This window comes from Trachypithecus francoisi, unplaced genomic scaffold, assembly GCF_009764315.1.
Source record: "Trachypithecus francoisi isolate TF-2019V2 unplaced genomic scaffold, Tfra_2.0 Lachesis_group6, whole genome shotgun sequence".
NCBI lineage: Eukaryota > Metazoa > Chordata > Mammalia > Primates > Cercopithecidae > Trachypithecus > Trachypithecus francoisi.
This window is the reverse complement of record NW_022681471.1, coordinates 89,400,067-89,544,245: the sequence shown is the minus strand read 5'-3', so window position 1 is coordinate 89,544,245 and position 144,179 is coordinate 89,400,067. Positions and strand designations below refer to the sequence as shown.

At 41.2% G+C, this 144,179-nt stretch overlaps 1 protein-coding gene and 1 pseudogene across 2 annotated transcripts; one reads left to right on the top strand and one right to left on the bottom strand.

Moving 5' to 3' along the window:
- Positions 1–21,485: 21,485 nt before the first annotated feature.
- LOC117077902 lies at positions 21,486–23,220 on the top strand (annotated as a pseudogene). The gene has a single exon (XR_004434862.1). The product of XR_004434862.1 is annotated as a heterogeneous nuclear ribonucleoprotein A1-like (transcript).
- A 6,683-nt stretch (positions 23,221–29,903) lies between these two features.
- On the bottom strand, positions 29,904–135,026 carry DGKK (diacylglycerol kinase kappa). Its single transcript, XM_033201048.1, is given in 34 exon segments — positions 29,904–30,158; positions 31,630–31,757; positions 32,940–32,971; positions 32,974–33,049; positions 41,928–41,947; positions 41,950–41,985; positions 41,988–42,012; positions 42,991–43,132; positions 43,722–43,854; positions 43,857–43,881; positions 45,054–45,188; positions 45,534–45,647; positions 46,572–46,679; positions 46,926–47,022; positions 52,818–52,851; positions 52,854–52,924; positions 54,479–54,575; positions 55,030–55,134; positions 56,686–56,914; positions 57,886–57,985; positions 58,863–58,954; positions 60,665–60,746; positions 61,784–61,923; positions 62,686–62,794; positions 63,493–63,676; positions 71,396–71,498; positions 73,411–73,533; positions 73,842–73,948; positions 74,399–74,506; positions 74,509–74,533; positions 84,193–84,297; positions 86,231–86,311; positions 88,022–88,132; positions 134,376–135,026. Coding segments are annotated over 34 exon segments (3,804 nt in total). The 3' UTR covers positions 29,904–30,082.
- Between the last annotated feature and the right edge of the window lie 9,153 nt (positions 135,027–144,179).

Sequence of the window (144,179 nt, the reverse complement as noted above, 5' to 3'; positions counted from 1 at the left end):
CTCTCCACCCTAGGAGCACAACCCACCTTGTGTGGATGACTTTGTGTACATCTGTGATGATAATTATCAGCGATATGAGATGCTCAACATGGAAGTCGACATCCTGAACGTCATCAAATTTGACATTAACATTCCAGTCGCCTATCATTTTCTGCGCAGATATGCTAGGTAGAGAGAAGAGACACATCTTCATTCTCCCACTGCTGAGTTAGTCTCCTTTACACCCAGAGTACTGCCTGAGTGGTAGGAAAGGGAAAAGGGACAACAGGCAGCAGGGAGCATTCTCCTTCCATCCAACCTCCTAGGTTAAAGCTTGGCAATCTTTGTGAAACAATGGGAGGTGGCCGGGGGTGAGTTGCAGATTTCCACAGTGTGTCTATAAGGTTTTGAAGTGAGGCCGGAGTTGGGGAGGGGAAATGTTTCTTTGATCAGGGAGGGACACATGGAAAGCTTTGTGGGGGGATGATGGCAATATTCTCATTCTTTGCCTGAGTATTGGTTACAAGGGAGGTCACTTTATAATTCATTGTATTGTGCAAATGTGTGCGATGTACTTTTCTTTTTGTGTGTGTGATAGGTTGTAATTTTTTAAAAATCAGTTTAACAAGAAAAGGAAAACGTTGTTTTGAAGTATGGAACACCTTCTAGGGAGGACCAGGAACAGAGTCACGGTGGAGGAACTTTGGCTCTTTAAAGAATGACCTATATAGCAAGGGGGGATGTGGGCCAGTACCATACATACAGTTGATAATTTGATTAAAATCCTAAAGGTGGCAAATCCCACTAACTGTTTCAGAATCCCCCCTAAAGAGTCTGTTTTTGTGGGTAGGGAAGATGAGGTGAATTATGGTTGCAGGAGAAAGGCACATTACTCAAACAGAGGGCCACTGAGGCTCGGGATGATGTAACTGGAGAGGGAGTCCTCTGCTTGGTGCCGGCTTTCTAAATTGATTTCTGAGCCAGTCTTCTCATTGCCTTTAGTGTATCCACACCAACATGAAGACACTGACCTTGTCCCGCTACATCTGTGAGATGACCCTACAGGAATACAACTATGTCCAGGAGAAGGCTTCCAGCTAGCTGCTGCCTCCTTACTACTGGCCCTCTACATGAAGAAGCTCGAAAATACTGGGTAAACACTTGTGAGATAGGGGTGTGGGGGCACAGATTTAAAAAAAGCACAAGGTCAGCTCGGGGGAAGGTGTAAATTAGGGCCATGGGAAACTCTTGGGGACAAAACTGACACATACTCACAATTATGAACTCTAACACCTGGACAACGGGACAAGGGCTTCTATAGCAATAGTTTTGAATTATGTCGTTTTTCATAATCAGAGTACCCTTTGTTCCAAAGAAAGCTCACCTGAAAGCCAAATATTACATACCAGATTACTGTGAAGGTATCTTGGTTGTCATAGGGAGTAGTGTGACCCTACTTCTTATCCCCAGCCCTGTTCCCCTCTTGTCTCTTGCAATCCCCTCAGCAAGGCTGGCCCCTGAGGGAGCTTGTTGGAACAGGGTTTGAAAACCACTGAGCCAGAGAAGAGTAGTGAAAGCAACCGTCTATGTCTATAAAAGTGGCACTCGGGCATGACTATAGTGTTCTTCTCTGAAGAAGGCCCTCACAAAGCCTCCTGCTCCAATACAAATAAAACTCATATTTGATGCTTTCTCAATTGTATGAAAAGTTGGGGGTAAAATCAACTTTAGTGAATTTTGCATTCTTACTGATGATATGTATAATATGTAATCCAAGTAGCAGGAGTATGCTCACACAATGCAGCCCCTCTGCTCAACCACTTCTGAGCTCTTCCTACCTAAAAATCCTGGAGCCACTGAGGGAAGAACCTCTGTGTGCTGAGAAAGAACCACATAAAGTACTTATGTGAACTTGGACAAGCCATATTAGAATTTCTTGAAACAGAGAAAGCATTCAATAGATGATAGTGATGATGAAAAAAATAATAATAATCATGACTGGCATTTATTGAGTGCTTAGACAGTGATCTAAGCACTTTGCATATTAACTCATTTAATCTCCACAACAACCCCACATGGTAGTACCGTTATCCCTGTTTTGCAGATAAGAAATAACTCCCATATTTACACAGCTGATGAGAGGTGGAGCTAGGCTTTGGAAACTAGGAGTGGTGTTCATAATCTAAACCAACTGTGTAATCAGAATGGGCATGGCCACAGCTCTGGAGCTAAGGGCCTGGAGGCCCCATGCTGAACCAGGCTTTGACCCTTGGATCCCATGGAAATCCAGTGGGCCAAGAGGGAGACAGCTGATGGGTCCAGGGCAGCAAACTGTGTGCCAACTAAGATAGAAATATTTCAGTGTTTTCACACTTGGTGACTAAACCAGGGCTTATCAGCTAAATGTCATCCCGAATCTGAACTCGGGTAGTCTGACTCCACAATCCTCTATGTTAGTATACTGCCTCTCCTATAGATAAGAAGGCTTCACAGAAGAGGTGACTTTTGAGCTGGGTCTTGAAAGGTGTGTAGGAACTTGTGAGAGGAGACATTCTGGGTAGAGGGAGTAATAATTAAAAAGACACGAAGGCATTAAGGAGGAAGTATGTTGTGTTTAGGGCAGAATAAGACATCCCCTGTGGATACAGCAGAGAGTGTTGTAAAAGGAGAGGTGCTAATGATGTTAATAGTGACAGATGAGACCGGAATGGTAGATCATGGTCAGATTGTGAAAGAAAGGCCTTGAAGGCTACACTAAGGCATTGAAGGTTTTTTAGGCAGGGAGGTGACCTGCTCCTGTTTGTGTGTTTTAGAAATAGTAGTGGTGTAGCAAAATAGAAGGTAGAGTAGATGAGAGAGAACACCAGTGAGCAGGCTATTACAACATAGTCAAGGTGAAGCATTTGAGAGTCTGAACTGACACAGTGGCACTGGGGCCTTTTATCTTATTTAACACATCCAGTCTACTCCATTACCCCCTTGTGTTACTCCCCTACTCAGCACGCCAATGACCGCCCTTTGCCTGTGGTGGTGGTAGTTTCCAAACAGTATTTGGGGGAGTCCTGGGTTTCCTGCAGAAGTGTCTCAGGTACCATGTGAAAGATAAAGAGATCCAAATCCGTGGGCTTCTTAGCTCCCACCCTCACTTCCAGGTAAGCTATTTGGCTTCCAGGTAAGATACTTGAAAAAGAGGAGTTCAAGGAAAATAAGACATTTGAGGAAACCACCAAATCCTCTTCCTTTCTCTGTCTGTTGAGCTCCCTACTTCACCAACCATTGTGAACATGCTCTCCTCTGTGAAGCTTTCTGTGACTCTCCCCACAGAGTTTGTGGTCCTGCTGCTGTGTTCCTCCAGTGTCCTATGCTCACTTCCATTCTAGCAGTTACCACATTTTTAACTCTCTGTTTGCACATCTGTCTCCTCTACTGGACTACAAACTCCTTAAGGCAGGTCCCTCGTTCATTTTTGTGTTCCCAGGATCCTACGTATAGGGCTTGGTAATCCTAGTTAGCATTGTTTGGGCACTTACTATATGCCAGACTCTGTTCTATGTATGATACACAACACACACACACACACCACACACATTTAACCCTATGATGGAATTACTGTAATAATCCCCATTTGGCAGATTGGGAAACTGAGGCCCCAAGAGTTTAATTAACTGGCTCCAGGCCAAGCTGTTAGGGGAACTGAAATTTGACCTGAAGCATTTTGCCTCCAGACCTCTGCTCTTAAACACTGCTATACCGCTTCTGTCACATAATAGGCATTCTTAGCTGAGTGAGAAAATGAACCTGTGCCATGATAGCTGTTACAGTCGGAGAGGAGGATCAGCCTTAAGTTCACGCTGGCAGTTGAGTTGGCACCTAAACTTTGTTCTAGGGTTTACCTGGCCATTAGCTCTGGACCTGAGAGTGAGTAAATTACAAAATCAGTTCTGTTCCTTAGGACTGGTGGATTTCTGCTTACATGAACATCCGTGACCAGGGCTAATATCTTTTTTGTTGTTGTTGTTAAGAGATAGGGTCTTGCTCTGTTACCAAGGCTGATGTGCAGTGGTGCGATCATAGCTCACTGCAGCCTCGAACTCCTGGGCTCGAGCGATCCTCCTGCCTCAGCCTCCCAAGTAGCTGGGACTACAGGTCCACACCACCATGCCCAGATAATGTTTTAATTTTTTTATAGAGATAGGGTCTTGCTTTGTTGCCCAGGCTGGTCTTGAATTCCTGGGCTCAAGCAGTCCTCCTGCCTCGGGCTCCTGATGTGCTGAGATTACAGGCATGATCCCTACCACACCTGGCCAAGAGCTAATATCTAACTGGTACGTATGGATATAGCCATCCCAGTAATTTGTGGCTGGAACCTATTCTTCTGTATAGCATAGTATAATTATTGATCAGCATCCATACTATGTGAGTCTTTGAAATGTTTTGAATGTCATCTCTGTTTAAACCATGTGTGGGAAGCTTAGACTTGGGATAGCAGAGATGGAGGGAGGATTGTGCTTCCTATAGTAGAAATCACTATTCATGCTGCTTCTTCCAGGTTCCCTTCCTGGAGTATTACAGTGGCTACAGTATCTCTGATCTTCACCCCTTGATCAGACAGCTGAACAAACTGCTGACTTTCAGTTCTTACGATAGTCTCAAGGCTGTGTATTACAAGTATTCTCACCCGTAAGTACCAAGCCCCGGATGAGGTTGGGTTTGTGTTCATTTATGGGGAAGCTTTAAAATACTAGACCCAGACTAGCCTCACTTAAGAGAAAAAGATTTAGGCACTTTTCACCTTCCTTTCTACTCTAGGGTTAAAGCAAGATAGGGAACTAAGGGCCATATGTCCCACTTGTTCCATGGAGCCTGATTGTATTTGCCCTATTCTATACTGAGGAGACCCCTCTTCCTTTTGCAGGGTCTTCTTTGAAGTCACCAAAATCCCCACCTTGGATGTGTTGAAGCTGGAGGAGATTTTGAACTACTGATTGTGAGGCCAAGGGCCTGGTACTCTAGCAGCAGCCACAGGACTAGGCATGCATGTTAATAGGGTATATTATTCTGTGTTTGAATTTGTCTTTTGATTGCTTTTATTCATTTTTCCTCTCTTTGTCTTTTCCCAAACTGATAATGTTATAAATATTTATGTTGTTTGTTTTTATGAAAGAAAAAAATATTGTCATATTTGACTACAAATTTAATAAAAAATTAATGGTTATTGTTAAAATGGCTCATCTCCCCTCTTATTGTTCAGGAATCCCATGCACAGCTGAATAAATTTTTTTTTCTTCCTAGTCAAGGCTGGGCCCCAGGGCCTAGGTTACCCAATTCCCTCCTCTGTTTAGAAGCCTTCTCCTCATGGGAAGAGGAATTGAGCTAACTGTGAACTGATGGATGGGGCTACAGAAGGAGGTGCCCAGTCCAAGGAGAAAGCTCCTTACCTGACAGTCAGGCCTCTCTGTTCAGAGCTGGGCAGCTGGCAGTGCAGGCTAATACCCTTTGGTTTCAATCTCAGGTATTTTGCTTTCTTTGCTTCTTCCTAGATGATGAAAAGTTGGGGATCAGGATTTTAATCCAAATGTAGCCTTGCTTTCAGTTTGGCAGCTTTTTAGAGTCCAAATTTGAAAATACTCTTGGAGTGGTATGTGCTGAAATCATTTTTGGCCCTTGTCTTCTGCCAAGAGAAGAAATTCCTACCTATGAATTGGCAAGGTGTCCCAAGCATCAACGACTTGCCCAATCTTTAACTCATATAGCATTATGATGTTCTGCTTTCTTTTTCACTGTGCCCTACCTTTGGGGTAATGTGTACTGGACAATTACTTAAGTTGTTATGGAGGAGTGGAACATCCAGTATGCCAGTTGTTCAAGAGCCACTCCTCAGTCTCACCCCAGGACCTCCCCACAATCCAGCAAGTAAAGTCTACCACAGCAGGAGACCTCTGGTACTCTATTCTAGTATTGTAGCTGGCAATTATGCTGATTGGTCTGTGACCATTTGTTACCACTTGTCAAATATTTTGAATATCAGTCCTGGAGGGTGGACATTTGGTGGAGAGGACAATCAAGGAAGCAGTTACGGGGGAAATGCCTCTTCAATTCTGTCCCAAGACTCTCCATGCTATTGTAATTACATCCCTTTTTGATGGGTTTAGAGACAGATAGATGAGCATGCCAAGCCCTTAGGTGTCTCAGCGCTTTCCTTCCTTTGAATCAGTTTCCCATTCTTCCTCCTGACTTGCTTTGCCTTGGAGACCAGACATCACTAGGTTTCCTCCTGCCCCATTCCACTGTGTTGCAAGATGACTAAAGGTACAGCCAGGGAGGGTCCAAGCTGCTCAGCAGTGATTCTGCTGGCACAGCCAACTTGCATGAACATGCTAAAAGCAATAGCTGGAAGCATCTTGCAAGTCTCCAGCCTTACTAGAAGGATGTGTCATGTACCTGCTTTTGAATTCTGGAGCTTTACATCAAGGGAAAAAAAATTAACCAGTTGAATTATTTCTTTTTTTTTTTTTTTTTTTAATGTTTATTTTTTTTTTATTTTTTTATTTTTTTATTTTTTTATTTTTTTTTTATTATACTTTAAGTTCTAGGGTACATGTGCATGACGTTTATATCATGTATAACTCCCCAATGCAATCCCTCCCTCCTCCCCCCTCCCCATGATAGGCCCCAGTGTGTGATGTTCCCCTTCCCGAGTCCAAGTGATCTCATTGTTCAGTTCCCACCTATGAGTGAGAACATGCGGTGTTTGGTTTTCTCTTCTTGTGATAGTTTGCTAAGAATGATGGTTTCCAGCTGCATCCATGTCCCTACAAAGGACGCAAACTCATCCTTTTTGATGGCTGCATAGTATTCCATGGTGTATATGTGCCACATTTTCTTAATCCAGTCTGTCACAGATGGACATTTGGGTTGATTCCAAGTCTTTGCTATTGTGAATAGTGCCGCAATAAACAACGTGTGCATGTGTCTTTGTAGTAGAGTAATTTATAATCCTTTGGGTATATACCAGTAGTGGGATGGCTGGGTCATATGGTACATCTAGTTCTAGATCCTTGAGGAATCGCCATACTGTTTTCCATAATGGTTGAACTAGTTTACAATCCCACCACAGTGTAAAAGTGTTCCTATTTCTCCACATCCTCTCCAACACCTGTTGTTTCCTGACTTCTTAATGATTGCCATTCTAACTGGTGTGAGATGGTATCTCATTGTGGTTTTGATTTGCATTTCTCTGATGGCCAGTGATGATGAGCATTTTTTCATGTGTCTGTGGCTGTATGGATGTCTTCTTTTGAGAAATGTCTGTTCATATCCTTTCCCCACTTTTTGATGGGGTTGTTTGCTTTTTCTTGTATATTTGTTTGAGTTCTTTGTAGATTCTGGATATTAGCCCTTTGTCAGATGAGTAGGTTGCAAAAATTTTTTCCCATTCTGTAGGTTGCCTGTTCACTCTGATGGTAGTTTCTTTGGCTGTGCAAAAGCTCTTTAGTTTAATTAGATCCCATGTGTCAATTTTTGCTTTTGCTGCCGTTGCTTTTGGTGTTTTAGACATGAAGTCCTTGCCCATGCCTATGTCCTGAATGGTACTACCTAGATTTCTTCTAGGGTTTTTATGGTATTAGGTCTAACATTTAAGTCTCTAATCCATCTTGAATTAATTTTCGTATAAGGGGTAAGGAAAGGATCCAGTTTCAGCTTTCTACTTATGGCTAGCCAATTTTCCCAGCACCATTTATAAATAGGGAATCCTTTCCCCATTTCTTGTTTCTCTCAGGTTTGTCAAAGATCAGATGGCTGTAGATGTGTGGTATTATTTCTGAGGACTCTGTTCTGTTCCATTGGTCTATATCTCTGTTGTGGTACCAGTACCATGCTGTTTTGGTTACTGTAGCCTTGTAGTATAGTTTGAAGTCAGGTAGCGTGACGCCTCCAGCTTTGTCCTTTTGACTTAGGATTGTCTTGGCAATGCGGGCTCTTTTTTGGTTCCATATGAACTTTAAAGCCGTTTTTTCCAATTCTGTGAAGAAAGTCATTGGTAGCTTGATGGGGATGGCATTGAATCTATAAATCACCTTGGGCAGTATGGCCATTTTCACGATATTGATTCTTCCTATCCATGAGCATGGTATGTTCTTCCATTTGTTTGTGTCATCTTTGATTTCACTGAGCAGTGGTTGTAGTTCTCCTTGAAGAGGTCCTTTACATCCCTTGTAAGCTGGATTCCTAGGTATTTTATTCTCTTTGAAGCAATTGTGAATGGAAGTTCATTCCTGATTTGGCTCTCTGCTTGTCTGTTACTGGTGTATAAGAATGCTTGTGATTTTTGCACATTAATTTTGTATCCTGAGACTTTGCTGAAGTTGCTTATCAGCTTAAGCAGATTTTGGGCTGAGACAATGGGGTTTTCTAAATATACAATCATGTCATCTGCAAACAGGGACAATTTGACTTCTTCTTTTCCTAACTGGATACCCTTGATTTCTTTCTCTTGCCTGATTGCCCTAGCCAGAACTTCCAACACTATGTTGAATAGGAGTGGTGAGAGAGGGCATCCCTGTCTTGTGCCAGTTTTCAAAGGGAATTTTTCCAGTTTTTGCCCATTCACTATGATATTAGCTGTGGGTTTGTCATAAATAGCTCTTATTATTTTGAGGTACGTTCCATCAATACCAAATTTATTGAGCGTTTTTAGCATAAAGGGCTGTTGAATTTTGTCAAAAGCCTTTTCTGCATCTATTGAGATAATCATGTGGTTCTTGTCTTTGGTTCTGTTTATATGCTGGATTACGTTTATTGATTTGCGAATGTTGAACCAGCCTTGCATCCCAGGGATGAAGCCCACTTGATCATGGTGGATAAGCTTTTTGATGTGCTGCTGAATCCGGTTTGCCAGTATTTTATTGAGGATTTTTGCATCGATGTTCATCAGGGATATTGGTCTAAAATTCTCTCTTTTTGTTGTGTCTCTGCCAGGCTTTGGTATCAGGATGATGTTGGCCTCATAAAAGAGTTAGGGAGGATTCCCTCTTTTTCTATTGATTGAATAGTTTCAGAAGGAATGGTACCAGCTCCACCTTGTACCTCTGGTAGAATTCAGCTGTGAATCCATCTGGTCCTGGACTTTTTTTGGTGGGTAGGCTATTAATTGTTGCCTCAATTTCAGAGCCTGCTATTGGTCTATTCAGGGATTCAACTTCTTCCTGGTTTAGTCTTGGGAGAGTGTAAGTGTCCAGGAAATTATCCATTTCTTCTAGATTTTCTAGTTGATTTGCGTAGAGGTGTTTATAGTATTCTCTGATGGTAGTTTGTATTTCTGTGGGGTCGGTGGTGATATCCCCTTTATCATTTTTTATTGCGTCTATTTGATTCCTCTCTCTTTTCTTCTTTATTAGTCTAGCTAGCGGTCTGTCAATTTTGTTGATCTTTTCAAAAAACCAACTCCTGGATTCATTGATTTTTTGGAGGGTTTTTTGTGTCTCTATCTCCTTCAGTTCTGCTCTGATCTTCGTTATTTCTTGCCTTCTGCTAGCTTTTGAATGTGTTTGCTCTTGCCTCTCTAGTTCTTTTAATTGTGATGTTAGAGTGTCAATTTTAGATCTCTCCTGCTTTCTCTTGTGGGCATTTAGTGCTATAAATTTCCCTCTACACACTGCTTTAAATGTGTCCCAGAGATTCTGGTATGTTGTATCTTTGTTCTCATTGGTTTCAAAGAACATCTTTATTTCTGCTTTCATTTCGTTATGTACCCAGTAGTCATTCAGGAGCAGGTTGTTCAGTTTCCATGTAGTTGAGCGGTTTGGATTGAGTTTCTTAGTCCTGAGTTCTAGTTTGATTGCACTGTGGTCTGAGAGACAGTTTGTTATAATTTCTGTTCTTGTACATTTGCTGAGGAGTGCTTTACTTCCAATTATGTGGTCAATTTTGGAATAAGTGCGATGTGGTGCTGAGAAGAATGTATATTCTGTTGATTTGGGGTGGAGAGTTCTATAGATGTCTATTAGGTCCGCTTGGTGCAGAGATGAGTTCAATTCCTGGATATCCTTGTTAACTTTCTGTCTCGTTGATCTGTCTAATGTTGACAGTGGAGTGTTGAAGTCTCCCATTATTATTGTATGGGAGTCTAAGTCTCTTTGTAGGTCTCTAAGGACTTGCTTTATGAATCTGGGTGCTCCTGTATTGGGTGCATATATATTTAGGAGAGTTAGCTCTTCCTGTTGAATTGATCCCTTTACCATTATGTAATGGCCTTCTTTGTCTCTTTTGATCTTTGATGGTTAAAGTCTGTTTTATCAGAGACTAGGATTGCAACCCCTGCTTTTTTTTGTTCTCCATTTGCTTGGTAGATCTTCCTCCATCCCTTTATTTTGAGCCTATGTATGTCTCTGCATGTGAGATGGGTCTCCTGAATACAGCAGACTGATGGGTCTTGACTCTTGATCCAGTTTGCCAGTCTGTGTCTTTTAATTGGAGCATTTAGTCCATTGACATTTAAGGTTAATATTGTTATGTGTGAACTTGATCCTGTCATTATGATATTAACTGGTTATTTTGCTCGTTAGTTGATGCAGTTTCTTCCTAGCCTCGATGGTCTTTACATTTTGGCATGTTTTTGCAATGGCTGGTACCGCTTGTTCCTTTCCATGTTTAGGGCTTCCTTCAGGGTCTCTTGTAAGGCAGGCCTGGTGGTGACAAAATCTCTAAGCATTTGCTTATCTGTAAAGGATTTTATTTCTCCTTCACTGATGAAGCTTAGTTTGGCTGGATATGAAATTCTGGGTTGAAAATTCTTTTCTTTAAGAACGTTGAATATTGGCCCCCACTCTCTTCTGGCTTGTAGAGTTTCTGCCGAGAGGTCTGCTGTTATTCTGATGGGCTTCCCTTTGTGGGTAACCCGACCTTTCTCTCTGGCTGCCCTTAAGATTTTTTCCTTCATTTCAACTTTGGTGAATCTGGCAATTATGTGTCTTGGAGTTGCTCTTCTGGAGGAGTATCTTTGTGGCGTTCTCTGTATTTCCTGAATTTGAATGTTGGCCTGCCCTACTAGGTTGGGGAAGTTCTCCTGGATGATATCCTGAAGAGTGTTTTCCAACTTGGTTCCATTTTCCCCTCACTTTCAGGCACCCCAATCAGACGTAGATTTGGTCTTTTTACATAATCCCATACTTCTTGCAGGCTTTGTTCATTTCTTTTTCTTCTTTTTTCTTTTGGTTTTCTCTTCTCGCTTCATTTCATTCATTTGATCCTCAATCGCTGATACTCTTTCTTCCAGTTGATCGAGTCGGTTACTGAAGCTTGTGCATTTGTCACGTATTTCTCGTGTCATGGTTTTCATCTCTGTCATTCGTTTATGATCTTCTCTGCATTAATTAATCTAGCTGTCAATTCTTCCACTTTTTTTTCAAGATTTTTAGTTTCTTTGCGCTGGGTACGTAATTCCTCCTTTAGCTCTGAGAGGTTTGATGGAGTGAAGCCTTCTTCTCTCATCTCGTCAAAGTCATTCTCTGACCAGCTTTGATCCGTTGCTGGCGATGGGCTGCGCTCCTTTGCAGGGGGAGATGCGCTCTTATTTTTTGAATTTCCAGCTTTTCTGCCCTGCTTCTTCCCCATCTTTGTGGTTTTATCTGTCTCTGGACTTTGATGATGGTGACGTACGGATGGGGTTTTGGTATAGGTGTCCTTCGTTTGATAGTTTTCCGTCTGACAGTCAGAAGGACTGTCTGTTGGTCTGTTGGAGATTGCTTGAGGTCCACTCCAGACCCTGTTTGCCTGGGTATCAGCAGCAGAGGTTGCCGAAGATAGAATATTGCTGAACAGCGAGTGTACCTGTCTGATTCTTTCTTTGGAAGTTTCCTCTCAGGGGTGACGCCACCCTGTGAGGTGTGGGGTGTCAGACTGCCCCTAGTGGGGGATGTCTCCCAGCTAGGCTACTCAGGGGTCAGGGACCCACCTGAGCAGGCAGTCTGTCCGTTCTCGGATCTCAACCTCCGCGTAGGAGATCCACGGCTCTCCCCAAAGCTGTCAGACAGAGTCGTTCGCGTCTGCACCGCCCCCGCTCTTTCCCCTAATGGGCTGCAGCTGTGCGCTGTCCGCAGAGGTAGAGTCTACAGACCCAGTTGAATTATTTCCCCCTTTTTACCAACCCTGTTCTTTAAAGGTGCTAATGAAACCATCAGTCATTTTTGTTGTTTTTGCAATGCGTCAACATTTATTTTGCACACACTCATCACTACTTCAAAATTAAGGTAGCTGTTAGAACTGGATCTTGTTAAAAGTGGGTGCAAAAGTTATCGTGGTTTTTGCCATTCCTTTTAATGGCAAAAACCGGGATAACTTTTGCACCAACCTAATATTTAGTGCCTTATTAAATAAGCATATCTATTTCTTTATCAGGAATTTGCTGGCCCAGTGAGGTGGCTCACACCTGTCATCCCAAAACTTAGGGAGACCAAGGAGGGAAGATCACTTCAGCCCAGGAGTTTGAGACCCACCTGGGCAATACAGTGAGACCCTGTCTCTACAAAAAGTTAAAAAGTTAGCCAGGCATAGTGGCTCATGCCTGTGGTCCCAGCTACTCAGGAGGCTGAGGCAGGAGGATCACTTGATCCCAGAAGGCAGATGTTGCAGTAAGCCATGATCATGCCACTGTACTCCAGCCTGGGCAGTAGAGCAAGATCCTGCTTCAAAAAAAAAATTGCTTTTATATTTTGATGACTCTCTCTCTATATATAAATAAAACTAGCTTTCTTTTAACCTTATGTATTTTTAACAGTTTTATTTTCTTAACTGGATGCAAATTATTTTATTTCTGTATGTATATATAACTTTATATCTGCCTGTATCTTTAAGATCATAACAGTTTAAAAAACAAAACTAAAAAATGCTGAAAGTTTAAATAAACTACAAAATCATCTATATAGGTCATAAAAACACTCTGGTAGAGAAATGTGCCCAGTAATTCATAAATAAACATAGCCTGTGAAATAATGTGACATGCTTAGAAAAATGCCTGACACATAGCATAAATATCTAATAAATGGTGGTGGTACTCTCTGGTAGCAGAAGGGGCACAGAGTGGCTACAGAGGTAAGGAGGGGTGAGACTGTTAAAAAAAGAAAAAAAAAAGGCCTGGCTGGGCACGGTGACTCACTCCTGTAATCCCAGCACTTTGGGAGGCTGAAACGGGTGGATCACAAGGTCAGGAGTTCAAGACCAGCCTGGCCAATATGGTGAAACCCCATCTCTACTAAAAATACAAAAAGTTAGCCAGGTGTGGTGGCAGGCGCCTGTAGTCCCAGCTACTTGAGAGGCTGAGGCAGGAGAATCACTCAAACCGGGAGGCAGGGGTTGCAGTGAGCTGAGATCATGCCACTCACTCCAGCCTGGGTGACAGAGTGAACCTCCTTCTCAAAAAAGAAAAAAAAAAGGCCTGGCTGGGCACGGTGACTCACTCCTGTAATCCCAGCACTTTGGGAGGCTGAAACGGGTGGATCACAAGGTCAGGAGTTCAAGACCAGCCTGGCCAATATGGTGAAACCCCATCTCTACTAAAAATACAAAAAGTTAGCCAGGTGTGGTGGCAGGCGCCTGTAGTCCCAGCTACTTGAGAGGCTGAGGCAGGAGAATCACTCAACCCGGGAGGCAGGGGTTGCAGTGAGCTGAGATCATGCCACTCACTCCAGCCTGGGTGACAGAGTGAACCTCCTTCTCAAAAAAGAAAAAAAAGGCTTAATTGGTATGTTGAAGGTTTTTATACTAAGAGTTTTGATTTGGGAGACAATCAAAGTTCAGTCAGAAAACAGAAACCACTCCAGTTATTTCAAACAGAGGAAATTAATACAGGGAATTGGTTACTCAAGGACAAAAGAGCTAAGAAGTCACACACAGCGTGAAGTTTCTGTTATACTTAGGGCTGGAGGGACAGTAGCCAAGAGGTGGTGTCACCAGAGCCCCAGATGCCAGGGATATAAGCTGAATTTGGAATCGGTGATCAGTTGGGACCAATGAGGGTAGGACTGATGAAAGAAGGCTGGAGCCAGGAAGGAAACAAAGTTACTGCCAGACCTATTGCTGGAGGCAGAGTGAGAAAGGAAATAGCCTGACTTCTTTATATTTCAATAGTTTTGGGGAACAGGTGTTTTTTTGTTACGTGGATAAGTTATTTAGTGGTGATTCCTGAGATTTTGGTGCACTGTTACCCAAGCAGTATACACTGTACCCTATGTGGGTAGTCTTTTATCCCTCACCCATTCCCACTCTTCCCCGCAACTCCCCAAAGTCCATTATCTCATTTTTATGCCTTTGCATCCTAATAGCTTAGCTCCCACTTATAAGTGAGAACATATGCTATTTGGTTTTTCATTGCTGAGCTACTTCACTTAGAAAAATGGTCTCCATTTTTCTCCAACTCCATCCAAGTTGCTGTAAATACCATTATTTTGTTCCCTTTTATGGCTGAATAGTATTCCATGGCGAATATATACCACATTTTCCCTGTCTACTCATTGGTTGATGGGCATTTAGGTTGGTTCCATATTTTTGCAATTGTGAATTATGCTGCTATAAACATGCGTGTGCAAGTGTCTTTTTCATATAATGACTTATTTTCCTTTGCGTGCATACCCAGTAGTGAGATCACTGAATTAAATGTTAGTTCTACTTTTATTTCTTTAAGAAATCTCCATACTGTTTTCCATAGTGGTTGTTCTAGTTTACATTCCCACCAGCAGTGTAAAGGTGTTCCTTTTTCATCACATCCACACCAGCATCTATTATTTTTTGACTTTTTTGGAGTAAGGTGGCATCTCATTGTGATTTTAATTTGTATTTCCCTGATAATTAGCAATGTTGAACATTTTTCCATGTGTTTGTTAGCCATTTGTATATCTTCTTTGAGAATTGTCTATTCGTGTCCTTTGCCTACTTTTTGATGGGGTTGTTTTTTCTTGCTGATTTGAGTTCCTTGTAGATTCTGGATATTAGTTCTTTGTCAGATGCGTAGTTTGTGAATATTTTTTCCCACTCTATGGGTTGTCTGTTTACTCTGCTGATTATTTCTTTTGCTGTGCAGTAGCTTTTTAGTTTAATTAGGTCCCATTTATTTATTTTTGTTTTTGTTGCATTTGCTTTTTGGTTCTTGGTCATGAATTATTTGCCTAAGCAACGTCTAGAAGAGTTTTTCCCAATGTTAACTTCTAGAATTTTTATGGTTTCAGGTCTTAGATGTAAGTCTCTGATTCATCGTGAGATGATTTTTGTATAAGGTGAGATATGAGGATCTAGTTTTATTCTTCTACATGTGGCTTGCCAATTATCCCAACACCATTTGTTGAGTAGGGCGTCCTTTCCCCACTTTGTTTTTGTTTGCTTTGTTGAAGATCAGTTGGCTCTACATATTTGGCTTTATTTCTGGGTTCTCTATTCTGTTCCATTGGTCTATGTGCCCATTTTTATACCAGTAGCATCCTGTTTTGGTAACTATACCCTTATGGTATGGTTTGAAGTCGAGTAATACGATGCTTCAGATTTGTTCTTTTTGAACATCTTGCTTTGGCTCTGTGGGCTCTTTTTTGGTTCTATATGAATTTTAGGATTGTATTTTCTAGTCCTGTGAAGAGTGATGGTGGTATTTTGATGGGAATTGCATAGAATCCGTAGGTTGCTTTTGGCAGTATGGTTGTTAAATATATTCCTAAGTATTTTATTTTTATTTTTTGCAGCTGTTGTAAAAGGGATTGAGTTCTTGATTTGATTCTCAGCGTGGTCGTTGTTGGTGTACAGCAGTGCTGTTGATTTGTGTACGTTTATTTTGTATACTGAAACTTTACTGAATTCATTTATCAGATCTAGGAGCTTTTTGGACGAGTCTTCAGGGTTTACACATACCATATGATTCACCCACTTAAAGTGTATAATTCAGGCTGGGCATGGTGCCTCATGCCTGTAATCCCAACACTTTGGGAGACTGAGGTAGGAGGATTGCTTGGACCCAGGAGTTCAAGATCAGCCTGGGCGACATAGTAAAACCCTGTTTCTACAAAAAATTTAAAAATATTTAAAAAAATTTAAAAGTGTGTAATTCAAGTTTTCGGTATATTCAGTTTTATGGTTGGGCACGGTGGCTCATGCCTGTAATCCCAGCATGTTGGGAGGCTGAGGCGGGCAGATCACTTGAGGTCAGGAGGCCTGGCCAACATGGTGAAACCTCGTCTTTACTAAAAATACAAAAATTAGCCAGGTATGGTGGTGCATGCCTGTAATCCCAGCTACTCAGGAGGCTGAGGCAGGAGAACCCAGGAGGTGGAGGCCGCTTGAACCCAGGAGGCAGAGGCTGCAGTGAGCTGAGATTGTGCCACTGCACTCCAGTCTGGGTGACAGAGCCAGATTCTGTCTCAAAAAAACAAAAAACCTAACTGTTTTGTAATCATCACCACAATCTAATTTTAGAACATTTTCATCACCCCTCAAATTAAACCTCCAACCTATTAGCAATCAATCTCCTTTCCCCACACCCCATGAGCCCTAGGCAACCACAAATTTACTTTCTGTCTCTATCAGTTTGCCTATTCTGGATGTTTCATATAAATTTAATCATACAATATGTGGCCTTTGTGTCTGGCTTCTTTCACATAGCAATGTTTTCAAGGTTCATGCATGTCGTAGCATATATCAGTATTTCCTTTTATTGCTGAGTAATATACCATTGTATGGATATATATACACATTGTGTTTACCCAGTCATCAGTTGGTAGAAATTTGGCGGCTATTGGGAATAATTCTGCTATGAACATTCATGTATAAGTGTGTGGGCCTCAGTTTCCATTTCTCTCAGGTATATACTTGGGAGTAGAATTGCTGGATCATGTGATAACTCTATGTTTAACTTGAGAAACCTCCATACTTTTCCAAAGTGGCTGCACCATTTTACATTCCCATAAACAGTATGTGAGGATTCCAGTTTCTCCACACCCTCTCTGACACTTGTTATTATATTTTTACTATAGCCCTCCTAGTGGGTGTAAAGTGATATCTTGTGATTTTGATTTACATTTCCCTGATGGCTAATTATGTTGAGCATATTCTAATGTGCATATTGGCCATTTGTGTATCCTTTTTAGAGAAATATCTATTCAAATCCTTTGCCCATATATATATTTTTTGAAACAGTCTTTCTCTGTTGCCCAGGCTGGAGTGCAATGGCACAAACATGACTCACTGCAGCCTCAATCTCCTTGGCTCAAGGAATTTTCTTACCTCATTCTTCTGAGTAGCTGGGACTATAGTCACTTGCGACCACATCCAACTAAATTTTTTAATTTTTATTTTTAGTAGAGATGAGGTCTTGCTGTGTTGCCCAGGCTGGTCTCAAGCTCCTGTTTGCACATTTTTAATTGGGTTATTTGTCTCTTCATTATTGAGTGGTAAGAGTTTTTTAATATATATTCTGGGTCATATATATGATTTGGCAATATTTGATTATACCAATTGTCTTGAAAATTTTACCTTCTTCATAGTGTTATTTAAAGCATATAAGTTTCAAATTTTGATGAAGTTCAGTTTATCCATTTTTAAATGTTTTTACTTTTGGTGTCATAGCTAAGAAACCATCACCTGATCCAAGGTCTTGAAGATTTATCCCTGTTTTATTCTTTTTTTTTTTTTTTTTTTTTTTTTTGAGACGGAGTCTAGCTCTTTCGCTCAGGCTGGAGTGCAGTGGCCGGATCTTGGCTCACTGCAAGCTCCGCCTCCCGGGTTTACGCCATTCTCCTGCCTCAGCCTCCCGAGTAGCTGGGACTACAGGCGCCCGCCACCTCGCCCGGCTAGTTTTTGTATTTTTTTTTTAGTAGAGACAGGGTTTCACCGTGTTAGCCAGGATGGTCTCGATCTCCTGACCTCGTGATCCGCCCGTCTCGGCCTCCCAAAGTGCTGGGATTACAGGCTTGAGCCACCGCGCCCGACCGATCCCTGTTTTATTCTAAGAATTGTATAGGTTTAGCTCTTATGTTTAGGTTTTAAATTCATTTTAAGTTAATTTTTGTATATGGTATGTAGGATTCCAACTTCATTCTTTTGCATATGGATATTTGGTTGCTTCAGCACTATTTGTTGAAAAAAACTATGTTTTCCCCACATAATTATTTTGATACCCTTGTTGAAAATTAAATATGAGAGCTTATTTCTGGATTCTCAGTTTTATTCCATTTACTTATGTGATATCTAGCCTTATGCTAGTACTGTAATTTTTCAAAGATTAAAAATAATGACAAATAAAAATTATATTGCTGTAGCTTTGTAGTAAGTTTTAAAATTAAAAAAAGATATGAGTCCTCCAATTTTTTGGTCCTTTTCAAGTTTATTTTGGCTATTCTGGGTCCCTTGCATTTCCATATGAATTTTAGCATCAACATGTCAGTTTCTGAAAAGAAGTCCACTGGGATTGTGATAGGGCTTACATTTAACTCATAGGTCAATTTGGGGAGTATTTTCATCTTAACCATCTTAAATCTTCCTGTCTATGAACATGGATATCTTTCCTTTTATTTGGGTCATGTTTAGTTCGTTTCAACAGTTTTTTGTAGTTTTCAGTATATAAGTTTTGTACTTCTTTTCCTAAGTATATACTAAGTATTTTTTGATTGAGCCATCAGTCTTGAATCAATTTCAGTTTCCTACTTCATTCCCCACAGACATATTTCCCTCTTCACCTATCTCAAGTATCTTTATTTTCGGTTTTAAAGGTTGGACTGACCCACCTGTTGTTCAAAGCAACTCAACTACATTGGGACTTCTCTCCATCAATTTTTCTCCCTCGTCTTAGCCCTTCCCTTGCTTTTCCCTGCCACCATTTCCTGTACTTTCATCCTCTTCCTCTTTTGTAATCTCCGTTTCTAGCTTAAAAACATGCTCAAGACACTCTTGCCACATGCATACAAAATGAAAAGCAAAAAATAAATAAAACCTTTTAGTTTTTTCAAGGTGGAGTCCTACTCTGTCACCCAGGCTGGAGTGCGGTGGCACGATCTCAGCTCACTGCAACCTCCACCTCCTGGGTTCAAGCGATTCTCTTGCCTCAACTTCCTGAGTAGCTGGGATTACAGGTGCATGCCACTACACCCAGCTAATGTTTTTTTTTTTTTTTTTTCTTCGTATTTTTAGTAGAGACGGGGTTTCCCCATGTTGGCCAGGCTGGTCTCAAACTCCTGACCTCAGGTGATCCACCCACCTCAGGCTCCCAAAGTGCTGGGATTACAGGCGTGAGCCACTGTGCCCGGCCACAATAAAACTCTTTATCTGCATTCACCTCCCACCTGCTGTCCAGTTCATCTCTTTTTTGTACTGAACTTCTTTTTAAGTACACTGACTCACTGTTTCTACTTAACTCATGTTCCATTCAGTCCTTTAACCCATTGTAATGTAGCTTTTGTCCCCTAGCACTTCATTGATGGGCCTTTAGCGGAAACATTGATGATTTTCTGGTTTGCAAATCTAGTCGACAGTTTTGAGCTTTATCTTACTGGAACCCTTTTGCTACCTTTGACACTGGTGTCTTTTCATTCCTTTTGGCACTCTCTAGCCTCTTGGTTTCTGGGCCATTAGGTTTTTCTAGTTCTCTCATCTTTCTGACCTTTTCTATCTTCTCTGTAGGCTGTTTTTGTACCATCTGCCCTCAAAATTTGGTGTTCTGTTGGTTTCCAGCTTTGGCTCTCTGATTTATCTCCTTGAGTGATCTCAGCTACTCCCATAGTTTCAAGTACCACCAAGCCATTAACTTTTGAGGCTTGGTCTCCAGCTCAAACCTGTGGTCCTAGGTTCAGGCTTATATTTGTCTTCTGTTGGCCATGTCTACCGGAACGTCAGACAGTTGCCTCAAACTGAACATGTCCAAAAGTGAATTTTTTCTTTCTGCTAACATGGTTCTATCTTTTATATTCTGTATCTCGATCACCATCCACTTAGTCACCCAAACCAGACACTCAGGAGTTCATCTGGGCTCTCTTTTCCCTCCCTAATAATCTCTTATTCAATCATACTGATTTTTTACCTTCAATTCCTAACTTAAAGGCTGACCACTTATGTTGTAGACTTCCATGTTTCAATTATGGCCTTCTAAGAGGGTGCCATCATTAAGTCTTGCTGATTTTACCTCCCAAATATTTCTTGGATTGGCATTCTCATCATAGAGAATCTCTCCTACTGCTACCCAGGTTTGAGATCTCATTCTACTGCTTGGATTACTGTGGTAGTTTCCTACGTGATCTCCCTATCTTCAATCTTGTTCCTTTCAAATTCACCTTCCATACAAGCACCAGAAAGATTTATTTAAAATTCAATTTTAGGATTACAGTTCTGGGTAAGATATTTAAGCATCTGTTACCCTTTGTTTCCCACTGAACACTATCATAAAATCCAGAAAGAATGCATGGCACAGCTATTTGAGAATTCTGAAAAGTAAATAGCAGCAAGCAGACTGGAGAACACCAGAATGTGAAGAAGCAACAAACTCATGGCGAGTTTCCCACATTTTTTTCTCTGGCAACTTAATCCAGTCAGAAACGTTGAAGGGAGCACTATGGTACAGAGAGAAAGCTCCAGAAGAAGCTTTCTAGTTCTGGCTTGAGAAGTGAGAGAAGGAATTCCTGAAGCTTGAGGTTGGGGAGGTGGAAATCCCCATCTTTTTATTTCTCTCTTCCTTCACATCCCAACCCTCAGGCAATCATACAGCATCAGCAACAATGATAGCAATGGGAGCCTTCGAAAACCAGTACTCTCAGGGAATGGACCCATGATCTTTATTTGAGGTAGAGATGGGCCCCAGAGAGCAAAACACATTCTGTTGATTTTTTTCTCTTTCTGTTCTCCCATGATTATCTCCAGACGTGGCACAATTGCAGACATGAACAGTTTCTGACTAGTGGGCTGAAATGGAAGTACTAGGAACTGGGGAGTACTGGGGAGAATGTGGAGAAGTAGGAGCTTGGGAAAGTAACCCCATAAAGTTTTTTTAATGTGCTCTTTGGTGTGTATCCTCAACCTGTACGTGTGTTGATCTAGATCCTAATTAGCATACTAAAGAATTTGAGAACTGAGCTGACAGACACCCATCTGGGTTCTAGACTGACCATTTCATGACATACACAGCAGACAGATCCAGATAGCACTGCAAAGGCTTAGAAAACTGAGGTTGAACCCTCAGCCCACGGAAGGCAGATGGAAACCTGTGTCCTGAACCTAATCAAATTGATTGCAAAAGCAAACATACATTTTCCATAAAATTTAAACCAGATCTACAATTTTATAATGTCCATCCAAGATATACTCCAGAATTACTAGGCATACGAAGAACCATTGACATCTCAACTTGCATGGCAAAAGACAACAGCCAAGGACAAAAAGATATAGGTGTTGGAATTATCCAGCAAAGCCTTTAAGTCTGCTACCATAAAAACTCAAATGAACAATTACAAACACTTTTGGAACAAATGTTAAAATATAAATGTTAATCCCTTTCTGCCCGTGGACGCCGCCAGAGAAGCATCGTTAAAGTCTCTCTTCTCCCTGCCGTCATGTCTAAGTCAGAGTCTCCTAAAGAGCCCGAACAGCTGAGGAAGCTCTTCATTGGAGGGTTGAGCTTTGAAACAACCGATGAGAGCCTGAGGAGCCATTTTGAGCAATGGGGAATGCTCACGGACTGTGTGGTAATGAGAGATCCAAACACCAAGCGTTCCAGGGGCTTTGGGTTTGTCACATACGCCACTGTGGAGGAGGTGGATGCAGCTATGAATGCAAGGCCACACAAGGTGGACGGAAGAGTTGTGGAACCAAAGAGAACTGTCTCAAGAGAAGATTCTCAAAGACCAGATGCCCACTTAACTGTGAAAAAGATATTTGTTGGTGGCAGTAAAGAAGACACTGAAGAACATCACTTAAGAGATTATTTTGAACAGTATGGGAAAATTGAAGTGATTGAAATCATGACTGACTGAGGCAGTGGCAAGAAAAGGGGCTTTGCCTTTGTAACCTTTGATGACCATGACTCCGTGGATAAGACTGTCATTCAGAAATACCATCCTGTGAATGGCCACAACTGTGAAGTTAGGAAAGCTCTGTCAAAGCAAGAGATGGCTAGTGCTTCATCCAGCCAAAGAGGTCGAAGTGGTTCTGGAAACTTTGGTGGTGGTTGTGGAGGTGGTTTTGGTGGGACTGACAACTTCGGTCGTGGAGGAAACTTCAGTGGTCGTGGTGGCTTGGTGGCAGCCGTGGTGGTGGTGGATATGGTGGCAGTGGGGATGGCTATAATGGATTTGGTAATGATGGAAGCAATTTAGGAGGTGGTGGAAGCTACAATGATATTGGCAATTACAACAATCAGTCTTCAAATTTTGGACCCATGAAGGGAGGAAATTTTGGAGGCAGAAGCTCTGGCCCCTATGGCGGTGGAGGCCAATACTTTGCAAAACCACGAAATCAAGGTGGCCATGGCGGTTCCAGCAGCAGCAGTAGCTATGGCAGTGGCAGAAGATTTTAATTAGGAAACAAAGCTTAGCAGGAGAGGAGAGCCAGAGAAGTGACAGGGAAGCTACAGGTTACAACAGATTTGTGAACTCAGCCAAGCCCAGTGGTGGCAGGGCCTAGCTGCTACAAAGAAGACATGTTTTAGACAAATACTCATGTGTATGGGCAAAAAACTCGAGGACTGTATTTGTGACTAATTGTATAACAGGTTATTTTAGTTTCTGTTCTGTGGAAAGTGTAAAACATTCCAACAAAGGGTTTTAATGTAGATTTTTTTTTTTTTGCACCCATGCTGTTGATTGCTAAATGTAATAGTCTGATCGTGACGCTGAATAAATGTCTTTTTAAATGTGCTGTGTAAAGTTAGTCTACTCTGAAGCCATCTTGGTAAATTTCCCCGACAGTGTGAAGTTAGAATTCCTTCAGGGTGATGCCAGGTTCTATTTGGAATTTATATACAACCTGCTTGGGTGGAGAAGCCATTGTCTTTGGAAACCTTGGTATAGTTGAACTGATAGTTACTGTTGTGACCTGAAGTTCACCATTAAAAGGGATTACCCAAGCAAAATCATGGAATTATTGGTTATAAAAGTGATTGTTGGCACATCCTATGCAATATATCTAAATTGAATAATGGTACCAGATAAAATTATAGATGGGAATGAAGCTTGTGTATCATCCATTATCATGTGTAATCAATAAACGATTTAATTCTCTTGAAAAAAATATATAAAAATGTTAAGCTATAGAGTCTCATCAAATAGGAATTAGAAGAGCCAAATGGACATTTTAGGATTGAAAAATACAGTAACTGAAATTTAAGAACTCACTGGGTGGACTCAACAGAAGAGAGGGGACAAAGGAAAGAGTAAAGTTGAAGGTAGATAAATAGAAATTATGCAATGTGACAGAAAAAAGATTGCAAAAAAATGAACAGTGCCTCAGGGACTTATAGGACAATAACAAAAGGTCTATCAGTCATGCTATTAGAGCCCTAGTAGGAGAGGAGAAAGAGAACAGTGCAGAAAAAATATTTGAAGAAACAATGGCTGAAAAGTTCTCAAGTTTGGTTAAAGACACCAACCTGTAGGTTTAAGAAAACAAGTGAACCTCAAGCAGGATAAATAGATAAATCATAGTCAAACTGCTGAAAAAGACTAAGAAAAACAGAGAAATGATGCATTATGTACTGCATAGGGGAACAACAACTTGAATGACTATAGATTTATCATCAGAAACTCTGTAGACCAGAAGGAAGAAACAAAATTTTTCAAGTGTTGAAAGAATGATCAATCCAGAATTCAGTTTCTAGCAAAATATAACTTTCAGGAATGAAGGTAAAACTTAAAACACAATTTCAGATGAAGGAAAATAAGAAAATTCACAGCAAGCATATCTGCTGTAAAATAATTGCTAAAGAAATTTATTCATATAGAAATGAAATGGACATAGAAAGTGGAATGATAGATAGTGGAGACTCGGAAGGATGGGATGATGAAAAAATACTTGGGTACAATGTACGTTATTTGGTCGATGGATACACTAAAAGCCCCAACTTGACCACCGCACTATCTATGCTTGTAATAAAATTGCACTTGCACCCCATAAATTAATACAAATTAAAAAAAGAAATACCAGAAGGGAAATTGGAACATCCAGAATGAGGTAAATATCTGGCTAAATATAATAGACTACTATTCTCTTAAGTTTTGTAAAACATATTTGTTGATTGAAAGCAAAAATTACATTTTGATGGGATTTTTGATGTATGTAAATGTAATATATAAGACAGTAATAGCATAAAGTGGAGAGAAAAAAGGGCTCAATATGCTGGTAGGGTTTTTACATTGCAATTGAAGTGGTAAAATGTTGATTTTAAGTAGACTGTGAAAAGTATATATTTTGTTATCCCTGGAGCAACTACTAAAAAAATTATACAGAGAGATGTCAAAGCCACAATAGATAAGTTAAAATGGAATGCCAAAATTCAAATAATCTAAAAAAAGCAGGAAAAGGGAAACAGAGAAGGAAAAAAAACCAGATACCAAACAGAAAATTTTAAAATGGCAAACCCCAATCCGGTCTTATCAGTAATTACATTAAATGGTCTAAACATACAAATGAAAAGACGTATTGTCAGGATGGATTAAAAAAGCATGACCCCATGCTACCTACAAAAACTCATGTCAGATATGATGATATAGGTAAGTTAAAAGTAAAAGGCTGAAAACAAATGCCATTTGAAAACCAAAAGAAGGCTGGAGTGTCTATATTAACATCAGACAAACTTGACTTCACTGCAAAGTGTCAGGAATAAAGAATGATGTTATATATTGATAGTGTCAATTCACCAAGAAGGCGGCAACCCTAAATGTGTTGTAATAACAGTTTCAAAATACTAGAAGCAAAAACTGATAGAATTGAAACAAGAAATGAACAAATCCATAATTATAGTTTCAGTAATTGATGGAAGCAGCAGACAGAAAATCAGAAAGGATATGAAGAAATGAACACCATTAGACAACTGAATCCAACTGATGTTTATAGAACACTTCACCAAACAAACGGCAGAAGACACATTCTTCTCAAGTGCACATGGGACATTCTCCAAGATAGACCATATCCTAGGTCATAAAACAAGTTTTAACCAATTAAAAACAATAGAAAACACAGAGTATGTTCTTTGGCCACAATGGAATTAAATTAGAAATCAATAACAGATGAATAATAGTAAAATCTCCAAACACTTGGAAATAACATACCTTTAATCCATGGGTCAAAGAAACGAAACCACCCAAAGGACCTCCAGTGGATGAATGGATAAACTGGTGGATCCATGTAATTGAATTCTATTCAGCAATTAAAAGGAACAAACTGTTGATTCACATGACATCTTGAAAGAATATGAAAGGCATTTCGCTGAATTAAAGAAGTCTGTCTCAAAAGGTTGTATCTTCTATGACATTCTTGAAAGCCCAAAACCATAGTGATGTAAAATTGATCAGTGGTTAGAAATAGGGTTAAGGTGTGATTATAAAGAAATAATATAAAGGAGATTTCTGGGGCAGTGGAAACTGTTCTGTATCCTGATAGTGGTGGTGGTTACATGAATGTCTACATGTGTTAAAATTCATGGAACTCTACACCAAAAGAAAAGGGCAATTGTATGATCATTTGAAAAATAGACTTAAAATTAATTCTGATGGTGCTTCACTAGCCTACAGGGTGCAGTACAGACTTCTTAATGTGGCTTACAGGGCCCACCCTGATGGTAGCGCCTCAACAACAAGGCTGTTTCCCCTCATAAAGCCTAAAAATGTAGTTTTTATGGGGGTAGACTGAAATGTAGTCCTGAAGGTCACAGATGTTTTGTCTCTAAGTAAGACACTTCTCAGTTTGGAAAATCAAGGATTTAGAAGACTCAAGTTCTCACTCCAGTGTAGCATGTTGTGGAATCCTGGCCTAGTACAGCCTCAGTTCCCTACCTATTAAACATGACTAAGAACTGGCTCCCCTGGGGTCACTATTAGTGTGACAGAAATTAAACTGTATTTAATGCTGAGCCCAACTGATTTTGCATTTGAACAGAATATGCCTTCCCACCTCAAACCCCTCTGGAGAGGAGAGGAGTATGTGATGTATGCATTGGGGGGAATAGATTGTATTGTCAGATTTCAAGGTGCCTTATGCATTTTTTTAACAGTCTGGGCTACACTCTATCCCACTTTGCCTCCCCAGTAACTAATGCATTCCACTGAGATTTGTATCCTGCAGAGATTAGCTCCTGGAACAATTACAGTGGCATGTATTTCCCACAGGATCATCCAGAGTCGCAGCTAAGTTTTAGTTGGCAACCCCTTTAGTATCATGATCATCCCTGATGGAGATTCTTGGTTTGCGCTGCTGCTGTCCTCCCTCACCTGCCATCATGACCCGCATGTGGCTTGTTTAGAGCTTGGATGACCACCCAAGCCCACCTGCCACCCATTTCCACCACCATCCAACTCCCCTTATGCTGAGGTAAATGATGAGGCACTGGCACTGATTATGTTTATCCATTTATTAAAATATTTCAAGAAGCAATACTTTATTAACTTTGAGGACTGGTGTTCCATTTGGCGGGGGGAGAGGAATAGGCACACTTTGTGGACCTTTTTTTTTTCCTGCTTTTTCCTGTTACCCTGTAACTAACCCAGCTTCCTCCCCCAACCAGCCCCTGGCCCTGCTGCTTATTGCAGGGGCCTCTGAGGAAATAAAAAGCACAGAGCAGAAAACAACAATGGATTACAGATTAGCTGACAAATAGACAAATGCGATTCCATAAACTATATACCCAAGCAAGGTCTCATATAGGATGGAATGGTGCTAATGGGTTTGGTTGCTTTGGTATTATTTTCCACCTCTCGTGAAACAAAAATTCTTCCATTTGTGTCCTGAGGGAAGATGATGTTGACCTGACTGTTTCTTCTGGCCCAGTTTTATTAAGGTAAAAACTCTCTTTCTTATTCTTACCCTGCCCTTATGGACACAGCACAGGGCCTTTCTGGAGAACAGGACCTATAACTGTTTACCTCCTATAGTAATGACACCAGAAGCAGTTGGTGGCAGTTCAAATATATTGGCCTTTACTTCCCCACTATCCTTCTGGTCAGGAATTGCCTACCCAATCAACTCATCAGAAAGTGCTACCAAAGATACAACCAAACCCTAGAGCTTTGGGTCTTAATGATGTCTAAAATAATTGAGATGGATATTTGGTGTTTGGTCCCACCACCCAAGCAATTGTATTAATTACTGCAAGCAGTAACAAAGTCCTTAAAGGAGCTCACACTCCCAGGGCTAAGACAACTCCCTTGAGAGAGGGATCACTTCTTGCTTGGTTTCCAAGTGAGCATATGCAATACAGGTGCTTGGCAAGCTATCTTCCTTTTTGGGAAACTACTGGTAACTTAGCAATTTAGGAGGTAACTGAGGGATTGAGCAAGCCACACCTGCTCCTGGGCCTTGTCATCTATCAACTCTGCTTCACGAGCTGACTCTAGCCCCAATACATTTCATTCAATATCATTCTGACTCAGAGTGGGAGGACAGGGTGGGTGAAAGGGAATCCACATGGTACAACAGAGCAACAGCAGCATCACTGTGCACAAAGACCTAACTATTGTAGCAAAGTAAGCACAAGAGATGGAGTCTTATTACAGTTTACTATCATCAGTGATAAAAATAATGACAAGACACTGCCTTGCTTAGTCACTGCCAAGATAAAGCTACCTTCTCCCAGGACTTCCTTCTGTTGTCCTAAATTTTGCTCGTTTGGAAATTTTCCCCTTTGGCAAAAGCTCTTCTGAAGAAAATGCAACTTGGTTCCCACTCTGTGAGTGTGTGTGCAGGTGTTAACACATGCAGCCATGGAGGAGCCAAGTCGGGCTACAATGGTGAGTTTGCTGATTTCATCTAATACCTCCTCCTGGGAAGAAAGACTAATAACAGAGAAAGCCAAAGACACAGCAACAGCACACTCACTACTCAAATATGTACAATAAGCTAACATATTCTGATGCTTAAATAAGTTTTAAATGTTTTCTGTCATCTTTTTCCATTGACTTTCTTCTCTAGTTGTAGAGCTAGGACTTAGTTTGGCACAGCAATCAGACATTTGGGGACTATCCCCTTGTTAATATTTTTCTCCTCACCCCTGCGGAGGTGGGGCACAGGTGGCTGGTTTAAGTGGGTTAGGCTGGTGGAGTTCTAGAGTTGAGAACCAGTGCTTGGAATCTGGATTGTGCACCTCAATGAACCAGCCGTTGGACTGAATCAGATAATTGAGCACACTAAGTTTGAGAAGTAGGGAGAGGCCAGTTTTCTCTTGTTAAGTGGGAAGGGACACTTAACTAAAGGTATGAGTCAAGGGTGGGGTGAAGATGCAAGGCTGACCAGAGAGAACCTCTCTGGGCATTGGGGTTTGATTAGATTTGCCTGACTGGGAGAAGGCTTTTTGAAAAATGTGAATTAGGATTTGGAGTGATTTAGGAATAGTTTGTTTTCATGAGAAATTTGCAAGAAGAACCACAGGAAAGCGGAGGCTTCTAGCCTTCATTTCTCCAGGCCCATGTTTTTTCTGATCACTTCAATGCCCCTCTGTACTCAAGGGGAAATGGCAAGATGGGAGATTTGAAGGTGACTTGAGGACTGACCCAACAGCCTGTCCAGAAGATGAGGCCAAGATGGAGCTTGTGGGGAAGGGCCTAGGCTGTGACTTAATTGTCAGGCAGTCCCTAGTTCAGGCATCTAAGTCACAGAGCTCAAGGCCTGGTTGCTCCATACAGTCTTTTTATTGGGAAGGGCACAGTTGCTGATGAAGAGTCTAGGACAAATAGAGCAAAAAAAGGCAGCATGCCAGCTTAAACACCTTCTTTAGGGCATTGGTGTTTTTGTTCCCCTTTCCATGGCCTGGCTCGGAATTTTAAGGGGGCATCAGAATCAGCTGGGCCATAGATCTCAGCCACCTCTAAGACGCTGAAAATGCACCAAAAGATTTAGAAGCTCCACCAAGAAATAGGGCAGTGGTAGAGGTGTATCTGTTATGTAGAGTAAGGGGGAGTGGGAAGGGATTCCTGGATTAGCACAATAAATTATAGGGTCACTTAGAGGTCGAGTTGTATTTTCAGTTCTTAAAAATATATGTGTGTATGTGTGTATATATATATATATATCATCTTTATGTCTCTATACATAATCTATACTGCAGCACAGCGGCAAACATTTAGTTAAAAATTCCAGCAAGAATGCAGGCAAACACTCCATGGAGGCATGCAGGCTAGGATCAAGGCAGCAGGAGGGGAGCCTGTATGGTTGCCATGAAGGGTGAGTTCCAACCAATGAGCCCACCCAGCCACCAGAGCACCACCTGGACATATGCAGACATAGAAGCACACATGGAAAAACACAAAGGGTTTGCAGTGAGAGAGAGAGAGAGAGAGAGAGAGAGAGGTTACCACATCTACAAGAAGAGATTTCACATGGTCATCTTAACAGGAAAGTGGACAAGCCCCCAGGATCTAGTTCTCATTTAAATGAGCCAGCTAGAAGAGATCTGAAGGTGCAAGTTGCAGTTAGCAGGGATTCGGAGAGACACACAACCAAGCCTGGCTGTCCTGCCTGCCCCCTTCTCTTCATCTCCCTGGGAGTCTGTGTGTCTTTTCATTCATTCCTTAGGATTGATAGTTTCTCTGCTGGTCAGAGAAAACCATTCCAAAACTCCTTGAAGAGGTGAACTCCCTTGAATCCTTTATAGATCCCAGGCCATTCATAAAGCGCTTATCCCAATAAATATTATAGTTCCTCAAGATGCACAAAGAGAAGGAGAACTGAACAAGACAACTCGGAACAAGAACCTTTGGCCAATGAGGAAATGTAAACCTCTAAGGCGACAGATTAAGTCCAGGAAATGCACTAGTGAAAAGAATTGGAGGTCTTTCTTGGTGGTGCTCATGTTTGTTCTGAAGTGATTTAGTCTAGCCTGTATTGAGGTTTTGAGAGTTTTTTAAGTAGAATTCTCAATGTTGTGAGTTCTTCCAGCTTTCAAGGGCTACAGTTGAGATCTTGATGGTGTTAGAGGATCATCGCCCTTTGCTTCATCTTCACAATGTCTGCGGTGCCACAGACTTCCTTCAGAGGAAAAAAAATGGTATAGAACTAATGAGGTTAGCACACTGCCAGATGCCTAAGTATGTGGACCCAAAAGAGAGCAAAAAGTCTGTTAAAAGATAGACTGGTTTGTTCCCATTTTACTAACCATCTCTGAATCATCAGAGAAAACCAGCTAAAACCATGTGAGCTAAAGACAAATGGGATGAATTTTCGGAACCTGATAATCTATGGAACTGATATTGACTCCATCAGAGTCTTTAGAAATATTTGCAAACACCATGGTCTCCCAATTGACAGACTCTTAAGGAATCAACCAGTTGGACCATACCTGAGAAAATACAGCTTGATTCAAGAGATTCTCTTGGCATTCATGCAAACTCTTAGTTCCTTGAAAACAAACTGCTACCCTCTGTCCCTTTCTTTTTTTCTTTTCTTTTTTCTTTCTTTCCTTCTTTCTTTTGTTTCTTTCCCCTTTTTTCTCCTTCCTTCCTTTCTTTCTCCTTCCTTCCTTTCTTTCTCCATCCTTCCTTTCTTTATTCTTTCTCTCTTATTCTCCTTCCTTCCTTCCTTCCTTCCTTCCTTCCTTCCTTCCCTCCCTCCTTCCTTCCTCTTTCTCCTCCTCCCTCCTTCCCTCCTTCCTCTTTCTTTCGAGATGAGGTCTCACTTTGTGCCCAGGCTGAAGAGTAGCGGCACGATGACAGCTCACTGCAATCTCAGCCTCCCAGGCTCAAGCAATCCTCCCACCTCAGCCTCCCAAGTAGCTAGGACTACAAATGCACACCACCATGCCCTATTTTTTTTTTATTTTTTGTAGAGACGGGGTCCCACCATGTTGCCCAGGCTGGTCTTGAACTCCTGGGCTCAAACGGTCAGCCTGCCTCGGCCTTCCAAAGTGTTGGGATTATAGGCGTGAGCCTGTTCCTTTTTTTCCATGTCCACTATTACTACATCTCTCAAGCTTCCGGGTTGTCTAGGACCAAAATTTAGGAGGGGCTACCATGGACATCAGAATTGGCACAACTGAAAACTCTAAGAGAACCTTCTTTTGAATCCCACTGATATGTCAATAGTCCTTAAGGCCAATTCTGAAGAAAGAAGAAATGGAACCAAAATTCAAACAATAAAACATACAGATATGTTGCTTTTCTACCACTTACTATAACAGGAACAAAAGTGTTTAGATAGGTCACAGAACCTGTTCCTGACTCTTAAGAGTGAATCAGGCAGAAAAATCACCACCTGTTAGCATTTTTGTTTTCTGTATATGTCATGGAGACCACACAGGTTCTTCCCTTACCAGTGTCCATATCACTTTCTCTCACCTTGTCCAAGATATGGCTTGGTATCACTTACTGCTGACTCCCAGATGGCCTCCCCCTTCATCATCACTATTCCCACAAACATTTCTAATGGGGGCTTTAAGTTCCTGGGAGGTAGCCAGGCTGTTGGGGAAGTCTTCATGACCCCTCTGCCTGTAGGGGAGACTTACCAACAAAACTCTGGACACTCTGGCCTGATTTAGGCTTGTGTTCCTCTTCTAGCTTTTTCTTTCCCAATTTGGGGAGCTTAATTTTCAGCCTGAGGCTTCTACTGTCAGTGTCCGAAGATTTTTCCTGAGAAACCAAGAGGAAGGTCAAAATGTTAGTTACCTAATATTCAAAGATAATTGCTAGCGTCCTGGAAAAGTGGTAAACAAGAATGGCTGCAGAGAACAGGGAGATCTGCTTTCTATCCAGGTATGAGAACACCCCCATCACTGGTCGCATGCCCTGGGAAAGCAATTGATCCTTACTAAGAGGCTACTTGATGCCAGGTGCCTTGCTAGCATTAATAAATGCTCTCATACAACTCTCAAAGCAACCTTGCAAAGTGGTTATTAACATCCCTGTATCAGAGACGAGGAAGCAGAAGCTTGGAGAGGTTAAATATTTCACCTGAGCTCATGTGGCTAGGGATTAGAAGGATGAGATTGCTAGCGCCACTGCTAGCTCACATGGAATCTCTGCATGAATTAGGAAAAAAACACCTCTTCCTTCAGGCATATAGTTTGGTGAGCCCTTACTTGCCCTTGGCCAAATACCTCTTATAGGGAAGACCCTTGCCTGCCAGCCCAGCTGCTTCCCTGTCTGGAATGCAAAGAGGGTTCTCTAAACATAACTCTTAATTACGAATGTGGGCTCTCTGCTGTGCAGATCATGCAGGCTCTGTAATTCCAGCTCAGGCCTGCTAAAGTGTGCTTGTTTTACTACTGGTCTCAGTAAATTACAATTTTGAGATTAACTTTGTTGCCAGAAAACCCAGAGGGGAGGGATGGAAAGCAGCAGGGAGAGGTAATATTTGGAAGATTTAACCACCAGTATGGCTTGGGCACCAACCATTTAGAACAGGTATTGGCTGTGAACAACTGCATGGCCATACTGGTATGAACTAGATGAAGTTCTGTCCTGGCAGCAGGTGCTGAGCAGGGAGGGGGAATTTGCAGCCAGGAAAACAACACACGAAAAAACCTATCTTGCTTATTCTTTCTTGATCATCTCTTGTTACAGAATGAGTCTTCTTTCTGGTTATTTTTCCACCGTTGCCTAATTTTTCTACATGTTTTCTGCCTTACCCTATCTATTTATGATGAAGAGATTGGGGGAGGTGGGCAGGGAGGATGCTCCAGTAACCTTCATTTGAAAGCCAGCACTGGACACCCTGTACTACAGTCACCATGTCCTGGCCCACACTGGAAGGGAGGGCACTAAGGAAGAATCCCTCTTTCCCTTTATTTCCCAATTTCCAAGATTACGCACCTCTGGAACAAAGATTGGATTCATCCAGTCATCGCAGATAGTTTTTTGAACTCCTTATTCATGGCATCCAGGGTGCTTTGTAGTGCGGTCTCATCCTCAGCACTTCTCAGCTGGTACAGACAGGAAAAAGAGTGAGTGTCCAATGCCTAGCACTTTTGTAGACTCTTAACACTCTCCCCACTCCCAGTCCCTGCTAGTGACCAAGAGACCACAAGGTGCCAACTTGCATCCCTTTGGCCCATAGCCAGCTCTTTTCTTTCTCAACAGGAATATCCAGAAAACAACCAATGATGGGGCTCTCCTTGGGGTGGGGCATGCTTTCAGTTTTGGCAAGCAGAGAGGCTTTTTGATTAGTATCAATTAACACTGAGCTTCACCCCTACAGTTTAGGGTCCAGGACAAGGGTCCTACTGTTGACCTGAAGTCCCTGGAGACATCCCAGTGTCCCCCTAAGTAAAAGCTACCTAGTTTTGAGCATATACTGTGTGCCAAGCACTGTACATACATAATTTTGTCCCATTTTCCTGGTAGCTTACAATACCTTACAAGGTACTATTGTTCTCATTCCAAGGTGAGAAAACAGATTCCAAGAAGTTTGGTGCTCAAGATCACACAGCTAGACAGAATCCAGGTCTGTTTAACTATATAACCTACCCTCTATACAACACTGTCTTAGCAAAGACATGTGGGGAGGCCAGATGCTGAGGGAATCTTTATTACATGCTTACTGTAATTTAAAGGTTGTTTTGTGAAGCAAGGAGAGAGCTACAGAGAGGCTGGCTCAACTTTCTCCTCCTGGAAAAGAGGGTCTGTCTCCCTTGGCCGTGCTTTAGCCCCTAGCTATCACTCTTACTAATTAAGAAATGAGTTCTAGATGGCTTGTCCCACAGGTTTAGGAAGCAAATTTAAGTGCTCCCTAGTAACCCCCAGCGCCCACAAGATGAACTCTGTACAGTCCATGAAAGACTTTTGGGACCATCTTCGACTCAGAAGAATCAAGTTCTAGAACATCAACACAGGTGAGATAGTTCACATTCCAGTAAGTAGTGAGCTGGGAGAACAGATGGGCACAGATATCTCCACCTCATATGCTTACAGCCCACCTAACCTGCCTCACCTCTACTCCCCGTATGCACTTTACTTTCAATCTAGCACTTATGTGGCTTTTTGCTGTGCACGGGCCACTTGCTGCTCCAGCCATAAGTCGAGCCTTGCTGGCTGTCACAAATGGTGGCATGTGAATGAGAGGAGTACAGCAGGTAGAGGTTTGGTCAGTCACGATGGGATACTGAGGGAGGAACAAGTCAGTGCAGACAAATAATGTTTTTTTGCTTTTCAACTAGTAACTTAAGAAAACAATTTCCAAGATTACGCACCTCTGGAACAAAGATTGCCCTAGATGGACGGGACATGTGTGTGCCAAGTAAGGGAAGTGGGAATTACTGGGAGGGATTCACTTCGTCATCAATTTACTTCCCTTTGCTAACTCTGAGCTCCTTACTGCCCTCCTTCTTCAAGGGGAGGAATAACACCCAAATGAAACAAGCTGTATCTCCATCTCACCTCTAAGACAGCCTTTCTGGAGATACATGGTCATTCTTAGCTGCTGCCTGCTTCTTGGCCACATTTGGATGTGTGTATGTGTATGTGTGTTGAAGTTCTCACCGGGCCCTATGAGGTGGGAGACTTCTCAAGTGTGGTATGTGCTCAAGTTGCGTTGTTGGTTGGTATGAACCAATTTTCAGGTCATGAGTCTCAGGAAAGTCTGAATGGTGACAAGAGACTAAACTCACCCATTTCCTGCTGCCCAAACGGGCAAGGCCATTGAGCTCTGCCTATATATAGAAGGTACTTCTGTTGATGTTGTCTGAGGCTGAAAGACTAGCTTGGGGCTCAGATGTTGGGACAGCCTGACCTGATTGCCTTAGCCACTCTGCCTCCTGTGCAGTGTGCCAATTAGATGAGCAAATGAAAAGAGGAAATAGATGCACTTCTTGCAATATCAACTCAGAAGCCCCTCTTCAAATAAACCTTAATTAGATGAGAGGCAAGCACAGCACCTGCCTCAGGGCCTTACCAGCCAACCCTAAAGTGGGATGATCATAATTAGTCACCTCATCAGAGCACACTCACCAAGTATGCCTATGGGTTTTGCATTCTGAGAAACATGCAACTAGCCTTGTAGTTCAGAAATGGAGCCTCAGTCTGTTCTCCCTGGCAGTAATAAAATGTACCATCTATGAAGCTGCTAGTATGTGCTAGGCGCTGATAGGTACTAATATACAACACCCTGGAGAGGTAGGGATTGTAATTCCTGTCTTGTAGATATCGAAACTAGGACCCAGAGAGGTGAAGTCACACAGCTAGTGTTATGGGTTGAATTGTGTCCCTCCAGGAATGATACGTTGAAAACCTAGTCCCCAGTACATCAGAATGTGACCTTGTTCGGAAATAGGGTCATTGCAGATGCAATAAGTTGTTGAGATCATATTGGATAGGGTAGGCCCCAATCCAATGTGACCGTGTCCTTATAAGAAGATGGCCTTGTGAAGACAGAGAAACACAGAGAGAACATCATGTGAAGATAGAGGATTGAAGTGATGCATCTACAATCCAAGGAACACCAAAGCTTGCCAGAAAACCACTGGAAGCTAGAAAGAGGCAAAGGACCCCTTACAGGTTTTAGAGAGAGGATGGCCCTGCTGACACCTTGATTTTGGACTTCTTAGCTTCCAGAATTGTGAGAAATGCATTTCTGTTGTTTGAGGACATCTAGTTCTTGATACTTTGTTATGGCAGCCTTAGGAAACTAATATATTAATAGCTAGTAAGTGGCAGATTTGAGATTTGAACCCAGGAATCTCCCAATTTTCCCACTATTCCACACCACCTTCTCATAGGGTGAAAGAGGCATATAGAAACTTGGGAGGCACAGAGCAGTTCAAAATAGCTCACCTTTTTCTACTGAAGCTGTATCAAGTACGATAACACTCTACTTTTTATTGGCCTGGTCTGAACCCACAAGACATTTACCAAAGGAGAGGTTGAGGCTTTCTCTCAAGAGTATGGTAGTCCCTATGGATTAGCATAACCCATGAAGCCATACAATCAACAACAATCCTAGGTGACACAGTAGGGAATTCCAGGCAAGCACTGGTCAAAATGCTCCCATGGGTCTCCGTGCCCTGGACCAAGCACAAGACCATGATCATGTTCAGATAGAATACTTTGCCCTCCCGGGCGCCCGCCACTGCTGAGGCTTAGTAGGTAAACAAAGCCACTGGGAAGCTCGAACTGGGTGGAGCTCACAGCAGCTCAAGGAAACCTGCCTGTCTCTGTAGACTTCACCTCTGGGGACAGGGCACAGCTAAACAACAACAAAAGGGGAAGCAGCAGAGGCCTGTGCAGACACGAACGACTCTGTCTGACAGCTTTGAAGAGAGCAGTGGATCTCCAACACGGAGGTTGAGATCTGAGAATGGACAGACTGCCTGCTCAAGTGGGTCCCTGACCCCTGAGTAGCCTAACTGGGAGACATCCCCCACTAGGGGCAGTCTGACACCCCACACCTCACAGGGTGGAGTACACCCCTGAGAGGAAGCTTCCAAAGTAAGAATCAGACAGGTACACTCACTGTTCAGCAATATTCTATCTTCTGCAACCTCTGCTGCTGATACCCAGGCAAACAGGGTCTGGAGTGGACCTCAAGCAATTTCCAACAGACCTACACTGAGGGTCCTGACTATTAGAAGGAAAACTATCAAACAGGAAGAACACCTATACCAAAACCCCATCAGTATGTCACCATCATCAAAGACAGAGGCAGATAAAACCACAAAGATGGGAAAGAAGCAGGGCAGAAAAGCTGGAAATTCAAAAAATAAGAGCGCATCTCCCCCTGCAAAGGAGCGCAGCTCATCGCCAGCAATGGATCAAAGCTGGTCAGAGAATGACTTTGACGAGATGAGAGAAGAAGGCTTCAGTCCATCAAACCTCTCAGAGCTAAAGGAGGAATTACATACCAGCGCAAAGAAACTAAAAATCTTGAAAAAAGAGTGGAAGAATTGATAGCTAGAATAATTAATGCAGAGAAGGTCATAAATGAAATGACAGAGATGAAAACCATGACACCAAAAATACGTGACAAATCCACAAGCTTCAGTACCGACTTGATCAACTGGAAGAAAGAGTATCAGCATTGAGGATCAAATGAATGAAATGAAGCGAGAAGAGAAACCAAAAGAAAAAAAGAAGAAAAAGAAATGAACAAAGCCTGCAAGAAGTATGGGATTATGTAAAAAGACCAAATCTACGTCTGATTGGGGTGCCTGAAAGTGAGGGGGAAAATGGAACCAAGTTGGAAAACACTCTTCAGGATATCATCCAGGAGAACTTCCCCAACCTAGTAGGGCAGGCCAACATTCAAATTCAGGAAATACAGAGAACACCACAAAGATACTCCTCCAGAAGAGCAACTCCAAGACACATAATTGCCAGATTCACCAAAGTGGAAATGAAGGAAAATCTGAAGGGCAGCCAGAGAGAAAGGTCGGGTTACCCACAAAGGGAAGCCCATCAGACTAACAGCAGACCTCTCGCAGAAACTCTACAAGCCAGAAGAGAGTAGGGCCAATATTCAAAGTTCTTAAAGAAAAGAATTTTAAACCCAGAATTTCATATCCAGCCAAACTAAGTTTCATAAGTGAAGGAGAAATAAAATCCTTCACAGATAAGCAAATGCTTAGAGATTTTGTCACCACCAGGCCTGCCTTACAAGAGACCCTGAAGGAAGCCCTAAACATGGAAAGGAACAACCGGTAGCAGACATTGCAAAAACATGCCAAAATGTAAAGACCATCGAGGCTAGGAAGAAACTGCATCAACTAACGAGCAAAATAACCAGTTAATATCATAATGGCAGGATCAAGTTCACACATAACAATATTAACCTTAAATGTAAATGGACTAAATGCTCCAATTAAAAAACACAGACTGGCAACTGGATAAAGAGTCAAGACCCATCAGTCTGCTGTATTCAGAGACCCATCTCACATGCAGAGACATACATAGGCTCAAAATAAAGGGATGGAGGAAGATCTACCAAGCAAATGGAGAACAAAAAAAGCAGGGGTTGCAATCCTAGTCTCTGATAAAATAGACTTTAAACCATCAAAGATCAAAAGAGACAAAGAAGGCCATTACATAATGGTAAAGGGATCAATTCAACAGGAAGAGCTAACTCTCCTAAATATATATGCACCCAATACAGGAGCACCCAGATTCATAAAGCAAGTCCTTAGAGACTTACAAAGAGACTTAGACTCCCATACAATAATAATGGGAGACTTCAACACTCCACTGTCAACATTAGACAGATCGAGACAGAAAGTTAACAAGGATATCCAGGAATTGAACTCATCTCTGCACCAAGCGGACCTAATAGACATCTATAGAACTCTCCACCCCAAATCAATAGAATATACATTCTTCTCAGCACCACATCGCACTTATTCCAAAATTGACCACATAATTGGAAGTAAAGCACCCTTAGCAAATGTAAAAGAACAGAAATTATAACAAACTGTCTCTCAGACCACAGTGCAATCAAACTAGAACTCAGGACTAAGAAACTCAATCAAACCACTCAACTACATGGAAACTGAACAACCTGCTCCTGAATGACTACTGGGTACATAACGAAATGAAGGCAGAAATAAAGATGTTCTTTGAAACCAATGAGAACAAAGATACAACATACCAGAATCTCGGGACACATTTAAGCAGTGTGTAGAGGGAAATTTATAGCACTAAATGTCCACAAGAGAAAGCGGGAAAGATCTAAAATTGACACTCTAACATCACAATTAAAAGAACTAGAGAAGCAAGAGCAACACATTCAAAAGCTAGCAGAAGGCAGAAATAACTAAGATCAGAGCAGAACTGAAGGAGATAGAGACACAAAAAACCCTCCAAAAAATCAATGAATCCAGGAGTTGGTTTTTTGAAAAGATCAACAAAAATGACAGACCGCTAGCAAGACTAATAAAGAAGAAAAGAGAGAAGAATCAAATAGACGCAATAAAAATGATAAAGGGGATATCACCACCAACCCCACAGAAATACAAACTACCATCAGAGAATACTATAAACACCTCTACGCAAATAAACTAGAAAATCTAGAAGAAATGGATAATTTCCTGGACACTTACACTCTCCCAAGACTAAACCAGGAAGAAGTTGAATCCCTGAATAGACCAATAACAGGCTCTGAAATTGAGGCAATAGCCTACCAACCAAAAAAAGTCCAGGACCAGATGGATTCACAGCTGAATTCTACCAGAGGTACAAGGAGGAGCTGGTACCATTCCTTCTGAAACTATTCCAATCAATAGAAAAAGAGGGAATCCTCCCTAACTCATTTTATGAGGCCAACATCATCCTGATACCAAGCCTGGCAGAGACACAACAAAAAAAGAGAATTTTAGACCAATATCCCTGATGAACATCGATGCAAAATCCTCAATAAAATACTGGCAAACCGATTCAGCAGCACATCAAAAAGCTTATCCACCATGATCAAGTGGGCTTCATCCCTGGAATGCAAGGCTGGTTCAACATTCGCAAATCAATAAACGTAATCCAGCATATAAACAGAACCAAAGACAAGAACCACATGATTATCTCAATAGATGCAGAAAAGGCTTTTGACAAAATTCAACAGCCCTTCATGCTAAAAAACGCTCAATAAATTCGGTATTGATGGAACGTACCTCAAAATAATAAGAGCTATTTATGACAAACCCACAGCCAATATCATACTGAATGGGCAAAAACTGGAAAAATTCCTTTGAAAACTGGCACAAGACAGGGATGCCCTCTCTCACCACTCCTATTCAACATAGTGTTGGAAGTTCTGGCTAGGGCAATCAGGCAGAGAAAGAAAAAGGGTATCCAGTTAGGAAAAGAAGAAGTCAAATTGTCCCTGTTTGCAGATGACATGATTGTATATTTAGAAAACCCCATTGTCTCAGCCCAAAATCTCCTTAAGCTGATAAGCAACTTCAGCAAAGTCTCAGGATACAAAATTAATGTGCAAAAATCACAAGCATTCTTATACACCAGTAACAGACAAACAGAGAGCCAAATCAGAATGAACTTCCATTCACAATTGCTTCAAAGAGAATAAAATACCTAGGAATCCAACTTACAAGGGATGTAAAGGACCTCTTCAAGGAGAACTACAAACCACTGCTCAGTGAAATCAAAGAGGACACAAACAAATGGAAGAACATACCATGCTCATGGATAGGAAGAATCAATATCGTGAAAATGGCCATACTGCCCAAGGTTATTTATAGATTCAATGCCATCCCATCAAGCTACCAATGAGTTTCTTCACAGAATTGGAAAAAACTGCTTTAAAGTTCATATGGAACCAAAAAAGAGCCGCATTGCCAAGACAATCCTAAGTCAAAAGAACAAAGCTGGAGGCATCACGCTACCTGACTTCAAACTATACTACAAGGCTACAGTAACCAAAACAGCATGGTACTGGTACCAAAACAGAGATATAGACCAATGGAACAGAACAGAGTCCTCAGAAATAATACCCACACATCTACAGCCATCTGATCTTTGACAAACCTGAGAGAAACAAGAAATGGGGAAGGATTCCCTATTAATAAATGGTGCTGGGAAAATTGGCTAGCCATAAGTAGAAAGCTGAAACTGGATCCTTTCCTTACTCCTTATACGAAAATTAATTCAAGATGGATTAGAGACTTAAATGTTAGACCTAATACCATAAACACCCTAGAAGAAAACCTAGGTAGTACCATTCAGGACATAGGCATGGGCAAGGACTTCATGTCTAAAACACCAAAAGCAATGGCAGCAAAAGCCAAATTGACAAATGGGATCTAATTAAACTAAAGAGCTTCTGCACAGCAAAAGAAACTACACCATCAGAGTGAACAGGCAACCTACAGAATGGGAGAAAATTTTTGCAATCTACTCATCTGACAAAGGGCTAATATCAGAATCTACAAAGAACTCAAACAATTTACAAGAAAAAAGCAAACAACCCCATCAAAAAGTGGGCAAAGGATATGAACAGACATTTCTCAAAAGAAGACATTCATACAGCCAACAGACACATGAAAAAATGCTCATCATCACTGCCATCAGAGAAATGCAAATCAAAACCACAATGAGATACCATCTCACACCAGTTAGAATGGCAATCATTAAAAAGTCAGGAAACAACAGGTGCTGGAGAGGATGTGGAGAAATAGGAACACTTTTACACTGTTGGTGGGATTGTAAACTAGTTCAACCATTATGGAAAACAGTATGGCAATTCCTCAAGGATCTAGAACTAGATGTACCATATGACCCAGCCATCCACTACTGGTATATACCCAAATGATTATAAATCATGCTGCTATAAAGACACATGCACACGTATGTTTATTGCGGCACTATTCACAATAGCAAAGACTTGGAATCAACCCAAATGTCCATCTGTGACAGACTGGATTAAGAAAATGTGGCACATATACACCATGGAATATTATGCAGCCATAAAAAAGGATGAGTTTGCATCCTTTGTAGGGACATGGATGCAGCTGGAAACCATCATTCTTAGCAAACTATCACAAGAACAGAAAACCAAACACCGCATGGTCTCACTCATAGGTGGGAACTGAACAATGAGATCACCTGGACTCGGTAAGGGGAACATCACACATGGGCCTATCATGGGGAGGGGGAGGGGGGAGGGATTGCATTGGGAGTTATACCTGATATAAATGATGTTGATGGGTGCTGACGAGTTGATGGGTGCAGCACACCAACATGGCACAAGTATACATATGTAACAAACCTGCATGTTATGCACATGTACCCTAGAACTTAAAGTATATAAAAAATTAAAAAATTAAAAAAAAAAGATACTTTCCCTCCCATGCTCCAACCCCCTGCACTCACCAGCTTTTCATCCAGAAAGCTGTGGTGTCATCGTAGAGCCCTTTAAGACTAAATGTACATCTACAGCATCATTTCTGCTTAGAGTCTGAGAGGAGAAGAACGGAAAAGGAGAGAAAAAGACAAAGACAGGGGAGTTGTTGGTTAGTAAGCATGCAGCTGGCTTCTCCTGGCGTCTCCGTGGGAATGAAGAAGCAGGCTAGTAGGATGTGGCTATAGGTGAAAAAGCAATATTCAAAATATAGCACAACTAGTACAGCATGAGCACCAACCAATCAGAACCAGTGCCAGTTGACAACTGCTGATACAGTAGTTGTGTAGTACTATGTGAAGTGGCAGAGCGTGGCTTAGCTTTGGCATCACTGATTGATTGCAGTGGGTATAGGAAAATAGGAAATATGCAAACCAGAGGGTAAATTTAAGGCCACTTGTTGTCCCTAGGCCAAAACAATCATTCCAGGGCAGGTGGAATTAGGGCCTACCATCTCTCTTCTTGCAACTTCAGGACTTGAGTTGCAGGCCTCCTCCAACTGTAATCAGGCCCTGATACAATTATACCTTTTGCCTAGCACTAAAGTTACTTTTTAAAAGCATCAGTTAACAATTCTGGCAGTGGACAAAGCCATGGGGTGACACATTTAACATTAAATGTCCTGCCTAATATGGACCTTTCCCTCAAGAGGAAAACCAAGGCACCCAGAAGTTCTAGTTCCAAAAACAGGTGTCCCCTTATCAGATTATACGGAGATCTACTTGGGATAACGAAGGCCCAAGTACAAGTTTCTTGTCATTCATTGTCCATTTCTCCCTTGAGGCTGGTGGGATGGATGGCAATCAGGGAAGAAGGCTAGCTCTCAGGCTGATGAAATCTGCTGTAATTTTCCTCAGCAGCCACCTTGGACCTGTAACAAGTCAAGGAATGCCTGCCTTCCCGTCCACTCTATCCATCAGTTTCTGCCATATTTGCCCAGTTTCTCCATCCAGCCTCTGGCTCCGCTTCTTTCCCTTTCATCCTATTTCCTATCTGGTTTGACGTCTTTCCTTAATTCACTCCTTTTCCACTTACTTCAATGGGAATACAGGAAGCTGCGCCCATCTCATTGCCACTGTCTTGGCCATAAAATATATCATTCAGGATGTTAGCGCTGGCATTCACAGAATCCATGAGGACAGACACATGCTGGTGGACCTTGCTCAGGTCATTAAGTCTGTAATAAAGCAAGGACAAATAGATGAGCTGGGATTTCTGAAGGACTTCTGGCCTGGGGTGCTGGTGAGGGTTTGGGTAAGGGTAGAAGTAAAAGCCCTGGGTACCTGACTTGGACTCATGACTCCCTCCTGTTATTCTGCTCTTCTGTAGGTAGCCACCTATGCTAGCAAATGTTTCTACTCTTCTCTAGATATTTACCTTTACCCATCCTTGTCTCACCTGAATTTAGATACTGGGAACTTGGAGAAGGTAGAAGGCTAGAATAGAGGAGGGCAGCCGACTCTAGGAACTCCAAGGCCCTCCTAATATTTAAGGGCAAGGGTAAACAGTCTTAGTTCTGTTGGGTTTGGAGCAGCATCAAAAGATCCAAATTCATCCCTGGTCTAATGAGAGATGTCTAAACTGGCTTATTGCTGAGCACAAAGAATATTCCTGCCTGGATTGTGAGGGTCCCACTCAATTTTTAGAGCTCTAAGCTAAATTCCTCTCTGAGGCCAGGCTCCCTAGTAGCCAATAGACACAAACTGGCTTCTTCTCCCTATGCCTTCTCGGGATTCTCAACCCTGTATCTAGGCCAGTCCACTTACTTGCTGATGAGGTTTTCTGCAAGCCGAGCTAAGTGCTGCATCTGGGCATACTCCTCATCAGAGAGGCTCTCTTGAGAGTCCTGGGAGTCCAGTTGGGGTTGAGGGGCAGCTTGAATTTCAGTATGCTTGTACTCCACATTTTCATTGAGTTCTCAAAGTCCTGGAGATGAATACAGTGGATATCCTAATGATTGCTGTAGCTACTAGGGCACATGACAGATCTGTCTGTGAGCCTGAAATTTGTGGGCAATGGGTATGTGGGTGCAGTGGGTAAAGGGGAAGGAGGGTCCCCTGTCCATTCCCCCTGTCATACCCATCTATATACCTGTACAAGTATCCATCATTTTATTCCATCTCTTCTGGACTATGCCCTTTTAGTTTTTGTTGTTCTGAGTATGCTGGGTTTTGGGACACCAGGCTTGGATCAGACACATGTCTGCTTCCTAGAAGCTCCCATATGAAGGCATGATGACTGACAAGAGAGTGGAGCACCTTTCCTGCTCCCTTCTTGCCAAATGTAGGCAATATGTGGTGATGCAGTTTAGAGCCAGACATATTTAATTGAATTTTGAATCGTGTTTCTGTCATTTACTAGTTGTGTGACCATTAGCAAATTATTTAACCTCTCTGGTTCTCATTTTCCTCATCTGTAAAATGCGAGTAAGTGTATCCACCTCATAGAATTGTGGAGAGAACCTACGTGAGAGAAACATAAAGTGCCTAGCACAGAATAGGCAGTTTATAAACTGGACTTCTCTTCCCTTCTCTATTGCTGTTTCTATGGACTTTTCACAGGTTAGAGTGCAAGATAATCTCCAAGCATTGAATATGTGATCAATAATAGCTCCTTTAAAAGCTTTAGAAAGTTTAGCTGAAGTGGATGACATTTATGAATGCAGCATTTTAAGGAACCTTAGAGACACCTAAAGACCATATTCAATGCAGAATCTGTTGCTGAAGGAGATTTTTCCATAATCATCTGATGCCTTTAGCTCTCTTTGCAGTGAAGAGAGGAGGATAACCTTGTCCAAAACCAGAGGAGGAAGCTCCTTGTCTCACTCTCTTGGACAGTGTTTGCAAATGTCAGTATATATCAGAATGTCTTGAGGAGCTTGTTGGCAATTTGGGTTCCTGGAAACTATGCACCCCTATGTGGTTCAGTGGGTCTGTGTGGGGCCCAAGAATGCATTTATAACCAGCATCTCAAGTGACTCTGATGCCAGAGGCACACAGACCTCCCTTTGAGGAATTCTGCTTGAGTGGAAATATTCAGTACTCAAGTGACTATGGATGAGGCAGTATAGGTGCCCAAGACAAGTTTTTCCCCCTTACCCGATCTCTTGTCAGCATCTGAGCAGCATTCTTGTATCTAATCTTGATAAGGCCTGGTCTCTGAATCCAGGCCTCCCCATCCACCTGCACTGGGATACCTTCTTCACCATCAATGGTTATCATCACCTCATGGCACTGCCAGAGAAAATGAGGAAGAATGGGAGATAAAAATGAGGCAACTGCTCTAACTCTATCTGATAATCTCATAGTTATGGCCTTGAATGTGTATCTGAAGCAGGACTGGAAAGGATGTGAATCAGATCATCCCAGGAAGAAACGCCTGTTTCTTATGGGCTTTTTGCTCCATTGGCTTCTGCCACCTCTACTTCCAACCTCAGTCAGCACTTTAGTGCCCACCAGATAACCTGCTCACTCTACCCTGGCATTCTTATACCCAGTTAATTCCTGGGGCTATCCCATATCCTGGGTAGCAGCCAAAAAACTCAGTGCCTTCCTGGTGCCCACCCAGCTCCTGCCTACCTGGGCAATGCGATGATGATGCAGGTTGACGATACGGGACATTGCCATCTGCACAGAGCCAAAGATTGCCACCACCTCCAGCTTCCCATCATCGATTGCAGGAGCCTCATATTCCTGAAGAGGAAGAACTGTGTCACATCTCCCACTCTTGAGAAATCCCACCCTGTCTATAACAAGAAGGCATGTTTAAAGGCTCCTGGTGAGAATTTTTCTAGCTCATGAAGAGAGGAAACACTTCATTATTAAAAGGGAAAAAGATGAGGTCAGGAAGCCAATCTGGGAAAAGGGTACTGAACTCTTAGCCAGTTCCCTCGTTGTCCAATCCAGCATCATAAACCCCCAAGGCCAGTCTTATTGGCCTTATGACCTTCTTGGGTAAACTGAGAGTAAAGCGGTCGTGGTCAGCTTCCCAGGAGACTTTACTGACAGAATTCCTTGGAGAAAAGAGCATGGCCTTGCCCGGGTGCAGTGGCTCACACTTGTAATCCTAGTACTTTGGGAGGCCGAGGCGGGTGGATCACCTGGGGCCTAAAGTTCATGGTCGACCAGCCTGGCCACCATGGTGAAACCCTGTCTCTACTAAAAATACAAAAGTTAGCTGGGCATGGTGGCTGGTGCCTGTAATGCCAGCTACTTGGGAGGCTGAGGCAGGAGAATCACTTGAACCTGGGAGGTGGAGGTTGCAACGAGCTGAGATCATGCCACTCCAGTCTGGATGACAGAGCGAGGCCCCGTCTCAAAAAAAAAAAAAAAAAAGCATGGTCTAGATAGCCTTTAAAGGATCTGTCAGACCTGAGGAATGGAAAATCCAAAGCTCAGGCAACACCTAAGATTTGACCTTATCCTGAGGTCTTCGGTTGAATTTTCTGCTCTTGGATGGTAATTGCCTAAAAAAACTGATCATACAGCTGCTGCTAATAAAGGTTCTCAGCCTCTTCCCATTGTCCATTTTTCACTTCAGTTAGCACAATGCTTCCTTCTGAGAGACCTTAGTGGGATCATGCCTTTCTCCCTCCCAATTCCTTGTTCCATACTAACCGTGGTTGCTGTGTTGCTTCCCCAGAAGTTGATACCTCCGGCATAGCTGGTAATGTTGAGCACTACGATGCCTTGCAGGTTTGGCAAGGAGATGGTTTCTCCATCACACTGAAAGAAAAGAGTAGCTCTCATTAGCTGGATCTTTAGATAGCAACATGAAGGAACATTTACAGAGATGGGGAAAGGGCTCTGTCTTCTCTTCCATTACATGGAAATCTATCTTTATGCCTTCCTCCCATGAGCTGTGAGGATCACAGAGTTAAAGCTCAGGAAGAACCAGCATATAGGGTATTCCCAAGGCCGTGAGATTTCCTTTCTCCATACCCAGGAAAGACTACCCCCTTTTCCACTAACCTCCAAATGCACTCGTTCTTCCAGTTTCCTGTAAGAGCGCTGCAAAAGTTCCCTGGTTCCCAGAAGGCCATACCACATCTTGTTCTTAAGGCGGCTACTACAGGGAGGTAAGCATTAAGAAAGCAGAGGGTGAATGATATATAGATAAAAGGTGGAGAAAGACAGAAGGAAAACTATCTTATTTCTCAAATACCTTCTTAGAGGGAGGAGTCATGCTAAATGGTAACTGGACAGCAGTTAATGTAACTGGTATCCCATGCAAACACAGAAATGTGTTCCTGGGCCCCTTTGAAGCCTCAGTATCCTATCAACAGATAAATTTTCCATTTCTCCTTGCTACCAATATTGGTCAGACTTGGAAGAAACAGGCTATATTCAGACATCAATGCTCATAAAAAGCTATGAGCATAGCTGGCTGGTACACACCAGCTACCTAGCTGTGCTACTCCAGGAGATTTCAGCTGCTTGGAAACAATTTCATTTGAAACATGTGACTCTTAGAGTGCAATGTTTTTGAAGTAGCAACTTTTCTGGCAAAGTGAAGTACTTTTCCAAACACCAGACCCATATACCAAATGCTTAATTCAATGCCATGGAACAGATCTAAGCCTAGTAGGGAGATGTTAGAGGAACAGCCAGTGGAGAAAAATAGGAGACAGGAAAGGATATCAGGTGACTTCAGGTGGAGGTAGGGAGGACAGGGTCTTGCTGACTGTGGGATCTCTGATAGAAATAGGTGGGGTGCTTATGATCACTAGAAAGGCCGGATATAGTTTACTTTGAGTTTGTAAAGTAGAGCCACAGAAATGAGCCGTCATCACATGGAATGAGTTTTGAAATGTCAGAAGGCTAGCACAAAATTACTGAGACACTGTTTAAACCATTCGTTCTCTGGGCACTTTGATGTTCTCATCTACAAAAATAGGAGTTTAGGTATATGAAAATGCACAATACCTAGAACAAACCAACTCTGAAAAAAGAATAAAGTCGGGGACTTTCATCTCCCAATTTCAAAAATTACTGTAAAGCTACAGTTACCAAGATAGTGTGGTACTTGCAGAGGATAGACACATAAATAAATAGAACAGAAGTGAGAGTCCAAAAATAAACCCTTGCATTTGTGGTCAATTGATTTTTGACAAAGGTGCCACACGATTCATTGGGGAAAGGAAAGCTGTTTTAAAACAAGGTGCTAGGAATGTAAAAGAACAGAAATTATAACAAACTGTCTCTCAGACCACAGTGCAATCAAACTAGAACTCAGGATTAAGAAACTCACTCAAAACCACTCAACTAAATGGAAATTGAACAACCTGCTCCTGACTGACTACTGGGTACATAACGAAATGAAGGCAGAAATAAAGATGTTCTTTGAAACCAATGAGAACAAAGATACAACATACCAGAATCTCTGGGACACATTTACAGCGCTGTGTACAGGGAAATTTACAGCACTAAATGCCCACAAGAGAAAGCAGGAAAGATCTAAATTAAAAGATCTAGCATCACAATTAAAAGAACTGGAGAAGCAAAAGCAAACACATTCAAAAGCTAGCAGAAAGCAAGAAATAACTAAGATCAGAGTAGAACTGAAGGAGATAGAGACACAAAAAACCCTTCAAGAAATCAATGAATCCAGGAGCTGGTTTTTTGAAATGATCAACAAAATTGATAGACTGCTAGCAAGACTAATAAAGAAGAAAAGAGAGAAGAATCAAAAGATGCAATACAAAATGATAAAGGGGATATCACCACCGATCCCACAGAAATACAAACTACCATCAGAGAATACTATAAACACCTCTACGCAAATAACTAGAAAATCTAGAAGAAATGGATAAATTCCTGGACACATACACCCTCCCAAGACTAAACCAGGAAGAAGTTGAATCCCTGAATAGACCAATAACAGGCTCTGAAATTGAGGCAATAATTAATAGCCTACCAAGCAAAAAAAGTCCAGGACCAGAGAGATTCACAGCCAAATTCTATCAGAGGTATGAGGAAGAGCTGGTACCATTCCTTCTGAAATTATTCCAATCAATAGAAAAAGAGGAAATCCTCCCTAACTCATTTTATGAGGCCAGCATCATCCTGATACCAAAGCCTGGCAGAGACACAACATAAAAAGACAATTTTAGACCAATATCCCTGATGAACATCGATGCAAAAATCCTCAATAAAATACTGGCAAACCGAATCCAGCAGCACAACAAAAAGCTTATCCATCATGATCAAGTGGGCTTCATCCTTGGGATGCAAGGCTGGTTCAACATATGCAAATCAATAAATGTAATCCAGCATATAAACAGAACCAAAGACAAAAACCACATGATTATCTCAATAGATGCAGAAAAGGCCTTTGACAAAATTCAACAGCCCTTCATGCTAAAAACTCTCAATAAATTCAGTATTGATGGGACATATCTCAAAATAATAAGAGCTATTTATGACAAACCCACAGCCAATATCATACTGAATGCACAAAAACTGGAAGCATTCCCTTTGACAACTGGCACAAGACAGGGATGCCCTCTCTCACCACTCCTGTTCAACATAGTCCTGGAGTTTCTGGCCAGGGCAATCAAGCAGGAGAAAGAAATAAAGGGTATTCAATTAGGAAAAGAGGAAGTCAAATTGTCCCTGTTTGCAGATGACATGATTGTATATTTAGAAAACCCCATTGTCTCAGCCCCAAATCTCCTTAAGCAGATAAACAACTTCAGCAAAGTCTCAGGATACAAAATCAACGTGCAAAAATCACAAGCATTCTTATACACCAAAAACAGACAAACAGAGAGCCAAATCATGAGTGAACTCCATTCACAACTGCTTCAAAGAGAATAAAATATCTAGGAATCTAACTTACAAGGGATGTAAGGACCTCTTCAAGGAGAATTACAAACCACTGCTCAACAAAATAAAAGTGGACACAAACAAATGGAAGAACATTCCATGCTCATGGATAGGAAGAATCAATATCATGAAAATGACCATACTGCCCAAGGTAGTTTATAGATTCAATGCCATCCCCATCAAGCTGCCAATGATTTTCTTCACAGAACTGGAAAAACTACCTTAAAGTTCATATGGAACCAAAAAAGAGCCCACATTGCCAAGACAATCCTAAGCCAAAAGAACAAAGCTGGAGGCATCACGCTACCTGACTTAAAACTATACTACAAGGCCACAGTAACCAAAACAGCATGGTACTGGTACCAAAACAGAGATATAGACCAATGGAACAGAAGAGAGCCCTCAGAAATAATACCACACATCTACAACCATCTGATCTTTGATAAACCTGACAAAAACAAGAAATGGGGAAAGGATTCCCTATTTAATAAATGGTGCTGGGAAAACTGGCTAGCCATATGTAGAAAGCTGAAACTGGATCCCTTCCTTACACCTTATACAAAAATTAATTCAAGATGGATTAAAGACTTAAATGGTAAACCTAAAACCATAAAAACCCTAGAAGAAAACCTAGGCAATACCATACAGGATATAGGCATGGGCAAGGACTTCATGTCTAAAACACCAAAAGCAATGGCAACAAAAGCCAAAATTGACAAATGGGATCTAATTAAACTAAAGAGCTTCTGCACAGCAAAAGAAACTACCATCAGAGTGAACAGACAACCTACAGAATAGGAGAAATTTTTTTCAATCTACTCATCTGACAAAGGGCTAATATCCAGAATCTACAAAGAACTCAAACAAATTTTCAAGGAAAAAACAACCCCATCAAAAAGTGGGTGAAGGATATGAACAGACATTTCTCAAAAGAAGACATTTATGCAGCCAACAGACACATGAAAAAATGCTCATCATCACTGGCCATCAGAGAAATGCAAATCAAAACCACGAGATACAATCTCACACCAGTTAGAATGGCAATCATTCAAAAGTCAGGAAACAACAGGTGCTGGAGAGGATGTGGAGAAATAGGAACACTTTTACACTGTTGGTGGGACTGTAAACTAGTTCAACCATCGCGGAAGACAGTGTGGCAATTCCTCAAGGATCTAGAAATAGAAATACTATTTGACCTAGCCATCCCATTACTGGGTATATACCCAGAGGATTATAAATTATGCTGCTATAAAGACACATGCACATGTATGTTTATTGCGGCACTATTCACAATAGCAAAGACTTGGAACCAACCCAAATGTCCATCAATGATAGACTGGATTAAGAGAATGTGGCACATATACACCATGGAATACTATGCAGCCACAAAAAAGGATGAGTTCGTGTCCTTTGTAGGGACATGGATGAAGCCGGAAACCATCATTCTCAGCAAACTATCGCAAGGGCAAAAAACCAAACACTGCATATTCTCACTCATAGGTGGGAATTGAACAATGTGAACACTTGGACTCAGGAAGGGGAACATCACACACCAGGGTCTGTCGTTGGCTGAGGGGAGGAGAAAGGGATAGCATTAGGAGATATACCTAGTGTAAATGACGAGTTAATGGGTGCAGCACACCAGCATGGCACATGTATACATATGTAACAAACCTGCACATTGTGCACATGTACCCTAGAACTTAAAGTATTTTAAAAAAAAATGGTGCTAGGTCCGGGTGCGGTGACTCACACCTGTAATCCTAGCACTTTGGGAAGCCGAGGTGGGTGGATTGTCTGACCTCAGGAGTTCGAGACCAGCCTGGACAAAATGGTGAAACGCCCGTCTCTACTAAATTACAAAAACTTAGTCAGGCATGGTATCATGCACCTGTAATCCCAGCTACTTGGGAGGCTGAGGCAGGAGAATTGCTTGAACCCAGGAGGCAGAGGTTGCAGTGAGCCGAGATCATGCCACTGCACTCCAGCCTGGGCGACAGAGCGAGACTCCGTCTCCAGAAAAATAAAAAGATAAAAATAAATAAATAAAAATGGTGGTGAGATAATTAGATATCCACAGGCAAAAAGATAAACTTAGACTCTTACCTTAGACCCTCACACTATACGTAAAAATGAACTCCAAGTAGATCATACACGTAAATGTATTAATAAGAGTTAAAACAATCCAAACTTTAGAAGAAAACTTAGGAGCAAATTTTTAAGATCTTGGGTTAGGCAAAGATTTCTTACAGATGGCACCAAAAGCATGGTCCATAAAGAAAAAACTGATCAATTGGACTGTCTTAGAATTCAATACTTTTGTACTTCAAAGATACCACTAAGAAAATGAAAAGACCAGCAACAGACTGGGAAGAAATATTTGCAAATCACATATCTGACAAAGTTCTTGTTTCTCAGCCCAGGCCTGCTTTGAGAAAGAGGCTCTAGTGGCAGTGGCAAGGGTGGGGTGGGGTGGGGTATCATGCTTTTTACTTATAGCTTCAATATACCACAAGAACTCTGAGACTGACTTAGGTCTTGTCTGAAGTATGAAAGTGCGAGAAGGTGCCATGCAGGCTAACACTGGATAGGGTACAATTAACGGGTCCAGGGGAACCAGGTTAGGAACACCAATAACAAATAGAGGGATATTTGATACTTTGCAACTTTGTCTAGTGAAAACAGATCTGAAGCCACTACTGAAACCTGGTTAAACTCTCACAGACAGAACAAAGATGGGCAGTTTGCTAAATTGAGTCAACATAATCTGTTCTCAGTAACAGTAACACAGGTAGCTGTGTTTACACAGAAATCCACAGGTCTGGATTTGAAGGCAGCTCCAAGCTTAGGATGCCAACGCAGTTATCCAACTTTTGGCGCACACTGTTCTGCTAGACTAGTCTTGGGACAAATGCATTTTACTTCCAATGGGTCCCTTTCTTTCTGTTGCTTGTCTGAGAGGTAGAGAATGTAGGAATACGTATGTATATTGTGATAGTGTGTTTGCATGTAGGGACGGGAGTTTCTTTTCCTTACTTGTATTGCCCTGGGTGTTCATCTCTTCTGGTGTGAAGTCCAGAGAAATTTTAGCATCCAGTCCAATTCCGAAGTAGTTGTTCATGACACATTTTTCTTTGAAGCGTCTGAAATTAATCAGAGAAGAGGACAGACATTGGTGCAAGAAAGAAGTGCCGCTATCATTGGGCGTGAAGATGAATCTGTATGATGGAAAACCATTGAGGGAAGGCCCCCTCCACACTGGGCACTAACTATAACATTTTTGAGAGGCACATGTAGATATCCTTTTGTGTGAACAACTAGCTGATTAGCTGTAAGAGGGAGTGCCTAGCCAGTTGGGAAGCTTCAGTGGGATTGGAACTCATAATAAAGAAGCAGCATTCATGATTTTAGTCATCTTCAGAGGCCTCATATATGAGTGGTCCATATTTTCTTCATATGCAGTATTAAGGGAAATATAGTCATTGGCTTATTCCTATAAAGAACTTTTGAATATCCTAGACACAAGCACGCCATGACAGTTAAGTCTGCACAACTGCTCTCAGTGATGTCTGACATCAAAGGGCAAAGTGACCACACATTTGGGAGGAAAGACTGACAAAAGAGGGTAGATATGTCCATAACAAAAAAGCCAATTGTCCATCTAGGGTGCCAACATCAAAACCAGTGGTGTGCCATAGCCAGTTGGCACTAGCTCATGTAAACTGATTATGCATAGCTCTTTCCAACTCTGGATTCAATGGCATTGTATCAGTAATTTAAATAGGCCATGGTGGAAGGGTTTACACCATAAATGAATCAGGGCTTTCTCCCCCAAGAGAGCAGGTTGTTAAACACTTGCCAGTGCACTATTGATCAAAATTCATTAGGTAGATCCATGAGAGCTCAGACATAATTTTGAGCCAATGGTGAAGTGTGGGGGCAAGAATGCGGGTTGGAGACAGGAATAAAAATTGTTTTCTTAAATAAATTATTTAAGAAGACATAAATAATTGCTAACTGTGTCCTTTTGAGAAATTAAAATGGATACAGTTGAGCTGTTTAATCTTAGATTACTTTTTTATTCATTACTATACTGACCCTACATCTCTCACATGAGATTTGCCTCCCTTAGCCACAGTCCAGAGATTGGAGATTCTCTAACTAATGTCCAAGCTGATCTTCTTAATGGAACTCAGAATGAGTAAATGTGGCAGAACTTGGCTGCTGGGGATATTCTAAAGAGGGAGAACTGGTGAGACAGATGTCCTTAGATTTGATGCCTAGTCCCCTAACTAATGACCATTTAGTTTTTAGTATCTTCAACCTTTTACTGTTAAGGGCAACAGTGAAAAACAGCAAGTCCTCTGTAATAACAACAACTAACATTTATTAATTGTTTATAATAATAACAATAATAACTGCAAATGCATATAACACTTAATTATGGGTGCCAAGCACTACTCAGTGCAAGTACTTTTCATATATAAATGTAATAAATACGGCAAACCCATGATGCAAGTTCTACAATGGTCTTCATTTTACATATGAGAAAACTGTGGCTCACATTGGTTTAGTCACTTGTGTAGGTGACACAGCTAGTAAGTAAGAGAAAGGATTTGATTATGGAGATCCTGAGATTGTGCTCTTAACAAGAGAGAGAAAGAAGCCATTAAACGGGGATAGAGTTAAATACTTACATAGATTCAGGTGTAAAATATAAGTGATCCAAGTTAAGGTTGTCTAGGTCCTCACTTCTGAGAGAAGATATAGCAGACAAAGTGCCACGACGAGAACCTAGACACAACAGACATCACTTGGGTGTCGGATACAAACAAAAAAGCCCTTCCCCTCACTTGTATTTCACCCCATTTTCTCTGTGGAGGCAAGGTCAAGCTCAATGACTTTCCCCTAGATAATATTAAGGGTTCTCATTCCAAAGAGGGATCCTCTTGGATGGATAGGGACTTCCACTGAGAGAAGAATAAAGCTGGGCTGCTTGCTTGCTGGCAGTGAAAACAGCTTCAAATCTTGGATTTCATCAGGCCAGCCTCTTCAGTGTTCCTAATGAGGTCATTACTCTGGACATTGGCATGGGATCTTATAGTGTGAGTTTCTGGGAAAGAGGGAGGGGTAACTGCTGCAGGAGTATGGCTAAAAGAGGATGCATAAAAAATACATATTTACTCTTTGGGAACTAAACAACAGTGACGAAGGCTAGAATAAGGGAAGAAGACAGAAAGATCCTTACGGCGTCGTGGGCTTGTCTGGTTAGTATCTTCTGGGTCATCTTCCAGGAAGAAAGTTGAACTAAAGTTCTTAACAGATATTGTCTGTCTGCTTTCCTCATCCAGAACTATAGAGAAAAGTGGGAGGAAGGAAAGCAAAAAAGAAAGGAGGAAGGGAGGGAGGAAGGAAGGAGGGAGGAAGGAAAGAGGAGAGAAGATGGAAGGAAAGAAAGATTAATTACACTTATTGAACATTTATTGAGCATCTATTTTGTTTAGTTAATGGGTAGATGATGGAGACTCCTATTTGACCATCACGTCTCCTCCATGATACTGTTCGTAGTCTCAGCTTACTTACAGTGTTGCTGTTTTTTCATACTCATGCCTGAGCTTTCTTTGTTTTACTGGTTACTCCTTTTTTCTGTCACCCAGTACATGTGGTTGTGAGTAGAAGCTTGTGGCTGTGGATTGGGGTATCAGCATGGGAAACCCTCTGTTCTTCTACCTCCATTCTATTAGTTGATTTACTTACATGGCTTCTGTCTATAATTGAGCCTCTAGGACTGTGCCACTCTTTCACTCGAATGTCTCACTCCACATCTGGAACATTTGGGAAGTCTCTTTCCTTTCACCAGCCTATATGTTGTATAGCTGAGATGCTTAGTCTCAGCCTGTGTCAAAGCTCATAAGTTCAATCTCTACCCCTACCAGGGAGGTCTTTTTTTTATCTCATAGCCATAAGCTACACCTCTAAATCTAACATATATGCTGATGGAGCAGACTGAGGGTTGGTTGTGACAGTTATGGCTACATCAGTTTAATCTGATCCCCACTGCTTGGAAACTAATTATGGAAATAGAGGCAAATTGACTGTTTAATCCTTCCACTGTGCAGAAGGGAGATTTTCTTTCTTTCTAGAAAACTTGGCTGAGATTGTACCTGAAGGTACCAAGGCAGGGCAAGGCACCATGACTAAAAGTCAAGGGCCAGCCAAACGGACTTTCTTGCTGCATGGGACTTCTGCTCAGTTCTAATAGCTTAGTTAGAATACACTCAGTCTTATACCACCTTCTGATCTGTTTCTCAAAGTATTGTGGGAAAGAAGTGGTCAGCCAAACATTCAATGAAGAAACTGAGGGAGTTGAAGAGTTTTCATTCTGAGTTGGGAAGTTTGCAGACTGTTGTGAGCTCTGGGCAATGGCAATTATGCCAGAACTGTCAGGACCACTCTCAGGGCCCTTGTGCCTGATTAATACTGTGCAACACATATGGAGATGAACACCATTTTCTTTCTAAAATAGTCATAGGCTCAGTGGTTGGAAAGAAACAGGAGCAGGAGGAAAAAAGTCTTATGGCTGGTGGTGGAAGCTGATAGAGCTTTGAACCAGGCTACTTAGCATCCATTAATATAATTATATAGGATGAGTGTGGTTTCCAAAAATGAATAGCAGGAGTTGACTATCTGGGAGGGAGGAGGAGGCAAAGGGGCAGCTTAGCAGGACTGAGGCTTTTCAAATCAGTAGTCTGAATATTGACTTCGTATGCAATATCAATGCAGAATCTAGACAACTTTTTGTAGCAGAGTCAGATAGCAAACCTGGAGTCAGTAAGACCAGTAAACCATCCTCTGGAACTTTTTCTTTCCCCTACCTCAGTCACTACAACCCTGGCCACCTTACCTTGTTCAACTTGGAATATGATGAGTTTCAAGGATTTCTGGAGATTCTGGGCCTTTGTGGCCAGCTCCAACTTGCACTTGGCTATGTGGTCTATTTGAAGAACGAAGGGCTTCCTATCTGCCTTGCTGCTGTCTGCATATACTGTAGCACTTTTCTCAGCAGAAGTAGCTGTTGCCTCCTCAGCCAGGACATCGATCAGGACACTGAGCTTATCATACATTAAGTCACTCTAGATAGAAAGGAAGGAGACAGGTCTTTGTTATGAGGGACCCATGCTTGAGAGGACAGAACGAGGAGTGGTGGTGATATGGGGAAGGGTAGGGAGGGGTAAGAGTTGTCCATAAATGCTGAGCATAGAAAACCACATTTGGGAAGATGAAGTACTTAGAGAAAGAAGTAAGTGGGTAGATGTGATGAGATAACCAAAGTGTGTTAGGAGATCAAACCCATATCATTTGTTTCAGAGTGGCCCCATGCATCAGTGTATATAGCTGAGTCTTTCTTGTGTCAAACTGGCCTATAAAACAATGTGTAATATGCAAACTTGACGAAAGACAAACATTTCTGGATTTTTATGGGCATGCTCCTCTGGATATGCATGTGCCCCTGCTTAGGTGCTTGGTGTGTGTCTTTGTATGTGTGTAGTTTGGGGACCTACATCTGCTGCATGATTTAAGGCTTCGATTCTTAGCTCCATCACTTAATAGTTTGTGATCTGAGACAAGTTTCTTAACTGCTTTGTGCCTCCATATTCTAGGGTAGTTGTGAGGATTGAATACATTAATACATTAAAAACAGAACAGTCCTCGACACAGAGTAAGTGTTATATATATAAATGTTGGCTATTGTTGTTAGAGAGGTGAATGTGAATGTATTTGTAGTGTGTATTCGTATGTACATACTTTCAAGCACATTCTGGTGTACAGACATGCACATACCTGCTTGATGTGCACTTGTGTCTAGTTGTGAGCAGATGTTTGGCATGTACATGGTATGTGTGTATGCATGTAGAGGGCCATCCTTCATTTAGCAAAAGATGGAAGTTCAATGAGGTTGGACCTTCCTCATCAGTGAGGCTTAATAGCTGCTCCTCCTTTCCTTTCTTTTACAATTCCCAGTGAGAGGCATGTTTGTTTTTTATTAAAAAGGGGCCCCTGGCTGATCCACAAAGAGTATAAGACAAAAGGAATGGAAACTTACTTTCAAAATCACAGACACTATTGCTGTATTGTTCTGTTTTATCTGACCCCAGGCCTTTACAATATCAATCACAAAATCTTCCACGGCTGAACACAGGAATCTAGAAAGATAAGATAGATGGCACAATGTTACATGAGCCATGAGGCCCAGAGCCCTTCTCTCTTACGTCATCAGTCCCCGTCTTCCTCCTGCTCCTCTCTCTCTTTCCTGATCTGTCCTCTCTCTCTCACCCTCTCCTCCCAACCTTTTTCTCTCTGCTTTTTTTTCTGTACATATTGTGAAATATGTTCCATCCCCACTTTAGTCCAGTTTCACACCCCTTCCCAAGTCAAGTACCTAAGAAAGCTTGACCAGCATTTCTTAGTACTAATTCTGAATTTCCAGAAAAGAGAATTCACTTGGTCCAACTTGGGTCAGGTTTTCACCCAGGGTCAATCAGCTATGTTTCAAGGGCCCAGCTAATTTAGTACAAGCAATTATATTGGGAGAACTCTCCCTGTGGGAAGTTTTTCTCAAAGGAGAGTGTAGTCGACTGGGCAGGAGCCCCCTAAGAAGTTCCAGGAAGAACAAATGACCCACATATTTAGAAGGGGAAATGTGTTCCTCAGGTTATGAGAAAGCAGCTATAGGTAGATATTACAGAGACCTTTCTTGATGTAAAAGATGGAAAGCAAGGTGTCTATACTATAGGAAGCTATGCTATGCTCTTAAATGGTCCATAATATTGTGTTTCCCTACTATAATCCTCTTTCCAAATCTCTGGCTTGCAATTTTGACTTTTTGGAGCAGCAGACGACTTCACCTCAATGTCATCTTTCTTTCCTAAACTTTTCATTCAGGGGGCTTGAGTTGGGAGAAATCTGATTTGGGAACATAAACATATATTTTCCTCGGCCTCAACACGCCCAGCTATCAAAATGAGCCCCATGTCTGACCTGGGAACAGCCCCAAACGATGAGAGCCAAAGGAAGACTGACCTGGTTGCAATGATCATCTCTGTGGGGTACTTGGCCTTCAGGATTTTGTTCAACTCGGTGGCTGCAGATTCTAAGTGTTGGATGGCAGCAGCCTAGGGGTAAAAGGAGTTCTTAAGCCCTGGAATCTTAGTACAATAACACAATGTGCTGCCCATCCTCATCCCCCGCAGCCTCATTGTTGCTTACTGACTCTATCAGCAACTCAACTTCCTCTCTAGAGATGATAATGATCAAAGAATTCTTGTTGAAGGTCAACAGAGATGATCTTAGATCTATGCTCATTCTAAAAATTTACATGTATTTCATTTTCTCTTAATAATCACAACCTCTTATGAAGGAGGTACTATTTCTTTCATGTTTCAAATGAACAAACAATCTCATATTACATAGTAGTAAGGAATAAAGCTGGATTCAAATCTACATCTTTCCATTCCAGAATATAACGTCTTTAATAATATTACTACCAATAACAACAGCACCCACTTATATAGTACTGACTATGTGCCAGGCTCTGTTGTAAGCTACATGTATATTTCTTCATATAATCCTCATAACAACCTTATGAGATAAAGACTATTATTATCTCCATTTCACAGAAGAGAAAGCTGAGGCCCAGAGAAGGGAAAGACGGTAAGTTTAGAGTCAGGATTCAATTCCAGGTAGTCTCGCTCTTGAGTCTGTGTTCTTAATTACAACTTCTACTGCTTCCTCTCTGTCACCCTTGACATTCAAACATCTACCAAGACCTGATAATTCTATTTTTTCAGTATGTCTCAAATGTATCCACTGCTATGCATCCCTGCTACCACTTTACCAGTCCAAATCACCATCATCTCTTGCCTAGACAATTACAACATCTCCTAGCTTTTCTCTTTGCCTTTAGTCTTTTATTCTTTCAATTGTTTCTCCACATACCATGGCACTCCTCTACTTAAACCCCTTCTCTTAGATAGCAGACTGGATAGATGACTGGATATGTGATAAAGCATGCATAGGAAAATGTTAGTAGTAGAACTACCATTTCAACTTTCATCAATGTAGAAATTTTCATAATAAGATAAGAAAAAAAAACTTTCTATAATTTTTATTACTCTTGGGATAAAATCCAAACTTCCTACTGTGGTTTCTCAGGCCCTTCCTGGCCTGGCCTCTGATTACTTCTCTAGCCTCATCTTTAGTCAGTCTCCCTGAATGCCCCCTCCCTGGCCCCTACGCATCAGCCACTATGAATGTACTTCAGTTTTGTGAATATTCCATGCTCTCTCTTGCCTTTGGAACAATACACGCTGTTCCATCTGTGTGGAAACCCCCCCCCCCTTTCTTATTCTCCTGGTTAACTCCCTCTGGATCTCAAGTCTCTTCTGAAATGGCACTCCTCCTGAGAAGCTTTCCCTGAGTTCCCCAGACTCAGATTGATCTTCCTGCTATGTGTTCCCAACCCCCTCTACTTCCTTATATGCTAACACTCATACTACTTGATTAAAACAATTTATTTTTCCATCTCTTCAAGTAGACTATGTCATTCTTCTTTACCCACTAGCATATAAGAACATCTCCTAGAATAATATCTCACATAAAGTAGTTACTCCATAAATATTTTGAGTGAATAATAAATGGGTGAATGAATTATATCCCCAATGCCTAACATAGTTCTTGGTAAACAGCTGCTGACTGACATGTCACCAACCCTCAATGATCTCATCCTCATCCGTGGAAAATGCAAACGCTTCTCTCTGGGTTTTGCCAATTATTTCACTGTGTAATAAAGATATTGGTCTGAATTACAGCTGGACAGCAGTTACCTCAAATCGTGGTACATCCATTTCAATCTGTCCTTTTAGCAGTGGGGTTTGTCTGGGAGTCTCACGAATCATCACACTCCATCTGAAATGAATTTCAAAGACGGATATTTAAGGGTCTGTTTCATCGCTGGTAAAAATTAATGCTTCAAAGGTGAAGATAGAAGTAAAAATGTTTATGTGGTGGGGGGAAGTGGGTTGTAGGGGGTGCCCAAGCAATCTCTGGTCACCTGATCTCAAGGTATACCATAAGAGGAACCTCTGTCTCATGACTTCTATAGGCCAGTGTGATGGAAGGAATTCCCTTCCCTTTACAGGGTTCTCAGAGAGCAGTACTTCTTAATCAGAGGTAAGGTAACCATTAAGATCATCTGAGGTGCTTTTGTACAATACACATCCCAGGACCCTGCCATGACCTACTGAATCTTTGTGGTGGGGCCCAGGTTGATGTTTCTAAAAGGCTCCCCAGGAGATCCTTATGGGCAGCAATAAATCAAATGTTCATATATGCACCAGCATAGAAAGTCTTTTTTTCCTCAGGAGATAGGATGGTAGTACTCGCTCTTCTCTAGAGCAGTGACAATGTAAGCAAGTTATTTCTAAACTCTCCCTTCATCCCTTTTTTAGTTTCTTTGAAAATCTGATGAAATTATAGACTTTTCCCCAAGAGAGAATATGCTTAAACAGATCATTGGCTCTGCAATTTGAAGAAGGTTCACAGAAGGCTTGAACTTTATCCATGGGGCCCCTGCTCTAGAATCCTTTAGTTTTTTTTGGTGTTTTTGTTTTTGTTGTTGTTGCTTTGTTTTGTTTTGTTTTTTTGAGACGGGGTCTCACTCTGTTGCCCAGGCTGGAATGCAGTGGCGTGATCATGGCCCACTGCAGCCTTGACCTCCCAGTAGGATCCTTTAGTTTTGAAGAGGGGCTTCAATAATGTTTGAAGGATACATGGTAGACCCTGGCTTCCCAAGAGACAAGCCCAACCCAACCCACAAATTGCTCTGCACTGAAGCCAGAAAGGAAATGAGGCTCTATCAGAGAAGTTAAAGTATTCCTGATTGAGGTGATGTAACTGATGTGGGACAGCAAGAGGCACAAGGGCCTGGTCTTTCGGCCACTTACCTGTCTAGGAGCCTCACACTAGCCTGCTCCACTCTGTTGAGGATGTCCAGAGGTGACTTGCTTTTGTTCCAGAATGCACCCCAGCCCAGGACACGAGCCAGATCATTGCCAGTTCCAAGTGGGATGACTGCCAGCTGACACTGCAAGAACAAAAGGAGACACCCTTTTCAGACAGTCTTTCTACCAAGCTTCACCCATGGAAGAACCTAGAGGGTACTCTTAGGGAAGAATTATGGTCTTAAAGTCAGCGGATTTAAGGGACTTCAGATTCTGGGGAAGGTAATGAGAAGATGTTTGCAATTGGCTGAAATTTTCCCTAAGGAGTTGGACCCCAGTGTTAACAACACAGAATCTACTAAGTAAAGGGAAAACTTGCTGGAATATAACAATATTCATGGCCATGCTTATAAAAGAGAAATATAGCTGTGAATTTCTATCTGGGCTGGGCCAAGGAGGTGAAGTACGTCAGGAGACAAAGCTATTGGAGTGAGAAGAGCAAGGGGCTGCCTAGGACAGCAAGGAGACATAGAGGAAAGTTTCTGCCACTCTTGAGACTCAAGGAAGAAAATCAGTGGGCTCAGGAGGGGAAGGAAATTCGGGGCTGAGTTCTGTCTAAGACCACTTCTGTTTTGTTTGCTCTCCTCTACTTCAACTCTTCACTTTGAAGCCTAGTGAACAGAGCACTGCTCATTCTTTCTGTCAATGTCACACAGATAGACAACCAGAAAATAGTCTAGATGAGCAGGCTTAGATTGGGAATCTACCAGTCAGGCTGAATATGAAACCCGGGGGAAACATATTTTACGGACAGGGAGGGCAAAGACTTGGGACTTCTTGGGATGGGCAGTTGCACACCCCTACTCTTTCTAGCAATGGCTAAACTGAGTCATCCAGGGACTTACCTTTTCATGTAATCCAAAGGCATCAATCAGAGATAAGACCCAGCTCACGCTGCCATCTCCACCACAAATCAGAATGCGAAAGCGAGCAAAGTTCTTGAACATAGACAGCCTGGAAGGACAAAGAGGAAAGGGGGTCATTTCATGAACAGCTGGGTTTTGTAACTTTTCCCACAATATAGGATTGCTGCTTTGGCACTCTGCTAACAGACTACCTGCCTTCCTTCCCTTAGCCCTTATCTCTCTGTGTATCTAAGACCATAGACAATCCCAGAGATCAGGCTTTGCCTCATCTCATTTTCTTTCTGTGCCCAGCTTTGCTCTGGAAAACACTAGTAACCTAACCAGACCCATTTGCTGAGGCCCAGGAAGATGGCTTGCATGGTGGCCAGTGGGCTCACAGGAACCAGGACTGAGCAGCCAGATGATCCCAAAATAAAACAGGTCTGTAGAGGAGATATATCTATTTGGTCCTGGAAAGAGAGTGGCAGGAAAAGTAGATAGCAGTGTCCATTTGTCTCTTTCTCTGAGGTTAGGAGGCATAGTTTTACGTTTTCCAACCAAAAAAGATAAAGCAAATCTGAGAGGGGCTTGGACCTGGGCTTGAAGGGATTTCTGGGAGAGGGCTAAGAGCCCTCCTACCAGCCAACCCAAAAGGCTCTGGAGTTATGCATTTGAGTCCTGACTTGAGAAAATAGATCTTTCCTGCCCAAATACAAGAACTGATTCCAAGAAACCTATCCTAGTTTAGAATGTATAGAGGGAAGACTCCCTTACATACCCAATCATACTCATGGGGTACATGCTTACCCTGCTTCAGGTCCACCCTTCAATAGGTCGAACACTTGAGATGGGTTAAGGTATTGCTTGAATTTTCGGAGGAAGACGATCCCTTGATGATCGCCACTTTTGGAGTTGATGAAGATGAGCAAGGGACATGAACAGGCTGATGACCAATCAAGATTCCAGAAGTCCGAAGATACTACTAATTGGCCTGACACAACGAAAAGAAAAAGAAGATAAAAAAGAACAGACACATTGAGATGGAAACGAGACATGACTTAACATCACATTTTGCAATAACTTTTTGAGTATGAGTCTCAGTTTTTTTGCGAATGAGGAGCAGAGTCAAGATACCACCCAGAAGGGCTAAAAGTATTTGTCCAGCTGTTGTCAGACAAATGACACTTGCTGAGCCACTACTACATGCCAAGCATCATGCCAGATACTGCTAGGGGTATAGTCCCTGCCTTCAAGCTCGGGAGAGAGACTCATACACAACAGTATGTTGGAACATAAGGAATAAAGAAATTGGTGCCACAACCAAGGATTAGTAAAACTGTGAGGAAACTGAGGAAGGAGAGGATTGAGAACCCAGGAGGAAGACCAGCACACAACTAGTCCTTTCTCTGCCCAGGATACCTCAGTTCTTACAGTGAGAAGATACTAGGTCAGGAGAAGGGGGAAGGAAAGGCTGTCATTTAGCCAGGAGCTAAATAACGGAACATATCAATGTGGGATGAAGCAAAGAACTGTAATCACTTCTCTAAGGCTGTTGCAGAGCAATCTGTATTATCTAATCAACTTCCCCGGGGGAAACAAGACTATAGGAAAATTATCTGAACAAGGGAGAGGCTTTTAATAATCCCCAATATTATAGTTACCCATGGAGAAGTGAGGTTATAGCAGTCTAAATAACCAAGGCCTGCCAACTCGTGCTGAGTCTCAGAGCCTGTTGGCAGGGAGACAGGCAGTGTGCAACGGCCCCCTAAGAGATGCTAGACAAATAGTGAGCCCCCAGACCTCGGAGCTGTGGCTTGACAGGGATGCCTCCGCAAAAATAAATACACAGGGCAAAAAGCATGTGGCTCACTCCTCAGTGGGGGTGGGAAGAGGTGGGTTGAGAAGACCCATTTGTTTTAGCCTGTGTGGAAGGGAACCTGAAGGAAATCTACTTGAGTAGATTTCATGACTGGTTTGCCTGGAAAAATCAAAGGCAGGCTTCCTCTATGGGCCAATTCCCACTCACTGGCCAGTGGAGCTTGAAGGCATCCTAAGCCAGCTAGCCAGTCATGCACCAAATTTTTAGGACTTGACAGGCCTGACAGCTACAAGGGAGTCTTATAGAAGCTGGGTCCCCTCACTAGCATAGCTCAGAAGTAGTTACTTTCCCTGAACACATTATCCAAAAGTAGTACCCCTTCCAACTTATTTTTACTAAAGTAATATGTTGACACAATGGTAGTTAAGACACATTAATCCCTTCATTCAATAAATATGTATGGAGGGTATTCTCTGTGCCTGCTTTACGTCCTGAGAATATAGTGGTAGACAAGATAGAAATAGTCCCTACCCTTGTGGAACTTATATTTTAATGGAGGAGACAGACCATAACAAATAATTATAAAAAAGAATTTGTCATGAAGAAAAATAAAGTAGGGAAAGTGGTAGAGATTGGAAGGGTGTTATTTTAGACAGAGTGGTCAGGGATGGCTTCTCTCAGGAGGTGACATTTGAGATGAAACTTGAAGGAATGCAGGAGTGAGCAATGCAGATATCTGGGGGAAGAGTTTTTTGGGGGGTAGGAAGAAGAATAAGTGCCAGGACCCTGAAAAGGGAGACTGTCTAGGCTGTCTGAGGATCAGTGAAGAGAATAGTATGGTTGTTGTGAAGTGAGTGAGGGGGGAGTGGCAGAAGATGAGGTCAGAGAGGTGACATGGGACAGATTCAATGGCAACAAGATGTTAGAGGAAGTAGTGCAAAAATAAGTGGAAGACTGTTCAGCATGGACTTGAGACATTATGAGTCAGGTCTTCAGATATTTAAATAAAATAGTCAAAAGGTGTTAACTTTTTATGTGCTTGCTCCCCTACCAACCAACAATGCAGGCCCCAATTCATAGCCTAGCCCAAAGCTTACCTCTCTCTTGTTTTAGAACCTGTCTGTGCTCTGTGCTTCCCTTCCTCACTCTGCAACCCTCTATTAACACCCTCTAGGTGAGCATGTGACTTTGGGTATGCACCCTAATTAAAGGACTCGTGGAAGCAACTTCTTGCCAACATCTAGTGGCTCTCTGAGGCGTGCTTGGAAGCAAGCACTTTCCCTGCCAGAGGTCCTGGAGTAAACCTATCTATATCCCCAGTGTTTTTGTTTTGTTTAGTGTCAAAGGCCCTTTGGGGGCAGTTCCTCTCTAACGGTGAGACAGCAGTGGCAGTGAGACCAACCACTGTGTACTATTTGGGCCTCAGTTTCCTTATCTTCAAAATGAATCATTCAAAAACTTAGTTTCCAGTGTTTAGATGAAAATGGACCTTTAAAAGCCAATCATTATGCTCACGAGAAACAGAAATATAACTTGGCTCCTGAAGATGAGAAGATGGTCAAACTTACTCATAACAAGAAATATGCAAATTAAAACTAGACCATGTCACCATTTATTTTTCCTGTCTAGAACATTGGCAAAAAAAAAAAAAAAAAAAAAAAAAAAACACTTGATTGGGGAGGCCATGTGGGAATAGGCACTCTCATACACCAAGAATGGAAGTGCTGAGTGACACAAGCCCTATGGAGGTGAATTTGACAGTATCTATGAAAACTACAGAGGCATATGCATTTTGACCTAGTAATTCTATTTCTCGGAATTGTTCATATAGACGTGTATGTAAAAGGATATGTATGAGGCTGTTCATTGTGGCATTATTTCTAATAGCAAAAGACTGAAAACTACTAAATTATTCATCATAGTGGACTGGTTAAATATGTTATGGTATATCCATATAGTGGAATATCTTGCAGCTGTAAAAAAGAGCAAGGAAGCAATTTGTTGATATGGAAAAATCTCCAAAATATACTGTGAAGGAGAAAAAGAGCAAGGTGCAGAACAATATGCATAGTATTAAAAGGGGTGGATAGGAATATCTATTTATATTTACTAGTATATACATGAAGAACTACTGGAAGGTATTTAAGAAAGTAATGGCAGTATTGAACTGTGAGTGAGGATATGGGGGCTGTAGGAGATTGAGAAGATCAGAGAAAAGATAAAAGATAGCAGCAAGAGTTTTCATTAAGTATTATGTGTATATATATATTTCTTTTTTAAAAAACTGAACCATGTGAATATATTAACTAGACAAGAATTAAATTAAGAAGTAGGAAAAAAGAATTACACTAACGCTGTCCATAAATGAAATAGCCATGAGGGTATAAACTAGAGTGAGCATAGGAAGCTTAGAGAGAAAATTCTGTAATTAAGGCGACTTGAACTTTAGCATCAAACCTCATTTGGTCACAGATGGGAAGACAGTGGGAAGTAGCCCCGGCAGGAAGGCAGTCCCAGGAGACTACAGGGGCAGTCCCATCTAGCATTTCCCCCTGAGGAAGAGAATATCTGAATTTGAGCAAGGCCAAGTTTGTCAAGAGAATCTTGTGAACCAGGTGACAAAGATGGGTGCCACTGAGGGCAGGAATATAATAATGTTAAGAAGATTTATAACCAGGTAAACAATCCTTTCCACAAGGTAGCTTTTGAATAGAATGATGTTAATCATAAGGGAGTGTCCAGTATTATTCCACAATTTTAACTGACAATTCACATGGAAACTTAGAAGGCTGGCTTATGAACTTTGAAGTACTCAAAGCTGGAGGAAGAGATACTGGATGACAGAATCAAGATTGAAAAATGACCTTGACAGGCTGACCGGTCAAAGTCCAGGGATGAAATGTAAAGGGAATAAATGTGAAGCTTGCCCTTTAGGCTCAAGGACATAAATTGTACCAGAACAGGACAATACGAACTTGACTTGGCAGCATCAAGTGTGAAAAGAGCTTAGGGGATTTAGTTGACTTTAAGCTCCTGATGAGTCAACAGCCTGAAAGAACCTTTCGAAAAAAGCTCATGTTTCTTTGAGCTACATTAATACAACCACAGCACCCTAAACAGGGAGCCAACTGTCCCACTCAAATTTATTCTGTTCACTCCACAGAAAGATGCGAAATTGGCATAGGTTGGCTTACCATTCTCTTCCTGTACTTTAAAAATCCTCCTTTACTAATGTCAACTAATTTAACCTTCATGACACACCTGAGTACAATTATTATTCCTTATTGGCAGAAAACAAATGACAGATTAATCACAGAGAGGTTAAGTAACTTGTCCAGGGACATACAGTAAATGATAGAGTGTGTTTCTAGGACTAGTAGTACCAGCAGCATCTGGGACTTGTTAGAGATGCAAAATCCTGGGCCTCACCCAGATCTACTGAATCAAATGCTCTGGGGGTAGTGTTTCAGACTGTCTGAAACACAGAAATCTGTGTTTTAACAAGCCTTTCAGATGCTTCTGATACAACAACCACTGTACTTCACTATTTTTTCTCCATATGAGCCAGTGCTGCTATCTTAAGTCATCGCTCTGAGCCTTACATACAGTGATACATTCATTCAGTAAATGTAAATTTATTAATGGATTCGTGTAACAAATCTTGGCTGTGCGTATACCATATACACAGGTCTGAGTCAAGTGCAGAGAGTTCACAGGCTGGGGTGGAAGATGGATACCATTATAACGTCATGTGTTAGGTGCTTTGAGATATGTGTTCTTGGTTTAGAGCCAAAGAAGTAATTGATTTGTTTGGGAGAGTGGGAAGAGGCCATTACAGAAGCTGTTAAACAGAGAAGACAATGTTTGATTTTGAGCTGGACCCTAAAAGATAAGAGAAGGAATTTACAAGCAGACTGGATAGGAAAAAGGGATAATTGGAAGGAATTCTCAGAAATTAGAGTCTATTGACTGAATAAATACATGTGCGAACAGATGGGTGTGACTCAACGCTAGCAAGGCCTTTCTCAGAAAGTCATGAGCTAGATGCCCTCATGACTTCAGCTGGGTGCTGAAGAAAGGATTCTCTAGCTCAGCCAGGGGGCATTGAACCAGATCATCTTTAAGGATCTTACATCGCTAAGATTCTATGACTGGAAGATGCAAAAGATTCCTCTGGGAAGGGACTTTCTAGTAGGAAACTTACCCATTAAAGGGCATAAGGCCACAGCCAAGAAGCCAGAAAGAGTCAAGAAGATAGGGAAGTCTTGAAAGACACTTCTAAGAAGTTCCAGGACAAGTAGTGCATGATAGAAAGAAGGGTTGGCAGGGAGGGAGATTCAATTGGATCAAGAATGCAGATCACTAGGAGGAAAAGTTAAAAGCTAACTCATGGGATGTTAAATAAGACACCAAACAAAAAGAATATATTAGCCCAGATGCTCCTAAGAAATAATATCATACTACTGGTGGAAAGAAAAAGAAAGTAACAGTGCCATCATTTCAGAAGCTACAACAAGCATAAGAAGTGATATAGGATAGGAAGAAATAAATTTTAAAAACACCAACGCAAGGACAGGAAACAGAACATGTTTGGCCCAGTTACAAAGGAGAGGTGGCAACCTCTTAACACGTATTTAGGGTCATTTGTGGCATGCTGAGGTGGGCCATCTGCTTAAAGACATCTTTGTCAGGTCCCTGTGGAGGTGGGCAAAATGTCTCAGATTCCAAACTAGGTTGATTTCACTACCAGCCTGATTTTGCTCAGCTGACCAGTTTGCTACTTTTCCTCTTGTATCAACTGCATCTTCCCTAGTCCCTCATTCTCCTATCTAGGCAAGTATCTCTTATTTACTAAGTCATGAATCTCATCACCTCTTTGGTCAATTACCTGGTGGGTGACTCCATGTGGATAACTATTTGAGTAGATCTGAGAATAATATATGCATGTATACCTGAGTGAATTCAGTTTTTTGTCTTTACATGTTATTATGGGGACATACGAGTATACTTGCCTGCAGAAACCTGTATGAATGGCTCATTCCATGTACTAAGGTCTAGCTATATCTGTGTTAGGGTTGGAAAAATAACTGGAAGGATCTAGAGTGGCTGTGTGTGTGTGCACGCGCATATATATGAGCATGCATATACACATGTGGTATGTCTAGTTCTAAAACTATGTTGTAACGGCTACAGGAATCTTTGCCCTCTTCTGTTCTCTAAGGAAACCATCTACTCTTCTTTCTTTTCCTTCCTCTGCTTCCAGCTAATGCTGGCTCTTCCCTGGCAGTGAAGTGAGCAACTAGCATCTATATGGGGATAATTTTTAAGTCAGTGAAATGAGGTTCACTAATCACTCTTGGACCAGTGGATATCCCATATGTCAGAGGTGGACAAATTAGCAAATTAGAGAAATATAGATTAAAACATTCCAGGAAGAATTTGAACTTTCCTCCAGTAAGTGAAATTGACCATATATAGGGTGAAACTAACCATACACAAATTGAAATTTATGAGCAGTGTATCTCTTCTCTGGCTTAGTGAAATAGTAGCATGTCAGTGGTAACTATATTAGATTTCTAAATTTCTTAGTGTTAGTAAAATAGGTTAGGTCTTTTAAGCTGTGATATGTGATTTTGATCTTGACAGCTCCCACTCTTTAATAATGAGTAATGGGAGAAGCAAATGAACAAGTCAATGGCAAAAAGGAGAGTCTCTCAGAAAAAGTGAAGAAAAAGTAGGGAAGGAGAGGTGAATTCCACAGGCAAGTGCCAAAGAGTGAATTATCCCTGTGGGGTATGCACTTTTTATTAGGCTAGGAGACTAGGTATTTAGTTGCCCAAGAAGTCAAGGGATTAATTTTATGGTCCTTTGAGGTTATGTTTTTAGATACTTGGGCCCTTCACATATTATCATCTATCCTCACAACAGATAGCTTCATTCCCATTTACAGATGGGGAAAGCAAAGCTCAGAGAATGTGAGTGACTAACTCAACATCACATATCTAGTAGTAACTAAAGCTCATAATTGCCTGGCTCTTGTTTTTTTCCTTACATCATGATACCTCCATGTATTACTTATTCTTAAACAAACACAAAAACTGTACAAAATACCCTTCCTCTTGGCTCCTGCTTTTTTTGTTCTAACATTGCTAGACCTCTTGATAGAAGACTCTATACAAAGTTTATTCTTGCTGCATTGATTTCATTACTACCTCCTTTCTGCTCAACCTCCTATAAATGGTTAACATTCCTAAGGTTTTCTCATTTCCAAATGTCTCTACCATTCCCTTGGCACTTAGCATATGACACATTAAATTGTTAGTTGTTGTATTATATCAATAGCCCGAATCCACAATAATCAATAGCTCTGGCAATGCCCATGTCTTAGATCTTTCTGTAGCCTTCAGACACCTTGAGAATAGAGTTCTTAATAAATCACTAGTGTCCAGGAACTGACAAAGCATCAATGAAGAGTGTTGGGGTAATGATCATGTTAGTTTCATATTTAGGAACAACATTGGTGTTAGTTTCCATTTTAAAAGTAACATAACCTGGCCTTCATGAAGTTCTTCCTTGACCACCTGGACACAAACTTATTTCATGACTTATCCAGTGTTTGGAAATCATGAAAAAGCTGAAATCAATTCTGATCAGAAACAATTGTGACCGAGCTACAGAGAACGTGCCTACATACATATACACCAGAAAGAACAACATTCACAATCCCAAAGGTAAAAGAACCAGGAGCTATCTATATACACATGCACTTTCCTACTTCCCAAAAATGTTTGACGGTTTGAGGAGAATAATTTAATTGCAGTCCTTCTTCCCAGTCTTTGCACCTTCCCTCCATCCCCAATGTGCTTCTGAGGTTAAGATTTAACTACTCACCATCGCCTTTGGGGTCACTTAGAGCAGTGGGAGGAATGACTGATGAGCGATGGCTTCCGAAGCAACATTCCTTGGAAAACCGTCTCCTACAGTCATCATGCACCTGAAACGACAAGAGAAGAGCAGAGAAAAAAAAGGAGGGGGAGAGAAAGGATACCACTGATCAGTCTTGAGTTCCAATACCAAGATTTAGATCCTTAGTATTTAATCTCCCTTTCTGAGATTTGGTGCTATATATATATCCCTAACTCACCTGAACACCCCCATTCTACTCTGAGCCTACACTGTCCCTCAGTGTGGCCTCAGAACTCTGGTCCTTTCAAAGGTAGCTTTCAGAAGATACCCACCTACAGGCACTGAGAAATCACCAGTCCTAAGGCACAACCTTAGTGGCCTACAGAATGGGGAATTTACATGCAGTATAAAAGAGTTAATACTAATAATCTAATATTACACTTCAATCCTTATAACCACAGGTGTGTGAGGTAGAAAAGACATTATTGAATTCATTTTAAAAATGAGGATACCAAAGCTCAGAAAGGTAAAGGGTTTTGCCTAAGGTCAAACAGCTGGGAAGTGACAGCTGAGACTTTGCTGCCTTTCCCACAAGTGGCCATTCTTTCCAGATTTCTGACATCTTCAAGTGCCACTTCCTGGAAAATTACACAGTTTCTAGGGGGCATGAACCTGGCCTGGTTATTCAAAAGCAATTGAAAAACAAAACAAAACAAGAAAAACAGAGGACAACCGGAGTCTTCTAAGAAGAAGCTCATACTTCAATTTCTTCTTGTCTAGAAAACTCAGTTTTGGAAAAGCATCTAAAATGCTAGAAATCTAGATCAGTGTCTCTCAACTTCAGCATTACTGATATTTTGAGCCAGATAGTTCTTTGTTATGAGAGGCTGACCTGTGCATTGTAGGAGGTTCAGCAGAATCCCACGCCTCTACCCACTACATGTCAGTAGCACTTCCCTCCACCCTGAGTTGCAAAAATAAAAAATGTCTCCACGAATTGACAAATGTCTCCTGGGGGGCTAATTACCCCCAGTTGAGGACAGGACCACTGGCTTAGAGGCATGGTAGTGTTGTAGTTAAGAGTGTGGTCAGCTGGGAATGGTGGCTTATGCTTGTAAGCCCAGCACTTTGGGAGGCCAAGGTGGGAGGATCGCTTGAGCCCAGGAGTTTGAGACCAGCCTGGGCAACATAGCAAGACTCCGTCTCTACAAAAAAAAAATTAAAAAATTAGCTGGGCATGGTGGCATGTGCCTGTAGTCCCGGCTACTCTGAGGAGGCTGAGGTGAGAGGAGCCCACCTCACATGAGCCCAGGAGTTTGAGGCTGCAGTGAACTGTGATTGTACCACTGCACTCCAGCCTGGGCAACATAGTGAGACCCTGTCTCAAAAACAAAAACCAAAACAAAACAAAAAAGAGCATAGTCTTTGCAGAATTACGTATGAATTAAGACTCTTGCTTACTGGCTGAATGACCTTGGACAAATCACTTCACTTTTCTGACCCTCACTTTCCTCATCTGTAAGATGGGAACAAATGAGGCCTGGTTTAGGCTTATTGGAAGGACTAAATGAGATCATGTATATTAAGCACTCAGTATATAGTGGCAATAATAATGTTAATATTATCAACCATTTTTAATTATAAAGGTTACAAGTTCTAGGAAAATAGTGAATGAGAAAGGGAGAAGGTTTCTCAAAGGCAGACTCAGAACTTATTTTTTAATTGCCCATACTGCCATTAGAGAGTTCAGCTTTTCCCATTTGTTAGTAGGCCTCACCAATTAAGAAGCAACAAAGATGATCTTAAATCTTTCTCCAAAGGCTCCGTAGCCAGATCTGGAAAGGCAGGATACTAAGCTTTATCCTATGGAATCTGTTTAACCTGTTTTGGGATAAGGGTTTCTTAGGTTTCTATCTATGTGTATACATGGTCGAGCTCTAATCCACCCCTTCGCCAGGAGTTAAGTTCTCTAAATATCAAGAAGATGAGAAGAGTCTTACCGTAGAATTACACCACAGGCAGCGGAAGTCTTGAAGTCTCTGATAACTGCCACAGCTCTCATGACATACTGCACACTGAGAGCTAACAGGCATATTTCCTTCTACCCACTGATGGGGCATGTTCTGCAGAAGGGTAAAAAGACACAGGAGGTACAAGTTAGAGATATAAGGAGAGGAAGGGCCAACTGGAATAATTGTACTACTCCATGGAGGACATTAAGTAAATGACCCAGGCTCTTCATAGTCCTGCCCTCCCTACTCCAATGCTAGTGAACAATGACAAGAGGGAGGTTCATTCTTCCAGATAAGTTGGATTGTGAGCCTGGGACTTTGCTTATCTGGAGTTAGGAAGAAGTTTTCCTTCCCCTGTGTATCCTGGTTGAAGGGGAGATGGGAGAGGCCAACTGTGGGAAGACATGGCTGGTACTTACTACTTCATCTGCAGGCAGAAGGAGGTCATCAGTGATAGACAATGTATTCCACTTGCAGTCTTTGCTTGCTCTCAAAGCACATAATCTGTGAGATTTCACTTTGCACACTGTGAGAAGAGGAAGAAAAAAGATGGGTGTGAATCTGGTAACAGTGAGGACTCTAATTCCCTTCCCTAAGCTGCTCTGAAAGTTAGAACACAGATGCATTCTATATAGTTCTAACGTACCTCCAAAAACCTATTCCAATAGAATCCAGTTCCTTTTTATTCTTACTGGCTAATCTTTTTACTATCCAGCTTGAATGAAAATTGATGGTAAGAATGAGGTGATTTCTGTCTTTTTAACACTTGTGATAATATAGTCCTATTCCCCCATACGCATCCTTCTATTTTCATCCCCCTCATGCTAGTTTCCTCCCTTTTTCTTTCCTCAATCAGGGTTAACCTCACACCAGAGTCAGTGACCTAATGTGAGTTAATGATACTAAAGCCACATGAGTTCCTTCATCCCTATATCTACCCACTGAGCTTCACTTCCTAAAGGAATCAGAAAGGTACCTTCACAGATGATGGCATCTCTGGATAAGGCAGGAATGCTCTCTCGACAAACATTGCAGTGCTGAGTCCGGTGGCTGTAGCTGGAGTACCAATAGTGCATTCCAACAAGAAAGGGTTGTTTTCTGCTGCAGGTATCTAAAATAAATAAAAGAGAAGAGAGAATGGAGGATGAATCACAGAGACGGATTAAAGAGGGCCTGAAAATCTGCTGCTAAGTCTAAAATGGCCTGCTGTATAGGTGTCAGAGCGTGTGAAGAGGAAGACTGAAAGTTGGAGCCAATACCTGGGACCCGGGATATTTTTTGTGTGTTTTTGTTTGTTTTGCCAGTCATTTTCAAAAAGAAAAATAATAGAGGGGCAGATCCTGGAATAGAAGCTGAAGTGCAGTGGCTCACTGCAACTTCTGCCTCCTGGATTCAAGTGATTCGCCTGCCTCAGCCTCCCGAGTAGCTGGGACTACAGGCGTGCACCACCACGCTCAGCTAATTTTTGTATTTTTAGTAGAGACGGGGTTTCACCATATTGGCCAGGATGGTCTCCATCTCTTGACCTCATGATCCATCTGCCTCGGCCTCCCAAAGTGCTGGGATTACAAGCGTGAGCCACCGTGCCCGGCCAGGAGTAATGATCTTTATACTGCTTGGCCAATCACTCTATTGGCTTAGTTCAAGCAAAAATGTGTTCTGTTAGCCTTGGCCTTGGTTCTCTTTAAGTAGTAAGCAAAAGGAGGCATTAAGTTGGAAATTCAGTGATATCCAAATGTTCTAGCCAGGGAATAAAGACAGGAGATAAGGCTCTGACTCTGGGCTAAGGAATATTCTATCAGGCTTTAACTACCTTCTGGAGGTATACACTTCCCTTCCTGGCTGCCAGGTGAGCAGAGCATTGCTTTACCTGGACAACAGTTTCATCTCAGGGGATTCTTTTAGGAATCCCTTGAGTATTCTTTTAGGAATACCACGCTCTGACTGCCTATAGCAGTTTCCTGATTAATCAGCTTAATTCATTCAATAATCCATTAAACAAATATTTACTGAGTAAAAACACAAATAAATACTTTGTGTTTGGCACTTTTCAAAGCATTTGAGATATAGTGAACAAGACACAACCCCTGCCCACATGGAGTGGCATCCTTTTTGGTGTCCTCTTTCATGGTACTGAGTTTGACATTTTTTGTTAACATGCCTTAACATTTTTTGTTAAATGCTGCATTTGTATATCACAGTCTGACTTTCATGACTGTAGGGAAGGCACAGGGTATACCAGCAACAGTTCTGAGATTGAAAGAAGGGAAGGGTGAACACCAAAAAAAAAAAAACAAAAAACAAAAAACAAAAAACTCCAAGGACTCTTACACCTTTTCACTAATTCCTGTTAATGTCTGATGTTCTCCTTCTCTGCCTTCCCCTGAAGTTTAGACATAGGCATACAAAGAGCTTTTCATTCTTGACATTATAATGAGTTGGGTGTATAAAGGCATGACAAGACTTTAAAAAGAACTATATTTTCTTCCTGACATCAGTTGACAGTGGGGAGAGAGAGAGAGAGAGAGAGAGAGAGAGAGAGAGAGAGAGCGCTATTGAGGGCTCTAGCACATTAAGTATTCATTCTTGATCAATTTACAGGAATTAGTTATCCAAGACATAGCCTACACATAGCCCTCTCTGATCACTCCTTCCCACTTCTGGCATGCTGGTTATGTGCTAAGCTACTGTTGATTTGACCTGGAACTTTCTGGAAGGGAAAGCTATTTTGATGAACTAAAGGCTCACATGTTCTGGGATTGCTTTGTGATTGTAATGTTTATTGTATATTAAGGCACTGGAAAGCTCTAGGGTGATTAGAATAGAAGATGGAGAGTCCTGAGGAAGTGACATACTCTTGGCTTTGGCACTTTGAGCTCCTAGAACCTTTCTACTCCCCAAATCACTAGATTGTAATTCCACAAGCATCTTCTTTTTTTTTTTTTTCCTCCCAGTCTCCTCTCCTCCAATAATTACTAAGAACCTATTATGTATCATCTACCATGGTAGGCACTGGAGATGCAGAGATGAATAAACCATAGCTGTTTCCATCAAGGAATTTATAGTCTACTGGAGGAAACAGATTCTAAAACAGATCATTCCTGTCTAGAGTGACAAGTGAGCTCTTCTAAATGTGCAAGCTTTCACAGGACTGCGTGGAAGAAATTCAGAGCTCTGCCTGGGTATAATATTAAATTTCATGGTCCAAATTGCCTACAGAATACATAGGAATATGTAAAACGGACATTGCTTAGGATCAGCAATTGAGGTAATGGAATTCATATTCCTTGTGTACATCCTATTCTGTAAGGAAACGTTGATGCTTCCCACCCTGGATGAGTATGTGTGGTGATTGAACTGTGTCCCCTCAGAAATGTGTTCAAGTCCTAACCCTTGGCACCTATGAATGTGACCTTACTTGGAAATAGGGGTTTAACAGATATAATCAAGTTAAGATGAGGCCATATTGGATTAGAATGGGCCCTAATCCAATGACTGGTATCCTTATAAAAAAAGAGGAATTTGGACACAGACACACACACACGAAGAGGAGAACACCTTGTGAAGATACAGAGCACACAGACACAGGGGAGAACACCAGGTGACAATGAAGGTGGAGATTGGAGTGATGCATCTGCAAGCCAAAAAATGACAAGGTTTGCCTGCTATCATCAGAAGCTAGGAAGAGGCAAAGAAGGATCCTCCCCTAGGGTCACTGGAGAAAGCATGGCTCTGCAGATACCTTAATTTGGGACTTCTAGACTCTAAAACTGTGAGACAGTAAGTTACTGTTGGTTTTAAGCCATCCAGTTTGTAGTTATTTTATTATGGCAGACCTAGAAAACTAATACAGATTTTGGTACTGGGAAGTGGGGTGCTGCTGTAACAAATACCTAAAAATGTGGAAGTGGCTTTGGAACTGGGTAATGGGTAAAGCCTAGAAGAATTTTGAGACACATGCTAGAAAAAGCCTAGATTGCCTTGAACAAGTGTTTCTAGAAATATGAACATTAAAGGTGTTTCTGGTGAGGCCTTATGTGAATACGTGGAATATATTGGAAATTAAAGGAAAGGTAATACTTTCATAAGGTGGCAGAGAACATGACTGATTTTGCTCTACTGTTGGGTGGAAAGTAGACTTTATGAGCAATAAACTTGAATATTTGACTGAGAAGATTTCCAAGCAAAGTATAAGAGGTGCATCTTGGTTTCTCTTTGCTGTTTATAGTAATATGTGACAGGGAAGTGATACATTGAGGAAAGAAATTGTGTTAGTCTGCTCAGGCTGTCATAAAAAAATACCATAGACTGAGTGGCTTAAAAACAGAAATCTATTTTCTCACAGTTTACAGCTGGAAAGTCCAAGATCAAGGTATCAATCAGTTGAGTTTTTGGTGAGGGCTTCCTTTCTGGCTTGTAGAAGGCCACCTTCTCACTGTGTACTCTTGTAGTTTTTCCTCAATGTGTGCATGTAGGGAAAGAGAAAGAGAGAAGAAAGAGAGAGAGAGAGAGAGAATATCTATTTCTTTTCCTCTTATTATAAGGTCACCAATCCTATCGGATTAGGTCCCCACCCTATGGCCACATTTAACCTTATTTGCCTCCTAAATGTCCTATCTCCAAAGTCACATTAGGGGTTAGGGCATCAACATGTTAATTTGGGTGGAGGGCACACAATGGAGTCCATAACAGAACTATCAAGCAAAAAGTCACCAGAACTAGAAGATTAGAAAATTCTCAGCTTATCCATATTGCAAAACACAAGAAAGCGTGCCCTGCAGAGAACATCAAGGGTGTGTCTGGACAAACTTTTGCTGGAGAGATTAGACGTGGGACACCTGGTTCTGATTAACCATTTCAGCAGAACACTGTCAGATTGGACTGAACTTGGACTGAAGGGGACAGATATGGGATAAAATGAAGGAAGGTTATCAGACTTTATAGGCATGAGACACACTGATAAAGCGACTCAGCTATGAACATGTGTTATCCTTCAAGAAAATGGAAGAATGACTTCCAGGAGTAGCTCAGAGGCCAGCAAGGTTGCCGAGAGAGGCTCAGAGGCCAGAGACGCTGCTATTGCCATTATAGGCCCAAAGCATGTGGGCCCAAGGGGCAGGAGCACTGTCTCCTTGGTTCCAGAGGGTGGAGTTGTCTCTTGGGTTCCAGAAGGTGGGGCTACCTCCTGGTTATGCAGGGGGTTGTGGGGGGATTGACACTCCAGTGAGCCAAGTGGGTAGGGTCAGAGAACAGAACACCTAGCCACAGAGAATTATTCTCAGGCCTGGAAACCTGATGGAATTTGCCCTGCTGAGTTGCCAATTTTTTTAGACCTGCAACCATTTTATTCCTTCCATTTTATCCCTTTCAAAATGGGAATATCTGTCCTATGCCTGCCCCAACATTGTATTTTGGAAGCATATAGCTTGCTTTCTTGGTTTCACAGGTCCACAGACGGAGAGGAATATTGCCCAGGATGGACCATACCCAGAGTCTCACTCATATCTGATTTAGATTATTTACAAAATGATATTTTGGACTTAGATTTAACGCTGGAATGTGCTATGGCTTTTGAGGATGTTGAGATGACAGTGAATGTATTTTGCACATTGGAAGGACATGAATTTGGGGGGACTAGGGGGTGGAATCTTGTGGATTGAATTGTGTCTCCCCAAAGGATATGTTCAAGTCCTAATGTCCACTATCTGTGACTGTGATTCTATATGGAAGTAGGGTCTTTGAGGATATAACAAATTTAAGATGAGATCATACTATATTATGGTGGCCTCAATCCAATGACTACTATCTTTATAAAAAGAGAAATTTGAACATAGATACATACAGAGAGGAGAACACCATGTGAAGATACAGAGGGAACAGGCACAGGGGAGAATACTAGGTGATGACGAAGGCAGAGATTGGAGTGATGTGGCAGAAAACTAAGGAACACTAAGAATTACCAGCAACCACCAAAAGCTAGGAAGACGCCAAAAAGAAAAAATTCCTCCCCTAAATCTTACAGAGAGATCGTGGCCCTGTTGACGTGTTGATTTCAGACTTCTAGGCTCTAGGACTCTGAGAAAATAAATTTCTGTTGCTTTCAGCCACAAAATTTGCAGTAATTTGTTACAGCAGCCTTAGGAAACTAATACAGTATGTCATTATAGATCTTTTTACTTGTTGACACAGATTAAAAATCCATTTTGAAGACAGATTTAAAACAGTAGCATGTACACAAGCCACGGATCTCTAAATGCTAAAGAAAGAGTCTTCTTTAAAGCTTTCAGTGTGTGGTTCTTGGGTTTTTGTGTTTGATTTTTACCCTTCTAAAATACTTAGGTGAATACATTCATGCAGTCCATTGCTCCGATCAGATTCTTCATTTGCAATGGACTGAATGCTTGTGTACCCCCTTCATATCATATGTTGAAATCCTAACCCTCAAGGTGATGGTATTAGGAGATGGGGCCTTTGGGAGGTGATTAGGTCATGAGATTGGAATCTTCATGAACCAGATTAGCACCCTTATAAAAGAGGCCCCAGAAACCCACCTCACTCCCCTTTCTACCACATGAAGACACAAAAAGACAATTGTCTATGAACCAGGAAGTGGGTCTTCACCAGACACTGAGTCTGCCAGTCGGTTGATCTTGGACTCTCTGTCTTCCAGAAGTGTGAGAAATAATGTTTGCTATTTGAAGTCACCTGGTCTGTGGAATTTTTTATAGCAGCCCAAACTGACCAAGACAGGAATTGGTACTGAGAAGTGAGGAGTACTGCTATAACAAATACTTAAAAATGTAGAAACAACTTTGAAACTGGGTAATGGGTAGAGGCTAGAAGAGTTTTGAGGTACATGCCAAGAAAGCCTAGATTGTTCTGAATAGAATTTTAAAGGAGATTTTGGTGAGAGCTCAGAAAGGGAAAAGGAGAACTGTAGAGAAAGCTTCTATCTTCTTAGAGTATACCTCAGTAATCATGAACAGAATTTTGGTAAAAATATGGACCGGCCAAGAACATGTTACTGGACAATAAAGAAAAAGTGATTGTTGTTATAAAGTGGCAAAGAACTTGACTGAATTGTGTTTGTATGCTAGTGTTTGATGGAAAGTAGAACTTGTGAATGATGAAATTCGATATTCAGCTGAGGGTATTTGGTTCCTCCTGACTGCTTATAGTAAAATGTAAGATAGAGAGTGACATCAGCAAGGTGGTGGAATAGGAGTTCTCCAGCTTCTCTCCCTGCACTACAGAAATCCATATGGCAACTATCCACAGGTGAGAATACCATTGTGAATATCCCAGAACTTGGGAGTGAGGCTGAGACTCCCCCCTTGGACCACAGAACTGAGAAAAGCCAGGGTCAAATGGTAAGAAGAATGGTTCTCTTTTACTGTGCCACTTCCCCCTCAAGCTGGTGCAGTGCCACAGAGAATTTCCCTGAAGTTATGGTTTCTAAGTGGGAATTTTGAAGTTCATCTAGTTTGCCCACTTGAAAAAATCAATTTTCTGTACAACATCTGACAAGCAGTTGTTCAATTTATTTGTTTGTATTACTTCCAATGATAGGGAGTTCTCCACCTCAAGAGCCAGCTGATGCCATTCCTGCAGCTTACAGTGAATGTTAGAAAGTTCTTTCTTCAACTAGGCCAAAGTTTCAGAAAAAAATTTCCAAGATTTAGAGCTTTAAGAACATTAGATGGACTTTCTTGTAAGAAACTTAGTTCCCTACCTTTGGAAGAGTTCAAATAAAGGCCACATGACTTACATCTCCAGATGCTCTAGAATCTAGTATCTGGAGTCCAGATAACTTTTAAGGTCTATTTCTGTTTCCACAGTCAATGATTCCATGAAAATTCATTAGGAAGAGCAAACTTTTTAATCTAGTCTTCCAAGCAGCTCCTTATTTCTAACTTTCTCCTTTTATTCTTTCTTTAAATCCCCCAGCCTCACACCTTTCATCTGTCTGTGACTTTTCTACTTCATTTGCCTCTTTCTTATATTTAGGTTATCCGCCACCCCTAACTCAGTATCCACACTTGTCCTCCCTTTCTATCCTCATTGGGGCTTAACACTGTCTTGCCATAATTAATCATAGCCTCTTCTCTGAACTTCTGGCCTCCAGTTTTTCCCTTGTCTAATCCATCCTGTATTTCTAAGTATCCCTCTTATCAATTCTCTTCCCGTTTGAATCCATCCTTAAGCTTAACTTTGTATACATTGCCAATCTTCCCCACTCTTTATCCAGGCATTGAAAAATCTCCATAGTCAGGCCCCATCTTCCTCTCAAGACATACTTCTTGGACTCAATTTCCTAAACTTTTCTGGTGAAATGGATTCTCCCTTTCACTGTATTCCAAAAAGGTTCTGTTTTCCTGTTATTCAGCTTTTGCTTATACCAGTTCCATAGCCCAGGACCTCCCATTGCCCCTAATTCCCTGCCACCAATAAAATACAATCTATCTTTCAAGGTCAGTCTTAAATCTCTCCTCTGTTAACTCTTCCCAGAGGACTCCAGCCCATACTTATCTCTTCCTCCTCTGAACTCCCATACCACTTTATTGTCTGTTTCATTCATCTGGCAATCAATCATGCATTGCCTTGTAACATCTCTGAAAACTGTCATTTATCTTGGGTACTGTCCTTTAACTGTTTCTTTTGTGTATATAGTGTCTCCCTATTACCTACAAAGCTCATTGAGGCTGGGAGCAAGTATTGCATTTTTTTTTTTTTCTACTCTCTATGAAACAGAATTGGGCAACTAGTAGGGGATGGCTTATTAATGTGTACTGACTAGTTTCCAATAGATTATCCAATTACTTTGTCACCACTTTAATAGACCACTAAATCCATGATTAATCTTCCCTTGCCCTATTTGTCAGGCATTGGTGGTGACGGAAGATAGAAGGGACCATTAGAGATAAGGCACATATGGGAGAAAGGATATTTGACTATTTAAGCCTCAAGTAAGACAAATTGCTAAGATGCTGGTGCTGAGACGTTTCACTATCAGCTAAAAGTGTTCCTTAATAGATTTAGGTCCCTGGAGAAGCTCCACAGAGGTTGTGATTACAACCTGATACAACTCTTCCAAGAGAGTAAACAGGGATTTTTTTTTCCTTTCTAGTTTGTGCTGGGTAATCAATACCTAGGTGTTTAATTCAATGAATTCAGGGATGGTGCACCAATTCTCTAGTAGTCATCAGAATTTCTCTAGCAGTTTTTGCGTTCCTAGAACAATAATTAAAATTCAAAATATCCTATGTGACCTTTTATGCCAAATTGAAAATGCTATATGATTCATGAGAAACCCTCCAGTTTGAACAGAGGTTAAGTCACAGGAAGGAAAGATATTGGTCCACAGGGATGAAGATAGGAAAGGAGCACGGAATTCACAACTTTTTATGACTGCCTCTAATCTTGTACTGTAGTGGCCTTATTGGTCGGGGCAGGAGGTGAAAAGGGGATGTGCTTCTCCATTAGGAAAGGAAGAATAAAATAACAAAGAGGTAAAATTCTGAGTGCTAAATCGTATAAAGATCACCAGCAAATGCTAAGCAAAGGATCTCTCAATTTAAGCATATATAATGTGGGACTGGGGGACGCCTTAATGATATTGGAGAGGCCTCAAGTCAGCCATCTTGTCATGTTCCCCATCATTGCTATAGGGAGCAGAATGTATAGTTATGAGACTAAGTGGTCAAAAGCTTGAGAAGTCCTCGGGGAGTAGGGATGGATGGCTCTTCTCTATGGCATTAGTTTTATTTCTAAACCGCATTATCCAAACCACTTCACACACTGCTCCATTCAAATTGCCTAGAACAATCATCTATGCATTGCTAGTTATTTAAGACACTAGGTTATTTTAAAGTCTGGATTCACCTTCCCCTTTATCTCTAAGACCTTTACAGCAGAACTTTGCTTCAAGATGAACCATGTATCATTCTCTGTCCAAATCCTGGTTCCAAGATTTCCTGCAGATTCATTTATTCATTCAAAAGATATTTATAGTGCCTTTACTATGTGCCGGAGACTGCTCTAAGTAAATAACTGACACAGATCTCTCTCCTCTTGGAACTTACATAAATTCTAACTGTGGTAGATGTATAGAAGGGCAGGCAGAGTGTATCTCCTGAAGTTTGATTGAACCAGTTACTGCAGGGAGCAGTGGCCAGATATTTGGTATTGCTAGGTTAAAAAGAACCCTGCTAAGCTTTGGAGAGGATACTTCTTACTCTTCCCTCTGCATTACTTTTGTAGTAGACAGAAAACAGAAAGGCAAAGAGTATAGTGGTCAAGGACATAGGCTTTGGAGTCACATTGCCTGCATTGGAATCCTAGTTTCACTACTGAATAGTGATTCCACCTTGGACTGGTTCCTACCTCTTTCTGAGTCTCAGTTTCCTTAGCTGTTACTATTGTCATTCAGCAGACCCAAGTCAAGACTGCTGATTCTTGTTTTCCTAACCCAAGGGCATCTACATTAGCTGCTCACATACACCTTGAGTGACTCATCCATTGGGCATACATTTATATCTACATATTAAGTGGATATGTATAGAAGTATCTGCACCACATACTTACAAAGGTCTGAGTCCAAGTTAATTACTCCTATTTATGAATAATTCTAAAGAGGTTTTCTGTCTATAATTCCTAACCAGGTGGTCTCGGCTTCCATTTTATTATTTCCCTGCTGTAAAGGTGGCTTAACTAATGCAATTAATTATTTACCTATTAAGAATTGTGTGGCTTCTCTACTAGTTTCCTTACCTTATAAATTTCTCCCTGTTGGACGGTTTTTATGAGGTTAATCCATTCTTCCATGTCTTTCCGGTTGGGTGCAGCCAGAGTGATTTTTCGTTGTGGTGTGATAACCTAAACAAAAAGTCACATTATTAGCTGGTTCTCACTCCATAACTTTGCCTTCAAACAGAGTCTGTGAACTTTCTAAGAAACTACACAGTTGTACCAAGCACAATGTAAGGCACTTCTTGAATATAAAACAGACATTCCCAGAGCCACTGGTAGCTCCTTAGATACCAATCCAAAATAATAATAATGCTAATAGCAATAATTAACATTTTAATGCCACTCACTATGTGCCAGGAACTATTCTAAAGCACTTTATGCATATGATTTCATTCAATCTTCATTACAACCCTGTGAGATGGGCATTGTTATTTTTCCCATTTCATAGCCCAGAAAACCAAGACAAAAAGAGTTAAATGATTTGCCCAGGGTCACCCAGCAGGTAAAAAACTAAACCAGAATTGAAATTCAGATTCTTTGGCTTCAGAATTCATTCTTTTAAATACTAAACCACGTACCATCTATTACTCAATTTAGTTTGCCTGAAAACCCTACTTGCTTACTGCTACTCTGTCTACTTGAAGTGGTAAAATTGTATGTGGTTCATTAGGGTATCCCTGTTTCTGTTTAGTGGGAGAGTGAGATGTCTAAAAATCCAGTTTCTTTCTTATGGCTAGGGACAACCTGAAGAGAATTTTACAGTTGTCTTTCTTAATCCTGCTTGGCACAAGAACCCAGGCAGGAATAATAAGAATGCCACACTGAGAGTCTAGCAGACATAGACCATGAGCAGGACTTGATCTTTTCCCAGAGGGCAGGAGGGATCATGGATAGCTACAGCATCAGTCACTGCTTCCATTGCCCTACTGCCTTTACTATAAGCTCCCCAAGTCTTGAAGCTAGAGCTCACCACACCAACAAGGAATTTGTTTCTTCTTTTGCATGTAGCACAGTGAAATTATGTGGTAGATGGAAATAGGAGCTAGTCGGGATTGTGATAACAGCCACTCCTTTGGTCCAAACCCATTCTTGAGTGGGGCTGATGTTCACTGCTTCTGTGCTTTAATTAGGTTAAGGGGCAGCCTAGCCCTTATGATTTGTTTCTTTGTAAAATGGAGACCAAAATCATTAGCCTATAGGCTCATCACCCAAAGGCTCAGCTTTTTGGGATTGGTCAACAGAGCCCTCAGCTTTACCCTGTGTCAAGGTGATGTAATGAGAGAGTAACAAAAGCAAAGTCTTCTTCTTAGACCCAGTCACTCTCCTTTCAAGGGAGGATGGAACATGAACCAACCATGGAAGCAGGATATTGGGTCTGCAGCTCTTTAGTCTGTTCGGTACTATCCCCTACCTGCCTAAACAGGAACTCCAGTCTCCATATTCCACCATTGAGGCTGGGAGAAGACAGTTCTGGAAGGAGGTGGGTAGGAGAATTCCTGGACCACCAAGCTTTCTATTTTTCAGTGAGTTTTCTGGTCTGGATTCACTTGAATGACCAAAGCCGTGTAACATTTCAGTCACACCAAGCCCTAGATGCTTCCCTAGAAAATCCTCTGCTTTCTCTGAGGCACTTTCATCAGTAATCTCAACATGGGGTAGATTTCACTTTGAATTAGGGCTCTTATCTACTTCATCAGAGGAGAGGATGTCATGTAACTCAATTATCCTGCCATTTTCTATAACATATTAGCAGTCTCTTGAAAGACTCCCAGTGATACGCTTCTAAATCACCTTCACTGGAAGGACTGATTTTTATAAGTCACATACTCCCTTCCCCTTGAAATCAGCTTAGCTTTATACTGGTAATAAGGAAAAAGACCATCACTTTTTTCTTCCCTATCAGTGGGCTGCTAGAAAATGTTTGCATGAATGATAACACTTTGGGATCAAAGGAAACTTTGGAAACCTGAAGTTCAAAGAAGTAAGAAGTGGTTATGGAAAGCTATCTTCCCAGCTAGTCCCTACCCCTGCCCATTCAGTCATTCCCAATCTTACTTACACAAAAACTGTGGCAAAGGTTTCTACAGCTGCTTTCTGCCACAGCGGCTTGAGACAGATCAATCGTTTCAAAGTGTGCAAACTGGAAAGATATAAGAGAGAGAGGGACAAGGAACCGTCTGGTTAATGATGCAAAGAGACGTTAAAAGGTAAACACACACACACACACACACACGCATACACAGACTTGCTGACAGGCATTTGTGGCAGTCATGATCCAATCATTTCTTTGGCTTGAGGGCTAACATTTATTAGCAACATGATTTTTGTTAATATATCATGCAACAAAAAAATGAAATCAAAATAAACTTTTTACAGATATTTATGTGGAATTATAGGAAGGCTTGAGTTGGTCAGTTCAGAATTATTTAAACATAAAGGCTTATGCTGAAAACGATAATGGGATGTGGTTTAACTAGAGTCCTAGAGAAACAGATTGTGATTAACTCCTATTTTATTGGTGGCAGCCTTTGGTGTTGCTAGTCCCATCCAGTTTGAGGTCTGTGTCTCCTTATTAACTGGCCATAGTAGATACCATCTAGCCAGCAGCAGGAAATCAGTATCATGGATACAGGCAAGGCTGGTTTCACCGGTATACAAACTGTGCAGTCACACAGGGCCCTGTGTTCAGAAGGGCCCCACACTTAGTTTAATGCTTTGCTTTTGTCATCTTAAAATTAATTCATAATTTTGTCTTTGAGCATGTGTTTCGTAAGTGAAGTCCAATGGGACAACAGATCATGCATATGAGCAGAGTAGATAGGTGCAATATACATTTCCACCCCATGTCTTGTCACTCCATTTGCATTTGTGATGTCCATGAACATAGAATTCTAGTGGACCCATGAAGAGTGGGAGTTTAGCAAGACTCAAAGCAAGTACAAGATAAGTGTGTTACATCTATGACTGAGTAAGCAGTAGGGGAGCTGACCGCCCTGAGAGGTCATACTTTCTGTTGGAACCAGAACTTGCTTCACGCATAGAAAAAAGACAATGGTTTCTAAGAAATATGAACAACCAGAAGCCCTATTGTATTCTTCCTTGCTCGTTACACCCTGGGTAGCCAACCATTTCTGCTAAAAATGATGACATGGAAGGAAACGGAAAGATAAGGCAATCCATAGTTCTTTCAGTTAGAAAAGTGTTGGTGGAATGTGCAAGTATCGAGAAGTAAAATGTGAACAGTTGAGCTAGTTTTGTGCAGTTTTTTATACTGCTGAGAACAAAATACATACACTTGTATGAGCTACTAAACACAAATTTTATAATTTTAGTGATTCTTTATATGAATCAAATGCTCTTACATTTGCATTTAAAACTGGTGTTGTATAGTGTTCAGATGAATAGTGAAATTCATGCTAATTGTTTAAAATTTTATTTTTCTTTACTTAGAATTGCATTAGCAAGTAAAAACACCATGATAAGTCTTTGCTTTATATTAATATTTTAGTATAAACATAAAGCGTTATATGTTAGTAGCTTTAATACAACTTCCCCCTGCTTTTTGAATAAAGGGCACTACATTTTCATTTTGCACTGGATCCCCAAAATTATAGTTGGTTCTGGGTGCAGAAGCTAGCTGGGAAAAATACGAAAGGAAAGGGATACTGAAAAGAGAAAGGAGAGAAAAGTATCCCCATTTGACCCAAAACGGCAAGTTAAAAAAAGCATAGAGGGCTTCAACTTCCACCCTAATGTTTGCTGACATGTCTTTACTTATTAGTCCATCTTCCCGCACAAACCTTTCCTGGCACCCACCCATTAATCTAGTTGACAATATGCTATACATTACCGCGGGATGGTGTGCAAAGTAGAGCTTCTGTCCTTGAACCAGAAAATATCTAAGCTTCCATCTCTTGAAGGAGTTACAGTTCTTCAGCATAGGTCCTTCCTTCAATATTTTCTGAAAGATAGAAGCATGGTGTTGAGCAATTAGACCAATTCATAAGGTCATATCACTTGTTTTCTCAGATGGAAAGAGCAGATATCTAGAAGGCTCTATCTTGTCACATATCTGAGAAATGACCTGAAGGCCAGGTGAGAACACAGTGAAGCTTGTTCAATCAGAGGAGACATTGGTTACCCTTGGATTACTCATTCAGGATGATAGGCTTCACGTTTATCAGGCTACATGGCCCAAAAACCATAAAGAATATCTCTATTTACAGTAGAGGGCAGGAACATGAACACACAAGAACAGCATTCCTAGGAAAGAACGTGTGGTAGAGGAAAAGTCTGTAAAGGCAGATTTTCTGGAAGTCTCCAGATTGTAGCTCTAGACAGGGCTCACCTGTCAGCTCTTTAAGAGTGTTCCTTTTAGAATATTAAGTTGGATCGTGTTCCTTCCTTGTTCACAAGCCTCCAATAGCTTCTCAACACTTTTAGAGCCAAATCCAAAGTCTTTACCATGGTTTGTCTTCAGCAGACTCATGATCTCATGAAGGAGCAAGCACATAAAAAGGAACCACAAGAAAACTACCTTCTGATTACTTTCGTTACATCCCATAGTCTAACCACTGATTTTTCAGTTACCTGCTGAACAGACTGATCCTAACCAAGCATAGAGTCTATTTACCATTTTTATCATTGAGGAAGTTCTCACTTAAGTTATAGGATACAAACCAACATGCAAGACTGCCATTTGGGAGAAGTACTCAACCCCGCTAAGCTGGAATCAAACTCATACTTAATGGACAAAGGGCCAGATTGAGTTTAAAATCACCAGATCAAGGCCCTACCATGAATTCTATCTATCATCTAAAGTAGCATTCACCATTGGGTGGCTGGAGAAGTGTTTTGTTTGGCCTACCTAGTGTTTTTCAAAGTTTTAAATTAGTTGGTATTTTTTTTTTTTTTTTTTTTGAGACGGAGTCTCGCTCTGCCGCCCAGGCTGGAGTGCAGTGGCCGGATCTCAGCTCACTGCAAGCTCCGCCTCCCGGGTTCACGCCATTCTCCTGCCTCAAAAGGTGGAAGATTTCATATAAAAATTCAGGTTTCCTGTTTCTTAAAAAAAAATAGAACATCTGGTAACATTGAATTTATATTCTCACATGGCAACAATCTGCAGAAACTGAGTACCAACTGCCCCCTTCAGATGGGGTGCCTGACTCCAACAGGAATTTGAGTTTAGGACCCTGATCCAAATAATTATTAGTCATTCTTGTTCTCCCAAATACACACACACATACACATACACACATACACACACACACGTACTCATACACACACATTTATACACTCTTCAATTTTCTAACCAATTGGATAGTACTAGTGGACAGAGCTTCTGTATCTCAACTGAAAAGTCAGTTCATAAGCAGTCATGATTTACCTGAACCCTCTTCATAGCTTATGGGCGTTTCAAGGTTATTGTAACACCCTTGGGATGCAAAAGAATGGTGCTGAGGAGTCAGAATAGAGAACAATAAGATCTTGTGGGAAGGAGGGAGGTTGCAGAGAGAGAGAGTAAGAAATTATATTTAAATTGTTGAAATTGAGTCATCCAAGAGAAAACAACTGCTGTAAGCATTAAGAATATATTGTTCCTTTCCTCTCTCTGGCCAGGTGGCCTAAAGTACAATTCTCAATAATGGCATTTGGTTTTTTGTATCCTAACCCTCTCACCTCTATCCATACACTTCTCCACACTAGGTCTTCGTATTACCTAGGCAGTCCTATTTACTTCTTTCTGCTAAAGACTTAAATTCCAAAATTTAACGACTCCAATTCTGTACAACTGAATCTACACCCATTATCTCTGCCCTTTTCCCAACTTGTTCTGCTCTGTTAAAATTATTAAATGCTTCCTTTACTCTTCTTATTTTGTCATATATAATGTCCCCGTACAAGCTCATTTTACAGTTTTTGGTTGGCTACTTTCCCCTTCCCTCCATTTGCAGTTTAAAGTTTTGCAGCTCTGACTGTCAGATATTTACACTACTACATTCTCTTGGCCTGTTCTGAGAAGCATTTACCCTTAAAGAACCATTTTTCAGGCACTGCCAAGTCGTGGGCTAGTAAACTAAAATCTCTCAATTTATAACTTGTGAATATGATAGCCCAAGAGGACTCAGATTTTAGCTTATGCATTTGATGAACTCTTTAATGATATTACTATGAGCAAGAAGGAGAAATGCTGTCTTTGTTCAAGTTCCTATTTTATCTGCCTGTAGTTCACATCCCCTTCCTCAGCAAGTCATCCTGCTTGGTTATTCAGAGCCTACACCCAACAAACCAGTAGCCACCCTCAACTCAGGGGACCCCAATTAAGCTCTACCACTCAGGGGACCCTTATAGACAATAGAGCTATATAGGAATAAGTTTTCTATATCTCTCCAAAACTAAATTAATACAAATCTGAAATAGATTCTGATAAGATGTATAAGTCCCAGAGCAACAACTAGAAAAATAACTTTTAAAAATTATTAATACATCATAAAGCAACAATTAAATACCACTACACGTGGATTAGAATAGCTAAACCCCAATACAGTGATGATATCAAATGCTGGCAAGAATATGGAGCAACAGGAACTCTCCTTCATTGCTAGTTGGAATGCAAAATGGTACAACTAGTTTGGAAGACAGTTTGGCAGTTTCTTACAAATTCAAACATACTTTTACCACGTGATCTAGCAATTGAAATCTTTGCTATGTACCCAATGCATTAAAGAGTTATGTCCACACAAAAACCTGCACATGAATGTTTATAGCAGTTTTATCCATAATTGCCAAAACTTGGAAGCAACCAAGATGTCCTTCAATAGGTGAATGGGTAAACAGACTGTGGTACATCCAGACAATGGAATGTTATCCAGTAATAAAAATAAATGTGCTGTAAAGCCACAGAAAGACATGGAGGAACTTTAAATGCATATTGCTAAGTAAAAGAAGTCAATCCAAAAAGGCTACATACTATATCAATCCAACTACATGACATTCTGGAAAAGGCAAGACTATAGGGACAGTGAAAAAAAACTCAGTGGTTGCCAGAAGCTCAAGGGCAGTTCGGAAGAGATGAATAGGTGGAGCACAGGAGATTTTTAGGGCAGTGATACTATTCTGTATGATACTGTCATGGCGGCTACATGTCATTATACATTTGTCAAAACCCACAGAATGCACAACACCAAGAATGAACCTTGATGTAAACAATGGATTTTAGTTAAGAATAAAACATCAATATTGGCTCACCAAGTGTAACAAATGCACCGCACTAATGCAAGATGTTAATAATAATAATAATAATAATAATTGTTTCAGGACCTTGTTCAGTGTAGTAGCCCCAAGCAGGTAATAGGGGAAACTGGGAGGGGGTGGGTATATGGGTACATTCTTTACTTTCCACTCAATTTTTCTATATACCTAAAACTGCTAAAAATGGTCTATTAATTTTTTTTAATAAGCAAGCAAAAACAGACTGGGAATTCTGAAAAAGAAGAGTAATTAAGAGGGAACTACCTCCTATTTAGGTTTTAAAACCTAGTATAAAGCTATAGTAATAAACAAATAATTAAAGGGACTAAAATGTTAAAATTATTAAGGAACATAAACATATACCCATGTGATATGGCAGGGGCATAAGTATGTAGAATATTCATTGAAAAATACAACAAAAGCTCTGTCTACACTCTGGCTGTTTCGGGGAGTGGTTGTTTGAGTTCTTTAAGGGAAAAAGAGATGGCAGAAATGAAGTAATCTCTTTTATACCTGATACCCAAGGTCTGAGGGTATGAGAAGGGGAGAGTTTCAATGTGTGTCTACCAGTGGAGATGAGGAAGATTTATTTCTGAAGTGGATGATGAAATTGTGAGCTACTTTCCAATAATAAATTATTATTATTATTATGAACACATTTTAGATTAAGTCTGGAATTACTCTCGTAGACGCTATGGCTTGTCAACACAAAGTTTATAATCCTTTGGCACCAGAACAGGGTTGGTAGCTTGTGGAAACTGTCCTTCTTTTGCCTATCAAGTTACTTTGTTTCTGTCAAAAGCCAAATCACCATCTGGAAACTGGAAACAGGAGGACACAGTCAACCATGACAAGAACAGAACGTCAAGGCTAGGGAGTAGGTAAGCTCTGTGGTTCTAAAATTGTTTAGTGAGATAAACCTCTTCACCAAGTTAAAAGACCCAAGAGGGCATTGTTGGAAGGAACCAAACGAAGTTGTATTGCTTTGAATAAGATAAAATGAAATTAAAACCTAGTCTTTGTTGATTAAGTTAGAATGCAAATCTTCTTAGGGGATAGGCAAGGGCTCTCCCTTCAATGCCTCCCTTCGCAGGGTGCACAAGAAGAGCTCCTTAAGTTCTAAACAGAGGCTCTATGTCATCAGCTCTGAACTTCTACAAATGCTCAAACCTGGATCTTGGAAAAGATAAAGGGCCTGTAGTCCTTTCCCTTCTGAATTCTGTCCTCCTTCAGTGAAACTTCCCTACTCACCCAATTACTGTTTCTAAATAAACCATTGTTTATTTTGTGAAAATCCCAAAACCAATAGGCAGCCCCAGGAAGCCAGTTTGAGCAGGCAGAAGCTAAAAATCCCTTGTTTGATTGCCCCAAGTCGATAAAACATGTGCATGCAAAACAATCTTTACTTGCTTGGGGCTACTAAACTGAACAAGGTCCTGAGGCAAAAATTGGAAGAAGCAAGGTACAAGCAAATGCATCTTGCCAAGGGAGGCATTGAAGGGAGAGCCCTTGCCTATCCCCTAAGAAGATCTGCATAGTGCTTCCTGGTCCCTGGCCTCTGGCAGGTAATATTATTTCATTGCCTTCTCACACAACTATGCAGTATCATGTCTGACTTCCAGAAAGTATATCTGAGGCTTGGTTTCCCTTACTTTGTTCAAGTACCCATAATTACAAAATGCTAGTGGACTCTGTGCTTCCTGTACCCATGATGAGAAAACTGGGAGGGCCTGGTTAATTAGTATGTACACAACAGGGTGAACACAGACCCCACCCCATCCCACTGCCAAACTTTATCCTGAATGACAAGATCATAGATTGCTAAGAATTAAAAAGCATTCTAGGCCGGGCGCGGTGGCTCACGCCTGTAATCCCAGCACTTTGGGAGGCCGAGGCGGGCGGATCACGAGGTCAGGAGATCGAGACCATCCTGGCGAACACGGTGAAACCCTGTCTCTACTAAAAATAAAAAATGGAAAAAAATTAGCCGGGCGTGATGGCGGGCACCTGTAGTCCCAGCTACTCGGGAGGCTGAGGCAGGAGAATGGTGTGAACCCGGGAGGCGGAGCTTGCAGTGAGCTGAGATAGCGCCACCGCACTCCAGCCTGGGCAACAGAGCAAGACTCCGTCCCAAAAAAATTTTTAAAAAAAGTCTTCTATGAACAGCTCTGACTATTCCATACTAGAACTCTTAATGAGCTTCCCTCAAAGTGGCAAATGGTATTCCTTGTTTTTCTAAACACCTAACATTCGTTGGCAGGCGAGAAGGGAGTTCTCCAGTTTTTTTAAAGTGATACTCCACGATTGACTGGAAGAGTAATTAGAATTCACATATCGACAACACTTCGTAATTCATAAAGTGCTTTTGCTTCTCATCAGCCCTCTGAAGCAGGTAGTGAAAGGCGTTTTCTAACGCAATTCTGTCCTATGAAAGACACCCTGAAATTAGTATCTTCAAGTGGCTTGCCCGAGGAAATAGTCGAAAGTTTTCCTCTCAAAAAAGATTGCCCATGTTTGTTTTGCAGTTTTGAGACTTTGCAACATCTTGGAGTTAAAATATTTGTCAGAAGGACGCATCTCTGATGTTATTGCAAAAGGCAATGAGGAATGGGACTCCATATGGGAAATTTTGCTTTGGTGGCCACATTTATAAGCACACAGCTATTTCATAAGAAGGGACATACATGTAGTCCTCTTGGTCCAAGCTGCCACATTTCTGTGGCAATATCTGTGATGCTGCAGATAGAAAGAATTTAGGAAGGGCTGTAGAATCCTTGTACATATTAAAATGTCATGTTACCACTTGATGCTTCTTAAACCACAGCACACTGCAGGCAGGCTTCCTAATCCTTCCTGCCAGCTCTATTAGACATTAAAACCCAAATAACATTATGGTTTCTACTATTAAACCCTCGAGGCTGATTGTTTTGTGGTGAGAGTGAGTATGGTGCTAATTAGTCTATTGTCCTGAATTCAATCACCACAGAGATCAATTGGCTTCATTCAAATTCAAGAATGTAGGACTCTAAGGCATACGTAATTCAGGTCCTGTGTACAGTGTTCACACAAAATGGTCTTTGTTAAAACCATGGCAGCCCCTGCAGAGAAGGCTAAAGCTTTGGAAAACTCTGCTTCAGTTTCATTTTGAATCCTCTTTGATAAGCCAATACCCAAATCCATTGCTCCCAGAAACTCCCACACCCTGGCGCAGGTAGTATCTCTCTCTGGTGCTCTCTACAACTCAGCATGTGTAAATTAATAAATTAATGAGGATAAACATTTCCTTCACTCCATATTTATAAAATATCTTCTATAAAATATCTCAACAGAGTTTGTAAAGCAGCCCAATTTCCTGTATATAATTAACACCCGCCTGCTGCTTAATTGGGAAAGGGCAAGTACAGCTGCTGCTGTGACCTTTTCCTATGCTTCTCCCAAGTCCCTAAAGCTTCTACTATCTGCTACATCTGTTTTTCTGTCGCTTGGTGGATTTTTTTTAAGAGACAGGGTCTTGTTCTGTCACCCTGGTGGAAGTGCAGTGGCACAATCATGACTCACTGTAACCTCAAACTCCTGGCTCAAGTAATCCCCTTGCTTCAGCCTCCTGAGTAGTCAAGACTACAGGTGCCCACCACCATGTCTGACTAATTTTTTCATCTTTTGGTAGAGACAGTCTCGCTATGTTGCCCAGGCTGGTCTTGAACTCCTGGGCTCAAGCAATCCTCCCACCTCTGTAATCCCATTACAGAAATGAGCCACCATGTCCAGCCTGCTTGGTTCGTTTTTGATGCATAAGGCTTTGGGGGAATTCTTTACCTTTTCCTAGCAGAAGGGTCCCCTGTTATACAGCCAAGTTGAATTCCACCCCCACCCACTCAAAAAGTAGGCAAGCATCATGATATGCACCACTACCTGTTATTAGTTGGCTGCTCTTCTGTTTTAATTTCTCTTGTTGCTGTTGTGTAGGAGGCTGGATCAAGTTAGGGGATGAGTAGGCTATCACTCCCGAAGTGAGAACTGAACTATTCTGGGCACAACTGAGAAGGCCAGCTTTCTGTCTATGACTCCTTCAGTCCAAAGACCTGGAACATCTATTCTCTTTGCTTGGGTTAGAGTGCTGGGAAGAAAGCCGTTTCCTAACACTGGCTTGCCAAAGCTGATTCAAAGCAACAGTGTTTGATTTGGTTAAAATGCAACTCCGGGTGCTTTAGGCTTTAAGAAAGGTCAGATCCACTGCTCCACTGAAAGCTTTACACTCCCCAGGGTCCTGTTGACATGGCAGGAGTCAGACAGGCTGGCTCCAACACTTACTAGCTGTGTAACCTTGGGCAAATCACTTAACCTCTCTGAGCCTCAATTTCCTTGTCTGTTAGATGAAGATACCTTACAGAGCATGTGCCTGCCACTCTGTGAGTCCCTTGTCCCTTGTGGATTGTGGAGGCAAGGGCTGCTGCCATTGCTCCGCTCATGCCACTACTGGAATCTTCCCTCCTAGCTAAGGGCTGCAGCAGCAGGATGAGGAATAGGACGACCGACTGTCCTGGTTTTCCCAGGAGCTTCAGCACTACAATCAGGAGGTTTTTGGGCAAACTGGGACCTCGTGGTCACCCTAACACTGAAAAGCCAGATCTTTCTACCACACAGGTCTGCAAGGACTATATCTGCAAATCTCCTCCCACTGCTTCCTGTGCTAAGGAAGAGCTATAGATGAACATCTATGTCCCTGCTCTCTATCAGTGAAATAAAAGAAAGTTGAGCTGCTATACGTATTTATTTTTATAAATAGGCAAAAACTTTAACCAGTTCCTTGCATATCACTATAAAGGTATTTTACACACGTGAACAAACATATATACACATATATTCTTTTTTCTTCCTGTAAATAATAGTATTCTATGTGCAATGTTTTGTTTCTTGCTTTCTACACTTAATATACAATGAACCCTTTTAGATATTGATACATATTAAGTGGTTTCCTTTCTTTTTACAATTGCATAACATTCTACTAAATGAATGTAATGTGATTTATTTAAACAGTTCCCTATTGAAAGACAGTGCTTTCAAATCTTATTTTATTACAAATGACACTGCAGAAACTCTGTATATACATGTCATTTTGCACTGGTCTGAGTACACTGATAAAATAAATATCAAGGGTTGATGACTTTAAAACTGGTCCACTGGGACCATAAAGCCTAAACACCGATAAGTTTTGGGGGAGCCAAAAACATAGAAACAGGAAACCCAGTGAAAGGAACAATGTAAATGGAAGTTTAGCCTTTAAGCCTGTGTCTTCTCAAATCTCTCTGCCCCTTCCCCCTTCTTCTTTTCTATTACTGGAATTCCTAGGGAGGGTAAGGATCACTAATTGTTTGGGGTATGGGGAGGAGGTGAGCAATCTAAGCCCAGGCTGACAAAGTTCTGAAAGCAGTAACCTGGCTCTTGGTAATTGACCTGGGACTAGCTGCATCCAGGAAGGAGGAAGAGCTTTGCTGAGCCCTCCCAGAACTGCTTATAGGTTTGCATGCTGGCTTTGCTGCCTACTAGCTATGCAGCCTTGAACAAGCTATTTCACTGCGAAGAGGGGCCACCGTTAAGTTGGTAGGATGGAGATACAAGCTCTGGTCTATGTTAGTTCAAAATCTGTGCTCATGCCAGAAAACTGGCCTTTTAACTTTCTGAGCCAATCTTGACCTTAGTAACGAGTAATCTTAGATCTCTCCGCCCTGTTATAGATTATGAAAATAATGCTCCAAGAGGGGCTGTGCTTACTCAAGTCAAAGAGCAAATTAGTGGTAGAGCATTGGGCCTCAGGCCACCGTATTTCAGTTGTGTTGGGACTCCTCACCGACCTCCCTAAGGTGAGTGAAGGTGCCCTGTAACTGCAGCCGTTGAGTTTTCTCTGTATTGGGAATGCCTCCTGGAATATGTGCACAGTTACAGGGCTCTAGGGGAATGGCATGTGAGGAAACCAGCAGGAAGATGGCTTGACTCTAAGAGTAGGATCAAAAGGAAGGGCTGGCTAAGAGCTTTAGGAGTTTGAGGAGAAAAGTGGCTTATGATAAACCTTCCTGCAGAGGGTTGCCCTTGCTCCACAAATCCAGGGAAGACTCAAGGTTCTGAGTAGGGGAAAGAGGATTGTTTCTGACCACTGGGGAGCCAAAAACCTAGAAACAGGAAATCCAGTGAAAGGAATAGTATAAGTGGAGGCTTCATGGGAGACCCCTATGGCTACAGCAGTAGTTGCTGCTTGCCTAGAAAAGAAGTTTTTTGGTCACACAAAGTTACCCCCAAAAGATACCAGGGTATCTTGGACCCTGGTCCTCAACCTAAGCAAGATCACAGAGGTCAGAACATCAATTAGCTTATCTAGTGCCACCATCTTATAAAAAGTGACAGTGCCATGCCTGCTTCCGATTGCCTTCTTTTCCATTCTTTTACCTGACCATAAGCTACCAGAGACTACGGTTCTTCTAACATTCCATGGATGTTTATTCTCTCAGGGACACTTCCCTCACTGCTTCTAACTAACCCTGGGCTCCCAACACCAAGCAACATGCCCTGTTGATCCTAACCATCTACTATGAGAGCAGTGGCTCCTGTTGTGACTCTGGTGATGGCCCTCATTAGAAGCTCAGGAGTAGCAATTTCTTCTCTAAGTTTCTCTTCAACCCTCCTTCTCCAAAGGAAGAGAGTTGCTTCTGGCTGACAAATGCCTGCTGTTTGCCCTTGCTTTACATGCATTATCTTATTTAATGCCCACAGCAACAGTCCTGTGAGGGAAGTGAAGAAGTTGGGGCTTAGAGAGGTTAAGTGTCTAGTTCTAAGTTACAATGAATAGCAGAGCTTGGGCACTATTTCACCCAGCAGGAAAAGCCATGGACCAGTGATATCTGCAGATTTCCCACTAGTTTAGCTGAATTTCTTGAAGGGGACTATGTACTGCAAACGATTTCACAATAGGGGGAAAACAAAAACACAGTCTTTAGAGAGGTACCTGATGTCATAATCCCAATTTTGCATATATACAACTTTGTAACAATATGCTGGACCATGCTTGGAGCTTCTAAATCTGGAGACTTCAGCCCCCAGAGGTATTTAAAAGTGCTTGCAACCTAAGGCCAAAAAGGAAGCTTGTAAATATGCAAATAGAGACATGCCTCACTTAAAGACAGAGATATGTTCTGAGAAATGCGTCATTAGGCCATTTCATCACTGTGCAAACATCAGAGTATGCTTACGCAAGCCTAGATGGTATAACCTACTACACACCTAGGCTATATGGCGTAGACTATTGCTCCTAGGCTACAAACCTGTACAGCATATTACTGTACTGTAGGCAATTGTAACACAATGGTATTTGTGTATGCAAACATAGAAAAGGCACAGTAAATATACAATATTATAATATTATGGGACCACCATAGTACATGAGGTCCATCGTTGACTGAGATATTGTTATGCAGTGCATGCCTGTATGTAGCTTATTTGGTTACAACTCACTCAGAATGGCAAAGCAGAGAAACTCAATTTTGGTGATTTCTGTGCTCTGGTTTTTAAAAGTACCCATCTCTTTCCTATCATGGCTTTAAATGGCTCTTAGCAGTGGGGATGGTGAGCCCACATCACCTAATCACATGTACTTGGGAAGTACATGTTTACTCCTGAGCTGGAGAGATTGTTTTATTACCAAACTGGACCCATGCAGACAGCTATCTGAAGGCCTGAATAATACTTACGAATACATTCACTAAAAAGTTCTCTGGGGAATAAGTGGTTTGATTATAAAGAGGGGATGTGTGGGTTTGGTTTTTACTTTTTCTCAGTTTTATGAAGTGGCATTACCAAGAATCATGAGGAAGGTAGACAGAAATTGATGCTAGACCAGTTGGTTCTGCTTGCTTCTTGCAGCAGTGGTGGTCTAGGCAAGATGAAATTCATTAATTCATTAGGAGTTGTGTATGAGTGGTGGGAAAAGAAGGGGTGTGTGTGTGTGTGTGTGTGAGAGAGAGAGAGAGAGAGAGAGACTGAGAGAGAGAGAGAGAGAGAGAGAGAGAGAATGCCTCTGTCCCACCAGTGGTAGGTAAGAGCAGGAGCAAAGTGTCAGGTAAGGGCACCTCAGGGGTTGGATTGGCTTGGGGGTAGAATGGGTGATGACAGAATAATGGGAGCCCTCACTCAATTCCTAAAGCTGTGGATAGCCTTGTTGCCTCTGAGCAGAGGATTGTCCCTGGCTGAACACAGTTGCCTCACATGGAGTCAGGAGATATCGTAGTTTGACAGCCTATCACACTTGGAGGGAAGAGAGAGGGAAGAGAAGTGACTGCATGAGACACTACTCTGTCAAAGAAGAGACTAAGTTGTGGGCCTTGGTTCAGAGAATTACTGGCCAGGTGACAAAGCTGAAAAGCTGTGCCAATGTGAATGTATTCTTGGTAACAGGAGGCTATCAGGGACAAGCCTCCTGGAGTAATAATAGTGAAATGAAGTGCTAACAGTTGGTGAGTCCTTACTATGTGGGAAGGACTATGCTAATCATGTTACATGGGTTATCTCATTTGATTTTAGCAACTCTGAAAGGTAGATGCCATGCTAATCTGAGTCTTGGAGGAATGAAGTAGTTTCCCTAATGAGTTAATAAATGGCAGAGCTAAAATCTCTCTTGAGGTTTCACAAGAACATGAATAACTAGTTATCCCTTCAGTGGAAGGAAAAAAGAAAAGTTTAAACCACTGGTCCTATTGGAAATTATATCCTATTCTAAGTCAATCGACAGAAGAAGGCAGATTTGGCAGGAGTTTGGTGGTGTGAATCACAGCTTGTTGGTTCAGTTTCGTTTTTGTTTTTAATTTTAAATGCTAAAGTAATTAAAGTAATAATTGTTTAATTTACACAGCACTTTGTAGGTTATAAAGATATTGAAGATTCTCACTTGACTCTGAACACATCCCTGAGGGGTAGGCCAGGTAGGTAATGCTATTGGCCTTTCTTTTTCAGGTAATATTACTGTGACTCAAAAAAGCACAGTAAGGTCAGTGACTTGCCCAAGTAGTAAGCTTGTTCTGGCCTTCTGACTTCCAGTACAAGGCTCTTTTCAGTGTTGTCTCCATACTTTATATGTTCTGTGTTGTTTGATATCATTTTGATTAGTAGTCCATATTTCAAAGCCTAGTTTTACCTTTCTTGTTATCCTGCAATAAAATTCTCTGCCATCATCACTGGTAAAGAGTTATGACAAAATCAAGTATGCCAGTGGCAGGCGTTCTCTTGGTTAACGAAAGTAATACCACGTTGGACCCAAAGGGAAATTCTCCTCTGACCTGGATAGTTCCTGGTAATAAAAAAATTAACTTGGCCATACAACTACTACACAAAAGCATCACACAAGGATCTTACTGAGAAAGACTGAGAGTGCGGCTCTGAGTATTGCCTTCCCTCCCAGGGGCAACTTCCCACAGCTTGTTCAGATGTTTTACCCTAGAACCTACTGCTACCTTTTTCACAGTGTTTCACAGCGTTTCACCTCCATTTGTTTCCCTGTTGAAACACCATCCAGATCTGCATCATTTTCCAACTTCTCCCTGCAGGCAAAAACAGCATCCAGATCTGCATCCTTTTCTAACTTCTCCCTGCAGGCAAACACCTGGTAAAATTACCACCCCCCCCTCCACTCCTCTCTAGCCAGGCTCTGTTTAAAGGATTAAGGTTGCTCAAATCCTAAATGACCACTAACTACAGTAATCAAATTCTAACACCTACCAGCAAGGGCTTAGAGCAAGGCTGACTGTTACCATCTGGATTTTGTGCTGCTCAGTTCTTGATAGCGTATCCAGAAGGGCTGACCATAAACGTACAAATGCAATTAGAGAGAAAGAGACAGGGGTGGAGGGAAGGAAGAGATCAGTGGTATTATAACTCAATCTGATAGGCCTGGAAAGGGAGGGGGAAGAGGAGTAGATAATAAATAAGAATAGGATGAGCATGTGGCATTGGAGGGCTAGGGGTGGCAGCAAACACTCGTAGACTTGTAGATGACAAGGGATGCTTATTTTCCCACAATGACACATGGATTCCCACTGGTCCTGGAAAGATCTCTGAGCCACCATTTCATCAACTCTGAGATTGTGCCCTAATCCATATGTGCTGCTCCCTGTTTGAAATTTCTGGGAAGAGGCAGTAGTGGCTACTGGGAAGAGAAGCGTTATCATCTGCAATCTGGGGGACAGCCAGTCTTGAATCGCACACACACACACAAAAACCAAAACAGTGGGCAAAATTGTCCTGTGGGGGAGGGGACTGTCTTTTAATTGGAAACAGGGCCTAAACAACAAAGCTTAATAAAGGGAAGGAGCAAGGGAGATGGCAGGGGAGAGTCCAGTTTGAAACAAACTCACTAACAGCAATGTTCACACCCAAAATTGAAACACAAATACCATGATACAGCTATCCTTCTCTTGCCCCTTCCACCCCTCCATGCATATAATTAAAAAGTAATGTTCTAATTAGACTGGCATCTGATATCTACACCTTTTCTGAAATATTGTGCTAGGCACTTTGTATACATTAGTGCTAATAGTCACAACAACATGCAAGGTAATTATCATCCTCATTACAGATAAATCATTATCATTATCATTACAGATAAAACACTGAAGCTTAGAATATTCAATAGACTTCTCCAAGACCACACACAGTTACAAACAGGGATGACTTTGAACTCAAGTCTGTCTGATTCCAATGCCTAGACACATTTCTACTCATTATATCACACACACTGCCTCTCTTTCCTGGAAAGTGGGGGTTGGTTTGAGGTGAGAGAGGGTAAATAGTTTGCAAAACCACAAGACACCTGAAGAATACCACTTCACAGAAACATCTGCACACAGGTACAATATGGGCACCACTATGGTACCTGGGAAAGACAGTGGACTTAATGTATTCTGAACTCCATGGCGTTTAGCCACCAGCAGTAACCAGATGTGTGAGCCAATCTTATCACTTCTCCAAGCTGCCATCTCCTTGCTAGGAACTGTGGATAAAGATATGAAAATCTGGACTTGATTCATCAAGGGAAGCCAAGGCATAACAGAAAAAACAAGCTATTAATATCGCTTAGGTCTGTTGCCATAATGTAGCCTCCTACCTAACTTAACACTGCGGGGATAGACCCTGGGCCCGGGAGTAGAGATTATTTCAAAACTGAGCAGGCCAGGAAGGCAAACCTCAGCATAAAACTCTCTTGGTAAATCACAAATATGTATCATAGCCAAGTTATATCTGTCAGGCACAGTGCCCAAAGTGCCACAACTTACCCATAATTAGCACCTGATGAATATTTATAAAGTGAAATTGAATGAGGGAAAACATATCTGGAGAGGACAATGAAAAAGGTGTTCTCAAATGTTCCTGCATTCGTTTTTCTATCAACTGGCTTCTAAAAGTCAGTCACTATTGGAAGAAATACACTGAAGATTCTTATATTAATATATCCAAGCACATATATTTATGCAAAACCAATATAGTACAGCAAAAAGGAGTGTAGATTTGGACTCAGATAAACCTGAATTTGAAACACAGCTTCATCACTTATTAGGTGTGTGTCTTTGGGCAAGTCATTCAACTTAAAAACCTTAGCAATTTTATCTGTAAAAATACACATAATGACATTCAACTCTCAGTAGGGATCAAGATAATGCATTAAAGTGCCTAGTGTAAGGTAGAAATGCAATACATATGTCTTCTTTCTTTCTGTGAACATGGTGGCTATATTTTTGACCCCTAAATTAGAACACAAGTCTTGTCAAGTATGAGTGTATATGTAGTTGCAACATGGTAGTGGGGGCTCGATTTGATATTAGTGTTTTGCCCCAAATTTGGAAGCATAATTTACATATAAATAGTCCAAGCCCAGAAGGACTTTACTACCAGAGGTTAGGGTGCTTTTGATTTGTGTGGATTAGTCCATGCAAGCACAGACTCTTTCCTTCCCATGAGTAACAGAGCAAAGATCACTGGGAAAAAGAAACAAAGACAATAAATAGAAAATCAAATTATGTCTGTGCAAGAATTTGTACTTACTGTCCCTATAAAGATACTCATAGTACTAGGACTCATGAGGCCGCCAGAGAAAAAAACAGAGCCTATTACATCAGAAGGGCTTCTGATGATAGGTATGAAGACAAGGTACGTTGAAAAAATGCTCTATTGAAGCCTGGAAGAGAAACCAGTGTTAGAATAAGAGGGGATAAGAACAGTTAGTATTAGTAAACCCAAGCGTTTGTATCTCTTTAAATTTAGCACATAGACATTTCGAATCTAATGCTCTCAAATGTTTATTATTAAAACGTCCAGCCAATTTTTGAAAGCCCCAAAAAAGGGCTGAGTTGAAAATATCCTCTTCTGTTGTATGCCACCAGCCACAGTTATGGGAAATGTAGTTTCAAGAGCTGCTATAATCTGCCATAACTGAGGCATCACCATTTACCTGGTGTCAATGTATTCTAGTCATAGTATATCGTAATTCCGGGCCAATAACCTAGGAGGAAAGCAATAGCTTTTCGAGTCTAACCTTGCAACCCCAGATTAGTTACATGACATAAAAGTAAATATCACAAGGCCAGTTTTCCACGAAACCAACAATGACGAGCAGGATTTTATCACACCAATGAGTAACATCTATGACTTAACTGGACAGGACCTGGAAGTCTACAATTATATACTACGTAATGGCTTCTGCCATGCACTTAGCCTAAAATAAAAATCCAACCCTTTCTTATTATACTTTGTCATTCATGTGCTTTGGGCTCTCAAGGAAAGTCTAAATGTAGAGTTATAAAATGAAAAATGGCAAATGCATCTTCTATTTACTGCATGCCTTTGGGAAGCTAAGAGAATTGGAGTAGGTGTCACAGTAAAAAATCCATCTCCTTGCTCATGGCTATATGGGATGACTACATAGTTGAGCTATCCCCTCCAAATGGCTGTTCTTACCTTTCTTAGAAGTTCCTCCTCTTCCTTTTATCTTATATGCAGAGGCAGGAAATGCTAATTCTACTTAGCTCTCAATTCTGTCAGGAGTAGTTGAAGATTTGCTATACCAACATGAGGCCAGTGGAAAACCAAGATAACTTTTAATGTGGGGAAGTGAGTATAGAGTAGGTGGACATAGCTTATGCTAATAAACTCTCTCTGGTTATTATAGAGAAATTAGCTATAAGGGAACTCCCCATTTGCCTTCAATCCTCATGGCTTCCTGGTGAGCAGAACTTCCACTGTAGTGTTCCCAACTTGATGAGCTTTTTGACTTCTCCATGTCTTTTCTCACCTGGAGACACGGTGAAACCCTTTTCCAGGCTCATGATTCACTGAACTATTTTTACCCAGGACTAGCAAGTTACATAATGAGAAATAACAGGGAAACATGAACTGAAAACCTCATAAACCTTAAGTAAATATGAAAGGGAACAGTCTCTCTGACCTCAAAATGTATAAAGTGTATACACATACTATCTCCTCATTCAAGGACTCAGATGTGCCGTGGAACCGCTGTGGTCAATCGTGGTTACTAATTGATTCCCACATATGAATGTTCTCCAAATAGCATGTTTGGAGGTAAGAGGACATTCTAACTGATGGCCTGAAACTAAGGTGGGTACACAAATATTTGGATGAGAGAAGATAGTTCTGGAGTGAGCGAATAGTAGAATCAAAGAGAGAAGTGGTAAAGGAAAAGCTTTCAGTGAAGGATTTCAGGAAGGCAAAATTCCGTGTATAAAACCTTTTACTGTATGGAAAAAAAAGCATCAAGAACACGTTTTCCACGATGTTTAAAATGTTTTCTACATTCTGCCTGATTTGTCCTTTCAACATCCCACAAAGGTAATGAGGAAGTAGGTTATCATTTTCATAACTCATTGCCTCAGTAGATACACTTAGAGAGTGCTTTCTCTTCCCCAAGTTTAAAGTGCAGTAAAATGTTGTATTTTCTAATAGTATCTATCTAAGAATGTCAGTGTGTTACAGACCGTATTCATTTTGTGTTATTGCCATTTATACAGTTTTTAACAGAATGTGTGTGTAGCTGTATATTAGCTTAAGTATAAACCTTTTAATACATTGATATAAATAAATAAAAATGATGTCATCTTATGTCGTTTTCCTGGGCCAAAATGCTTTCAGGGTCTCATTGACACACTTCAACAATGGATCTTGAGAAATTTCATAGGTAACATTCCTTGGTCTCTTGTTGAGTTCTGTGCTCTAATGCAACCTACAGCCCCAAAAGAGGCTTCTTGAATCAGAATGCTCAATTAATTTTCTCAAGGTAAATCTCACAAGGCCATTTCTTCACATAACAAACAACCTAGAGCAACTAAGAGCTAAAAAATATGTGAAATGCACATTTTCAAGTCTCATAACGGGCAATCTGCTTAAATTGGGTACTGTGCTTGAGTCCAAGATATAATGCCATCTATTTTCTGAATGGAATATGAAGTCACTCAGGTTTATGTAACTATATTTAAATGAAAGCATAAAACACATTTCAAAAGCCAAATATAAATGTGTTTTGATTAGTCATGCCACAACTGAGAACTGATGATTACAAAATTCTAAACAAGCAAACCTATTAAACTTCTTGATTACAGTTTAACAACGGGGCTGTAAAACCCTGGGCTCAGTTGTGTCAAGGTACCCCCTTGACAAATAAGGAGAAGAAACAACACTATTTCAGTACATGGTCACCAGAAACAAAATGTGTGAAGCTGCTCTTTTTGACCTCTCTCTGTCTCAGGATGATGAGACAGATTACGGGGAGTAGATCTGTGTGGGTTGTGGCCTCAACTGTAAGTGGGACCTTGCAGGGGATTCATGTATGTATTACATTTCTATTGTTGAGTAACAAATTACCAAAACTTAGTGGCTTAAAAAGTAAACCATTTATTATCTCACAGTTTCTGTAGGTTAGAGGTCCAGGCACAGCTTAGCTGAGTCCTCTGCTTTAGTGTGTCACCAGACTGAGATCTAACTATCTTCCAGGACTTTGTTCTCATCAGAAGCTTGGCTGTGGAAAGGTATGCTCCCAATCTCCCTTAGGTTGTTGGCAGAATTCAATTCCTTATGGTTACAAGATTGAGGTCTCAGTTTTTTGCTGCAGGCCATGCTTAGCTCCTACAGCCACCCACAGTTCCTTGCTACATGGGCTTCTCCAACATGGCCACTTACTTCATGGCTGCTTCTTTCTACAAAGCCAGTGAAAGAGAGTCTGACTAGCTCATCTGCTAGCAACATAGAGTTTATATAGATATATATATATAGTAACATTATCACAGGAGTAACATCTCATAACTTTTGTCATATTCTGTTGGTAAGAAACAAGTCACAGAAATTTACAGATCCTGCCTACATTCTCGGGGAGGGTACTATACAAAAGGGTGAACACCAGGAGGCAGGGATCATTTGAGGTCACTTCAGGTTTGTTTGCCACAACACACCAAAAATTCTACCCTAGGAAACTTCAAGTCCAGTGGCATAAGTCCTCCTGTTTCCACTGTGACATCCCTATGCCGGAGAACTAACATCTTTTACATCAGATGCTGTACTTTTAAATATATTGTACTACATAGTTAAGCACAAAATGACACAGATAGAACCAAAATGTCCTACATATAAAGCAAAAATATTTAGCATCCAAAAGATGTTATCACTGGGGTTTAAAAAAAAAACACTATTTAAAAAAAAATAATTATAGACTCACAGGAAAGAAATGTGCAACGAAATGCAGAGGGAGGTCCTGTGCACCCTTCACCTAGCTCCCCCAATGTTAGCATCCTGTATAACTATAGTATGATAGCAAAAGCAAGAGAATGACATTGGTACAATCCATAGAGCTTATTTAGATTTCACCAGTTATATGTGCACTCACTTTGTGTGTGTGTGTGTGTGTGTGTGTGTGTGTGTATGTGTGTGGGGGGGTGGGTGGATGTATGTAGCTCTATGCAATTTTGTCACATGTGTAGCCTTGGGTAACCGTCACCACAATCAAGATACTGAACTGTACCATCAACACAAAACTCTCTCCTACTACCCTTCTATAGCCACACCTACTCCTTCTGGCCCCTCCCATCCCTAATCCCTGGCAACAACAAATCTGTTCTCCTTTTCTGTAATTTGTTAATTCACAATGGTTACATAAATGAAATCATTCAGTCTGTATCCCTTTGAGATTGGCTTTTTACACTCAGCATATTCCTTTGGGTTCATCAAAGTTGTGTTGCTGAGTAGTATTCCATGATAAGAATGTGCCATGCTTTGTATAGCCTCTGGGTAGTTTCCAGTATTTGGCTATTATAAATAAAGCTGCTATGAATATTTGTGTGTACATTTCTGCACGAAAATAAGTTCTCATTTCTCTGGAATATATGCCCAAGAATGTAATTTCTGGGTCATATGGTACATCCATGTTTCATGTTTAAAAAAACTGCCAAACTATTTTTCAAAGTGACTGTATCATTTTACATTTCCACCAGCAATTTATTTTTTAACTTTTATTTTAGGTTCAGGGGTATATGTGCAGGTTTGTTATATAAGTAAGCTCATTTCACAGGGGTTTGTTGTGCAGACTATTTCATCACCCAGGTATTAAGCCTAGTACTCAATAGTTACTTTTTTCTGATCCTCTCCCTCATCTCACCTCCACCCTCAAGTAGGCCCCAGTGTCTGTTGTTTCCCTCTTTGTGTCCATGAGTTCTCATCATTTAGCTCCCACTTATAAGTGAGAACATGCAGTGTTTGGTTTTCTGTTCCTGCATTAGTTTGTTAAGGATAATGGCCTCCAGCTCCATCCATGTTCCTGCAAAAAACAATGATCTCATTCTTTTTATGGCTACGTAGTATTCCATGGTGTGCATGTGCTACATTTTCTTTATCCAATTTTTCATTGATGGTATTTAGGTTGATTCTATGTCTTTGCTATTGTGAATAGTGCTGCAATGAACATTTGCATGCATGTGTCTTTATGGTAGAATGATTTATATTCCTTTGGGTATATACCCAGTAATGGATTGCTGGGTCAAATGGTAGTTCTGTTTTTACCTCTTTGAGGAGTTGCCACACTGCTTCCCACAACAGTTGAACTAATGACACTCCCACCAACAATGTATAAGTGTTCCCTTTTCTCCACAACCTCACCAACATCTGTAATTTTTTTACTTTTTAATAGCCATTCTGACTGATGTGAGATGGTATCTCATTGTGGTTTTGATTTACATTACTCCAATCACTAGTAATGTTAAGCATTTTTTCATATGCTTGTTGGTTGCATATATGTCTTCTTTTGAAAAGTGTCTGTTCATATCCTTTGCCCACCTTTTTTTTTTTTTTTTTTGTAAATCTGTTTAAATTCCTTGTAGATGCCGGATATTAGACCTTTGTCAGATGCATAGTTTGCAAATATTTTTCCCATTCTGTAGGTTGTCTGTTTACTCTGTTGATAGTTTCCTTTGTTGTGCAGAAGCTCTTAGGTTTAATTAGATCCCATTTGTCAAATGTTGCTTTTGTTGCCATTGTGTTTGGTGTCTTTGTCATTAAATCTTTGCCAAGTCGTATGTCCAGAATGGTATTGCCTAGTTTGTCTTACAGGGATTTTATAGTTTTGAGTTCTACATTCAAGTCTTTAATCCACCTTGAGTTAATTTTTGTATATGGTGTAAGGAAGGGGTCCAGTTTCAGTCTTCTGCATATAGTTAGCCAGTTATCCAGCACCACTTATTTAATAGTGAGTTTTTTCCCTATTGCTTGTTTTTGTCAGCTTTGTGGAAGATCTGATGGTTATAGGTGTGCAACCTTATTTCTAGGCTCTCTATTCTGTTCCACTGGTTTATGTGTCTGTTTTCATACCTGTACTATGCTATCTTGGTTACTGTGGCCCTGTAGTAAAATTTGAAGTCGGGTAACGTGATGTCTCCAGCTTTGCTCTTTTTACTTAGGATTGCCTTGGCTATTCGGGCTCCTTTTTGGTTCAATATGAATTTTTACATAGTTTTTTCTAGTTCTATGAATAATGTCATTGGTACTTTGATAAGAACAGTGTTGAATCTCTAAATTTCTTTGGGCAGTATGGTCATTTTAATGATATTGATTATTCCTATCCGTGAGCACAGTATGTTTTTCCATGTGCTTGTGTCATCTCTGATTTCTTTGACAAGTGTTTTGTAACTCTCATTGTAAAGATTTTTCACCTCCTTGGTTAGCTGTATTTATAGGTATTTTATTCCTTTTATGGCAATTGCGAATGGAATTGCGTTCCTGACTTGCTCTCGGCTTGGCTGTCGTTGGTGTACAGGAATGTTAGTGGTTTTTCTACATTGATTTTGTATCTTGAGAGTTTGCTGAAGTTGTTTATCAGCTGAAAGAGCTTTGGGGCCAAGACTATGGGGTCTTCTAGCTATAGAATCATGTTGTCTGCAAACAGGATGGTCTAACTTCCTCTCTTCCTATTTGGATGCCCTTTATTTCTTTCTCTTGCCTGATTGCTCTGGCCAGGACTTCCAATACTATGTTGAATAGGAGTTCCACCAACAATTTATAAGTGATACAGTTTCTCTACATCCTCTGTAGCATTTGGTGCTGTCATTACTTTTTTATTTTGGCCATTCTAATAGGTGTATAGTGATATCTCATTGTGGTCTTAATTTGTATTTCTCTAATGGCTAATGATGTTGAACATCTTTGCATGTGCTTATTTTCTATTGTATATGCTCTTGGATGAAATGTCTGTGTGTGCCTTTTGTCTCTTTTTTAATTAGATTTTTTGTTTTTTAAATGTTGAGTTTTTAGAGTTATTTATAGAGTCTAGACACAAGTCCTTTGTTGGATATGTGATTTGAAAATACTTTCTCCTAATCTGCAATTTGTCTTTTTATCCTCTTAACAAGTTCTTTTACAGAGTAAAGTTTGTAAATTTTGATCAGGTATAACTGATCAATTCTTACTTTTGTGGTTCATGCTTTTGATAGCATATTGTTATATATTGCCTTTGGAGAAACATTCTTCATGACATTCTTTCTGCTGTCTTTCATGCTTTTGGAAGCTTTTACATGTATGTGCATGCATGTGTGTATATGTATATGTGCATGTGTAGGTGCATGCATGTGTGCATGTGCATGTATGCTGACTGGTCTAACTAGAAAAGCTTGAGCTTATTGCTCATGCATAATTGCTAATGCATACGTACTACGATGGAATTCATAGAACCATAGCTCCTAGAGCTGAATATAATACTGTAAAAGATATTATCTAGTGAGAGTTTATTTACCATGCCTGATGTGCATGGGGAGGAAATAGCTCATAAAATTACAATTCCTCTTCAAATTATGCTGCTCCATTTATAAAAATTAAATAGGGAAGCATGACTATTGTGTATATATATGAGATATATATTTATATCTATATAAATCTGTGAAATGTCTTGAAAAGTATGTGGTCATACATAAGTAAAAAATCTAAAATTCATTAATGTCTAGGAGAGGTAGTATGTATGTGTGTGTGTGTGTGTGTGTGTGTATATATATATATATAATATATATATATACACTTTCACAGAAGTTGAGATCCAAGGCCACCGTACAACAAATGTATGACACACCTACTTAATAAGGCACTAACATGAATCAAAATTCATTAAACTGGAACTCACTGCAGAACACTGGTTTTAGGTGTTTCATACAAAGACAGTCAGATTCTAAGCCTACATTGTCAAACACTGACTAGCTATCATTATCAGCCAAGTCTTAAAACCCAACTTGGCTTAAGGTAGGGCTAGATTTCTGACACTTTACCTTGGGTTGTACCAATATTTAACCAATTTCTGTTATTTGCACAAGAATCCTTTGTGTTCAGGGCAGAGTCCAAGTGACTTGCTTGGATTTCCAGTGAGAAATTCCCTTGGGAAGGAGGGGGAGCAGTAACCCAGATCTTCTGTATTCTTTTCGGAAATCTTTCAGGATATAAATGCTGCTTTTTACTTTTTTTTTTAAAGGAGTGAGTTAAAGGTGATATAAAAATAGCAAGCACTGAACAAACTGCCCCCACCCCAGTCCACCTCCAGATAAATGTGGTGGACACAATTTATTTGGGACCCTTAAGCAAAAACATCTGCAAAGATCCTTTGACCCTTTGTTAAATGTCAAATAAATACATCTCCAGCCACCTGGACAACTCAAATGCAAGAGCTATTTGTGTGGTATTTCTAAACACCAAAAGAGAAATTAGGCATCTGGCAGAGGTTACATCCTTTTTTTGTGGGGGAATATTTTTAACCCTTTTATTAAAGCTCCGTTCTGTCTCTCTTTTTTTTTTTTTCCATCCCATACCCAGTACTTCCATCTTGCAGGCTCTAGCCCCAATACCATTTCCTGGATCCCAAATGGCTGATCTGAAATAGGGCTATTTGATCTTCTGGGAGCTCCCCAGATAGTTCTGATTTATTTATTTATTTATTTATTTATTTATTTATTGTGATCAGCCCAGTCTGCTTAGGGACATCTGGGGGTGGGAAGTGCTTTCTAAACAAATTGCTTTATTAATTATCTGAGAATGCCTCTCACAGGACTTGACTAAAAGACATAATGCTAGACTCCCACACAGAAACACATAGGAAGAGAAACACATATACATCAGCAGGGGCAAATCCATATGAGTGTGCATAAGTATACACACAGCCACAAATGGACTCAATAATGCATGGAAGGGGTGAGGTAGGGAGTGGTGAGCTTCAAAATAGATTCTCCTGTTCTTCCGAGAGTCTGTAAAGTCTGCATAGCTATCAAGAGCTCACAGTGAGCACTGGATGACCAGTATGCCTTAATAGTGGTGACTCAGAATATCAGATGCCTACTATGAGTCACAGTTGAAGGTGTCCCAACAGTGAGCCAGGTTAAGGGCTTCTATCTGCTTCCTGACCTAGAACTCCCCCTGCAGGATGCCCTAGGAATAATGGTCTTCACTGCCCCAAAGGGACTGCAGGAACCTGTGAAGCAGGGAGGAATGGGGAAGTGCCTCTGTATTCACCCTGATAAAATAATTGCCAGGATATTAGAATGAATTGAGTGGCATCTTTACCTGTGGCGAGTATTGGGGCCTTTTATCCTGGAGCAGGGGCAGGGTAAAGTAGAAGTCATTGTTGTTAGCTTACAGCCTCAACAGCCTGCCCACACTAGCTTGCACACATCAGTTTCCTTCTTTGTTGAGATCACCACTACATTGCAGGAGGACCAAGCTCTGGAATGAGAGTTGCATGCTAAACCACATGGTGACACTCCAAAACAAGAACCATGTGTCCCTTAGGGTGGCAGCCCAGGGAGTAGTCAGAGGGGAGATAGTGGAAGTAACAGCATTTGAGATATTACCCACTTGGAGCCTCCTCTTCTCCCTCACTCCTCCTGTTTTTCCCCTCCTTAAGTGGAACCTGGGAAAGACCCACCCAAAGATGATGAAATGTTCAAATACCTCATCAATAGCCATCCCACAGGGGAGGTGTCTGCTGTAGTGGAAGCCTTGATCGAAACAGCTAAGACAGAGTTCAATGGTATTGGGACTAGAAGACACTGAGGAGAGAGAAGGCAGACTACTTTGATTGTTTATTTTTCCTCCTTCTGAGCAGAGATAGAAGCCACATGCCAGAGAACAGAAACTTTATGCTGCCTCTGAGCAAATAATGTAATGGGTCATACAAAGACTCTAGTGACCAGGCTCCCTAGAGAGAAAAGGCAATGATAAAGTACAATGGCCTCAAGAGCTGAGCCGGCTCACAACCACCCCTGTGCTACTGTTTACACCACTAGTACCATGACCTTGCTCAGACACACATGGGGTATAGAGGGCCCCAATAGCTCCTAGGACTGAGTTGAAGCTTTCTTGACTGACTTCTCCAGCTACGGTACTTTAACTTTTCCCACAAAAGTCCCCCTGGCAACTAAGAGTCAGTCCCTCAGACTGACTTTAGCCTAGAAAGGAAGACTAACTGTACGTGGTGTTTTAAAATATTTTCTGTCTTCCAAATCATAGAAAATGTGTACATTAGCCTTCTGCGAGACGAACTTGAGAAACAACGCACATATTGTCCTTTATGCCGAAATGTAGTACAGGTGAGAGTGATGATTTGTCATGTATACACATGGCTGCAAATAATTGTGAGTGCTCTCTTCCATGCTCTACACACAAACCCTATCCTTGAGGCCAGCCTTATCCACTACTCATGCTAGATATTTTTCATACTTTTGCAACTAAGATTCATATTTTGCTCCATATGTAAAAAGACATTCTGTTTCTGAGAGTTCCTGACTAGAATGGTCTGCACATACACTCTCATTTGCTGGAAGTCCAAGGCCAAGCCATACTGTATTTCAGTGTGTCCTAGAAAGCTTTTCTTCATCCTCTAGGCTTCTGATTACCTCACCACATCATACACTGGCTGTTTAGTTTCCAATTGCCATTTATAAAACACAGAGCACCAACTCAGATGAGTGGAACTGTGATGGGAACTTGGATGTTGCTGCCCTGCCTTTTTTATCTGGCTGACCTTGTTCCGTTGGTGGGCTTCAAGTGGCAGCTTTCCACTGTATACAGAACTTGATCCTGTTACAGGATGACACATAAGCTAGCTTTGCCTCACACTTCCCAGAAGGTCAGTGCTGTCTCTTCACAACCATTTATAATCATTTGTCTGTCTTCTAAGGTGTGTGCTTAGCAAACAGTCATTTGACCACAGCAGTGTCTACATGACTATCCCTGGCATTCATGTTATTTTTAGACTACTGAGTCAAAGTACTTCCCAGAGGACAAGAGGCATGCTCTGCCATGAGCCTCCTCTATGAAATCTCAAGGCTACTTGAGACCATGGATTAAATACCTAAATCTGTCTTAATTTCACCTACAGATGGAGAGTTGATTATAGATTATATCAACTGTGAGGAGCCTTAGGATCTTGGAGACCTTCTCAGGGTAGCCAAACTTGATATTAGAGCTCAGGCCTCTTAATAGTAGCAGATGTTGCAATGTCAGTGCATAAACAGAATTGCCTTGTTCCCTCCAATTCGTCTCATGGATACAAATCCACGCATCAGAAATTGTGTCTGCCATGTTTGTTATGCTGCAATCTCAAGTTACAAGCCCATCCTAGGAAATATAGTTGTCAGTGTTCTCAGATTCAGAAAACCTTTAATCAAGAGGGGTGGCAGGGAGGAAGGCAACACAAAATAGTTTTCTTTTTTCTTTCTTTTTTTTTTTTTTGAGACAGAGTCTCGCTCTGTTGGAGTGCAGTGGCGATCTCAGCTCACTGCAAGCTCCGCCTCCCAGGTTCATGCCATTCTCCTGCCTCAGCCTCCTGAGTAGCTGGGACTACAGGCGCCCGCCACCATGCCTGGCTATTTTTTCTGTATTTTGTTTAATAGAGACGGGGTTTCACCGTGTTAGCCAGGATGGTCTCAATCTGCTGACCTCGTGATCTGCCTGCCTCAGCCTCCCAAAGTGCTGGGATTACAGGCGTGAGCCACCGCGCCAGGCCACAGTAGTTTTCTTCTCTAAGTGAAAAAATAAAAAAATGGGGCTTTGAAATTTTATGGCATTTCTCTAGTACTCTATGAATGGGAAAAAACTCTATGTAGATATTGAATTAATGCCTCTATCTGCTTGAAAAATCTACCTAGGAGAGACTCCAAGTGAGAAGAGTTTCTTTCAGGACTTAGGTTTCTCCAGCAATTTCTTCAGCGGTTGGAATAAAGTTAATACAAAACTTTGTGAACTCTCATACATTGATTATGAAAGTTCAGCGTTATCTTTGCTGAAGGAAGTTTATCATTTTCCAGAATGATGAAAGTTCATCATCATCCTCAATGATTGAAGGCAGGTCACCCAAGTGTTACTAATATTCTTGCTAGAGACAAGTGTAAATGAAATTGATGCCAATGCTATGCATCCTGGAAATTATATATTTATATACAATTTATAAGTTTAATATATATATGAGATAGTGATTAGTCAGATATTGGTAGCTCAGATGTCAGGAAAGATTAAAATAATTATTGACTGAAAACTTAGGAAATCCTACAATTACTAATATCAATGAAATATCTGCCACTTTTCTGTGAAAAATTATGGCAAGAGGCAAGAACTTATTATGAAAAAAGTCAGAGAGTCACATACTAAATACTCAGAAATACTTGTTGAATTGAATTGCGGATCTTTCTCTTAACATGCCCCTTTAACCAGAAGAGAAAGAAACAGCAGTAATTAAAGAGGATATATGACTCTGATGTAAAGATGCATTGTTAAGATAGCCATCTTTGTTGTTCTGATTTTTTCCTTATTCTGCATAGGGCACTCATCCTTTTGAAAGAAAAAGGGACCAGAGGTCATGAGGAGTATAGTATTTGTTTGAAACGAAATCAGTGTTCTCCACATTGTAGGGGCTTCCATAGTTTTAAAGAATCAGTTAGGCGGCCGGGCGCGGTGGCTCAAGCCTGTAATCCCAGCACTTTGGGAGGCCGAGACGGGCGGATCACGAGGTCAGGAGATCGAGACCATCCTGGCTAACACGGTGAAACCCCGTCTCTACTAAAAATACAAAAAACTAGCCGGGCGAGGTGGTGGCGCCTGTAGTCCCAGCTACTCGGGAGGCTGAGGCAGGAGAATGGCGTGAACCCAGGAGGCGGAGCTTGCAGTGAGCTGAGATCCGGCCACTGCACTCCAGCTTGGGTGACAGAGCGAGACTCCGTCTCAAAAAAAAAAAAAAAAAAAAAGAATCAGTTAGGCACAAGGCACTGAACTAAGAACTTGACATGTCATTTGATCCTTAGAACAACCTTACAGGGTGGGAATTATTAGATTGATATCATAAATGAGGAAAATGAGACTCAGAAAGGTGAGCGAGGGTCTTTGCCCAAGGTCACAGAGCTAGGAAATGACAGAGCTGGGATTGCGACCCAAATGTGTCTGACTCTGAAGCCTGCTATATTATACTCCCTCATTTAGCCTCACACCATACTCTCTGTAGGTAGAAGCAAATCTTAACTCCATTTTATAGACAAGGACATTAAGGCAGAGGACAGAGAAGTATTATTCCAAAGAGTCTAAAACATTTCTTCTTTCATATAATCTAGGCTCCAAAGCGGGGAAGTGAAGTAAAAAATTCGCCTTCTTCACTAGGCTTCTACTTAGAAAAATCTCTACCCAGCAATCAGTCTTAGTGATGTACTGCTCTACAGGAGGCAGTATACAAAATAATCCAACTTGCTGTGACAACACCACATTGTGGCAGAGATGGAAGCAGAACATAGTCCTGAGATGCACTTGTTAAAAAAACAGTAGTAGGCAGGCAGAAATCTGGGCTCTAACCCCGTTCCCATGCTCTTTACTGTTATTTGGTGAATGAATTCCACCATGTATTGGTGTCACATTCATTTTAAGGCTGTGCAAAGTGCTTTATAGAATTCATAAGGCTTTAAAATACCTTTGAGCCTAGAATTTTAAAGTGCTTCCCAGATATTCTATGGTGGGAAATACGCTTGTTTGCAAATGAATATATAAGAAGTGAGAGGTTAAAAGATTTATCTCAAATCACAAAGACACAGCTAGGAATAGAGTCAGCCTGTTAAATTTCAATTCTGGGCCCAAAGCACTAGACTGGTGTGTTTTTAATCTCTTAGGAATTGTAGAACCTTTTGAGAATTCTGATCTCAGGAAGTCTCAAACAGTTTAAATGATGAGTCATCATTATAAGCATTTTAAAAGTTCTAAGCCTTTTAAAAAATCAATCATTACAACCACCTTAAAATGGTATCTCATCTTAAGTCTATGGATTTGTTTAGCCCTAAAGAAGGTAATTAGTCCTAAAAGGCCGGCAAGTGGCCCCCATTATCCCACTTTGTTTAGAGGAACCTAGATCATTTCTGGGCTCAAAGAGGCTGCTTTGAAAACCTTGTATTAATCATCTTGAGGTGGACTAGGAAGTGGTTTTGTAGTCCGGAACCTTGGGCTTCAATCTTGACTCTGATCCTTAGTTAAGTTTCCTTTAGCTTTAGTTTTCTCATCTGCACAATGGGAATTAAATGAATATCACTAACTACACAGGATTGGGGTGAGAATACAAGGACATAGGACTTAGGAAATGTATGTGTATAAGGCAGTAGAGTATGATACAAAAATCAAGTGGTAGTCTAGAAAGACAACTACATTTTTTTGGTTATAACATGCCTGATTGGGAAGGTCTCTGAAGGCTCATTCTGCAATATTATAAGCCTACAGAGAAAGATGTAGTATTCCCTACATGCACGACAAGGCCTTCCAAAAGTATGACAAACAGACATATACAGGCAACAAAACTGAGACTGAAAGATTCTCTTGAATACCAAAGGCTGAATATAGATGTTCCTTCATGTGGAAGTTGGCCCTGTATAAAATGCAAGGGAGAATTAGCTCCCTTCTCAGACATGGACATCTCTGAAAGTCAATCAAGATTTGATGCTCTCATGGCAGAGAAAGATGATGCATAGAAATGGGCAACAGAGGGGAAACAAAAACATTGCAGACCCTTGGATGGTAGCCACAAAGAATCCAGATAGCCTGAGAAAAGGGTGAGTTGTAGAGTGGAGAGAAAATGAGACATTATCAACATCCTATGCTACCTCCCCTGACAGTTTCTTTCTCCTTCCACTATTCACTTGTTCTCCCCCACTTCTCTCACATCCTCTGGCTTCCAAAAACAAACAAATGAACAAACAAATGGTTTTCCCATCTCTGTTCCTTTGCTCACACCGTTTTGCTTGCCTAGAATTCCCTTCTCATCACTCCTCTCAGCACCTCCGCCAAAATAAGAAAAATTCTGGAATGTCCTTTTACTCATCGCTGAACCCAAGTCTACCCCATCTTGCTAGGCCCCAATCAATTCTTATCTCCTTTAAATTTGAGTTTCTCTTGTGGCCACATTCATTTTCTATTTGAGATTACAGTTATTTGTATACTTGGTCTTATTTCCTTTACTTGACTGTAATTTCCTTCCTTCAGGCAAATTACAGTTATTGGCACAGCACTCAACACAGAGTAGGCGTTAAATGAATGATTTTAGATTATCATTGCTTGAGGTAAGCAGGCCACCATCATCTCTCACCTTGATTTCTGCAACAGCCCAAGTAATCTTCTGCATTCTGTATTGTTCCCTTCCAATCTATCCTTTATGCGATCACAATATATATCTTAAGAACAGTACTTTCATTACGTTACTCTCCTACTCAAGAACTTTAATTAATGTCCTGCTGTACATAATAAGGTCCAAATCCCTCTGCCTTTCTCTCAGAGCTCTTTGATATCAGCTGAATAGGATTCTTGCTGCTTCCAGGTATTTGTGTACGTTGCTTGCTCCCTTGTAGTGGAATGCTTTCTCCTCTCCACAGATCTAAATTCAATTGATCTCAACTTCATCAGGAAGTCTTCCCAGACTTGAATTTGGAGCTAAATTGTCAGTAGGACTATTCCAAGGCTCTCTTTGTGTGAGGACTGAGAAGCAACAGCTAAGCTCTGATGTTCCTTTGGCAGTTCAAGTTTTATCTAAAATAGCTTTCTACTAATTACAAGAAAAGCCTCCTCCATCCTTCATTGGTCCTCTTTTATAATTCTACAGCCTTATTCTCTGTACCGCATATCCTGTAACAAAATCATATCTTTCCTCATAGTGTTATGTACCTGTCTCCAATGTATATGTTTTGTCTTTCAAATGAGATTGCAAAATTTGCATCTATTTTGCTCTTTCCACAAACTGGGGACCTACTAGGTCTTCAGTTCACACTTTCAAACAATTACTGATTTATTCCCTGATTATTCTGTCTGGCCTTCCCTTTGTCTGCAGCCGTTTTAAGGAGCTTATTATTCAGTTGATACCTGAAAGACGATGTTGACTTGGTGAGACCAGTTTTTTTTAAGAAAGTCCTCACTTTCCCTCAACATTTTCAGAGCAAATCTTATAATGCTCTAAGCATATTTTAGCTTGCTGTCTTTGGAGATCTTTTAATATCTGTATCTATCTATGTATCTATTTATCTGTCTATCACTGCTTTGTTGTTCATGTTAATTCAGCAGTTATTAAGTATAGGTACTTAATACTTCACACTATGTGTGAAGGACATTAAAATAGAATTTTTATATAGAGAACAATATATTCTCATTATTTTAATAAAAGAGAAGTATTTTCATGGTCCTCCTATTAATAACTGGATAAATATTAACCTTCATTACTAGTTCTCTAAACACAGTATATTCCAAGGCTTATAAATAAGCAGTTGTGTAATGAGAGAAAAGGCACTTGCATTCCATCCAATGACAACACATTAACAATATTCCCTCTCCTTTCAAAGCCATTTGGAGAATTTTCATCAACAAAGGGAAAATAGCCAAAGGAAAAATAGAAAAGTTATTGAAAAAATTACTCAGGATCAATCGACCCTTTAAAGGAAAATGTTCCTTAAAAAATTACACATTCTTTTCTTTCCTGATTTACTTTCAATACTTCAACCTCGAATTCAGTATTTTTCCCTCCCCTTTTCCCTAAACATTATTTGCCCACATTTGTCTACACTCCCTTGTTGTCAAAATATACCAACTTTGTCAAAGCGAGGCACTTAACTGCCATCTGCTAGAAAATTGTCAAAATGAATATATACATCTATGGTGTCTACAATGTGAAAGGTGTCCCCTAAGACATGACACCCTCATGTAGTGCACAACCTGTACAACTTTATGTGGTCATCTTTCCCTGCAGCTATTCTAGAAAGGGCAGAAGTTTTCCTTTTCATTTAAAAGGAAAAGTTGTTCCTTCTGATTGGAAACAAGGTGGCTGTTAGGGTTTCCTGCTCTCTGATTGGAGACTTCATATTCTCTTCCCTGACCAGACCATTTCAAGCTCAGGGTGCTAATCTGAACAGAGGCATTGGTAAAACAAGTTAAGGCTTTTCCTGTAATTAGTAGAGAGTTATTTTAGATAAAACTTGGACTGCCAAAGGAACATCAGAGCTTAGCTGTTGCTTCTCAGTCCTCACAAAAAAAGAGAGAGCCTTGGAATTGTCCTACTGACACCTAGCTCCAAATTCAAGTGCCAGGTACAGGAGAGATTTGACACTAAGGTAATGAGCTTTTCAATTAAAGTGAAAAGCCTACCAGAAATAGATTAAATTCTGATTAACAGTTAAGATTAGTGAAAAGGTTACCAAATGGCACTTAGTTATTTGTTTTAACCTGCTCTCCATATAGTACATTAAATGCAATATTCTTTAGTGCTATTATGCTGGAGTATTTCAATGAATGTGCATTTTGGATTTTTTTAAGAACTGGGTAGATAACTCATCATTCTCACTTTTATTAAAATTAACTATATTCATGACTGAAGACTAGTAATTCAAGACCACACAATCAATATGGGCCTCCTCCTAGTACATATGATGCCTCTGTGTGAGTTAGAAAAATCTATAATCCTCTGGGAAGATATGAGGCAGTCCTGCCTACACCGCCTACTGGTAATGCAAAAGTTTGCACAGGGTGCTATGGGAACCCTAGGGGAAGGGTGTCTAGCCCAGATGGGATAGCAGTGAAGCCTTCTGGATGAGACTGCTGAGTTGAGTCAATGGCACATCACTGGCTTCATTTAAGAGACATAAAAGCTAAGTCACAGAAAGATTAAGCAATTTACCCCATATTGCACCACCATCTTTGGAGTCCACCAAAGTAAAGTGACTCCCAATCTAAGAAAGAGTCCAAACTCTTCAACTTCTTGCTACAAGTTACCACGGAGCAAAGATTTTTGTGAGAAAATTCCATACTGACATGCCTCACAGACATGAACATTGGCATATTAAAATGCAGGCACACCAAAATAACCCAGTCCTGTAGACTTTTAGGACAGCTCATTAACACCTATACCACAATCCTGGCAACCTTTAGTTCTTCATTTTGTGGTTGCTGCAGCTTGCTACAGGAAGATGTATTGCGTCAGCTCAAACTTCCTTGGACACCAACTTTAAGAGGCCTGAGTCATTCAAATCATTCCCCAAAGTCCTTCGACCACCAAAGGCAGCAAACAAAAGTACTGCTAATTAAAAATGTAATTAGGGTTTATTATAACTAGCATACATTTGTTCTAGGTCTGATTCACTCCTGCTTTGAACTGGCTTTGTCCTGTTTTTATTTGTGCTTAATTATACTGTTTTATGTGTGTTTAATTTCGTGAGATACTTCATATCTTTTCTGGATGCAGGCAGAGTGTAATTTCTAAATAAATAACAAACAATGGATTAAAGTTATGTAGAATTATCTCTTTTATATGCTTCATGTACAGTTTATAGTACACTGAGGCCCCTTACAAATTCAGTGTGGATGGTACGTTTATGCCTGTTTTATAGGACTTGGAACAATTTTGCTGCTTTAAATGATTACAGAGGCTTACAGTTATATACTAGCCTTTACCACATATTTTTAGTTATATCTACAGTTTATTTGGTGTAGTGTCCTTGGTCAGGAACACAATCCCCAATAATAATAATGCCCTATAAGCAAAGACAGTGTACATTATGACAATCCACTTTATGAGATAGTTGTAACACATTCCAGGTTAGGAGGAGGGAAGAAAGAAACTTGAAAGAATGGCCATGTTTCCAAGAAAGTATGATCTACCTTCTGGAATATTACAGGCCAAATTTTAAACCCTGACTTGTTTCTTTCTTTTCTTTCTTTTTTTTTTTTTTGTCCCATGTGCTCCTGCATCACCAGCCTCCTTGCTAAGGAGCTAGTAATAAACAGGGAGCACAAACTCACTCTCCTATTAGCCTAAAATAAGCAATTGGGAAGCTAAGTTATTTACAAACCCATTTTAGCATAGAAGAGGACTAATAAAATACTGCATGTTTTATGTTAAATGTCTGACTTTCATTTATTATTTCATTGAGAAAAACATGAGATTCTACTGCTAAAAAGGTTTTAAAACCACTGGACTACCTGATTCCCAAAGGCTCTTTCCAGGACATTCTATGGGTCTATAATAGTGAAGATAAAAGCCTTCACTGGATTTTCATCATGGTTTCTTACTTCCACTATAGAAAACACTGAAATGAAATAGGAAAAATGTCATGGAGAAAGCAGATGAGACTTTTGTAACTGTGTAATGTGGATAAAAGAGGGCCCAAAACAGTAGACAAAGGACACTAGATAACATATTTATTTTCTCTCATTTTAGCTTTTGTAGTTTACATTGGAATTTGGCATACAAAGAAATTGAAAGCTGGATAGTTTTTAATTATATGCCCATCAGCCAACCCTGCACTTCAGCCATGTTATACTAATCAACAGCTCTTCAATGATTGCACAACATTAATCAGGTGATATACAAAATTTTGTCGGTTGCATTTATTCGTTTATTTTTCTGAGTCTACTTGCCAGGGAATCTGTTGCCTTTAAAATTTCAATAGGACTTGCCTCATCTACTTTACTTTTTTACAATATTTCAATCAGTACCCTATGATTCCCTGGCCCTGGCCTCACCTGCCCAATTCAAGTATAACCTCACTTCTGATACTTTTCACTGTCACTGCTTAATTTAATACCAGTTTTCTCTCTAGGTTTGAGGGGGATATATTGTTTCTACTTTCCTCAAACAATTTCTTCATTTTTTCCCCTAAACTCTTACATCAAAGTGAATTTGCTATCAGGCAGTCTCTCATATCTGCACGTAATCCATCTCTGAAAACTTGCTGGATGATGAATTTTGAATTGTAGGAACCTTTGTTCCATTATTTAGGTTGGAAAAGTGATAATGCATTCCCACCACATCTAAAAGTCCCAATATTTCTTCAGTTATTGTAAAACACTGTTAAGTGCCCAAGTAACAATCCTCCAAATATGTATCATATTACAAAGCATTTAAAACACCAACTACCTAATTATTGAACACTTAACAGACGAGCAGATACTTTGTGAGATAATACCCTGCTATCCTGGGTACAAAGTGCTTCCCACACAAAAAACAACCTTTCAAGCTGTTTGAAATGTTACCTTTGTGTTCCATCATTAGAAAAAAAGGCAGAGAAATTCAAAAAGTTCAGTGCCAGTGAGGAATTGTGGAAAGGCAAAGGAAGGCTTTTTCAGGAATTTCTAGAAAGAGGACTCACAAGTGCGAAGGAATATAATAAGAAAACCATGAAGAGAACCACTAATGGGTGTTTTGATTCCATGTGAAACCAAAGTGAGGCTCTCACATCCAAACAAACAAACAAAAAACATGTCACCAAGTTAAGTAAATTAAAGCAGAGGAGACCGTAACAATGTCAAAATTATCATTTTAATTAGTCTTAACAGTCAAAGAGAGTTAAGTAGAGGTGAGGTAGGGAAGAAAGGGACAGCAATATCCGAATTCTGGGTAAGAGAAAAGTTGTTTTACTCAAGCTCGGCAGGAGGGAAATTGTCACAGTAAGCATTAATTGAGGTTAGTGAGAAGGGTATCAACTTGTTAATTTTCTGAAATCAAGAATCTTGTTCTGCAGCTTCATTTACTGTCCTCTTTATTGTTTACGCTTAGCTGTTTTAATAAAGCTACATCCTATTTTCCTCTATAGTGCAAGAGACATGCACAGTGATGTGAATAAACCATGAAATAATATGTTAAAGGTACATAATAAATGCAAGTGACACTTATCAAGGGAAAATTAAAAATCAAGTTTATTATAAAAATGGAACTGAGAAACTGCTCTTAGAGTTGGGGTTCAGAGGACAGCACCACGACGCTGGAGCTGACTTGAGGACAGTGAGGACTCAACTGACAGAGCCCAGAGTTAACGAAAACTTTCTGGGTTTCAAGTCTCTTCACTGACAGCCAAAAGGAGCTTAACAATTTTTGCTCATCAGGTACCTTTCATTTCCTGCGTCAAGCTGCAAAATCCAGAAGAGAACAGGTAGAGACATTTGCTGCAGGAGAAGGCAAATGAATGAACATCCAGGATTTAGTCCTGCAAGCCGTACTTTCATTCCCCTCTACTCCTGGAAGCAGGGAAAAGGCTCAGTCCTCAGACCCACTGCCTCTTGTTTCAGAGGAACACTGCAAAGCTCTGGGTGTGCGGGTGGTGGGGAGCATTAAGCATATCCCTCAGTATCCTACAGGTGCTTGAGGGAAACAAGGGGTAAGAATCCCTGTCCACAGGGGCCAATATTTCCTTTACAGGCTCTTTAAAGCAAGAGGCTTAAACAATAAATGCCTATAATGCTTTGGAAGATGAAAATCTCTAAAGTGCTAGTGACCAGGCAAGATTCTGATCTTACTCAATAATGCATTACACTTCCCTTTTAAATTACTGATTCAACCTTGGTTGAGTTGTACACAGTTTATTAACTCTCTCAATTTTTGATCACACTTGGTTAATGAAAGCTGGATGAATTGAATGTTCTATTTCCTTACAATTGTGGATAATGTTCTCATATATTCTTATTTCCCTTCTGGGTATGGCATACCCAGTTTAGCATAATGCTGTAACTTCTTGTTAAAGAGACAAAGGCATCACTAATTTTTTTTGGCATATAGTTAAAAGTGACTGAGAGATTTAGATTTTTTCCTTTTGGGAATTTAACAGTGGGAAGATAAGGTTGATTTTGTTCTGGATCTCCTTCTCCAAGGCCAAGTCACAAAAGCTAGCTGGACAAATAACATCTAAGTGTCCAAAAAAAATGCAGTAAGTAAATGTGAGATCAAACTGCATTTGCATATGGGAGCAACTGCAACAACTGTGTCTACATAAAATCTATACACTTATTGCTTCACACAGCAAATATGTCCCTGAAGGGTTGTGATTCAAGCATATGTTTATCAACCAGATCATATAGGAGTTTGACTAGATGAACTTTAAGCTAAAATCAACAAGTGTTTCCTAAATCCAAGGTAGAATAATGAACACGATCTAATAATTAAGCATGTGGGGCTGTGCTGGGGCAGGGTGAAGCCGGAGACACAATTGTGCATTCCCCAAAGTCTTACTACAGAAGACTATCAGCAAATACTCAGAGAAAATAAATGAAAAATATAGCAAAATATTAACAGTGATTATCTCTGAGTGTTGGGATACTAGATGATTTTTATTTACTTTTTAGGAGCTTTCTCGATTTTCTACGTTCTTTGAAATCAGCATGCATTCCTTTATTTATTACATTGAATTTTAATTTAAGTAGAGGAATGCTGAGAGAATTGACTATTAACAGTGAATACTTTGGCAAAGCACCTGGTAAAACAAATAACCACCATCTGTATATTTGTTTTGGTAACTGAGTCTCTCATTTACCAGTTTTGCTTAAAGGAAGTCTCATCCATGTGACTTTGTTCACTGTAGAATCCTCAGTGCTTAGCACAATGCTAAACACATAGCACATAGAGAGCAGGTATCAGTTTACGTTTTTAAAGAAATAAATGAATTTTAAAATTTGGAAAACATTAATTGAGTCTTACTCTCTGTTTATAAATATGACTTGCAATTTTATGGATTTGTGAAAATCAAGCCCTTTTATCACTCTGCAGGAATAGACATCAAAGCCAGCACATAATTATTGAGTTGGCTAAGGGTCCTTCCCTGTTAGGTAGGGGTGTCTGACTAATTGGTAGTTAATAGCAAGAGTGTCACTGCTTTTGAGTTTATCATCAATTCTTAATTCTCTGTAGTGTTAGATGGGAACAATGACGCAGCTAATTCCCAAATCATTTGTTTGGTTTGGAAAAGAGGTATGATTTTTTCCCCAGCAGGTTTGCCTCCTAATTCTTTTTCCCTTGGACAGTGCCTTTCTTGGGAGTGTCACCTACCTGGATAATGGGGAAGGTAACCAGAAAAAGACTGGGGCAGCGGGAAGCCAGTCTGGGATTAAAATGTATCATCCTTTAGCCTTAGTGCTGAATGTTAGGTTCACTGGTGCCATTTGAGAGGGATAGTACCTTTTCTTTGTACAACACTTCAGAGTCTGTGGAGCCGGTGGGAGAAGTTAGTGGTTTTTTTGTTTGTTTTAGAGGTTTTTTTCTGTGTTTGCTTTTTCTTTTAAAAAAATCTCAGGAAGAAAGTTCAATGGTGTTGGAGGGATTATGGCCAACTTGCCTTAGATTAGGAGGATTTCTTCCCTTTTCCTTGAATATTTTTTCTCCTCTTGGATGTGAGAGGAATAAAGTTCATTGATTTTAATAAAGTTGAAGGTATCTCCTCTTACAATGGAAGATTTTTTTCTTTAAAATCTCCAGGGGAAAAGATTCACTGCTTTTGGTAGAGGTGGGGGAGCATCTCTCTTTAGGTCTGAAGGATTTCCATTAGAAAGTAGGTTTTGTGGAGAGGACCTACAAGGGCAACTTGTTTTAATGAGGCTCAGGAGCCCTCCCTAGTAGGATTTTTCTTTCTTTCCTTTTCTTTAAAAGAAACAGTTTATTGGGAAAAATATAATGGGGGACATCTCTCCTGGAAAGATATTCTTTTCCTTTCCTTGTTTCCTTTTTTTTTTTTTTATTTTATTTTGGTTTTTTTGTTTGTTTGTTTGTTTGCTTGTTTGCTTTTTTTTTTTTTTTTTAATAAAACAGTGAAGGCTGAAAGATAAATAAGGTATCTGGGATAGGGTGACATTGGGCACATTCCCACCCCCCCGCCCACCCACCCCCCCACATTCCCCACCTTGAAGAAGCTTGAGAAAGAGATTTTGTGGGGTTTTTATTTATTTTTTCCTTATTATGGGGGATGGAGAGGTAGTCATCAGGAATAATATGCAATGTCTGCAGTAAGGTGTTGGCGCATTTTCCTGAAGAGAATTTCTTCCTTTGATCCTTTAAAAAATAATCCCTTTGTTAATTTTCTTCTTCCTCTCTTTCTCACCCCACCTTCTCTACCTCCTTCACTTTATCATAGCTAGCCCTTTTCCCCTTCCCTTCAAATTTCTCTCCCCATCCTCCTTCTTTCTCTCTCTCTCTCCCTCTCCTTTCCTCCCTCTCCCCTCTTTCTTTTTCCCTCTATCCTCTCCTCCCTTCTCTCCCCCTCTTTCTTTTTCCCTCTCCCTCTCCCCTTTGTCTCTCTCTCTGGCTCCCTCCCTTCCTCTCTCTCTCTCCCTCTTTTTTCCTCTCCCTATCTCAGTCTCTCCCTACCTGCTCCTACCTTCCTCTCCCCTCTCCCTGTCCGGCTTTCCCCTTCCCTCCCTTCTTCCCTCCTCCCTCTCTCCTTCCCTCCCTCTGTTTCTCTCTCTCATTCTCCCTTCTCTTCCTTCTTTCTCCCTCTCTCCTTCTCTTTGTTTCTTTTTTGTTTTCAGAAAAAATATTCCAGGACTTTGGTGAGTGTGGGGGCATCTTCATTCCCTTAAGAAAAATATTTCTGTTTAATATATACTGTTCGTGTTCTTCTCTCCCCCGCCCCCCATAATTCTAAACTTATTTGCTTGTTTTGAGAAAAAAAGGGGTTTTGTTGAGGCTGAGAATATTTTTGTTTAAGAGGACTTTCTTGGCTTTGTGTTTCTCCCCTACCTATCTTTTCTATTTATTCTCAAATTACAAAAATTCTATATTAAGAATAAAGCTTTTGGTAAATTATACAAACATATTAAATTATCACATGTACCCTGAAAATATGTACGTCTAGTATGCATCAGTTAAAAATTAATTAAAAATAAATAAATAAATAAAAAGAATGAAGTTTTTGGGTGAATTTTTGTCAACTCCCATTAGAAGGATTTTCTTTTATTTTTTCTTCTTTTAAAAAAATCGGTTTTTTTTTCTGGTTGTGTTTTGACAGAAAAATTCATGGGTCTTTGTGACACTGAAGTACTTCCTCTCTTTAAGAGGATTTTGTTTTTGTTTCATTAGTAATATCCTCTTCACCTACACATATAACTTTCCATTCTTAATTTTATTTTAAATCTTTAAAAAACTGTATTTTAAGAATAAGGTTTATGTTCTTTAGTCATGGAGGAGTGGTATTTCTCTTGTCCCTCCTCTCCCCATCCCCCACCCTTCTTGGAATTAAAAATTCAGGAGATTTGGTATAATCAGGGACCTATCCTTTAATATTTATTTCTTTTTTTTTAAATTAAAATGTGTGTATCTAGAGGGGAGGATTCATAAATTTCATTAACTTTTATGATTTTTGAGAATATCTGCCCTTAAAAGGATTTCCTGCTTTGCTTGTTTTCCTTATTTTTTTTTTTTAATTGAAGGGGTGGCAAATAAAGGTTATTATCCTTGGTGAGGTTAAAGATCCTTTAAGAGGATCTCTCTTTCTTTTAGTTCATTTTTTCAATTTTGTTTGTTTTTTGTTTTGGGGAGAATACTAGGTCTCTTTTCTTGTGTTAGAGGGATGATATCTTTCTTTTAATTATTTTTTTAAATTGAGATGTAATTTACATACCATAAAATTCATCATCTTAACATACAATTCTGTGGGTTTTAGTGTATCCACAAGGTTGTGCACTCAACACCATTCTCTGATTCTAGAACATTTTAATCACCCTCAAAAGAAGCCCTGTACTCTTTAGCCATCATTCCCTTTTCCACCTCCCATATTGCCCCACTCATTTCCTTTCCATCTCTAAGGATTTGCCTGTTCTGCACATTTTATGTAATTGGGAAAAATAATGTCAGAAGCTTTGATGAGTTTGGTGGACCTTCCTCTATTTTTGCCCCCTTAATTTTCTCAAGAGATTGAGCATGAGCTGGAAGTCAAATAAAGTTTATAAATTTCATGAATATTTTGAGGTTAGAAATACTGTTTAACTTACGATGATTTCTCTTTTTTCATTTTAAAATTTTTCTTTGGGGATATCAGTTCCATGGGCTTTGATGAGGGTGAGGAGAATTTCTTTTTAGAAGCTCTTTCTTTTTTTTTTTTTTTCCTTAAAACAATTTTCAGAGGAGGCGTAAGTTTCATTATCTGGGGTCACTGTCCCTTTCTTTTCCTTTTTAAAATTCATAAATTTGTTTTTATTATTTTGAGAATAAGATCTATTTGCTTTGGTGAGGGTGGGGCATCTCCCTTTAGAATGGCTGCTTGCTTGCTTTTTTTTTTTTTTCCTTTAAATTTATTTTTTTCCCACTGAAAGAATTATAGTGGATGGGCTTTGGAAAGGTCGGGCACCCTATCCTTAGCAGGATTTCAATTTATTTCCCTTACAAAACACACACACACAAACAAAAAAGGTCTTTGTGAGTAATTGGTTCAGGGTCTCTGCCTCTTCTCCTGTCTTCTCAGGCTCCTCTTCTATGCTGGCCCCCTCTGGGAGCATCAGAAGAGGAGCAGCAACCACTGCTTTGGAAAAAATATCAGAGCTGATGAAATGTCAGCTAAAAGACTGTTCTTAGACAGATGAGGATCCTATGTATCACAAAATCCTGGCTAACACGGTGAAACCCCGTCTCTACTAAAAAAATACAAAAAAAAAAAAAAAAAAAAAACTAGCCGGGCGATGTGGCGGGCGCCTGTAGTTCCAGTTACTCGGGAGGCTGAGGCAGGAGAATGGCGTAAACCCGGGAGGCGGAGCTTGCAGTGAGCCGAGATTGCGCCACTGTACTCCAGCCTGGGCGACAGAGCGAGATTCCGTCTCAAAAACAAAACAAAACAAAAACAAACAAACAAACAAAAACAAAAAAAACAAAAAAAAAACTACAATAGAAAATTCAGTCATTACATCCTATAAGCTGTCAAATTTTATTTTTGTCCTCCCCCACCTGCTGCCTTGTTCAAGGAAATAAAAGGGTTAATAATGCAGAGGAAAGCACTCTGCAAACTGTAAAGTGCCATAGGAGCAGAAGGAATTATAGAATCCTTATTAGAATACCCCTGAATGGTTTCCTGGTTTCTATGGATTTTTTTTTTTTTTCTTTTGCCTTTCCTTGGAGGCACTTTCTGTTTGGGCTGCAGATCTGCAGAATCCCTAGTTGGAGATTTTAATAAATGCATAAGAATTGTACTCTGAGAAACTAAAGACCACTGACCAATACTTCATTATCTTTTCTAGAACATCCTGTAGTGACTGCTTAGGAACTATTAGAATATACCAAATAAATCAGATGGTATCATCAAAACTTGGCAAGGAGGGGGCAAAAACTGAAGAGAAAAGAAAGTAATTTCATTCTGACCTTCAACAGGTTAAACATTTGAATCTATAATCCCAAAGCTGTTTACAGTCACTGCAGATACTCTGTTCACTTAGGAAAAAAATTTATTATCCCCTGAAGCTAACAATATCATTATTAGTCTGCTGCTGGTGGGACTGCATGGGATAAGGGCACTTTCCAAGCCATTAAAAAATTTGTTAGTAATTTGCTTCTTAATTATAGTTCCAGTAACCACTCTGAAAATGGAAAGATTGACTGTATTTCCTTAAGGGCTATATATTCCATGCCATTTAAATAAGCATTTACTTCTCACTCTGAAACCAATGAGAACACATTTTTATTCATTCACAGCAGCAGCCAATACATTGCTGGAAATGGATAGGTTTCAAGCTTCAGCAAAGCTTCAGCAAGTGTTCAGCAAAACCAAGGAGGGCTGCACTGAACTAGGCACTGAGAAAGGCCACCCCTATTTTTGAGAAGCTCAGAAATCACTAAAATATTCTGATAGGAATCACCAGATATCATATAAACAAATGCTTGCTATTTTGCAAGAAAATGTACCAAAATACCAGTTTTGTACATAAAAGCTGTCCTGATATGGTTTGAGGATAATGGTTATTACTGTGCAGTCATCAGGAGGGATACACAGACCCCTTTTATCTCCCCCAAAAGCCATGAAAGTGTATTTCCCCCCAGATTTTCATCAATCACTTGTATGATGTGATTTTAATTTCATAGCTGGTCAAAACCCAATGAATAAACAAAATTTTGTCTTTCTTCAAGCATAGCTGATGGGAGAGAAAGAAACATGGTCTACTTCATATAAGCCCCATCCCTCCCCGGAAGAAAGTTATAGCCTTGCTAAAGAACCAATTCACACATCCTTACTTACACTTGCTGCCACCAGGTGGGAGACCATGGCTTATTTCCTGGGAATTGAAACATTTTAGAAAGGAAAGAAATAGACACGTTTGGTTCACAGACTGACTGTGTTATCCTGGTAGCTGTTTGGAAAGAAAACATGAGCCACCTTTTCTCAGTCTCTACCCTCATGCTTGGCATAGAATGCAGGTTCTGAAACGTTCCTGAAATCCCAAAAGAGGGCAGACTACAAGGCTGGAAAATGTTGTTTTTTTTGCTACAATACCAGTCAACAAAATTATCTGGGAGAAACTTGCAGTCACATTCAAACACTTGGTTTTGCTCATTTCATCCTTTGAGTTATCAGGATAGCTTCACACTTGCTATGGAGGATTTCATTGCATGATGAGACCTGTATTTTGTTTTGTTCCCTGACATTTTGTGCACGTATGTATAGTATGTGCGTGTGTGTGTTAGGGGTGTGTGCACGCCTGTGCGTGTTGCATAGCTGTTTCCCCCCAAGCTTGCCTTGAGGAGGCAGTGTTTGAAAACAACATCACCCCAGCTAAGATGACAACTTGTTTGCCTTGAATGTTAAGATACAAGCCAGCTGGTTGCAGGTGCCATTTGTCTGAGGAAGATGCAGGAGAGAATGATCCTATCACTGAAGATCAGATGTTTCCAGCTGCACCAGAGAGCAACTGCACAGCAACATTGAGGGTGTTGTAAAAGGGTTTGGCTCCAAGCATTTAATTTGAGCGTGTACCTAGATCCTTTGCATCCTTCAAAATTCTCCAGAGCCACTGATTAGTTAATCTGCATGGCCTTCTTAACGGATGGTGGTGGTTCTTAACCCCATTCTACAGATAAGTGATTCAAACAATATCTGGCTCTACTAAGGGCAAAGTCAAACCCCGGGGATCCTGGTCTCCTGCCAGTGTTGCCAAATGTCCATGGGTCAGCTAGCCAGCACCTCTGAGTGGGCACTATGTAGAGGACACTAATCTGATTCCCCTTACCTTAATCCTCCTCATCTGTCTGGCAACGACATTTTCCTGTCAAACAGGTAGGAGATGCTTTCGCATAGGAGCAGGGGATGCTTTTCACTGGGGGAAGGGTCCTGGTCTCCAGTCAGCCTTCCAGAGGCCAAAGAGGAGATGCATTCGCTGAGTATTACGTCCCCACGTGTCAGTTTCACAGCCATGTTCCCAAAATTTCGCTTAAGATGGTCACAGGTCAGGTGATTCCTGCTTGTCTCTTTCCCACCAGCTTAATGCAAACTCTTCCAAAAAGACAAGAGCAATCACCCGGTGGGGGTGAGCTCCCAAATCTAGCCACCCCAACTTTGCCCTTCTTAAGATCACTTCAGGAAAGGGTATTTTCAGGAAAGGGAGGGATACACCCCCTGGTGTGAGAGCTAGGGTGTTGGACTTTTAAAAAATTGTCAGTCTCCCACCGTCCTGTTTCATTTATTTATTTTTAAACCTCTGCACTTTCTTTTCTCTGTGAAACTTTTCATTTTAGCCTTCTTTTTCAGTCGTTGGTCATTGCAGATATTTTGCAAACTCAAGCCTTCCTACTAACAACTCAGGAAGCAACTAGCGCTTCCATTTCGTGATGCCAACCCAACCTCTGCCCCCTCCCCTACTGCATTCTACATTCTATAAGTATGCGGTCCACAGCAGAAGGGTTCCTGAGCCGCGTCCTTATGGTTTGCTAGGCAGGAGGATGGACCGGTATTGTTCGTGTGTTGTGTTATTCGTTTGTGTGTGCGCGCGCGCGCGCGCGCGTGTGTGTGTGTGTGTGAGAATGCGCGCGCGTGTGTATGTTTTCCTGCAGGGGAAGCTAAATTGAGGTGTGTGTGTGCATTATCATGGTTTTCACAGTTTTGTGGAACGAAGTTTAGGGGAACGGAAGAGTAGGGAGAGTGCAGAGAAAGCAGGAAAGACGGGCATACTCGCGCTGAAGAGCAGACAGGGTTTCAGGGTCCAAGGCAAACACGAAAACCTTTTTCCTCCCTACTCCCCCTGGGCGAGTGCCGGAGGATTCTCCACTCATCTTTTCCCGGCCAAGTGTAACGATTTAGAAGGCGTCGCGGTAGACTGGTAGAGATGAAGGTTCCCCTTCACACGTTCTGCAATCCCATCTCCTATTTTCGTGTCTCTAAACGAGGACTCCTGTACCATTCCAACTGGCCCTGGTGCGGGATGCCAGTTGCCCCGTTTGTGACGCTGTGCATCATTGTATCACTGCGTTTGCACCTACCTGCTGGGAAATCCTGCAGACAGATGGAATGGTGGCTTCCACACACGCATGCTCTCCCCCTCCTCCCGGAGAACCCTGCCCTTCCCCTGCAGTGCGCGTGGGCACCGCCCATCCCCTAGTCCCCACCGGGAGTACCGGCTCGCAGCAGCCGGCAGAGGCGCCGGGCACCTCCCTGGGGCGCCGCCAGTTGCGCCCAGCTGAGGAGCCCCCTCCCCAGTGGAAGGGAGGGGGGCCAAGCAGGCGGCGGCTCCGCAGCTTGGGCCTCTGCGGCAGTGACCGCGGCTAAGAGGTGTGTCCCACCGCCCCCACTCAATCCGTCCGCTAGGTACTCGGGGCCAGCCCTAAACACTTCTCCAGGTCTCTTGCGCTCCTCGAGGGTACCTTCATCCTCTCTTTCAAGACATTGGCGCTCACTGCACTGTCGCTTCTCCTCACGGGGAAAACTGCTCCCACCCCCCTGCTGTCAGCCCCGTTTCTAGCCCCAAACAGCCCATTCTCGATTCCCACATGTTGCTTCCCGCCTCCCAACCCCTTCCCATTCCCCCGGGTTCCCCAATCCCTGCATCTTTCTCAGCATCTTGGTCAGCCAGTGCCAGACAAGCGGGATGCAAGGGGTACCCGGAGTCCCGCGGGCTCCATAGCCATCTGACTTCGCCTTGCTTCTTTTCCGCGCTCCAGGGGGTCTTTTGCTTACCTTTATTCTGGACCACGACATTGGCGTTCTGGGCGATGGCAATGGCGATGGCGAGGTCTTTAGACTCCTCTCTCGAGTGTCCACCGGACATTGCAATAGACATGGTGCTGGACTCGGACGGGACTCTGGAGGCGCCTCAGGGCAGAACTCTGCGGCCCGCTCTGTCACAGGTTCTGGGGTCGGCTCTGGGGCCGGCTCTGGGGTAACTTCTGGAGTCAGCTCTGGGGCCTGCTCTGGGACCGACTCTGGGGCAGGTTCTGGAGTCGGCTCTGGGGCAGGCTCTGTGGCAGGTTCTGGGGCTGGCTCTATGGCAGGTTCTGGGGCCGGTTCTGGGGCCGGCTCTGTGGCAGGTTCTGGGGCCGGCTCTGTGGCAGGTTCTGGCGCCGGCTCTGTGGCTGGTTCTGGGGTCGGTTCTGTGTACAGTTCTGTGGCTGGTTCTGAGGTCGCTTCCGGACAGGGTCCTGGAGCAGGCTCTGGACAGGGCTCTGGTACGGGTCCTGGCGAAGGCTCGGAGAGCAGCGGCGGAGCCGGCGGCGGAGCCGGTGGTGGTGGCGGCGGCGGCCAAGGCGGCGGAGGCTCTGGAGACTCAGCGGGCTGCTCTCCATCCTGAGGCGGGGCAGTGCCCTGGGCCGCGGCAGCTCCGCGGTCCATGTCCGCACACCACCTCAGGTCTGGGCAGCCTGCGTCCCTAAGCCTGGAGGGCTAAAGTACCCTCGGGCGCCCCGCCCACTCCAATCTGGCAGCCCCTCGCAGGGTGCCAAACTTTCCCCCATCCCACTCCATGGCTGGCTGGGCTCTGAGGTCTAACCCGTAGGCGCTCAGCCTCTCCCTGTGCTGGAACACGCCCCTCAGTGAGCGCACACCTCTTCGTAAGCAGCCACGGGTCCGATGGGCGGGAAGCAGAGGGGCTTGCGAACGCGGACTGGGCAGAGCGCTTGATGACCTCCTAGCGACGCGCGGGAGGGGAGGGAAGAGACAAAAAGGGGAGGGGGAGTGGAGCGGCGTGGAGGTTGGGGGGCGGATTGGAGCCTGGCCGTGTTTAACCCTTTAGTAACACGAATGAAGAAAAAAAAAAAAAAAGAAAAGCCAGAGGCGAAGTTGAGGGTCTTTGCAATTCCCCAACCACTTAGCCATGAGCTGCTGCTCAGAACAGCTTCCATCCTGTGTCTGCTCTCTCACCTCAGCAGCAGGTGAGCTTAGCCTCGGACCAACCTCTTGCCCCCCATCTCCAAGCCGCGATGGACAAGTAATACTTTTTATCTAAGCCTGGAAAAGAAATTACGGGGGTGGGGGTGTTCAACCTCCTTTGGATTGAAGTACAATTTGCCCCCCTTCGGTTTTTGCATTTCTGAGCTTTGCCAGATCCAAGCGGTTTGCTGTTGGGTACAGAGTTTGAGGTGATTCGGGAAAGGAGTGTGATGAGGGAGGCTGGAGCCCCGGCATTCCGCAGCCTACAGCCTCCCCGAGAGCAAGGCGAGAGTGCCCCGGCAGCAGCAGCTGTGCTAGCGCTCGGGAGCTGAGGCTACTCTGGTCTCCGCAGCTATCTGGGCATCTGTCTGGCTCGCCTATGCCACAGGAGCCTGCCTTGTGCTTTTAGCTGGATTTCCCAGCCACCGGCAGGAGTTGTTTTTTTCCCCCCAAACTTGTTAACGCGCGCGCGCGCGTGTGTGTGTGTGTGTGTGTCTTGGGCTGGGGAAATTCACTGCAACACCCACATCTTTTTCACCTCCTGAAGCAGTCTGACATTAGAGATGGGAGATTCTGTTGCGAAGAGAACGGCTGATGCCTAGCGCAGCACCTTTCCCACCACATCGGGAGACTTTAGAAGCTCTTTCTGTTATAGTCACCTACACATGCATACAAACCATCATCTTAGTTAGACCTAGACTTGAGACGCCAATATCTTGCCAATTGTAATTAAAATTGGAGACGACTACCCGTTAAGCCACAGCTGGGTGGGGGGATCGGACGGGGGAGAAATATCTGTAAGCCTGATTTGAAATATGAGAAGTGCATTTATCTCCCATACACATAATGCTGCAGTTGTGGGTAGCAGCCCTCTTTCTGCAGCCCCTTCTCTAGCCATCTACTTCCAGACCATATCCCCCACCGTTCCCTCTTCTTTTGCCAATGGACTCTGACCTAGCCAGAATTTTCTGGAATCTGCAGCATCTTTGTTACCTACACTATGTCTCAGCAATAAATAATACCACAAGAGCACAGTCTCACCTAACTCCCTCCAAAAACCAGAATCTCTGGTGAGGTCTGCATTTCCCAGATCCTTGCTGTAGCATCACAGCCTAAGCCTACCTTTCCAGAGGTATGTTACACTGCTTGGCAGCTACTAAGCTCGTGCAGGGACGGTCCTTAAACTCTGGGGATGGGAAGACCAGGAGAGGTGAGCCCTATCCATTCCCTCACATGGTAGTCCTCCTTCCGGTAAGTTCACCTTAGGGGCCCACTCTCTTCACCCTCCTTGGGCTTGTTCTCCTTTTTCCTATCCCACACCTCAAGTAGCCAAGCTGCCTTTAACCTTAAGAGTTCAGGACTGAAATATACAGGTGCCAGATCTCATTATCGGATCTGGCTCATAAAAGTGCCAGAACTGACCAACCAGTAAGCCCAAAATTGGAGATCACTTCTCTGGCTCTCACACCTTAATGGAATCCCTGTCCTTAGAAGGGGCAGATATCTCACATTTAAATTTTGCTTTTTACTAAACCTGACATGTAGTTAGATGGGCTGAAGGCTGAGCAGTCACAGAGTAAGATGGCCTCTTTGTTACAGATGGCCTCTTGGGGTTTGGCATAGACAGTGTATTGTCAAGTGGGATACCACCAGGGGACAACTTGGAGTTACTGTTTTATGTATGTTTATTGAAGCTCCTGTCTATAATTCTACACTGAATTATAATGAGGCCAACATTTATGATGTAGACTCTTGCTACAAGGTCATTTTGAGGTTGAATGCTAAAATAGTTGTTTGTACATGGCTTTTGCTCCATTAGGGTAGGTTACTGGAGATATACTGCCTGAACTACATTATGGTTAGTTTTGAAGGTTTTAGAAAATTATTTTTCAGCACATCATTAGCTACCTTATTGCTTCATATCATAGTAAGGGTTTTTGTGTGTGGGGAGGGGGTGGGGGGGTTCCTTAGCCCAGTATTGAATACCATGCTTTACATTGGAGGCAGGGTAGAGGGATGGTCAAAATGGTTATTGGTACCTGGTTTGGGGAGGCACCTTTGCTGTAACTAAGCTACACCTTCCTCTTTCCCATAACCTGATGGTTTCTTAATAAAGTTTTGCTTAGATGCTTCTGTATTTTCCTCACAACCTAACCCAGGGCTTGAGGTCATAGTCAGGATTCAGGAAATGTCTGTTAAGTGGATGATTCATTGTAGGTTACTGGTTAGGATGTATTTTTCTGCATTGCTTTTTAGCAGTATTTGATATTTCAAATGATTAATGATCTCCTAAGAGGCTCTCTTTTAATTAAACAATACTGATTTTTAAAAAGGCCAAGAGGTACATAAGAATTTCTTTAACCAGACATATATGGAATGATGACCGTATCCACAGAGGCTTGGATGAACATGGTTCTGGACGTCCCAGGGCAGAAATGGTCCTTAGCCTGGGACTTTTGGGTATGTTATATAAGTTACCTGATTGGACTGGATGAAGGATCGATCAGTACGGTAGACTCATATCTTTTGAATATGCGATGCACTACCTCACCCAACTGCCAGCATTTACTCTGATTCTACCCAAAATAAAGTTTATCCAAGCCAGCATGGAGCTCCTTCAATTTCAGCCATGCTCAGAGTTCTGGAGAGGCAAAGGAGAGAAAAGTTGAGAAATGTGACAAAATTAAAGCTCTTCTCCCTTCTTGTTTTCATTTCATTTTCATTATTGAATGAGAGAGTGGCACTGTACTGCTAGAGTGGAAGCCTTTCCCCCCTTGATCAGTAGCTTTAAATTCCCTAAGTCCTCCCTTTTAGAGCAATTTGGGAAGAAATCAGTGTCTCTCCTGAGTCTTAGTAGCTGCCAACCTCTCCTACTGTACTACTTCGGGATGTGCCAAGCCAAAATAGCAACCTTTAAATAATCTACCAAATAAAATAAGGAGATGGGATGAAGAACAGACAGCATTTATGGAGAAGGTAGATGATTCAGACAATTAATTTAGCTGGGATTAAAATGCAAACCTGTTAACCTTTACTCACTGTAGTTTCCTAGGATTAATTGATATAGGATTGGAGAGTTAAAAAGTTAATACCTTGCATTTGTATAATGCCTTTTGATTTCTAAAGTACTTTCACATATATTATCTCACTTCAGCCTCACAACAAATGTGTGAGGCAAGCAAATTCGGACTTCCATCACATACCCCTGCCCTTTACCCTTTAACAGATGAGAAAACACAAGTCCAGTGAGATTAAGTGCCATGTCTTAGGTCATAGAGATAATTAGTGGTGGAACAGACATTTAGAACTTGTGTCACTCAATTCCCAGCTGAGGGAGACCAGAGCACAATACTGAGGGCTGTGAGCTGGGTGCTGTGAGACAGCATCTGTGTAAATCCTCTCCATAGTAGAATGGGAAGCCTGCCTTAATGCCTGTTTCTTTCTTGGGCCTGTCAAAGGAGCAGAGACTCTTCCATTTTTACCTTCATGTTTCTCAGCTCTCACTCTTTCTGGATAGCAGTTAATGATCTGTAACCAAGCTCACTATAGAAGGTCCCTGTTTAGAGGAACATTTTTGAATATGTATGTAATATAATAATTCAACCAGGGTATACTCATTTTATTGGTTCTGTTTTTATGTTTTCTTGAAGTGAAGCACTCCACAGTTAAGATGTATTTACTGCCAGTCTGTGGTGTATACAGCCCTATTAGCTGTCCTGGGGAAGGAGAAAGGGCAGAAATATTAGACATGATCCTTCCCACAACAATTATTCGAGCGTGGTGGTCAAGATAAACCAAATACAGGTGAAAGCAATCCAAACACAGACACCAGTTTATGATCATGACACCATACTTTGTACCTTTCTGGGGGGCTGGGGGTGGGTGGGGACTAAGTGAGACAGAGTGGAAAGGAAATTGCAAGGGGAGTCAGGAAATATGGCTTCATATTAAGGTTCTATCACTAAACTCTCAACATGACCTTATACAGATCATTTAATATATTTGGGACTTAAGTTTTCTCCTATGAAAAATGGAGGTGGGAATAAAGTTGGGCTTGATCATCTAGCTCTAAAGTCTGTTTTAGCACAAAATATCAGGAATCCTATGAGTGAATCACAAATAGCTTTTTGTAAGGGGACAGATCTTGAAATGGGTCTTGAATGATGCAATTAACATAGATTAGCAAAGAGGAAGTGGAAAGGCATTGCAGACAAGGAGAGAAGCAAAGATAGAAACCTAGTGGTGAGAATGAGCCAGGCTGGTTGAGATAGAGGGACCATACCAATGACTGATGAGAGATGAGATTAGAGTGAAGCAAGTGGTAGGGAGAAAGGGGGATGTAAAAGGTTTTCAACATCAGATTGAAGAGTTGGAAGATTTGGTTTTAAAGGTAATGGGAGCAATGCAGGCTGTTTGAATATAGGTGTACATGGTAAAACTAACCAGTGAGAAAAAAATTGTCCTTGACTGTGTATTTGGTTCTGGAAGCATCTACAAATCTATTTTGTTCCCCTTGAGCTGATATCCAATTAATTTGAGGTAATTTGTAAAATCATGATTCTTTCTTTACTTTTACTGCAACGTCTAGTTTTGGGTCTGCATTGCCAAGGCTGCTGGCCCAACTGGCTTAACTACCTGCCTACACATTTGGATTTAGTCCATAATGGGTCGTTTGGCTTCCATGGACTCAACATGCTAATAGGATTTCTAATTTAAAATTCTAACTGATGATGAATGACCAAGGGATGAGAGAAAGGTCTTTGTAGGCAGGCAGGAGTGGGATGGTTGTGGACCTGAAAGCAGATTCGGAGATTGAAAACAGTTTGAAGGAAGATAAGAAAAAAAATGAATCTTTGCAGAATCTTTAACTCACTGTGGCTTAGATATGGGGGAAAGATGATGAGAAACAGCCATCCAGTCTAACCTGCCAAGGATCTAAACTCAGCTTGTATTAATAAGAGAAAGCAGATTGCTCTAATGGCATAGAGAAAAACGTGGTGGAAATTGGTGTGGCAGATCGCAGGTGTGTGTGGTGGGATCTGAGGGAGAGAATATAGAGCTGATAGTGTCCCTTAGGTGATGGTGTTTAGAAAGAGTGAAAAAGATTATTAGAACCCTCCTGGTGTGGTGTCAGTAATGGAGGCAGGCAGACATTTGTAATACTCATTATCAATATTTGAATATGTGTATGTGTGTGTATCTTTATCCAAAAAGGAAAAAAGATGATGTTAGTAAGAATTGTCTCTGCACAAAATTACTTTGCTACCTCACCACCCTCTACAAATGCTTTATGACTGACTTTAGGAGGGAAGTGATGGATATAGGAGGGAGGAACAGATAGAGAAAGGAATTTAGGAAAAAGAGGTGTTGATAGGCAGAACTGCTGTGATGAAAAAGGTTGGGAAAGAAGGTGGCTTTCTTTTCCTCCAAAGAACTGCCAGCAGCCTTTCTGGCTGCCCCTTTTTCTCTTTCTTGTAATTTCCCTTTACTGAGAGCTCAAAATGCAGAATTAATCAGTTCTGTCATAAGAAGGAATCTGAGGGGAGAGGCTTTACACAATTGAAGCGACTTACAAGGACAAGACATCACATAACTCGGTCATCTTAGACGGAGATTAAAGCATTCAATAGTCATTTCCAGAACCTCCTTCTATCATTCACCTTTTGGTTTTAAGTCCCCATGTTCTAGTTATGACCTTTGGGCACAGCCATTTCTGGAAGGGCCTATTCCCTTTAACCACACTTCATATGACAAAACTAGGCTCAGTTTTACCCTTTCTCTTTCTCAGCTTCACTGGTCTCTGCAATAACAAGGCCCTTTCCCAACTGGGCCTCAGAACCTTAACGTGACCCTGGGGCAAAACTGCAGCTTCCTGACCCCCAGGGTTTCTAGGGATTGCATCATTCAATCATCAATTCCACAAATAATTATTGAACATCTACTATATGCTTGGCACTCATTTGAATGCTGAGGAATCACCAAAAAACAAGACAGATATCATCCATGCTCAATTAGCATTTATTGGCTAAGGGATGGGGAAATACAAACATTAAACAGGCATACATACATGAAGACGTTGTTTCAGAAAATAAGTGCAATAAAGAAAACAAAACAGGATGATGTGATAGAAAGTGCCTGGAGGGCTACTTTGGTCAGTCAATTTATTTACTCATTTGCTTAATCCTATAGGACATCCAAAATAGTTTGGAATTACTTCACCAACGCTACTACCAACAACAAACCTACTAATAAACTTCAAGACTTTTTTCCACCAACTTCTGATTTGAAAAATTTTCAATCTTACAGAAAAGTTGCAAGAATAATACAGTGATCACTTACATATTCTTTACCAATTGCTAACACTTTATCACATTTACTTAATATCTATAACTCCATCTATCTATCTACATATCTATCTATTTTTAGCTGAGCCACTTGAACCTTTGTTGCAGACATCATGATATGTCACACGTAAGTATTCAGCATATACATTCAGCATGTATCTCATAAAGAGCAAGGACATTCTCCTTCACACACAATACGATGATCACACTTATGAAATTTAACAGTGATACATTAATATTATCTAGAATACAATGCACATGTGAATTTCTCAAATTGTCCAAATAATGCTCTGTATAGCTTTTTTTTTTTTTTTTTTGGTAAATATAGGGTCAAATCATAGACTGCATTTAGTTCTGTCTCTTTAGTCTCCTTTAATCTAGATTAGTCCTAGCTTTCATTTGTCTTTCATGACATTGACACTTTTGAAGAGTACAGACCCGATGACTTTAGACTGGATTTCAATTTCAATTTGGGTTTGCCTAATTGTTTGAGATTGGATTGTCATGGAAGGCTTCTGTGAAGAGGCAACTTTCAGTTGAGTCCTGTGAACACAAGGAGGCAGCTGTGAAAATATCTGGGGAAAGGGATTCCAGGCAGAGGGAATGGCAAGTAGAAACTCCTGGAGATGGAGACAGGCTTGTGTTTGAGAGAGAAAAAGCAGACCAGAGTGACTGGAGCCTAGAGATCAAGGGGGAGAGTCGTATGAAATGAAATAAAATAGGCGGGATTTAGATCATGATGTAGCATATAAGTCAAGGGAAATAGAAGATTTTGTTCTAATTGCACTGGTAGGCCACTAAGGGTTTTATGTAATTTGGTGACATGATCTGATTTGAATTTGCTTTTAAAAATAGTTTTTACACCGCATGTTCTCACTCATAAGTTGGAGGTGAACAATGAGAACACATGGACACAGGGAGGGTAACAACACACACTGGGTCCTGGGGTTAGGTGGGGGTAGGGAGAGCATCAGGATAAATAGCTAATGCATGCAGGGCTTAATACCTAGGTGATAGGTTGATCTGTGCAGCAAACCACCATGGCACACGTTTACCTATGTAACAAACCTGCACGTCCTGCACATGTATCCCGGAACTTAAAATAAATACAATAAAGTTGAAAAGAAAAAGGAAAAAAATATAATAAAAAAATTTAAAAAATAAATAGTTTTTATTTTCTAAAGAATTTTGCTTTGTATGCAGTTTAAAGAAACAAATAGGTACATGTCACAGCTGTCAGTCTGCCCCCCTCTCCCATTATCTACTCCCTAGAGGGAACTACTTGGAGCTCCTTTAGCTAAATAGCATGCTTGTAAAGCTAATTCATAATTTTTCAGATTAAAGCACTCTATGGAAGAGGAGAGTTTAGCTCATTATCATCATAAGCCCCCGTGCATGCACAAACACAGACTTCCCATTCCACCACTCTACCAGTACAGTTATGTCATAATTTTGACTGGCTCAATATTCAGTGTTTACATTATTATGACTCTGGAAATGCTATTCACAGCTGAGTTACATAGCACACTAGGATTACTTTTCCTTTCTTGCACATCTGCTTGTTTTTAATGGAGCTGATAATTGTCTTGTTTATTCTGTTGCTTATTTTTCTATGTACTTAACATTAGCTCATCCACAACCCGTTCCCCAGTTGACTAAATATTCTCCCAATATGTGAAGATGCATTGGCTCTTCTGTCAGTTTCATCTTCTGTGAGACATCTTTGAATTGCTCCAATCCGGCCCAATTGCTCTCTATATCTGTAGAACGCTCTCATCCTGCGGTATCCCTAATAATTTTGAAGATATTTCTTCATTGTTTTCTAGCTTCTAACTTTTGAGAAGCCTGAGGCCATTTGGAATCCTGATCCCTTGTAATTTTTCTTTTCTGGAAGCCACTGGGATCTTTGTTTTGTCTTAGGGTGCAACATCACATTGATATCCCCTGGTGTGTGTCCATTTTCTTTCACTGTGTTGGGTATTCTGTGGACCCTTTCAATCTTAAAACTGTCTTTCAACTCTGGAAACTTTTCTTGAATTATTTATTTAATTTTGTTCTCTCCAGTTTTTCTGACCTTCTCCTTCCTGGAACTCATGTTATTCTTATGCTGGACTACCTGAATAATGTAATTTGCTTACATTTTTCTTATATTTTCTATCTTTCCATATGTTTGTCTGTTTGCTCTACTTCTGGGCTGTTCCCTCAGCTTTATCTTTCATTGCTTCTGCAACACTGCAATGCAATTCTGACACTAACGGAGTTAGCAGAGACT